Raw genomic sequence first — 144179 nt, 5'->3', positions numbered from 1 at the left:
ACCGCCACCAGACCAGTTGTCAGCGCCTTCCGCTAGGGCAGCGGTGCTCTTATGGGCAGCTCGCCGCGGGACTTCAGCAGCACAGGTCCATTGTGCAGCCTTCTGGTGCCCTGTCCGCACGTTTGTTAATTTTTAGGTTTGGGGTTTTTTTTCGTCCTCTGGCGGCACCCACTTTGGGTATACAGTTCTCCAGTCAGGCAGCCTAAGTGTTCCTTCCCCTGGGGGCGGCTTTGGTACGTCCCATTGTCCAATGTTCCCCAGCCTTGCTGCAAGAGAAAATAGGATTTTTGGTCAACTTACCGTTGAATTATTTTCTCTTAAGCAGGCTGGGGAACTTGGCGATCCCTCCCTCATGCTCAGTAATGCGAGATTTTGGTTCTTGACCGTCCCTTTTTTCTTTTCTTTTTTTTTTCCCCTACTGGTTTGTTTTGGTTGTTCTAAACCGTTTCACAGGGTTTCTGCTTCTCCTCTCCGGACTCTTTATTTTATTTATTTTTTAAAGTAGTTCTGGAATTGTGGGATTGCAGGGGGGAGGAGTTTAGGATTTAAAGCTACATTTCATTAAGTGCCAGCTCCAGCCCCAACCTAAAATCCCATTGTGCAGTGTTCCCCAGCCTGTTTAAGAGAAAAGGATTCAAAGGTAAGTTGACCTAACATCCTATATTTTACATCATCTACTTAGCCAAGCATTATAGTTTTGACACAAACAATTTCCACGTTTGGAAAAGCTTTCTCAGATTGCCTTCAGATCTGATTATTCTATGGTAAAAAGGCATCAATTTTTAAGTTTTGTCTATTCTTTCTGCTTATTCTGTCATAATCTTACAATGGTCATGTAGAAAATCTCTTGATTATCCTATCTCTCTAGTATTCACATTCACTGTATTTAGCTTTATAAAAACGCTGTTCTCTCCTGTGTCAAGACCTGAAATTACAGAGGTTGCGTCTCCTGTCTTGATCTCTCTGGTTATAGGGCTATGGAACTGGGCCGGGAATGCTTGAAGCTGTGGGGGTGAGTATATAGTACCTTCCTAACATGAGACTGACCTGTAACTTTTTTTATTTTTTTTTATACTGGTTTGTCACTGAATTATGTTTATTCAGATATGAACGAGTGGATGAAATTATTTGGGTGAAAACCAATCAATTGCAACGAATTATAAGGACTGGACGTACTGGCCATTGGCTTAATCATGGCAAGGAACACTGCCTGGTAATCATTGTCACCTGGTTCCATCCATCTTATCACTGCTTTTATACTTACTGTAACATTACTAAGCTTTGTGCTCAGAGGTCTGCATTGTTTATTTTGTAGGTTGGTGTTAAAGGAAACCCTCAGGGTTTTAATCGGGGTCTGGACTGTGATGTTATTGTGGCAGAGGTAAGGTATTTGCATTATTTTGCTTTTACAATTTAAATACTTTATAATAATTGGTTCCACCTCACTGTTCTTTAGCATTTCAACTCTAAAATAAATTGTGGTATCCCTCTAGGTCCTATAATGTGTGTATGATATCAAAGGTTTGTCTGAAAAGTATGACTTATGTGTTCAAAATATGTTTCTGCTGGGGTCGTCAGTGGTGTGTGGAGCCTGGCACTTTAAATCTGAATAGATTTGAAACCGGCTCACCTCCCTCTATACCCCAACTGGCCCAGTTTAGTTCAAGTTCCCGATGGAGCTGCTTGTTCAGGCTGCTGCTCAGCTTGGTGATTTTACTTTTATTTTACATATTTTTTAAATTTATTCGGGGGCAGACTCCGTTCTGTTGGATCCTGCCTGGCTGCTACAGGAGGGTCTCCGTGGGGACCCGCCACATGGTAGCGTCTGGCTTTCCCTGTGGCACATTGTACGCCGACTGCGCAGATCTACCGCGCAACGGGAGGCTGACTGTAGTCGGTAAATCTGATCTGTCCTTTTGTATGGAGCAGCAGCAAAAAGCTGTGGTATGCCCCCATAGACTTCTATAAAGGAGATTTCCAGGAGCAAGACCCGGAGGGGGCGGGGTGGAGGTTCTTTATCCTCACTTGCTCTCTATTGGCTGTCTCAGGTCATAACTAGTTTGTACAGCCCCAAAGAGGTGGAGTTACTTAACAGTGGGGTCTATTTGCTAAGCCTGGCAGAACTATTTAATCGTTGCTCCAATTGGGCGTGAGTGCCGCAGGCGCCCAGATTTCTATTTGCACCATCCTAATGTCTGCGAAAAGTCGACCGCTTGTGCACGCTACACAATACTGTACACTGGTTTAGCTGCTTTACGTGGTTAAACCCGGTGCATTTGAGTGCGATAACCGAGGCACTCACTCCCACCTGAGAAACAATGGAATAGCTCCGTTGGGCACCCCTCAGTAATGGGCACCCATAATAAAAACAATTGAACTGCCCATTTGGTATAGAGCTTTTTTTTTTCTTTTTTTTTTATACCCCTTATTCAATTAGCCCCGAAGTACAGCACTTCTCGGGGATTTTTTTCACCACTGCACAATCCATGAAAAAAAAAAGTCCTGGTAACTAGGTGGTTAACAGGTGCCGTGACCCTGTTAACGCACGAATCAGTATACTTTTCACGGATTCTCTGTGTTAATACCTGTTAACCTGTGTTAATGCTGTTTAGCATGTCAATTTAATGGGCATTAACAAAGGTATCGCTTGAAAAAGGGAGCCTAATTGAATGCCCTAGGCTATCACCCTTTTTTACCCATGAAAACTTACTGTGTGTAATATAATTCCCCTTTAAATTACCTCATTTATGGAGATACCGTGTTTCCCCAATAATAAGACCTACCCCGAAAATAAGCCCTACCCCTACATTTGAAACCCGGTCCAAAATAAGCCCTGCCCCAAAATAAGCCCTACCCTAAATCCCCATTTTGTCCGGTCCTACACTAAAATGCCCCCAGCTCTGCCCCATGCATGTAATGGATGCTGCCGGGGGGGAAAGGTGGCCCGGCCGCCACTGCTACCGCCCGCCGACCCGGTCCCTTACTAAATTATAGAGCTGGAGGAGGCTGCCCGGCCGCTCTTCCACCAGCTTTACAGTGAGATACGGTAGTCTGACTCCAAAACAAGCTTTCAATAAAGCTTGTTTTGTAGTCATCGCGCGACTCTGAAGGGCGAGGTTGACGTCGGAGGAGCCGCGGATCAAGAGCTGTGGACCGTGGAGGAAGGTACAGGTAAGTGGAGAAATGGCGCGCATTCAGACTGCATCCAACAGGGAGGGGGAGTTTTAAAAAAAAATGTTACTTAAAATAAGCCCTATGGGTTTTTTTTTACAAAAAAAAAAAAGACAGTGTCTTATTATCGGGGAAACACGGTATATGTATTATACGGGTTGCAGTCAGGAAGCAGACGGTCGAAATCCCGACGCCTGTCATTATAGCTACGCCGGCATACTGAGTGAAGGTAAGCCGGGAGGGTTAGGGTTAAGCTAGGGGAAGGGAGTGTTAGAGTTAGGCACCCCACTGGGAGACTTAGGTTTAGGCTGCGGGGACAGGGGGGTTAGGGTTAGGCACTAGAGGGGGAGGTTAGGGTTTGGCTTGGCACCCTTAAGGGAGGGATGGGGGGGTAGGGTTAGTCATACTTACCTAAAGCCCCTGTCGGGATCTTCTCTGCTGCCGGCGTCGAGATTTAAACCGCTGGCCCTATGCAGTCATTCATACTGGTTCCGTATTATACATGTGTATTTCCTACCTTGCTTTAGTTTTAGGGGTATGTTTACTAAAGTGTATGTTTTTAGAAGTGGAGTTGTTGCCAATAACAACCAGTTTCTAGCTATTATCTTCTAGAAAATTATAGATAAATGATAAGTAGAATCTGATTAGCTGTTATGTGCACCAACTCGACTTCTAAAAACCCACACTTTAGTAAATATACCCCAATTTATTTTGAAAGATTCCATGTACAATACACAAATCACAAAGCCCTTTTTACTATATATAACATTGATTTTCTTGTTAAAATTAATTGTAAAATGCATGGCAATAAGACAGTGATTTTCAAACTTTTTCAACTCGAGACACACTACGCAAGATTTTAAAATTGTTAAGGCACACCAACCAGCGATGTGGCATGCGAGACCTATGAAAAAATATACATATTGGCTCCCCCATAAAAAACACATTCATTGGCCTCCAAAGGAATAAAACACACTACATTGGCCTCCACACAGTGGCGTAACTATAGAAGGTGCAAGGGGTGTGCTTGCTATGGTGCACGGCGGCCCAGCAAGTAACTCCCTACACCCTCTGTAGTCACCAGGCAAGTGGTTGGGGGGAGCGACGGAGTACAGGTGGTCCGGCCCCTTACTGATGTCAGACATTCAGGCTCCGCCCCCTCCTCACCTCGGGCGGCCCGTGACTAGCAGCAGGCAGGCCGGGGAGCACCGCCACATCCCTTGCATCTTTCCTGGACTGGCGATGGGATTGGCCACATGTGGGAGGGCTGTCAGGCGTCAGTCCCGATCTCCTCAGTGTGGTGGTCCCGGTACCCAGTGCAGAGGTAAGATGGCAGATGCTGCTATCTGTGTCTGCAGGCACCACGGTTACTGGCCCCGTCCCTCGCTGCACCACAACAGCAGCTTGCACCGTCACCACGCCCACTACTGCCCTGTTCCCATAGGGAAACTGAAGGGGTTCTATACCTTTCCATAGGAGTGAGTGTGCAGTCACCATGTCCTGGGGATTGGCTGATCTCCTACCACACTCCAGGCCCCCTGACTGAGGTGATGATTAGTATGTAATGGGGCAGGACCAGGATACCCTATGGGAGAAGAGGGAGATGAGGCAGGTTACCCTATGGGAGGGAAGGGAGATGGTAGCTCAGTGGCAACGCTGTCCAGAGGTATCGGGAGAGGAGCCTGAGTGTCTGACATCAGTAGGGGCTGGCCATGCGGGGTTGTGGGTAGGGGTGGCTGCCTCTCCCAGCAGCAGAGCCTGTTTGAGACCTGAGTTGGGGGGGAGCTTAGAAATTATGCTATGGGGTCCACAAAAATACATATACATTGCCCCAAAGAAATAACACACACATACATTGGCCCCCACAGGAATAAGACACACATACATTGGCCCCAGAGAAATAAAACACATATACATTGGCTGGCTAGCCGTGGACGGAAAGGGCTACCTGGGTGACTGGTGGGCGGGAGGGAAGGGCTGGCTGAGTCTGGTGTGATGGCACGCTGCTGCGTTTAGGCAGGTCACGGCCCGGGCACGCTTGAGCCTCCCAGAGGAGCTCAGTGGCAACGCTGACCGGTCCGCAGTTCTTTAATGTGACCGGCGGCCCTCGCACTGAGGCACACTTCACAACCGGCCGTGGCACCGCGATTGAAAACCTCTGCCATAAGACAACATCCACAATATTTCATTCAAACTATGTCTTACACCAGTTTTGACATTTCTGGCCATAATTCACGCTTTTTGGTTGTTTACCAAAAAATTGTTGTTTTATCCTCCTAAGGGTATTTAAGCCCCTGTAACTGCATAGAACATTTTCCTTGAAAAAATGCGCCCAGCACAAAATGTGTAGGGATACTATGCTGGCATCACTCCACTTCCACCACGTAACTTCCAACAAAGGATGTGAACAGCTGAACAACAAGAAGCCTTCTCACGGGGAGCGTTCTACTGAAGCTGTATTGGAGGATGGATGAACTTTAACATTTGTGTTTATTTCACACATGTGTGATTTGGAAAGTCATACTTTTCAAATTCTCCTTTCATATTATACACACCTAATTGTAGTACAATATCATTGCATTTTCTACATATATACATATCCTATACAATTCTTTGTGCTCATTCATTTTCTTATTACCACATATTCTGAACTGAGCTGCAACTACCCCACATACAGCACAGGTTCATTCATGTCATTTATTAATCTATCTAGGTCCGTTCTACAAGTCACAAACCTGATGAGATTTATGGGATGATTGAACGCCTCTCTCCTGGCACCCGCAAGATTGAGCTCTTTGGACGTCCCCACAATGTGCAGCCAAATTGGTAAGTTCTTCCCATGAACAGTGAAATTTAACAATGCTAATTCCTAGTTACAGCGTAACTTTACTGTCATAACAATGCTTTAGCTTGTTCCCTGCTGGGACTTTGAGCATCAGCGTCTCAAGCGCTGTGTTAATGGTAACATGAGATGAGGACGACATAGTATTCACAATGAGTAATGGGGTCCTCTGTTATTGATCACTAATGTCATGGGCCCCCTTAATAAAGATAAAAAGGTGGAATTTCCCTTTTATATGGTGTTTAATTTGACTCGTCCGCATATACCTCAACAGGGGCCTCATTTAAAATAAAAAATAAATAAATAAGCTTACTCCCTGCCAGCACTGATCGCTGGCGGAGAGTAGCTGAAGGCAATGCTTTCATGTGTTCCATGCACTTGGAAACATAGGATAAGAAAAGTACCATGTAGGGCTATCTGGTATCACTGCTTGTTGATGAGTATTCAGGGGTCAGAACAAGGAGCGAGATTAGGAGTTTCTGAAGCAGAGTTGGGGTATTTCCAGCCACTAAAAATCACTGGGGATTTGGTGCCTCTTTGGAAGCTCAGGATTTTTTTGACTATTATTCCAGAGCAGCTTGTCAGGGACTTCTAAGGCTGGTCACATGAATCTTTGTTACCCAAGGGATGATAGGAACTCTTGCGCCAGACACTAACAAAGTTTGTCCTGTGGGAGTAAGGTACTCTTTTTCAATCGCTATGCTATTAGCTCATTGATGAACTTCTGTGGTGTGAAGTCATCAAGCATGTCCGCTTTCATAAAGAGGTGCTGTAGCTAAAAGAAAGCAGCCTTTATTGGCGATAGGAATTTAAAAGCATAACCACAAAAAAATACTTTGAATGTAACTGAAATAATCTTGCTGCTGCTTAAAGAGATCCTGTAGTCCCTGTGGGCAAGATTAACGAAAATACTTACGGTGCGTACACACGGTAAGATCAGTCAGCGATATCGTTATCGCTGACTGATCCGGGGTGCTGGATGGTCGTTATCGTTAATCCAGCACAACACGAACCCACCAATTACGGGCCATAGCGACCCGCGATCGCTGGTCCCTATGTAACCTGGTCGATATCGACCAGGTTGGCCTGGATGCATGGGCGATGGACGATACCGTTTTCGTTCATATTGTGCATTTTTATCGTACCATGTGTACGCACCTTCGAAAAGTAGCATTAGCCCAATATGGCAATCCTGAACCTGTGTAAAACGCAAGCAAACATTCATCATAATGATAAAAATTATGAGAGAGAATTAAAACATTTTCAAATTTTGGCATATATTTAGCCATACATTTGTGCTGGTAAAACATGTGTTTCTGTTTGTTTTAATAGGAGTTCAGGTTACTAGACTGATTTAAGTATCAGGACCACTTAGGCTATGGCATTGCATGAGAAGTCTTTCTGGTGGGGTAATGTTTGAGACTACTGGGCAGAGTATAGGAGTGGTGAGTTGTTCAACAGGCAGCTTGGTCTGGCACTTGGCAGACAAATCTGGACTACTAGGCCTGGGTTCCTGAGAGTTGGACATATCCCCAGCTACCTTCTAGACTGAAGCTTTTAATGCCCAATGTCACAATCACGCTCTGGTAATAATAATCACGGGTCCTGTGGTCTTAAGAGCAGTAATTCTTTCAAGTCTGCCAAAGCAGGTAATTGTTTTTTTAGGCTCCTTAACCATCATGTATTTATCCAACCTCTTCCTGGATACACCCAATCCAAAGCAACCTGGATGTATATAAGCCTCATTATTGTACTTTGCGCTCTAGTCTGGTCGGTAACCCAGGTTTGCTGTTTAACTTCCTGGACTTTGACCCTTGGCTTTCTCTGACTTCCATTCCATCTCTGATTTCCCCTGGCATTGTCCCTGACCTTGTCTTTGGATCATCCCTTGGTTACGAGTAACAGTCTTCTGACTGCCTAGATGTTTACTGAGCTTTCTCTCTGATTCTGTATCCAGTTAACCTCTGAGCTAGCAGCAGCTGGGATCCAGCCCTGAGTTTACACAATAGCAGCCTCTAAGCTCTACTGTCTGTTACTCCGAGTTACAAGGGTGAGTGATTGTGAAAAAAGGAGCACTTACTTGAAATGGAGCTAGTCCATGGAAAGCAAATTTAATGGCAAACCACTTGTATTATGCTGTGTTCCTTGTAGAAGCTGGTCTGTAGTGGAAAACAGCAGCTGGACCTTGGAGTAATTTGCAATAGTACCCCTATTGGTTGCCTCTTAACCAATGGCAGGACTTCTTTATAGGTATCTGCATAGCCATGCTATCGTTGTTCTGGAAGATGGGTGCCATCTTTGAAGTCCTGCTCTCGGTCACTTTCATTCTGGGACAGAACACACAGCTCACCTTCCTTTTCTAGGAAACCTAGATATCACCAGGTCTCTTGATCACTCACTGCCTGGGGGTGATCCATTAGTGGTTGTAGTGGGAGCATCCCATCCTTAGTCTAAGCTTCCAAGGGTCCACTGACCATTCAGTTGTTGCTATGAATAAAGGTTGGAGTGAGCAATTCTCTCCTTGGGATTCCCCAGCCACGCTCCAGGTAACTGTTGCTCATTGTGCAGATTGAGCAAGTAAAGGGCGCATAGCTCTGTGCCCACCTCCTGTGCAGAGATTTGTGAAAATCTGGAGGAGCATTAGGTTTTAGTGGAGAGGAGATTTTGTCCAGTGCCTTGCATCCTAGGAGTGGACTACATGTAGATGGAAAGATACATTCACTTAGAATTAAGTTATTTATATTCTTTACAGATTGAGGTGAGATTTAACATTAAAACAAATGTAACATAAATTGGATTTTAAATATGTTGTATGAAGATATTTTTGTTTTTGTCTCACAACCATTTTTTATTTCTAGGATCACTTTAGGAAATCAGCTAGATGGGATTCATTTATTAGATCCAGATGTGGTGGCTCGATTTAAGCAACAGTATCCAGATGGAGTTATTTCAAAGCCAAAGAACATGTGATCACTTTAGATTCAAATGAATGCGTGAAATTTTTTTTTTTTTTTTTTTATAAAAAAAATAAATACATTGGTTTTGAATTGTAAATAGTTATTTTATATTATCATTCCTATTTGCTGATGTATTAAAAAAAAAAAAAATGGAATTAAAAAAAAGTCAGAAACCATTTTTTTTTTACATAACAGCATTGGCTTCCACTCTGTTTAGTAGGAGAAACCATTGTTTATGTAAGGTAAAGAACTGCAACCTTGGAGGCACAATTGAATAGTAATATAAAGCAAAGTTGCAGACAAGCCACTTTCTCTTAAATACACACCAATGATAAAACATTCCTCCTGATACAGGGACACACAAATATTCCTTCCACATGCCCACACTCACCTTGCTCCATTTCCTTAAATATTTTGCCCCCTACTTCTCTGATTCCTACAATAAAAATGTGTATTATGTTTACCAACATGTAGGTTGGTCCACCTTTCTCTCTCCCCATATGTATGTTTTATTTAATGTGCCCGAATATTGTATTTTTATAATCTGAAACATATAAGACTAATGCATCTGATGAGTTCTGAACAAAGTTGACTCGTACTGCTCTAAAAGCCCCCTCCTCTAAAAGGGACATACTACATACTAGTCTTTGGACAAACATTCCCATTTTTCCCTCCCTCGTAGGGTCTAAATTTGAGTTGGGAGTAAAGTAAAAAAAAAAAAACAGAGCATGTACCTTGCACCTAGACTAACCATTCTGCAATGCAAGGGGCACATATACATTTATATTTTTAAATCTAAATCTCTGCACATTTTTACATCTGCCCCACCTGCAGTGAAACATGTTTTGTCAAGGTGCAGTTACTTGCTGTTTTTTTTGCTTAACTCAGGTGCATATATATATATAATATATATATATATATAATATAATATTACTGTGCAGAAGTTTTAGGCAGGTGTAAAAAAAATACTGCACAGCAAGCATTTTTTCAAAATTAGAAGTGTTAGTTTATTTTTATCAATTAACAAAATACAATTAAGTGAATACAAAGGGTGGTCACACCAAATATTGATTTGATTTCGATTTCTCCTCTGTTCATTCAGTTTGCATTTTAATTGACAGCTTATTTTTATTAACACTTCTATTTTTGAAAGCATTCTTACTTTGCAGCATTTTTTTCACACCTGCCTAAAACCTACTGTGTGTGTATGTATGTGTTTGTATGGGGTTGGGTATGAAATCCTGACGGCTTAATAGACGCTGGTTGAAATACTGACAGTGGAAGCCCGACAGCGCAGGTAAGTGACCTAACTCTACTCTTCTCACCTAACCAATTAGAAACAACACTACTGTGATTATTGGGGAAGTTGTAGATCTAAAATAACTGGGGATAAGGATTGTTTCAAACTCTGCTTTTTTTTAAACTATTTTAGGTTTATCTTCCAGACGATCTACAATTTAGTTTATCTAACTTAAGAAAAAGTTTTTATTAATAATATTTTTAACCTCTTGAGACCTGGAGTTTAATTTCTATATGTGTATAGTCTGTCATAAATTCACAAGATTTAAATCTATTATTGGGATGAAGTAGCGAATCTGTCAAACATTAGAACTTCTTTATAGGCTCTAGAAGGTCATCTGGATACCCTTGAACTGTTATTCCAGTGAATATCAATAATCTTATTGTCCTTGATGTGAGATTTGAGTCCAACCACATGAATCAATAAAACCTGACATATTGGTGGTAACTGACCCTACACCTGTAAATAGTAATATGTGGGAGTGATGAGGTGTGCATTAAGCAAAAAAAGAATATTCCTTTCTGGATATAGCTCCATCTAGTAAAGCTCTATCTAGCCTCTCTCTAATTCATCATGGAATATATTAGTGTTTTCATTATTTAGCTATCAGCTTCAGAGATATAATTACTTTTAGCTTGTATGACTGTACCTCTGCCTTTATTGGCTGCTTTAATTATAATGCTGTCAACTTTCATCAGTTCTTTAAGGGCTTTCGTTTGGGTGTAGATTATCATTTTGTTTTTGTTACTTTCTTTGTTCATACATAAGGACCTAAAATCCTGAAGGGTGGCTGTATAAAAAGCCTCTATGAATCCACTTTTATGCTGCAAAGGATAGAATTCTGATTTTTTTTCCAAAAGGTTTTTGATTAATTTTGATAACATTATAAGTTATACCTTGATGATCACATTTAAATAAAATGTATAAATGTTAAAGAAAATTGTATCTGTGCACACATGTATGTAATAAGTTTAATAAATCTAATTTAATTTGAGGTTTGATATATTTATACCTCATCTGAAAGTGATTGAGACTTGAAACACAAAAAATCCTTCTGAAGAAACAGCCCTTGTGGCAGGCTGAAAAATGCATTATGGTACTTTTTATTACCCTTTGTGGACCCCACTTGGAGTTAATTCGCAACATGCCACCTTGCTTCTATTGCATACTGCGAGATGGTTGAGCTCAGCGTTTGTTGGACAGCTTAATTATGTCCAGGCAGACATTAAGAACTGTGTGCTTAGTAACATGCAGATACATTGGCAAATTGAAATAATGGACAATATCAAGTTGATTTACTCCTGTCCCCTATATTTTTAAAATACTGCATATAACTCTGAATGGAGGACTGTGCAAATTATAATTTAAAGACAATGGATTATAAAGATATTCTGATATTGGATGTGTTGGAACTCAAGTCCACAAAGAGGATATTTTATACATACTTACAACTGTTTTATATATGTTTTACAGTCTATACATGTTCTCTGTTGGAAGATAATAAAATGAATATAGTTTTTTTTTTTATGTAATTCTATGCGCTCTCATTATTTTATTTTTTTTGAACATTTTATTTATATTCGTTTGGCCAGTACCTGCATGCAAGAGTGGATCGACACCCGGCGCTGTCGAGAGTAGAAGAGAAACCTGGTTTGTAGCAAGATCAGTTTGTCCCTGGGACGAAATATGCGCTGTACTCTTGAGTCTAGCAAAGGCCCCCGGGTGGAGCATTTCCTGAGAAGGAGAAATGGTGGACTTCCACCAATTGACCAGCCAACCTTGGAACTGTAGCAATTCCACAGTGGTCCAGAAGTAAGTGGTCCAGAAGTGTGGCCGGAGACTGGGATGGAAGATGGTCATCTAGATATGGCAGGATGCGGATCCCATTGCGTCTGAGTCTTGGCGTTATCACCCCCCTGACATTCGTGAACACACAAAAAGATGTAGAAAGACAAAATAGTAATGGCTGAAACTGGAAGTGATCCACCTACACTGCAAACCTGGGGATTCTCTGGTGATCCTTCCGTATGGGAATATGCAAGTAGGCATCTTGGCTATATAAGGCCATGAAATCACCTGGTTTCAGCATCACCACTATTGAGCGAAGAGATTCCATGTGGAACCTGGGCACTCTGAGAAATCTGTTGAGTGATTTCAGGTTGAGAATGGGGCGGAATGAGCCATCTGGCTTTTAACCCAGAAACAGGTTGGCGTGAAAGCCTGTTCCTTTCTGCTGAGAGGGAACTGGGACAATGACGTGGGAAGCCAGAAGAGCCTGAATGGACTCAACACCACTGCTTTTCTGGAATCGACCGGAATGCCTGTGGAAAAGAATGTAGTTGGAGGAAGCTCCTGGAATGTTAAGGTGGAACTTTGGGACACAATACATCGGAAGTGGATGTTAGCCAAGCCTCAGAGAAAAGCAAAAGGTGGCTTCCCATGCCTGGGAGTCCCAGGTGGGGGACCACTTTGTCATGCTGCAGGCTTATCAGCTAGTTTGGAAGCTGGATGGCGCTTGTACCTTGGGATCTGGAGTAAGATTGACTTTTTACAACACAACAGTTGAAATCCTTCCCACTGGCATTGTGAAAAACTGAACATATAATAAATCAATAAAAAGTCACGTCCCTATTATAGTTCTCCCCCCTCCTTTATGGTAAACTTTTCATATATATCCAACACCAGAAAAGACCAGGATTTTTATTTTCTGACATTCCTCTCAGGTCAGCAAAGTTCACATTGGTGTATGCGTGTACCCTAAAATAAAGGGAGAAGTATATAGCATAATTCTTTTTTAATACAACATAGAACACCATAAAATGACGAATCCAAGTGATAGACATTCAACATGTGTGTGCTCATGCAATGGCAGGAATTAAACAATTAAAGACTCAAGGTGGAGAACTGGCAAAGGACAGCTCTGTAAGCGCAAGTGGTGGAAACGCCAGTATAAATCCCAGGCACTATGCTGGATGCATCCTAACCACTGCCGGATCATCCACAATAGCCATGACTGGGCACCCCAACCCCAAAAGGGAAAGATTTTAATCTGTTGTATCTGTATATTGGTGGGTGTGCGAGGGATCACCTTAGAGAATTTCTTCCTATAGGCTGCTGTGATTTGCGCACTTAGAGCACCTGTGACATTATTTTTCCATTGTTTCTTAAGACTGACCTTTTGTCTTGCGGGCAAAAGGCAAAACGCTTTGATTTGGGATCTGCGGAAGGTAGGAAGGCTGTCTTAGACGCTGCTAGTGTGACTATGATTTTATTGAGCTCAGGCTCGAACAAGATCCCCCTATGAAGGGGAGAGCTTCCAGGGCTGCCTTAGACTCTGAGTCCACTCGCGAACTAATAAGTCAAATAGCTCTTCAACTACCACCACTGATGCCGAGAACTTGGAGGAAAGAAGTCCAGAGTCAATCCTAGCTTTTCCGAGAAAAACACCTGCCTCGTGAATGTAATCCACCATGGATAAGTCCATGCTGTGGGTACCAGAGCGGAGACAATTCTCAAGGGGATCTAGCAAATACTTTAGCCACCCAGGCTGACACAAGGGCTGGACGCAAGGTTGCACCAGCATTGGCAAAAATAGACTTCCATCTTTCTATTCATAGGGTCCTTAAGAAAGGCCACGTGAGGGATTGGCAGTGTCATATACTTAACCAAATGGGCAATATGCATGTTCACCGGAGGAGACTCCCGCTTACCCTCTTCCATCAGCAGACAGGGCTATCAATATTCGTTTGAAAACCAGGAAACGCTTGTTAGGATGTGACCAAGCGTCCATTAGGAAATCCTCTAGTTGAGAAGAGGAGGGAAACACTGCTGTCTCCTTCTGCTTAAAAAACGATGCATCTGCCACTGAACTAGTGTCCATACCCTTAAACTAGAGAGGAGACTTAACTGCCTTGATCAACGCATCCACATCTATCTGAACCTGTGCCTCGTCCTGAATAGAAGATGTCTCTACATCCGAGGTCAGGGATAAGTCCTCTTTCCACCAGGAGGAAATGTCCAAATCATCATAGCCATACTTGAGAAGCGTAGCATTATCTTGTTCGGTTGACTTCCACTTAAATGGGTGGTCCAGCAAGTGCTGGAGGAAGGTAGATACCTGCACAAGGCCCTGAACAGATCTTGAACAAGAGCAAAACACGTCGATCAGGGACATTGCCTAATATTTCTCTGCTGTATACAGAGACGGATTCTCCCAATTTCATTGTGCTCCCTTGCTACATATTGTGAGATGGATCCAGCATGCAGGCTAAACAGCCAGAGTGAATGCCGTGGACCCTAGCTGGTGCAGCGTGCTACACACACCTCCTTGCTCTCAATGATGAGAGATGAGGAGACACGCCAGATGCACAATTAGCCATAGCAAGGGTCAGAGACTCCAGCCGATACAGACTTAGTGCACCCTCCCCACTCGTGGTGATCCGAGCTAGAAGGGAGACGAGCGCTGTGAGTACTGGACATTCATGCTGGTTAGTGTGCCGTATCCCCCACTACTGCTGATCGGAAGTGGAGAGGTGAGAGGCACTGCAGGCCTAACAGCGGCACCCAAGGAAATGTAGCACATTTGCCAGCACTCTAATATTATATTTTGCTATTGGGAAACTCTGTTATATTGAAAAGACCCAACCGGTGAGCATACAAATGTTAAGATCATAACCACCTAATTTCCATTGGAGGAATATCACTACTTATGGAGCGTACACACGGTCAGATTTGTCATACTTGTCAGATTTGTCAGATGAACGATTTGAACGATTTTACCAAAGTTTAGAACGATTTGAACGATTGAACGATTTTTGACTGCATTAAAATGAATGGAATCGTCCAAGTCTGACTGCAAACCCATCAGATGTCAGATATCGTTATCTGACAAACGGGAACGCGCATCGTTGATCATCCATCGTTCAGGCATGTCAGATATGTCAGATTTTCCTTCAGATATGAACGACTGAACGATTTTTAAATCGTTATCGTTCATATCTGAAGGAAAAATCTGACCGTGTGTATGCACCATAAGAGAGACATTGTATACAAATTGAATTGTAACAACCAGCTGGTGAGCATACAAGTATAAACTTTGTTTCTATGTTTTACAATTCAGATTGAATATTGTTTATATGTTGAGCTATGCTAGATTATCTAGGTAATACAATATTTGGAATATTAAGCACTGCAGAGAATTTCAACTATTTTATGTATTAATTAGAGCACTGTGAATAAATATATAATTTTTACTAAAGGAAGCCTTTGTGTCAATCAAACATTACCATGTGATAGTCTATATATATTGACACTTGCGCAGTTCACTAGGGGGGGGGTTCCATGTAGTTATTCTATGCCAGAGGAGTGACTGGCTGTATGCACTAGCATCAGTGTCAATCATAACTGTATATATCCATATTAGACTTTCTACCCAATTAGCACCAGGTTATCAGTTTCTAGTGTTATCCTGAGATAAAGCCTGAACCCAAGCTGGTTCTGTCAGAGACGGTTATGAATCCCCAGGGGTGGGGGAGAGCACCTATGAAACTACCCTCACTAGCGGTCGGAGACGAAAGGGGGGTAAGGTCAGGAGGCTACTAATTGTTTAGCCAATTGTACCATTGCCTGGGACAGGGTGGATGCTCATACCGACGCTGTAGAGGACCCACAAAGGAAAGACCTGCATGCTGTACCCACGCATAGCATCTATTACATAAGCCATTGTGATCCTGAGCAGAAATAACTTTGTTACATTTCTTCAAAGATAGTGTGCGCAGTACAGTAGCGCCCCCCTCCCTGGTAGCCTTAGCTGAGTTACCCTTGGAAGACATAGTACTACATTCCATAGAGTACTTCCACGCACTCTGAAACCACATAGACAAAAGTGAATGTATAGAGTTACCATACATAAACTGAGGGGTACAGTACAGTTCTGATCTGCCAAACAGTACATGAGGTATACAGATTTTAATGGGAACACAAATAAATAAGTGTTCAATAGGTTTAAGAAAAATTATTTTTATTTTGCACTACATTTATCAAATGCAGTATATTAACAAATGCGGCCCAGCTGCATCTCACACAACTATACTAATACCGAATATCATCTTAAACATTTCTATATATTCTACATTGCAATATAGGGAAAAATAAAGCAACATTGGCATGCATATATTTGTGAATTGCTGAAGGAATATGTACGACCACATATTCCTGCGTTATCAGTTCCATCCTCATGAACCTTCATCATAACTCCAAAGAAAGTTCATATCTTTCATAAATTGCATCATTTGATTTTTCCTTAATACATTGGAAAAACTTCCTGAAGCATTTCACTAATATATAGAAAATCAACAACAACATTATGACAAAAAAAATATTAACCTTCCCAATATGTACATCATATCGCTTAACCAATTTCCAACCCATGCAAACCAGGTACTGGGGTTCGACCAGGTGAACCAGCTGTCGGGAACCACACCCTCACGTCTTTTTGATTAATTTAACCTTTCTCTTATTAATTCTTCAGTATCAGAAGAATTTGTGATGTATGTACAACACTTTAACCCATATACTGTTTGTAATGTGACACAATATCCTGAAGTTGCAGCTGTAAGGTAGTCTGTGCTGCATTTAATTCAGTGTTTTATTGCTGGAAGCTCTCTTACCACCAATCTAAAAATACTGTCATAGATTATATATATATATATATATATATATATATATATAAAATCTGTGACATGGTTTATTAATTCCCTATGTACCAAATGTTATATTTACTAAATCCCAAACCAACCTTGTACCCTTGGGACAATGTAAAAAGGTGCTTGTACTTTTCATATACCATTTGTATCTTTATTTTTTTTTTATATTTTTCTTTTAGATTTTTCTATTGTTACCTTTGCATTATGTAGCAATGTTCTTATAAATCCCATTTCAAAAGAATTCACTGTTAACCATTTATAAGTCGTGTGTCCACAAACATAATATAGCCCCTGTGTTAGTGTCATGGTTTATTAGACAATGTGTTCGAAAAAGCATTATAAGAGACATTACAACGGGCACCCTTTTCATCCATGCTTTCTTCTAGCTTGTTACATTCTGCATGTTTTATTGCAACCCAACATTTCTTCTGTTATTACACAGTTTATTACTGCACTCACATATATTTTTTTATTAGGTTTCGTGTATTTAATGATCTCTAAAAGATCCCCAAACAAATATAATTCTGAAAGGTCCTCTTTGTAAGATTGTGTTACAAATACTGGTTCCCAAATAAGTATCTTCAACTCCTGTACCATTTTGTTAATATACACGTTGTTGTTCTGATCATACCTTGGATACCTTGTTAATTTTAAACATGGGGAACCTGTGACATAAGGTTCAGGTGTGTGAGTTCCACATAGTAAGTGATGTGTTGTTTGATTTGAGTGCAATGAGATAGACATTAACACAATATTCCCTGAATGACATGGTGACAACATACCCAACAATCAACCTTATTGTTTTTCCTATAAGCTCGTTATAAGTGTCCAGGGAAGAAGTGTCAGTGTATATAGAGGTGCTGTCTTTGCACCATTGTATATACCTCTTCTCTGATTTAAACCACAATATTCACATATACATTTTGGATTTGTGAGGCAAACCTCCACACATTTTCCTCACTGTAATGGCTCTTTTTTTCCCTATACTTCACCAGATGTATCTTATACCCAGTACTAGTATGTGTCCTTTTTTTTACCTGTATTTTGTTAAGTTTATATATTTCTTTCAAACTTTCTAATTATTTTTACATATGAGTTATTAAGAATTTTTCACCTTGGTCTTCTGACCATCCTCTGATCCGTACCTATACCTGGGAGTATCAGTAGTAAAATGAGTGTGTGCATCTTTTATGACCGTCAATACCCTGTCCCTTACAATCATGGATTTCAAAACAAGAGTGGAGTCTACCAATATGACCCCGGCAGTACCCCTAGGATAACTCTCCACACCGTCCTCATCAGCCACCATTCCTTGACAGCTCTCATTCACTATAAAAAATAAAAAATGTAAAAATGCAACCAAAATAACTGCCTCAATTAATGGATACACAGAGACTTGATTACACTTAGCCATCTTTCCTTTTCTTTGTCCACAATCCACAGAACACTACTAATAATGTCCCCGATTCTGTGGACCTTATCTTGGTCTGAACTGTAGCTCTGATCAGGCCTATCATCAAATAAGTTTGTTAGATTTAAGTCACAGTCAATGTCTTATCTGTGTCTTCTCTTGCGTCAACTGACCTCACCACCAGGTCGGGAACCTTCTTGCAGTGAGATGCGTGAATCCAATTGTCCTATTCAGCCACATCGAGGTTGTTAGCAGAACCTGGAACAGGCCTTGCCATCGATCTATGAGACAACCAGAACATAAGAAATTTCTCCCCATTACATAGTCTCCAGGCTGGACTCCATGACAAGGTCCCTCTGGGAGTCTCTTCATAAGCGTTCTTGCTTTTCTTGTAAAGTCTTCAGATGCTGTGAGAATTGTATAACACAGTCCGTAGTTAAATCATATAACAGTGACAAGTCTGTTGCTGGACTTACAATGAGGATAGGCAGTTTTTCAAAAAGTAGCTCATAAGGCACAGGTTAAGTGGCTGCTTTGGAGTGGTGCGAATGCTATACAAAACCAGAGGTAAAGTCCCCAGCCAACTCATGGCAGTCCCCACACCCACCTTAGCTAACTTTGTACTAAATGTTAGTGTTTACACATTCAATTTTGTTTTTTTATATACACATATATTGACACATTGCTTGGAATACCTTCCCTGTAAAATGTGTACCTCTCACTTTAACAACACATGGGATACTATATCTGGGTACAAATTCCTGCACAATTTCTTTGCTGTGAATGATGCTGTACATGATGTTTCTGTGATAACATCCGGGTCACTTCATCAAGAAACTGTGAAGTACTCACAAACAATAAATGATTAGATAAAAGCAAGGTATCCAGGACATATTGAACCTAATAATGATAGTGAGATTGTTTGCACAAAGGACACAGACATCAGTAATAATCATCAATTGAATCAGCTGAATCAGATCTAACAGTTCACTTCTGGGGAATGGTCATAAACAAATTGTTGATTAAAAATCAGCAGGCATAACTATAACAGTAAGCTTAGACATTAAATCAGCATCTTCAGAGACAGGAGTCTCTGAGATTCAAATCTTGAATAAAACAGAGTAAAGAGACAAAACAGGGAGATGAAAGGTAAGGGGGTTTGGGAAAGGGGGGCAGGGGGAGGAAGAAGGAAGAGTGCTATGAGGGCAGGGGGGTGCCCTGTAGGTGTCATTGCGTAGCTTCTTAATGCTACACTGTGAGAAATTACAATTGTTTGATAAAATAAATTTGCCCAATTTGGATAAAATAATTGTTGCTTTAAAATCTTCTTAAAACAGATTAAATGTGCCAGACATTGGCAAAGGTTCTCGTGACCATTTAAAGACAAATTTTACACTCTCATCATCATACAAGTCTTTCATAATTGCATACATACTTGTCATTCCTAATCACATATGCATTTTTTTATTATTATTCCTAGATCCCACATTGGGTTAACCTCATTCCCCATCCTCTGCTTCCAAGCTCTAAAAAATTTTTTTTTTTAAATGACTACCCTCTTAACTCTTGGCAACTCGCTCAATGCCATACACAAGAAATATCTCTCTTTTTTTTTTTTTTGTCTTCTGCAAAAATAAAACTCATTTTTTTTTTCTCAAATAGCCAATCTCTTGACCTTGAAATGGGAACACGCTTTCTTCCAGCGCCTCAAATAAGCTTTACACTTGCAATGAGAAACCTTCATTCTTTCCTAAGTACAAGCGTGTTAGTGGGATCCCATACAATTTGTGGTAAACTACCCTGGTTTCATTAACTCTTTCACCAAACCAATTCCTTCTCACCTTTATTCAAACAACCATTACCATCCAGGTGCTTCACATGCTTTTTCCCTGTACTCTATAGCTTTATTGCAGGCTTCAATCAACCTCTGCACATTCAAATCACTTGCTCATAACCTCTATATCACTTACATGAACTCGCTTCAATCCCATACAAGTACTTAGACAATGTTGCCCTTTAAAAAACAAATGACATTAACTTTTTTCTCTTTCAAAATTGTGGCACGTCTGTCAAAATGAAAACCCAAACAAACCTACCCCGTGTTACCTGTATTTTTGTTATCAGGTTTAACATGCCCTTCATGTGCTACCTGCCATACCGTTATTAGGTCAGCACACCTGTTACACCATCTGTAACTCTGTAACTCTGTAACTACACGTCTACCCTGTGCACCTGTCTTCATTATCAGGTTTTAGCATGTTTCATGTACAATCTGCCCTTGTTATCAGATTTGAACCTATACTGTGCTTATCTGCCCTTCGTTATCAGATTCAGCACTTTCACATCAATATTATATGGTTATCAGATATCTGCAGGTTGATTTTACACTATCTAGCCATGTGGACTTCTTTTCTTTGTCTATAATATTACTCCTGCAACTTCCACATAAACAGATTCACGTCTCTCTACACACCTTTCAGAAAACACAATAAAGAAAACCCAAAAATAACTGTCACCAATGCCTATCACCTCAACCCTTAAATAATTACTTAATAACAACAACAAAAACCTAAACATTTATCTGACACAAAACAAATCTTAAACAATATTTAAAATTCAGGAATAAACATCTCAAGTTTACAATATATCATAACACATCAGCAGAAACTGATCTATGTTAATCAAACTGTCTGCTAAATCTAACACAGCAAAATACAAACAATTAAACCACATCTACTTTAACTACCCAATCAGTGGTTTCCACCAACAGAGAGAAAGGCAGAAAAATGAGGAAAGAGACAGTATGCGCAACCTTATTTTGATGGATCACTCACACGTCACATACACTGCTGTCTTCGGCCTTATAGTGTGTGTTTTCACTAGTGACAAAGAATCCAATGCTAAATCTAACTCCAAACGGAAGCCATAAGCGATATTTGGGTAGAATTCTGACCAAATTCTGCTGTCGTAAAGATCAGCCAATCAACCAAACATACGCCACTCAACCATACATACGCCACTTTCTCATACAAAACAGGGAGGGAAAAAAAATATAAACTGGTTTGCACAATTTTTTTTTCAGATTGAGCAGAAAAAGAAATAGAAGAAATCCATATACCAACAAAAAAATTATGCAAAAACAATCACTCAATTAGTACATTTTAAAAAAACAGCAATATTTTACACAACGTATTTCAGTGGAAAGTGTTGCGCAGGACAGAATAACTTTCTCTTATCTACTGGCGCACTGCCCACACTGTGAAGGAGGGGAGAATCTTCTGCTCCCAGCACCATTTTTTAACCAGCTGAAAAACTACACTTATTATCATACTATTAAAATAACAGGGAAAAACTTCTAACAAGAATAAACAAATCCAAAACACTCATTTAATACAGCACAGTTTAGCTTACCTCTAAATCAAAGGAGGAAGAGGAGAGGAAAAAACAATATCACACTTAAAAAATAAATTTCTGAGTGAAACAACTTACTTCCTGTGCAGACTCTCTCTCCCTCCCTCCCTCACCGACCTATAGCGGGCGTTAACTGGTGTGTCTCGCTGCTGGGCTCCAAAATTGATAACGCAATGTGTTCTAGATTTATTTGTAAACCATTCTTGTTATAAGAAGAAATGAAATAATTCACACCAATATAGATTCTAAAATAAATGACAATCCTTTTACTTCAAGACAGCTTAATCATACATGTATTTTGCCAGTGCAGAGTTACAACAAAAACACTTAAGTTATATTAGCAGTAGTAGGGAATACTTGTAAAATAAATTTGTGACACCCAGTGCAGATCACCAGTCAGCCAATTTCATACATACATACGGCAACCCCCAGACCATCGTTGTGTGCTCTATCTCCCTCTCTCTCTGCTGAATTTTATATACTTAATTCTGGCTATACCACCAGTTAACCCAATGGGGAATATTAATTTATTTAATATTCATACGTACTAGACCCAAATTTTTTATATGTCCTAACCAAAATATTGACAATATAATGTTATCTCTTTTTTTCTTGTTCCCATGTCGTCTTCAGCTCCTGCTTCTTGCAGCTCAAGATTATCTTAATTTAACTCCTTTTTGTTTACAAAAATTTGTCGTCTACTAATCTGCTTACGTTAAAACTGACCAATCTTAAACCCATAACTTTATATTGCTAGAACAAAATGGTTTACAACAGTTCTAACTTATACATATCTCCGCAGTTAATCACACCTGCATAGAAATAAACACTAATCTTTATATACTTATTAATACATAATTTAATAGCTGCATCTCACACAACTATACTAATACCGAATATCATCTGAAACATTTCTATATATTCTACATTGCAATATAGGGAAAAATAAAGGAACATAAGCATGCATATATTCGTGAATTGCTGAAGGAATATGTACGACCACATATTCCTGTGCTATCAGAAAATACATTGGTGTGGATGAGGGCATGCAGACTAGCACAGTTGGGAGAACACACAGCTGTAGGGATTGGGTAAGTTATAGCAGCATGGAGGTGAAGTTAGTGTACATGCATTGTCATGCCTTCAGCATAGGGTTTGTTATGTTACACTAATTCACATTAGTAGCCCCACCTAGTGGTTAGGACAGCAGCAGTTTAAATCTGATCTATTTTGTCCTTCTTAACATTCCATAGCAGTCTAGCAATGCATTCTGGGCTAAAGGAGCTGAAAGCAGCCATTTATTTTCTCACATGGTCCCAGACAGTCATCATTACATATGCTCAACCTGGTACAGCATCCGATGGTGAGTTCTAAGCTTCAACTGTGCCATAGATCTGCTAGCCAGTTATGGTATGCATGTTAGCTGTACTATGTGACACTACAGTCTATACTTTGCATACTGTATGGTTCATGTTGTTTGCATATCCCATGTTATGTATATGTTTGCCTTGCATAACCATGTACATATAGTAATTGCTTTCATTGTTTGTTAAGTTTTACCATTACTTATCATTACTTAACATCACATCACATGCGCACACATGTGCACACTTGTTTATACGCATCGATCTGTGTACATCTACGCAAGTTACTCTATCGAATAATAAACTCAGTTCTTCAGATCACATCTGACTGGATTATTGGAAGATAGAGTACTGGTTATGCTGGCTGCTCCAAATTTGTCAGACACTTAGTGCGGGGCAGTACATGCATAGACAGAGTATGATAGTTTTAGCAATTAGGAAGCTGAATGTGTATAATAAATGAGATAGATGTATTGAGTTAGAAGGATGTTGGAACCCAGTGGGATTATTGTGGTGACTGAATGGGAAGATTGTGGGCACTGAATGAGATGTGTGTGCCACATAATTGTTCAGACCTCAGTTGCATAGACTGCATGTGTGTATTCCAATGAGCACACAATTCTGTGAATTAGCAGCTCCACCATTTTGTGAGTGACAGCAATCTCACTCTGTGAGAGTGCTGAATCTGCAGTTAACCACATGGTGTCATGGCATACCATATCTGTATTACGTAAGGAACACGTCCATTAAGGTGTCAGCCTTAATGATCGTAATTTCATTGCTTTTTGGAGTGGCAGAGATTCAATAGATTTTGTGAATTTTCAGATCATGTCTAAGCAGCCTTAATGGGACATGTGAAACCGTAAGGATTTTTGTCTATGGAATTTCATAGTTTTTTTTAAATATTAACTATCAGGGTTTGGATGAGCAAACCGGGCCACATGCAGGGGAGAAGGGCAACAAAATGGTACACTAGCGCAGGTGGAAGAGGGGATAGCACACAGGAGGTGGTTTGGGAGGTGCAGAGTGCAAGGTGGCTGTAGGTGTGTGGGGTAGCAGCAGCAGTGGTGGTACAGAGCAGTAGCAGCAGTGCAGTGCAAAGGGGGCATCAATGGGCTACAGAGGGCTCACTGGTAGTGCGCATGCACCTGAAAAAATAAAATCAAGTCACAGATGCACAAAAGCAGCAGTGAGATCCATCTATGCATCTATGTTAAAAATGTAATGTGTAAAATAAAAAGAGGTACCCCCCCAAACAAAAACACAACCAGCACCGGGCTTTTAACAGCCAGTCCTGGTTGTGTTTAAATACAGGGAAAAAATTACATAGGGGTCCCCTGTACTTAAGCACAACCAGCACCGGGCTAGTCAGAACCAGCCCTGGCTGCCAAAATATGGGGGACAAATGATATAGGGGTCCCCCATATTCAGCGCAACCAGCACTGGGCTCTGAGACAACCCTGGTTCTGGAAAAACAGGGGGGAAAAATGCATAGGGTGTCCCCCATATTTATGAGAACCAGCACCAGACTGTTTCTAGCGGGGGGGGTGATGCCACAGCCAGGGGAGCCCTTTCACCGGGCCCCCCAGCCAAAGCATCACCCCTGGCTGCTAGTCAGCCCAGGCCGGGGATCCCTGGGGAGCTGGGTACCCCACCAATAAAGTGGTCCCCTTCTCCAGGGCTCCCCAGGCTGAGAGCCCAGGGTTATCCCCAGATCCCCTGGGCGGTGGGTGCCAGGATGATTATGTAAAGTGTGGTGCAAGTAAAGTTTGAATATTGGCCTTTGCTGTGGAACTACAGTTCCCAGCAAGCCTCCCCCGCATGCTGGTACTTGGAGAACCACAAGTATCAGCATGCGGGGCATTACGGGCCTGCTGGTACCTGTAGTTCCACAGGAAAAGCAATATTCAAAAACTACAGAACACACACATCAAAGAAAAGTAAAATTTTATTAAAACATACATGCGCACACACACACGTGTACTCACACATGCACACACTATCTCACATACTCACCTATGTATCCCTGTAGCCAATTTGTCCAATGGAGCACCTGTAAATATGGGGGGGAAAAGCATGCCCCACCCCCCAAAAATAACCAGCACCGGGCTTTGAAGACCCAGTACTGGTTGTGCTAAATACAGGAGACAAATGACATAGGGGTCCCCCATATTAAGCACAACCAGCACCAGGCTTTTGAGAACTAGTCCTGGTTGCCAAAATATGAGGGACAAATGACATAGGGGTCCCCTGTATTCAGCGCAATCAGCACTAGGCATTGAGTCAGTCCAGGTTCTGGAAATACAGGGTAGAAAATGCATAGGGTCCCCCTGTATTTACCAGAACCAGCACCGGACTCTTTCTAGCAGGGAAGGTGATGCCACAGCCAGGGGAGCTCTTTCACCGGGCCCCCCAGCCGAAGCATCACCCCTGACCACTAGTCAGCCCAGACCAAGGATCCCTGGGGAGCTGGGGACCCCCCAATAAAGGGGTCCCCCTCTCCAGGGCACACCAGGCTGATAGCCCGGGGCTATCCCCAGCACCCGTGGGCACCGGGTTGAATGTGTAAAGTGTGGTGCATATGAAAATATAAATATTGTCTTTTGCAGTAATACTACAGGTCCCAGCAAGCATCCCCACATACTGGCACTTGAGAGAACCACAAGTACCAGCAGGAGAGGCATTAAGGGCCTGCTGGTACCTATAGTACCCCTGCAAAAGAAATATTAAAATTAAAAAAAGACACAATTTTTTTAAAAATATTCTATTATGCCGCACCTTCACCTGGGTGACGGCAGCCTTTAAGCTGTTTCCATGGCTGCCGCTTCCCTCAGGACTTCTACGACATCTTCACCTGGAGGGCGGTGGCCCTTAAGCTCTTTTTCCCGGCCGCCGCCCATCCAGGGCTTCCGCTGCGTCTTCTGTCTTTGCCAGCTCATCTCTGCTGCATCCCGGCCTGATGGACTTTGAGTGGATGGCGCCTCGCGCAGGCTGTATTTAAGCCAGCCGAGGGGGCGGGGTGATGGCGTCGTGAGCCGTGATTGGCTTGTGGCAGCCATCTTTGAATTTCAAAAATGGCCCTGGGGCGCCATTTTTGAAAAGGGCACGCTCGATTCTCACCATTGAAGTCAATGGTTAGAACAGCTCATTGGCTGAGAGGCGGAAAGCTCGCCTTTTCCAGCCAATGAGCGCTCTGCACCGGGATTTCTGAACTGAAATCCTAGGCGGGGCTGTCATTCGGGTAGTAGTTTCCTTAGAGGACACATCTAATGTGCAAGGGTCCTTGTAATTGCATTTTTTTTTTTTTTTGCCAAGACCCTGGATTGTCTGAAGAGGACAGATCTACGCATAGGAGGAGGTGAGTATGGAATTTTTATTACAGGTACTCCATTGGATTATCTACTGGAGAAGAGGACAGATTGGCTTCAGGGATACATAGGTGAGTATGTGAGATAGTGTGTGCATGTGTGAGCACGTGTGTATGCATGTATGTTTTAATAAAATTGTACTTTTCTATGGTGTATGGGTTCTATGGTTTTTTAATATTGCTTTTGCTGTGGAACTACAGGTACCAGCAGGCCCATAATGCCCCGCATGCTGATACTTGTGGTTCTCCAAGTACCAGCATGTGGGGGAGGTTTACTGGGAACTCTAGTTCCACAGCAAAAGGCAATATTTTAACTCTTTACTTGCACCACACTTTATACAGTCAACCCAACACCCACCGCTCCAGGGGTGCCGGGGATAGCCCTGGGCTATCAGCCTGGGCCTTTGGAACTCTGGAGAGGGGGAACACTTTATTGGGGGGGCCCTGGCCTGACTAGCGGTCAGGGCGATGCTTCGGCTGGGTGGCCTGGTGAAAGGGCTCCCCTGGCTGTGGCATTGACCCCCCCTGCCAGAAAGAGTCTGGTGCTGGTTCTGGTAAATACAGGGGAACCCTACGCATTTTTTCCACCCTGTATTTCCAGAATCAGAGCAGGCTCAGAGCCCAGTGCTGGTTGCGCTGAATACGTGGGACCCCTACGTCATTTGTCCCCCGTAGTTTGGCAACCAGGACTGGTTCTGAAAGCCTGGTGCTGGTTGTTTTTTGGGGGGCGGGGCCACGCCATATTTATTTTTTTAAACACAGAAGCAGGTACCTCCCCCGGGTCCTAACACCTGCCCCACCGCCGACTGCACAGCCTCCGCTAAAGCCTGCTACTGTCCCCGGGTTCTGGCCACAGCTAATGCTTGTTACCCCCCTGTGCCTTTCCCCCAGGTCCCACTGCAGCTAATGTACGCTTCTTTCCCCCAAGCCCACCTCAGCTAAAGCCAGAAAACGATGGCCATCTTTGTGCACCCAAGTGAAGCCACAGTGAGTGGAGGAGGCTCCTACAGCGGCTGCGCAACAAGTTGAAATTTCCTGTCTATTCAATGGCGCATTCTTGAGGTAATAGTTTAAAAACTGTAACTTTCTAATTTACCTGAACCCCAACAGCATGTACCCTGGCACAATAGCTACCTAATAAAACAAACCCCAAGTCTAAATTCATCCCCTACCCTGAGTTATGCCTTCCCAAAATACCCCATAGAGAACAGCAGAAAAGTGGTCCTAATTGAGAATGTCACAAAAAGGTGACAGTTGTAACTTTAGATTACTCCCAATTCCCCATTTTTTTATGTTTTTGCACTGAAATTTGGCATGCAGCACCAAGCAACAGTTCTACCCGGCCGCACCAAATTTCAGCTCGGTACCTCCAACAGCTTTTGAGGTGTAGCCCCTTAAACACCATGCTCCCCCCTCCGGAATTCTCTATGGAGATTTCCGTTTTTTTAGATGCAGCCTTAATATAAGGGCACAACAATATGTGTGTGTGTGTGTGTGTGTTCCAGAAAACAGCAAACAATGCCACTCAGAAGGTCTAACTAAATCAAAGGGGTCCTTTGATTAGAGTACTCCATTATACAATGTATTATATTTAATTACACCGTCTGATTGCATGTTGCTGGTTTCTAGAATGAGAGCTGAGAACCACCAGCAAAATTTCTATGGTTTTTTGTTGGGTTTGCTTTTTGGACACAATATATATATATATATATATATATATATATATATATATATATATAAAGTCCAGTAACGGAAGGCACACTCTTCAAAATAAAACTCTTGTAGGAAAAATGCAATCCTTTTAATTGTTCTAACAAACAGTGTATCTTCATCACCTCCCAGTGAAAGGAATGTTTAAACCCTGGCACGTGTTGGTAAACTGCCAGGCAGATAACAACACCACAATGGAATATCATCAATTTGCATACTAGCTGATTTTTCAGCACAGAGCCCAACATATACTCAAGTGGTCTGTCAACCTCGGTCCCATCCAGGGCCATTAAAGACCTGCAGCATAATCACTCCAAATGTCGCTTCTGATGTAAAACAAATGTATCACTCACCTCACGACACCTAAATACACGCTCCACGAGGCAATCTGGGCACCAGCTGTGTTGCAGTGCTAAGCAGACACCGCGTGCGTTCCAGCTGGACCACACCACGATTCCCTCACTTCCGGTGCTCACCGGTGACGTCATGCGTTTCACCTTTGCGTTCCACCGCCCGGCTGAGACCCAGTCACAACGGTGTATGCCCTTAGATCATCCGCGTACCTGCGCATGCGCTATCCCTATGACCTAATCAGGCTCTCTACATCCTAGCGCACTAGTCGAAAAGCCAATATAGAAAAAAGCCACAACATAATGCGATACTCACCCCCTAGAGTGTACATATAAAATGTCTCTAAGGTGAATGATTCAACACAAGATGTCTTAAACAACAAATACTTAAACTAAATAAACCTAATAAGAGAAATAAATACATATACAAAAACCCACCTAAAAGAACAACAAAACGAATATATCATGTCTAAAGAGCTAATATGTAATGCTCATAAGAAACACCTAAAATTAATATTCTCATTTAGCCCTCTCGGAGCAATCATGTCCAATCTGAAAATCCAATGGGCTTCCCTTTGCAACAACATTTTATTCCTGTCACCACCCCTATCAGGCTTGGGGACATGATCTATCAAAATGGACTTCAATGCAGCCACCTGATGACCACATTGAATAAAATGCCGCGCTACCGGTTTATCGCTCTGTCCATCATTCAGAGCCTGCCTGATCGTAGTCCTGTGATTCGCCATCCGTTTCCGGAAACTCCTAGAGGTCTTTCCAATGTAATAAAGTCCACACGGGCACATAAGTACATATATGACAAATGAAGATGTGCAAGTTAACCAATGTTTGATACCAATCTTCACCCCTGTGTGAGGATGGGCGAACTTCTTGCCCGTTAGCATACCTCCACAGGTGGTACAGCCGAGGCAGTGATAGCAACCAACCTTTTTGTTTGTCAACCAAGTTGAGCCCCCATCCTTCTTGAAGTTTTTAGTCAGGCTCATCAGAAGCTGCTTGAGGTTCGGTCCCCTTCTAAAAGCAACGAGTGGCGGTCTCCTTAGATTTTTAGTTACATTCATATGTCACCATTAGATTTCAGAAGATTCCTTTTCCCTTTAAACTCACCTCACATTAATGAGATGTGTACCTATAAGGTTTCTTTTATATTCTCTCTGGTCTGGTCAGCATATGCATCCACATAAATATCTACTTCAAACACCGAACCAGTCTTATATAAAGGCTTACCTGGGAACAGGTATAAATATTCATATGCAAATGAAGCGATCACAAGTTGCGGTCCTAAGATGAGATCGTTAGCTGAACGTCTGAGGGTAAGTAGTGGTCGTAAGACTAAATCACGTCCCCTTCTCGATCACAACACACGTAATCTCCTGGGATATAAGGATTAATCGCGAGGATCGGGAACCATCGGAGCTGGTCGTAGAGCTTAAGGTTGACCATACCCTCTCTTAAGCACTACGATCAGGTCAGTGTACAAACCTCCCATGTCACGTGTGCCATGACACTACTTTGTTAATTATGCACTCCCATTAAACGCTGTTCGCATAATTAGGCACGCCTGCGTTCGGATCTCCACTCCCCCGTTTTCAAGCACCTTCCCCTGTTACCACCCACAAACGGTTCATTCTGTCACTCAAACTAACGACCTGGCTGTGTTCAAGGAGTGAGAAATTTCTGATCGTAACAGCTAGTTTGCGCACGCGCATTGCGAACTTTACGCATGCGCAGTTCAGCGAACATCGGCTGCGTACGACCGTGCGGCCGCAACGACCGACTCTGAATGTGGTCCACAGTTTCTGGTCTCAACGCGTTTCCCTGAGCAATGGCCGCTCAGCTTCGTCAGGAGTGTGTATTGTGGGTCTAAAGAAGTCCTTAATATACCCATTAGCTGATTAGAAAATATCAAGCACTTGTGATTAAAGGAGGGTTAATCCCTTTCAATAAACCGTCCATCACTACAAATCATCTCATATAAAATATATAAGAAAAGGAAGCAACCTTATTGGATTAATTCTAATAAAAATATGGTCATAAAAATATAAGGTTAATGAATAACTACTTACACAAGTTTAGAATTGTTTCTCCATGCCCAGCGCTCCGGTCACGTGATTTCTGTTGATCACGTGTTTGGAAGTCACCTGTAGCGGGTATGTAAACACTGACACGTCATGTAGTTTCGTCTGTGCTGACTGTAAGCTCCGATCACATGTATCAATGTGATCACGTGATGTGGAGTTCCCGAGGATCAGGTAATTGATTAACTTTAAACAACTATACAATTTTTCTGTTATATGTAAAAAGTTATTATGCTTGAATTTTCAACATTAGTTGAATAATGCTAAGTATTTGTTACATTTTATTCTTTAAAACTAATATTTTGTATTTTTCAGAGTTCGTCAAGTTGGACGTCGATCCTAACCCCCATCCAGCGAGCTCACAGAGGTTTTGGAGTCTATAGTCTACAATCGAGCTGCCATCTTCCCAGGCTCCCGTCAAGAGGAAGACGGCTACCAGGACTCCAGCCTCTGGACCGCCGAGGAGTGAACATTTTTTGCAACACGCGGAGGTTCTTCAGAAGCGCCCCGATCGAGAAACATGTTTTGCAATGAACATCCCCAAGGAAATTAAGCATGGCACCCAGCCAGGCCGCTCATTTCAAGTGCATAGTGTATGATGCTATGCTTCAGGGTCTTGAAGGCGAATCAAAGAAAGACTTGAACATAGGATTATACCCTAGGCAGCGGCCCACCCCCTTGGCCTCAGGCAGTTTCCCAGTCCCACAGCATCGACCGGCATATCCTATGCCAATTCCTCCTCTGTCACATGCCCACACCTATCAAGCGTCATGTAGCCCAGCGCCACCGCCTCCTTTCACAGCACCTCCATGAGTGGTGTGCATTCTGCATGGTAGAGTGCACAGACCACTCTACAGGGCAATTTTTTTTTTTATTTTGTGATTTTTTTAATGCGTTTTTTACTAGTGTTGCAAAATTCTGTTCATTCCTCTTAGTTTTTTTCTCCAGGTTGACCTTGAGTAAGGTCATAGTGCAATGATGAAGGCTTTTGGACTTCATTTATCCCTGTATACTGAACGTTGTGACATGTGTTTCCCTTTACTTTGTTAATGTTGGCATCACTGAAATGGACTCTACTGTACATGACCACTTGATTCTGTTTCTATTGGAATAGTCTTTGCTGTAGAGGTCTGGTATATTTTTGATGAATCCTGTTCAGAAAATTAAGTAAAAAAAATAAAAATATATAAAACATTTTACAAACAAACATGTGTGGTGTCCTTATTTACACTGTTTTTGTTAATAAACGGTCATTAAAAGGTGTGCTGAGGGGTAAATGGGGGTATTGGTAGGAAGGATGTTGGGGTGGGGTGTTATTAGGGTGATGGGGGTGTTGGGTTGGGCTTTAAAGGGGTGTTTGGTTAATGAATTTTAATATTTTAAAATGTTTTTAAACATAACCTAACATGTCCGATATATACCCCTGAAGCTGATGCCATCTGAAAATGCTATTGCCTGGTGTTTGACCGGACTGCTTGGGTTAGGAAGTCTGATTCATTGTTTGTCCTCTTTGGTTTTCACAAGAGGGGTTGGCCTGCCAACAAACAAAAGTTAGCCCGTTGGCTTCGTTCCGTTATTTGTGAGGCTTATGCACAGGAGGGTTTACCTGTGCCAGCCTCTGTTAAGGCTCATTCCACTCATTCTGTGGGTCCCTCTTGGGCTGCTAGATGTGGCGCCTCTGCTGTTCAGCTGTGTAAGGCGGCCACTTGGTCTTCCATTCAGATGTTTTTGAGGTTTTATGCGTTTGACACCTTCGCCTCTCAGGATGCATCCTTTGGGCGCCGGGTTCTCCTTTCAGCACAGGAGCGTCCCCGCCCTTAGTTGAACTGCTTTGGGACATCCCCAAGGTCAACCCTGTGGACCCTGAAGTAGAAAACAAGAGATATGGTAAGAACTTACCTTTGTTATCTCTGTTTCTACGAAGTCCATAGGGTCCACAGGGCGCCCGCCCCGAAGCACTTGGCTTCAAATGGGCTGTGTGGCTGGTCAACGGTTTTCCGTCTCCCATTTCTGTGAGTATGGTTTCTTGTGTGTTCCAGTCTTCCTTCTCTGTTTAGTCTCCTCCTCCGGCCTTGGCTGCTTACCAACTGAGGTGCCTGTGGTATAGAGGACGGACCCAAGTGCATCCTGCGAGCAGCAAAGCTTTAACTGCGTGGTGCCCGTGGATTCAGATCCAGCTATACCCCAAGGTCAACCCTGTGGACCCTATGGACTTCGTAGAAACAGAGATAACAAAGGTAAGTTCTTACCATATCTCTTATTTCTCATCTGCTAGCATCCACTGTCCCGTCTCCCCCCCCTAAATGTGAAACGTGCTGTCCTCATACTATATGCTTGCAGGTCCCTGCTGTCTGCCCTAATATGTTATTGTTCATGTGCTGGCCCTCTACTATATATTGCTAGCCTCCACTGTCCCCCCTCTAAATGTGAAACGTGCTGTCCTCATACTATTCATTGCTACCAAACTCCAATTGTCTAACAAATAATAATTGGAAATGCTGGTATGGTATATTTTTTGCTGCAATGGGTTTTTTGGTATTTATTTAGTTTTTTTCTAGTTTCCCTCTTCCATTGAGGATTGGTGAATAGATGACCATGATTTTGAGGACAAGTGGAATTTCTCAAATTGTGATGGGGCAATTGATGGGAAACACGTGCGTATTGTCCCACCAGCTCATGGATCCCTTTATTATAATTATAAAGGCTATTTAGCATAGTGCTGATGGCAATTGTCAGTGCTAACTTAAGTTAATTTACATTGATGTCGGCAAAAATGGATGAGCCTCAGATGGTGGGTCCTTCAAGGACACAGTATTCTACGAGAGTATGATGTCCAGGAACCTCCATTTACCACCTGCCTCCGAATGCAAACATAATTTGAATTTCGTCTTTGTAGCTGATGAGGCCTTTGCTTTAAACAAACATGTAATGAAACCCTATCCACAAAGGGATTTAAACAAGGAAAAAATAATCTATAACTATCGTCTAGCAAGGGCTTGGCGCACAGTTGAAAATGCATTTGGTATCGTGTAGTCGGCTCCGCATTTTCTATAGTCCAATAAATTTGGGAGTTGAGAAAATAGAGTGGGTAGTTATGGCCTGCTTTGCCCTACATAATTTCCTTAATCGGAAAAACACCCCAAAGACCGGTACCAACCTCAGTTTTGGATCCGCAGGACAACATGCTGAACAGTGAACTGGTCCTCAGTCTCCAGATTCCGAATCCCCATGGTGGCTTCAGGACGTGCCAAAGAGGTCAGGGAAGAATACATTAACTTTATCAATGGTGAGGGTGCAGTTCATTTGCAAGAAACATGCATATAAAATCTGTCTTTTGCAAAAAAAACAAAAACAAAAAAAAAACAACTTGTATTTTAAATAAAAAGATGTTTGTTTCATCCACATACTATGTGCCACCTTTTTAATGGTTCTTACATTAAAAGTTAAAAAATATATTCTAAACATAACTATTACTAATTTTGTTTAAAGTGACTGATATTAAAACTTTATTCATTTCTTTACATATGTAAATTGATATTGCCATTAGTAAATACTCATGCCATTTGTGTGACCTGTTTTTTTTTTTTTTTTTAGGGGTGTTTATTCTTCAAAATATGGTCCTCACCAGCTGAAAGATCAGGTGACTGAAACGCAGGCACAACAAGTTCCTGATTGATGTGGAACTTCGAGACCACTTTAGGTAAAAACTCAGGACAAGTGCGGAGCACCGCCCTGTCCTGGTGAAAAATCAGAAAAGGAGGGCGACAGGAAAGCGCTCCCAATTCTGACACCCTCCTGGCAGAAGCAATCGCCAGGAGAAAAACGGTCTTAAACATCAGCCACTTGAGTTCCACTGACTCAAGAGGCTCAAAAGGAGGACCCTGCAGGATCCGTAGCACCACCGCCAAGTCCCAAGGAGCCACAGGAGGCACGAAGGGAGACTGGATCCTGAGAACACCTTGGAAAAAGGTGTGAACATCTGGCAGTGTAGCAATCCATCGTTGGAACCACACGGACAAAACGGACACATGAACCTTCAGAGAGGCAAGGCGTAAGCCGAGGTCCAAACCTGATTGAAGAAATTCCAAGATCCTAGAAACTCGGAACACCTGAGGATCATAGCTTCTGGACTCACACCACTGAGTGGTGTAAGTGTGCCACACCCTGTGGTAAATCCGTGCGGAAGCAGGCTTGCGTGCCATGAGCATGGTACCAATAACCGAACTGGAGCAGCCCCGAGACCTCGAGACGGCTGTCTCAAGAGCTACGCTGTCAAAGACAGCCAACCCAGACCTGGGTAAAGGCAGGGCCCTTGAGACAACAGGTCCCGACGCTGAGGAAGAAGGTACGGAGCGTCGATGGAGAGGCTCCTCAGATCGGAGTACCAAGGATGTTTGGGCCACGCCGGAGCTACCAGCACGAGCGTGCCGCCGTCCTGCTTGAATTTCCGCAGAACCCGAGGAAGTAGGGATAGCGGAGGAAACATATACGCCAGGTGAAACGTCCATTCCACCGACAGCGCGTCCACCAAACATGCGCCTGCGTCTCTTGTCCTTGACTCGTAAACGGGCAACTTGTGATTGTGACGGGAGGCCATCAAGTCCAGCTCCGGCAGCCCCCATCTGTCCACGAGTAGCTGAAACACCTCTGGGTGAAGCGACCATTCCCCGGGATGCACGTTGTGACGGCTGAGGAAGTCCGCCTCCCAATTGAGGACTCCGGGGATGAAGACCGCCGAGATCGCTGGAATGTGGCAATCCGCCCAAGCAAGGATGCGAGACACCTCCGACATCGCTGCCCGACTGCGAGTTCCTCCTTGGTGGTTGATATACGCCACCGTGGTGGCATTGTCGGACTGCACCTGCACCGCCCTTCCGTGAAGAGCGGGGCCGGATGACTGCAGGGCCCTGTATACTGCCCGCAGTTCCAGGATGTTGATGGGGAGAAGTGCTTCTTCCGCAGACCAACGACCCTGAAGTGACAAAGAGCCGGTCACTGCCCCCCAACCCCGGAGACTGGGATCCATCGTGAGCAGTACCCAGTCCGGGATCCAAAAGGGGCACCCCTCGACCAGATGAGCTGTCTGAAGCCACCAAGCCAAAGACTGCCGAACCTCCGGGGACAACACCAGCATCTGAGAGCGGATCCGGTGAGGTAACCTGTTCCATTCCGATAGAATCAGCCCCTGCAGGGGCCGTGAATGGAACTGGGCAAATTCCACCATGTTGAATGTCGACACCATGGACCCCAGAACTCTCATAGCCAAATGGACCAACAGGCAGCAACTGCTCAGGCAACTGTGTATCTGCAGCTGTAGGGAGGAGACCTGCTCCGGAGTCAGGAAGATCCTTTGCTGACGAGAATCCAGCAGGGCTCCCAAATGAACCATCCACTGTGATGGAATCAGGGAGGACTTTCTCCAATTTATCAACCACCCGTGTGCTTGCAGGCAAGCGATCGTCAGGTGGAGATGTTGAAGCAGTACCTCCGGGGAGCTCGCCAGCAACAGGAGGTCGTCCAGATACGGCAGCAGCCGTACATTCTGGTTCCGAAGATGTGCGGCCATGACAGCCATAATCTTTGTGAATACCCTCGGCGCCGTGGAGAGGCCAAAGGGTAGCGCCCTGAACTGATAATGCTGCTGAAGGACAGCAAACCAAAGATACCGCTGATGCGAAGGTGCTATCGGAACATGGAGGTAGGTGTCCTGGATATCCAGGGACACCATGTAATCCCCAGGTTCCATCGCCAGAATGATGGAACATAACGTTTCCATCCTGAATTTGTTCAGAGACTTGAAAGTGAGGATAGGGCGATGAGAACCATTGGGTTTCTGCACCAGACACAGAGACGCATAGTACCCTGTCCCTCGTTGTGATTGAAGAACGGGAACAATGACCTCTGCTTTCAGCAAGGACTCTATAGCCCTCTGAATCTGTAAAGCCTTGGTCTTGTCCTGAGAAGGACTCGTGCAGAAAAACTGGTGGGGCGGTCTGTGCCGAAAAGACAGGGCGTACCCCTGGGAGACCACTTCTCGAACCCAGGCATCCGTGGTGGTATTGTGCCAGCACTGGGCAAATAGAAGAAGTCGGCCTCCCACTCTCAGGTCCCCCAGAGGAAGGCCCATCCCATCAGGCAGAAGGTTAATCTTCCTGCTTGGAAGAAGGGTGCCTGGCACTCCAAGCCTGCTTCTTGAACTTAGAAGCGGCCTTGGCCGCCGACTGCCTCGGGAAGGACTGACCTTTGGCCTTGCCCTGAACCCGAAAGGACCAAAAGGCAGAGCTCCGTACCTTGGTAGGTGCAGAAGCCGAAGGGAGGAAGGCTGATTTAGACATGGACAAGATATTGGATACTCGGTAAGGCCTCTAGGCCCTTCTTGGAGTCTGCGTCAGCTCTCCAAGACCGCAGCCACAAGGACCGATGCGCCAACACAGCCGCAGCGGACACCCTAGAGGTCAACAGGCTGGCGTCCAACGACGCTTCCCCAATGTAGGAAGCCGCATCCCTCATTTGTCCTATCAACGCCCTCTGGAGCTCCGGAGCATCATCTGGAGCGGTATCCTCCAAAGCGTTGGCCCAGCTCTCGTTGGCCTTAGCCACCCAAGAGATGGCCATGGACAGATGGGCCACAGCCCCAGAGAGAGAGTAGATAGACTTTAAACAAGTCTCCACTTTCCTGGCCATAGGATCCTTCAGGGAGGAGATAGATGGTAAAGGCAACGCAGCGCTTTTAATTAAGCGGGTGACGTGGGAATCCACCGCAGACGGAGTTTCCCATTTCCTGCAATGAGCCTCAGGAAAAGGATAGTTGGAAGCCATCTGTTTCTGCGGTTGGAATCTCTTGCAGGGCAACTGCCAGGCCCCCGCCATATGATCCGTCAACTGGTCGGACAGGGGAAAAACAGTCGAAGCAACCTTGGCCTTTTTAAAATTACGGTACTTCGACCTAGGAGTCGGCACATCCTCCTCCTCTATATGAAGGATGGCCCACACTGCCCTAACCAATGTCGGCACATTAATGGAGGACTTAACCTCCACCTCCTGGGCCCCGGCATCCGAATCAGAGTCCTTGTGGATCTCTCCGTCATCCGAAGACACGTCCGTGTCCGTGAACTGCGCTGCCAGTGAAGCCGGAACGGATCACTTGGACGCCTTTGGGGGCAAATCACTGTGCAGCAGTGACTGAAAAGCTGATGACGAGGCCGCTAGGTTCTGAACAGAGCTGGAAAGGACATCCATCCAGGGAGGGGGTACCATCTGAGGATACCCCTGAAAGGGTACCATTGACTGCTGCGGCACTGTGGGAGATTGCACGTATACAGGCAATCCCGCATAAGGATCCACAGTCTGAGACCCGGAATGAGACTGCACCAGATGCGTAACCCCCGGGGAATGGTAGGCTGGGGCAACGCCCTAGAAGGGACCGCAGTCGGGACCGCAAGCCGGTCCGCGATCGATGCCAGCACTTGTGTAAACATCGCCCAAGGAGGATCGTGCGCCACCGAGGGTTTAGAGGGACCAGGTACCAGCTGGCGCCGCCCACACAGACCGTCCTGAGACAAATCCACCCCATCAACCCCTGCCGAACAGCGCCGGCAGGAAAACACAGGAGCCACGGAGTGCTCATTCTCATCAGACATGACACCGAAACAAGGTAAGGCGTATAACACCTGCGCAGTCCCAAGTATGCAACACAAACAGCCCACAATATGGTACTGCGTAGCACACCACTGTATGTGACGACCTCACAAATACGTGGATCTATATAAGTGAGGTACACAGAAAGAACACCCCTCCCCCACGTACCTGCGGGCCGTAGAAGGAAAGGGATAGGTACAAGCTGACAATAAGTAGAAATAAGCACAGACAGCAGCACTAGCAAGTCACATACCATGCAGGAAGGTATACTCACTGCACCTTCAGCTACAATCAACCTCCCAGATTCAGTGTCTGGGAGGGTTATAGCGCTGCGAACACTGTCCTGAACAGGGGAGAAGTACGCAGGGGGACCGGTCCACTGGATGCCGCCTGGGAGCTCTGCGTTGGTGCCTGGGAAGATGGCCACCGGAGAACTCTCAGGAGGAGTGGCCGAGAGCAGCCCAGCGACGCCAGCACGCATGAGAAAGCGCGCTGGGCTGAGGAGCCGCTAAAGCAGGGAAGGCTGCCTCCCCTGCTAGTAATGAAACTCCCAGGGAAGCTGGTTCCCCGCCGGTCCTTACACCCTGGTGGTCCAGCGGTTACACAGGGTATTCCTGGTGCAGGGGGAGCCCGCCGCCGCTACTAGCGCCGCTGGTCTGTCCCCAGAGACCGGCGGCTGAAGACTGCATTCTGCTTCCCCCGCGTGCAGAAGCAGCCCCACTGTGCCAGGGTGACCCGACTCCGGCCGGGCACCAACTAAAACTGAGGTGCTGTGGCTCGGGGGCGGGGTATAGAGAACAGACCCAAGTGCATCCTGGGAGCAGCAAAGCTTTAGCTGCGTGGTGCCCGTGGATCCAGATTCAGCTATACCCCAAGGTCAACCCTGTGAACCTCCTATGAACCCTGAAGTAGAAACAGACAATATAAATTATAATGACCTTAAAATACTGAGCCTTCAGGACCGTAAATATGGCTCTGCAGGTCTTGGGGATGATGCGACCCAAAGTTTGCGCTGAGATAAGGGTGCCAAACTTCAGGTCAGCAAGGTATCAGCCTCTCCTTAGGGTGTATGGCCCTCCGCATCCTCATATCCTGCCTCTGTATGTAAGGCGTCACCAGACTCAGTAACTCCCGGAAGGGGACGTCATCCATATGCAGAAAGTTACGGAAGTCATCAGGGTTGTTCACACGAATTCCCATCAGTAATTGTATGTGAGAGTATTCCTCTGCAGCAGCCACTCCTTAGTCCAGCATGAGTGCACCCTTCTCGGTCTCTCAGACCTCTCCCTATCAGCCAAATGCACAACTCCAGCATATGCTGTCATCACACGATAGCAATAAGGATCCATGATGATCAAAAATAAGTAGTTTTTTTAAAGACAAGCCAAAAACAAACCACAGCAAATTAGCAATGCAACAGCGTTCAGCAGGTATAAACCAAACCAAACTAGCCACAGACCATAAATGCAAATAATAAAATGTCCACCACCTATTTATTCCCTCATGAAAGTCCCACCAACCACTCAAGAAACATATCTGCCGAGTATAAAACTCTCAACTGAAATCTGTCAGTCAATTTGAATGATACAATATCGTTTAATCATTTGCAAATAATAGTCTTAACGATCATATGTAGAGGGAAATTTCAAGGGAAAATCGCTTAACGATATTTTTACAGGGAGCAATCGTCTAGTGTACAGGTTCCCAAACAGTGCATGTTTTCCACGTCTCACAAGTTAAATAATTAGCTTCACCTGTGAATCTTTAAAAATGTGTCAGTAATTACTACATCTGTGCACCTGCTGGGTGACCTGGAAACCGTGAACTGTGTGGGGTCGTGAGGACAGAGTTTGAGAACCACTGGTCCAGTGGATGTGCACCTTTAGGAGTTACAGACTGTGTTGTGGGATCCAACCTAGCAATAGAAGCATCCACTATGGGTGTAATTTCTCAAGGATTGGCATCTGCTTCTGGAAAAGGATAAAGACACTTAAATTTTTTTTGGAATATGAAATTTGGAGTTAGGTTTTAACCAGGCTTCTTTTAATATTTCCTATAAATGTGAAAATTATGGGAAAATGGATACATGTTTCTTCTTACGTTTAAAGAAACTGAACTAGTTTCTGGAATACCTGCTTCCTGTAGCTGCAAAGTTTGCCTGACCGCATCTATCAACATAGAAACTCCTGAATCAGAATGGGAGTCACCCTCTCAGTTTCAGGTGTCTTCCCAGTCATAATCTAATTCCCCTTCTTCTTGGAAGAGGTAGCTGAAGCCTCTTCTCTAGGAAAATCCACTGAATGGCCCGAATGTCTTTTAATGGCTGTAGCCCCTGCAGACGTTATTTTATTTAGGGACGTCACCATCTGAGCGAGACATAGTCCCGTATTTTGGGCCCGTCTGGGCTCTACCGAGGGATCAGACAAAGGAGGAGCTTGAGCACAGGGTACCATATAATTTTCCTGTAAGTGACGTAATTCACCTATGGCGTCAGCCATAGATCTGGCCCAATCAGGCACGACCGACTGTTCAGCCAAACTTCCTGATAATAAAACCCCCTGTGAACCACCAGCACAGGGCAACCCTGGGTCTGTACTTTTTTGCCATTTTATTCTCACATTTTATACAGGTATAAACAGTGACTGATCCCTGTTTTTTGAACCCTTGTCTGGCTTCTCCATACTGAAAAAGACAAGTCTAACCAATACAGATACAGTAGCTACCTAAATTCCCATGGAAAAAGTGTAGCACTGATTGAATAGAAAAATAACAGGCTAATTAAGACTCTATTTACTCATCTGTTAAATGCACAAAAAAAAAAAAATTCAGTCTTTGCAAAAACCAAAAGTAAAACAAATCTTATATACCCTGTATGTTACTGCCTAAATTCCTGAGAAAGGTGCAGTAAAAGATGCTTAAATATCTAAAAGCCCAGAAAACACCAGGTTAATACATAATAATCCTAGGTAACTGCTTATCTTGTTAGCATTCATCCCCAGTATCTGCTGTAAGCTCCTCCACATAGCTTCAGCCGCTCTCATCAGATGTAATGCATGGCTTTGCAGCCGTGTGAGCTGCTGACAAAATATCTGGGGGAGGCGTGGCCGGGCGCAGGATCTTGCTCACTTAGGGCACCTGTGCAACCATAGCCTCCGGCGTTCCCTGGAGACTAACCGCAGCCTGGGATGATGAAGTCACCCGCTGCGCTACTACACATGCAGCGGCACCGCGTGCTGGAACCCAAGTCTCTCTCTCCCCAAAAGCCAGCAGCATGTTGCTGCTTTGTAATCCCTGCGGAAGGCCAACAAGGAAACCCTCAGAAATGAAAGCGGCATGGTACTGTGGAAGCCCCGGGGAGGCGTGAGACATGCTAGCTCTACACTGCGTGTAAGTAATAACAAGCCCGGTCAATCTGCTCAAAAGCAGTGTAACGGGAAGAAGTACATAATGGCGAATAAGATTTTTACACATTCTGTAATAAGCTTACTTTCTCTTTGCAAGCAGCCTCAAATGTGTGTCTGGCATGGAGAAAGACCCAGGGACTGTGTACTTTGGTGACCCTCTCAGGAGCTGTCTTTAGAGTGGGATACAGTTCACACAGACCTTTAATCTATATAACTCTCACTCTGCTAGTATTTGTCGTCTGCTGCCAGGACTAAGCACCCAAACCAAACATCAAAATAAAAGCTAGGACCTAGCCAGGGCCTTACTTTCAAGGCACTAAAAACAAGACTGAGTTTACGGTGGAAGGGGAGGGGTTATATAGGGGGTGGGAGCCAGTTGTCAATTGGCTAGTGTCCAACTCCACACCTCACTATGCATAACCCAGAAGTAATGGCATCCCCCAGATGAATGAAAAAGAAAAAAAAAAGATTACTTGATAGAGGTGGAATATAGAAGGGTGGAGCTTCAAAATAGGATAGCTTCAAAGATTAAAACTAAATACATATTCCCACGTGAGCCCTGCACAACCTATGGTAACAATGTCCCCCAAATTGGAAACGGTTACAAAATCATACATAAATAGGGCCTGTTTCCCTATGTTCTCACTGAAAGCACATCTAAGCAGTTGAAAAAAAGCAATGCCAAGGAGATAGTGTGCGCACAACAGTTCTCTACATTACAGAAACCATGTCACACAATAGATCCCATACCATTTTTTTAAACATTAAATGCTTAAGTTATTATAGCAAAACTATTTATAGTCATTTTTTTTTTTTGAAACACAAAAATCAAAATAACCTTATGATCAATGGTTTGTATCAAATTATCTTTCCAGTTTACTGAGATGAACAGTTTTTATTATAATTCTGTTGATGTACTTGAAAACCTTTTTGACATGGTGATTTTAAGAAAATTCAAAGTAGTTTTAACACTGTTTTGATATCCACAATCTAAAGCACTAAAGGGAGGCAATTTGTCTATGTTTAAGTTTAGAACACCTTGCTAATAAAGACATCATGATAACTGTACATGTCCAAAGTAGTAATTTCACCACCTAGAAAGAACAAAGTCTTCCAAAATAATTTATTGTTGCCCAACATTTCATAGCTCTTGTCCTTTTAATATGCTGTAAATCAAATAAGAGTTCAAAATCTCTACAAGGCAAGTGATTTCTCTTCATATAAGTCTCTATAATACATGTCAAACTATTTATACAATAGATAACATGCACTAAACATCCTAACAGTCAGATATAACACCAGACATGAATTCGCACACTTTAAGGATTGCTTTACCCTGTAAATCTTGTATAAGTGTGAATTCTTTAAACTCAATAGGGTAAAGTTTAACCACTGATCTTTCAAATCAGGTGAAAGAAGAGATGGGATTTGGATTTTTTTTTTGTAAAAGTTGAAGGAGAAGTTGGGGAAGGTAGAGTTTGCCAAAGATTAAAAAAAATAGATAAGGTATTCTATTGTTCATAACTGTATAGAGGACATTCTTCCATTGCAGAATGGCGGTCTGATAAAAGCCTTGCACAGGCAGTACAAAATATTTGACTAATAAATATGAGCTTAGTTTAAATAGTGTGCACAGAATTATTATTCAAACACTGCCTACCCCATGCAGAGAACATTCATCACCAATCTGTCCCCAAAAAACACACACAAATACTTTATATTACACTGAAATAAAAAAAATAAATCAGATTTGCCTTTTAAAAAGCAGCAAATTATCAGTAGCTCTTCATGATATATCCAATAATGCTAGGAAGACAGGTCCAAAATACATCCCAAATGTATTCCAAGTACATACAGCAATTGACAGATGCTGCATTGTAGAGATATATGGTTGTATGGACAAAATGTAGCTATTGTTCTGAGATCTTCGGGGCCTGGTCCTTCACTAACACTTCAGTGTTAGAATCTAACTTGCCTATTGAAACAACGGATAGGATGTGTATGTAAGTAGCAATAACCTAATAAGCCCTTGTACAGGATAAGGAAGATGTGGACAGAATTACTTGCACTGTCTGTGTAGTACCACAATCAGACAACATTTATACATATTTATGTATTGCCACTAAAACAAAGGCCAATAGCCAAAAAAAAAAAATCATTGAGTTGAAAATGTCACCAACTTGCACAGGCAGATCAAGCTCTCAAAAAAAAAAAAAAAAACAACTGCCTGTTTAGCATTTGAAATGATGTTCACTAGGCCTCTTGTGAATTAGGCATATAAAAGGTTAATGAAGACAGGAACAATTGTCATACCTTCAAATATCCTAAAAACTCACTAACATCACATTTAGATTTTATTGAACATACACATTGATTTATGTATCTTCCACGTTTACTTCTTTAGCCGTTTAATCCTTTGTGAGACTGCATCCTTAGCAGGCTTTCAAACATTATTATTAACGAGCCAGCGTCAAGAAAAAAAAATAAACAAGGCTAAGATTGGTGATGTATTGATGCCTGTAAAACTACACCAACTCCATACAAATAATGCACTGTGATACAGTGTCAGACTGAGGGAAATAGAATTTGGTTTCCAACGTAGATACAGGGCTATTCACTGTTGCTTCTTAATGCAACAATGGCTATTCAGCACAAAAGTGGTTAAAGCTCGCCCCATCCTATAAAGTCCTTGCTCACATATAATATGTACAGAGTAGTCAATAAAAATTTGTCTCTTGGATATTGGCATTTTCCTTGTGAGTTATTAGCCACGTTCCTCAGTTTTCCACAAAACACCCCGTATTGGGGAGGACAGGGGTTATTTCACAGATGCAAGTGTCCCCTGACTTCGTGCAGCAACCCAAGCCAAGAAGGTATCTCTGAAACACAACATATATTTTGGGTAAGTACATCCACTAGAAAGCAAAAACAATTACATTAAAAGGACTATAGTCCCAATTATATAAACACTCTTAATTGACAGATTTATGTTGCTACAAGATATTGTGCCTTCTAATGAGAAAAAAATATTACACTGTAGCCCCTTCCTCTATTAAAAAGATAAAACATATGAATGACACACACTGCACCTTACTCACCTGCAGTGTTTGACTACACACTCATTGCTGCAATACTCATTGTCCCAATCCTTGCTCTCTATTGGGGGATTCTCGCATCCAGAACGTACACATCTAGGCTGGGGAGAAGGGCTGTGAGCAGGAGAACCACTCACCAGTTCCACATCCATCTGTGTTGGGGGAGACTCCTAGAAAGAGTAGTCATAGCAGTGAAAAAAGTCATGTTCTGGAACAGGTAATGGACAATTAAAAAATCAATTTCACCAAGCAGCTAAAATCAGCAGGAAAGAGAAAAGGTTTTGGAAGGAGGGAAATACATTTGTTGCAGTAGACCAAATAATGCAGACATTTAAACGCCTTGGTATGAAGTGTTGGCGACAAATATTCTATAGGTGATGCAGAACAGCAGAAGAACTATATAGCAATCAGTACAGTTTACCACAACAGTTCACTTTAAAATTGCAAGTAATCTTGTTACATAGTCTAGTACTAATTGCATCACTCTGCACTCTTCTTTGAAGGCTCTGAGTGATTCTAATATTTAATGTCATATGTAAAACATATGATACGTTAGGAGAGGATGAAGAAAAATATGCTTGCACAATGAATCACAAAATGCCTGCAAATTAGACAATTATTAATTTGGTTCAATTATTATTCAAGAAATTGTTGAAAAGTCTTTTCTAGGTTTCCATGTCAATGGAATTATTTAATTGAAAGACTGTAGCAAACAATTTATTTTGCAATCTATAACAAGAAACTTCTAAGTCATATTGTAACTTCAAGCAATAAAGATACTCATTAAAAGTTATGTGACAATTTCCCTTTAATTAGGAAAGAATTCTAAAACTTACCTCTTGCACTACTTCTGTCAATACTTCCAGATGTTCAGGTGAGGAAGGTGCTTCTGGAGAGGTGGGGACACTGATTGGAATGGGTCGTGCTTGGACTTGAACAGTCTGAGGCTGGGGCTGAAGAGGAGGGGGTATAATCTTTATCTGTAATGGCGGAGGCTGAAGCAAACTGAGTCGAACTTTCTGCATTGGCTGTAAAGGTGGAGGGGACTGCAGAATTGTGATTGAAGGCTGCTGTGCAGGGGCCATCTGCTGTAGACGTGGGGGTTGCTGCATCTGCTGTAATGGAGGAGGCTGTAGGCGTGGTGGAAGTTGCATTGCTGCTTGTAACACTGATCGTGTAATTCGTGCCTGTGGGCTAGGCTGCAACTGGTGCAGGGGTAGACTTCTGGATGTCACCAAAGTGGTAGGGATTACGGTCACCATGCCTTGCGACATGGCAATGGATGTAGGGATCTGCCCAGCTTGTAGCATTTGCTTGGAAATAATTATTTTAGCAATGCTTTGCTGAGGTGGAGCAACGACTTGTGGCGGTTGGATGGGTACAGGGGTTGGCATTGGTGTCTGAGTAATAGTTGGCGTAGGAGGTGATGTAATACATTGTGGAATGCTGGGGGCTGTCACTACAGTAGGTGAATGAACTGGAGATTCCGACAGTACAGCTGGTGCACAAGGAGGGTCCAAATCCAATGTTTCAACAACCTGTTTAGAATATGGAATACACAAAGCTTTAGTAGTGTACAATAATAAATCACACACGACTCACAGGTGGTATGGGACCTTTTATGCACAATGCTTAAATACAAATAAAAAATATTAGATATGGTAAGAACTTACCTTTGTTATCTCTATTTCTACGAAGTCCATAGGGTTCCAAAGGATACCTTGGGGTATAGGTGATGACGTCAGGCATCGGGCACCATAGAGTTAAAGTTTTCAGCCTCCCAGGATGCACTAGGGTCCCCCCCTCCTATACCCCGCCCCCGAGCCACGGCATCTCAGTTACGTACCAAGCCATAGGCCGGAGGAGGAGAAGGAAGAGAGAGAAAAAAAGATCTGGACACACACAAGAATCACATTCTCACCAGAGGGAGATGGAAAAACCGGTGACCAGAGTAAAGCCCATCTACAGCACAGGTGCGACAGGGCGGGAGTCCTGTGGAACCCTATGGACTTCGTAGAAATAGAGATAACAAAGGTAAGTTCTTACCATATCTCATATTTTCTACATCAGGGTCCATAGGGTATCCACAGGATACCTTGGGGATGTCCCAAAGCAGTATCCTTCAAGGATGGGGAAACTCCTGTGCTGAATGGAGAATCCGCCACCCGAAGGAAGCATCCTGAAAGGCAAAGGTGTCAAACGCATAATACCTCACAAAGGTATGGACAGAGGACCACATGGCAGCCTTGCAGATCTGGACTGCAGAGGCACCACATCAAGCTGCCCACGAAGGACCCACAGACCTAGTGGAATGAGCCCTCACAAAGGAAGGAACCGGAAGGCCTTCATGAAGATAAGCTTCTGAAATGGCCATACGAATCCAGCCTGCCAAAGTCTGCTTTGAAGCAGACCAACCCTTTTTACGGAAGCCATAGAGGACAAACAAGGCGTCCGACTTCCTAAACGAAGAAGTGCGGTCAACATAAATCCTTAAGGCCCGCACAACATCCAAAGTGGCCTCACCCACGGAAAGGTGAGGTGAGTTAAACGCTGGCACAACGATTTCCTTGATGTGGAAACTCGAAACAACTTTGGGAAGGAAACCAGGACGAGTGCGCAGCACCACCCTGTTCCTATGAAAAATCAGAAAAGGGGGTCTACAGGAGAGAGCCCCTAAGTCAGAAACACGTCTGGCCGAAGCAATGGCCAGAAGAAATATTGTTTTAGCTGTAAGCCATTTAAGGTCCACTGAGCCCAGTGGTTCAAACGGCGGTCCCTGGAGAGCCCTCAGGACCATAGCTAAATCCCAAGGCGCCACCGGTGGAACAAAAGGAGAACACCTTGCATAAAGGTGCGCACGTCAGGGATTGCAGCAATACTACGATGGAACCAGACGGACAGGGCAGACACCTGTACCTTCAGAGAAGCAAGGCGAAGCCCATGGTCTAGTCCCGCCTGTAGAAAAGCCAACACTCTAGACAGACGGAACTCCCGAGGTGCATAACCTCTCGGTCGACACCACTGGAAGAACGTATGCCACACACGATGGTATATTCTTGCAGAAGGCGGCTTCCGAGCTCTTAGCATAGTCCGTACTACAGAGCTGGAAAACCCCCTGGACCTTAACATGGCCGTCTCAACAGCCACGCCGTCAAAGACAGCCGAGTCAGGTCCGTGTGAAGATAAGGACCCTGCGACAGAAGGTCCAGTCGCAGCGGCAACCGCAGAGGACTGTCCACGGACAGACCCTGAAGGTCTGAGAACCAGTGCCGCCTAGACCACACAGGAGCCATCAACAGGAGCATCCCTCCTTCCTGTTTGAATTTCCGGATTACCCGTGGAAGGAGGGAAAACTGAGGAAATAGGTAAGCAAACCGGAACGTCCACTGGACTGACAGAGCATCCACTAGAGACGCCTTTTCGTCTCTTGTGCGAGACCCGTATACCGGCAACTTGTTGTTGTGCCGTGACGCCATGAGGTCGATCTCTGGAAGACCCCACCTGTCCACCAGAAGTTGAAAGACGTCCTGGTGCAAAGACCATTCCCCCGGATGAACGTCCTGGCGACTGAGAAAGTCCGCCTCCCAGTTGAGAACTCTTGGGAAGAATACTGCCGGGAGATTGCCCTCCTCCCAGACCAGGATGCGGGACACCTCTACGAGTGCCGCCCGACTTCGGGTTCCTCCTTGCCGATTTATGTAGGCCACGGTGGTGGCGTTGTCCGACTGTACCTGCACCGGATGACCTTGGAGAACCCGCTGTGCCTGCTGGAGAGCATTGAAAACGGCGCGGAGTTCCAAGATGTTTATTGGAAGCTCCTTTTCCACCTGAGTCCATCTGCCCTGAAACAAGTGAGGACCCGTGACAGGTCCCCAGCCCCGAAGGCGGGCGTCCGTTGTCAACAGGACCCAATTCGCCACCCAGAATGGACGACCCTTGTTGAGATGGGTCGTCTGCAACCACGAGGCTAGGGACAGGCGAACCTCCGGAGTGAGCACCATCATCTGGGACTTTAGACTCTGAGGCAGTCCATCCCATTTGGACAGGATCAAGTGCTGCAGAGGTCTGGAGTGAAACTGGGCATATTCCACCATGTCGAATACTGACACCATGGAACCCAGTAACCTCATCGCCGAATGCAGAGACACTCCGCGACTCTGCAGACAACTGCGCACCTTCAACTGTAAGGCAGAGATCTTTTCCCCCGTCGGAAAGATCCTTTGCTATCCGGAGTCCAATAAGGCTCCGAGGTGCAGAATCCTCTGAGACGGGATCAGGGTGGACTACTGCCAGTTTATTAACCAGCCGTGCCGTTGCAGTACCGCAATGGTCAGGTCCAAGTGGCGTAGAAGCAGCTCTGGAGATCCTGCCACCAACAGAAGATCGTCTAGGTACAGCAACATGCGGACTCCCTGCAGCTGCAGGGAAGCCGCCATAACCTTGGTGAATACACGTGGTGCTGTCGCCAGCCCAAAAGGTAACGCCCGGAACTGGAAGTGATCGTTGCGGATTGCAAACCTGAGGAACTGTTGATGGCGTAAAAGAATAGGGACATGCAGGTAAGCGTCCTGTATGTCCAACGACACCATGTAATCCCCAGGTTCCAGCGCCAGAATGATGGACCGTAGAGTCTCCATCCGAAACCTCGGCATCCGCAAGGACTTGTTGAGTGCTCTGAGGTTGAGAATCAGACGGTACGACCCATTGGGTTTCTGCACCAAAAACAGATTGGAATAGAAACCCTGGCCCCTCTCGGAGAATGGAACAGGCACTATAAACTCCAGCCTGGAGCATAGTGTGCAAAACCCTCCGCAGTTCCATGGCTTTGTTCCGGTCTGATGGAAGACCCGTGGTGAAGAATCGGGACGGGGGCCTGTGCCGAAAGGAGAGGGCGTACCCGTGAGAAACCACCTCGTGAACCCAAGTGTCTGTCGTAGTTGCCGACCAATACTGGGCAAACTGCAGCAGGCGGCCTCCCACTTTGGGATCCCCCAAAGGGAGGCCCGGACCGTCAGGCCGCAGGATTGTCATCTGGCTTAGGGGCCGGACGTCTGGTACTCCAGGCCTGTTTCCGGGGCTTGGACGATTTATTTGGGGCCAGCCTGTCGGGGAAAAGACTGTCCTAGGCCTACCCTGGGCCCTGTAAGGCCGACGTACCTGAACTGGAGGGAGACATGCAGATTTGGCTGCCGCCAGCGTGGCTACAATTTTGTCCAGATCCGGACCAAATAGGACTTCTCCAATAAAAGGCAAAGCTTCCAAGCCCTTCTTGGAATCAGCGTCCGCCTTCCAAGACCGCAACCATAAGGTGCGATGAGCAGCTACAGCTGCCGAAGAAATCCGAGAAGCCAGGGTACTGATATCCAAGGCCGCTTCATTGATATAAGTGGCCGAATCCCGGAGATTGCCTATCAACTCGGTCTGTTCAGCCGAACAGTCGGAATCCAAAGATGCCTCCAAACTATCAGCCCAGTGCTCCATAGCTCTGGCTACCCAACAAATGGCCATAGCCGGCCTGGCTGCTCCCCCGCAAGGGAATAAACGGACTTTAGGCAGATCTCCACCTTACGGTCCGTAGCATCCTTCAAGGAAGGCATGGAGGGCATGGGCAATGTGGCACTTCGGACTAGGCGTGTCACATGAGAATCCACCTGTGGAGGGGATTCCCACTTAGAAAAATAATTGTCCGCAAACTGATTAGCCACTGCCAAGCGTCTCTGCGGCTGATACCGTTTGCTAGGGTGTTTCCACGCCTCCTCTAAATAGTCTACTAACTGACCCGAAAGAGGAAACACAGTGGAGTCACCCTTAATATCCTTAAAAAAGGCATATTTAGATTTGGACACCGGAGGATCTTCATCCTCAATCACTAAAGCTGTGCGGACTGCCCGAATAAGTCCAGGAATATAAACCTTGGACAGCGTCCGACTCTTTAGAACGGAGAGGTTCCTGGTCAGAAAGATCCAGAATCTCCCCATCATCGGACGTCACGTCATCCTCATAAGGAGCGGACAGAGACGCCACCGGCCGCTTATGTGGCCTCAACAGACTCCCTTGTAACACGTCCGACAAATGCTGTACAGAACTTGTCAGTGAATTAACCCACGCAGGCTCCTGAGAGACCAGGGGAGGGGAAATAGGGAGACTGCGGGGTACCATCAATTGTGTCGGGAAACCCTGCATGGGTGACGACACCACTGACTGCTGGGACAATCCCATCTGTGAGAACGCAGGCTGCGGAGCTAACGGCCCACGAGGGTTGTAAGTGCTTTGGCGAAACAAGCCCAGGGCGGCTCCTGTACCGGAGCCGTGACAGTAATTGGCCGCTCCAATAAACACTGCCGACGTACCCCCTCCGCTATTGGTACCTTACACGTAGTACACATAAGCTGGAGAGAAAAGTCACTCAGGGACAGTGAAATGGCTGACAGTAGAAAGTGAAAGTACAGGCAGCAGGCGCTAGCAGAAGTCACATACAATGCAAAGAAATCAATTCCTGCACTATCAGCGCTGATTATCAACTACGCAGACACAGAGCCTTGTAGGACACAGCGCTGCATACACAGACCTGAACCAACGGAGGAGAGGTATGCCGGGGGACCCCGACCGCGATGCACCGATCTTCAGTGTCCAGCAGCGCTCACCATGCTTCCAGCAAAAGATGGCCACCGAGGAGCAGAGAGGAGGCCGGCCTGGGGGAGGAACGCTGCCACAGGGCCAGTCAGCAGAGCAGAGAGGGCTGTGTGCAGCGGGGGAGACGCCGGCTGTGTTACAGGGAAGGCGCGCTCCCCTGGCATGCAATTAACCCCTGGGACACCGCAGCGCTACCGCTCAGCTGCGGTCCGCTGTCCCAGGGGGATAGTGGAAGCGCAGGTTAGTTAATTGGCTCCACGCTGCAGCCAGTCGACAGAGAGCCCCTTGCCTGGGGACTCTGGACCATGTTTCAGCAGGGACCCACCGCGGAACCCCGCTGCTTACCTGCTGCCCCCTTGATTCCGGCCATGGTCCCAAACATCTGGGGTCACTGCTAGCTGTGACCCCAGATGCTTACCAGCATCCCCGGTCAGTACCGGCGTTCTGGTACCGGCGGGGGTGTAGGGAAGACAGCATGGACGTCAGTACTGACTGTCCATGCTGTACATCCAGATGAGCAGCCACAGCCCCTTGAAGAAAACTTCAGGGGCTAATATTAGCCCCCCTCTAACAAGTACGTCAGACTCCGGCCGGGCACCAAACGAAACTGAGATGCCTTGGCTCTGGGGCGGGGTATAGGAGGGGGACCCTAGTGCATCCTGGGAGGCTGAAAACTTTAACTCTATGGTGCCCGATGCCTGACGTCATCACCTATACCCCAAGGTATCCTGTGGATACCCTATGGACCCTGATGTAGAAATGACTTTACTCACCATGCTCCTAGTATTCCATTCCTAATTAACATTTTGTAGTGCTCTATACAGTGATCATAGTAGAGGAAATTGCAATTTTTTTTATATTTGAGGATTATTAATCTATATGATTCTAATGGCATAATTTGCACAATGGATTAATAGCCCTAAATTATCTTCTGTTAGTGATGCAACTAGTTAAGTTCTTTACATATATGTTTTTGATGGCATTGTATTATGTCTTGTTGGTGACATTATATATTACAACGATAAAACTTATTACATTCAGATGTGCCTATATGGATATAGTTGGTGAAGTAATTAAGTTATGGTATTTTACTAAATTATGAGATCTAGACACCCACGGGCATGAAAGTGGGGCATGGAACACTGAAGTAAATCATAATCATGGGATCGCTTCCTAGCTATTTGAGTTTTGGAACTACCCAATTAAACAGGAGCTACATGGTGGATATTTATCTGATGAAACTAACTGAATAAGTAGGCGGGGAAACAATTCAGTACCCTGGAGACACTATTGTTAGCGGACTCTGCTTTGAACTCTCCGCCTCCATTATACTGTTCGCATGCTCTTGTGCCGTCTGTTGCTTCGGTTTCTCTCTATTGGGACTCCATCATTGTCGGAGCCACCAGGACTGCCAACACAAGAGAGTACACTACACAAGAACTTCTATCATTTTAAGTGCTACAGCCTGCATGCGCGGGCTGACATATTGGTATATCTGGCAAGTGCTTTAGTTTGATACTGAGAGTGGACTGGGATACTATACCATTTCAGGAAATTTCCATCTCACGAGGTTTAAACTTGCCTAAAGTGCTTTAACTCTACCTGCTACCTTATGTTTATACTAATGACAATTGTGTTTTTAATTATATGGATCCGAAGAACCTAATTTGTCTCCTAGAATAGCATTCTGCTTACTAACTGCATGCATGCTTGATGTGGTTATATCTGTGGCCACAGATACTCAGGATTCTATAGAGGAGATAATATTTTGTAAGGTTTTGTGCTGAGGATAGGCAGTTCTTCATAGTTATTTATGGAGGGAGCATTTTTAGCTATTCTTTGTATTGAACAATAATTTTAATTATAATTTATATGCCAGAAAGCACCTCAAAATATTTTTGCAAAAGTTTGATTTTTTTTTTGCAATCTGTGTTTGAGAATAAAAAAAAAATGCATACAAATAAGATAGCAAAATAGTCATAATAAGGTGTAGTGTAATAGACAACAGCATAAATACACCAATAATTAGCCAAAACTATATAATCTACACTAATATAACACACAATTCTATATTTCTAATGTACAATATACTGGATAAAACAAAAAGAAAAATACACATATTAAAAGAAGCAGGGTGTAAACAATAGAAAGATAAAAAAAGGTGAGAGAGGGGGGGATTGAGTGTTGACCGCATCCATTTGCGGACAATAGTTCAAGAAGCTTCAGTATACGAGGCATACAAAGAAGTTTCTTTAAATCTAAGCCAAACATACCAGGTGGCAGTGAAATCAGTGGAAGAGGTTTGTTAGAGGATGTAAGAACCTCCATGGCCATGTAATGATCCACCCTCTGGAACCACCGGGAAATAGGGGGCACAATGGGGGATCTTCAGAAGCCTGGTATAGTCGCCTTGCCAGCACAAGTTTGATTTTTAGGCTGCCATCGGCAGCACTGTGCCGAAGAACTCATCTATTGCTGGTAGTTAAAACAACTGCTTCCAAGCAGGTTAGCAGATATAGAGGTTCAGGACTAGTAGCAGATTCTTAGAAGTGCCCAAACTTTTGCTCCTTCTTACCTAAAGTGTACCACAATAGGATGATGGAGAAATACGGATTTTAACATTTCTTCCACTTTGGTGTTACAAAGTTTCTCAGGAGTACGCCTGACAATTCCAGAGATGTTCATTTATTATTTGATAACTGTTTAATCCATGATTTATAATCCTAACCCCTTCCGGAACAATGAAAAAATGTGACTATACACAGTAATATTTTGTCTGTTTAGTTATTTATCACATAAAAAAGGTAATTAGAATAAATGTATTTACTTCTTATTACCTGTGACATTTGGTTTTCCTTGTACAATGCTAAAGCTTTCAAATATTCCTTCTTTGCTGCTTCCGTTTTCCTCTTGTAAACCTGAGGAGAAATGGTCAGTGATTGAGAAGGTATAAGCAGTACTGGATTTCTTTACTTTTCAAGTAGGATTCACTGATTCTCCCAGATTTCTATACTATTCTAGGAAATCCACTTCTGTAAATAAATTAAATCTGTAGGCTAAACTATGAGTGTTTAAAGTAAAATACAATTATGGACAGACTCGAAGTGCAGGATAGAACAAATTGGCAAAAACAAAAATAAAAGGCATCCTTATATGATCGTCCAGTTACCTGCTTCTGCTCCTCACCAAGACTATCCCACATAGAGGCCACAATTTTGGATACCTCTCCAAAGGTGGCATTAGGGTTTTGCCCCTTGATAGCGGCTTGGGTGTCACGGAAAAAAAGAGCATATGCAGACAGAGGTTTCTGAGGCTCATTAGGATCTTTCTTCTTCCTTTTTTTGGAAGTTTTTGGTTTCTTTGGTTGTTCCACAACAATGTTCTTAGGAGCAGTTATCTGCAGGAGAAACAGAAGATGTAGTACTGTAATCGTGCACAGTGAAAGTGTAGCCCTCTGTACAGAAGTACATCAGAGACACTGGAAAAATACATGGGCATAGCAGAATATGAGAATATCAATATGTATAGCTTATGCTAAAGTAAAAGTTCAAATTAAGTGAACAGCATATTCCTAAACTCACTCTTCTGAAGTCTTCCATGTCTTCATCATGTAGAGAGCTTGATGGGGAAGCAGTAGGGGAGAGGTGATCCTCAGGTGACTGGACTGGAGGCAAAATAGTACCACCGCCAAGGCTTAAGCCAAGTTGAGAGCTCAGCTCTGACTGGTCAATAGTAGTTAGCTGACTGTGAGCCAGAAGACCAGATGATATGTCTGTCATTGAGACATCTATAGTGACTGGAGGGTTGGCGCTGTATGTGGTGACTATGGGGTGATCCAAATCCTACGTGAACACACAAAGACGATGTCAAATACCAAAGTAGTGTTACACAGGCAACATAAAATTATACAGATGCATTTTTAACTTTTATGCCAAATATTAACAGGGGCTACCCTTACCATAGCTAATCCAGCACCAAGTAGTCCTCCAGTCTGCTCCATCACCTCATGCGTCATTTCCACTGGCATGTCAAGAGTCTGTACCCCATACTGAGCTGCAAATCCTCCATCCTGAACACCTGTCGGATCTCCAAGGTCATCAAAGTGTCCAACCACATCAGAGACAGCCAGAGAAGGATCAGAATCTAGAGATATAGGGGGAATCTCAAACTCCTCATCTCCTAGGCTGGGAGTATGAAATGTCTGTATAGAAGAAAAAAATCATTAACATACCTTGTAATGTGGCCAAGTACTAAAGAATAACAGAATCTCCAGCTTTCATAAAATGTTTTACTTTTCCTGATAGTGGGTATCTCATTGTAGTAATATAGAAATATCAATGCAGCAGAGCAAACATTACCTACTCTGAGAGTGCCTTAAGAGTCAATTTCTCCTAGCTGCTAAACAATTGCTTAGCACCCAAGTCTCTCATACCTAAATTGTCTCAATGATACAACAGCTGAACTTGCAGTTTGTTATTGAAAATGAGTTGAGAAAGCTCAGTTGAGCTTAGAACGGTGCATAGTGTCCTCCAGTATACAAAGATATACAAAGATTTTGTAAACTGGAGCAAAGTAGAGACAGAGACCATTTACGATCGTACTGGTGAAACCAGAAAACAGCAGTGTTTTAGCATCCATACACTTATTTTACATATTCCCAGCTGCATTAACATACTGGATATATTTGTGGTGCTGGTGAATGTACATAAGCATGTACCTGCATACACATTAAAATGATCCTCAAATGAGCATACTTTTTTTATGCAAGACCATCATGTTTTAGGCAAATATATGTCTTACCTGCCAGCCAGCTCCACTGGGCATGTACAAGATCTCATGTGACCCAGAGCTGGCAGCCGCAGCAGGGACACAGCTGTCCCTGCTGTACTGATAGGGTACAGACAGCTGCAGCTGTCAGAACGGTCAGTGACACTGACCGTTCATACATTGGGTGGCACATTGGCGCTATCTTGTAAATAGCAGCACCGATAATGATAGAGGCGCATAGCACCCCTGTCATTTACCGCCTAAACCCACAATACTACAATGGGGAAGAAGCGGTATCAACGCACATAACGTACACTAATACAACTCCTCCCCCATATCACCACTTCATACATCTCTCCCCCTAGATCTTAAAAAAAAATTCTCAGACAAAGTTGTCTTGTATAGTACTTATTATTACTCTCAGGAGCTATTTGTTGTGAGGAATGAGTTGACTAATGCACAGTCCAGCCATGCTTCTGCAAAGTCCTGGCTTGAACTACTTGGTCCAACCTTCCAACAGTCTGTCATCTAGATATAGCCATAATATGACTTCCTGTTTTCCTAATTCTACTATATTTGTCACCAGCACCTACATGAATTTTCTTTTAGATATTGACAGTTTGAAGGACCAACGTGTCAATTGGAAGTGTCGACCCATGATCCAAAATCTGAGAAATTTCCTGTGTTGAACTGAACCAGAATATGAAAAATTAGCATTCTGAAGATCTGTGGATGTGAGGAAAACTTATTTGTGGATGATTGTGAATAGAACCAACTGATTTCATTGGCAAATGTGTTAGGTCTTCTCAAATACAGAGTAGAACAAAAGATTATTTTTTTTGCATCTCTTTTTTGATACTGAAGCTTGAAAAAGTTGTCTGAGCATAGCAGGAATATCCTGCCAGTTGTATTGTTATTTTAGTTTAAAACTTATTATTTGGCCATGAGCATATATGTTAATTGTTGTCATTAAAGAATCTAATATTGTTCCTAAATAAGTGAAAGTACCTACACACATGGAAGATTAGCAAAGCGATATTTAGACTGGGAGCCTGATGTCCAAGGAAATTGTGTACAATGAAGCTTTTCAGTGGAATTCCAATACCATTTGCATAATTTGTTTTGCCCATTTACTTTGTATTTGAGATCTGTGAACAATGTACTTCACCACAGTCTGAGGGCTCTAGATACTGAGACTATGGTGATATCAAACCAATATGGTTCTTGAATATTAAAAAGCCTTTTAAAAAGAATTTTCCATTATCCTATCTATGAAGTGTAAGACTACCTTCATCTTCATGAGGAGTTCTAGTAGATATGTTGGCTATAGCTGCATCAACTTTAGGAACCATGCCCCGTTTCTGTATATCTACATCAGATACATACATTCAGCTGGATAACATTACAACCACCTGCCTAATAGTGTATAGGTCCCCCTCATGCTGCCAAAACTGCACTGAACCATCGAGGCATGGACTCGACAAGACCTCTAAAGGTGTCCTGTAATATTCCTGTATGTTGCAAGGGGCTTTCATGGCTCAAACTTGTTTTCCCAGCACATCCCACACATGCTCGATTGGATTCAGATCAGGGGAATTTGGAGGCCAAGTCAACACCTTGAACTTTTTATCATGTTCCTCAAACCATTCCTGAACAATTTTTTGCAGTGTGGCAGGGTGCATTATCTTGCTTGAAGAGGCCACTGCCATCAGGGAATAACACTGCCATGAAGGGGTGTACTTGGTGTGGAACAACATTTAGGTAGGTGGTGCATGTTAAAGTAACATCACATGAATGCCAGGACCCAACGTTTCCAAGCAGAACATTGCCAACAGCATCACACTGCCTCCGCTGGGGCTTGCCTTCTTCTCATAGTGCATCCTGATGCCATCTCTTCCCCACGTAAACAACGCACAAGCACCCGGTCATCCACATGTCAAAGAAAATGTGATTCATCAGACAAGGCCACCTTATTACATTGCTCCATGGTCAAGTTCTGACACTAACATGCCCATCGTAGACCCTATTGGCAGTAGACAGCATGGGCACTCTTAACCATTCTACGTCTACACAGCAAGTTCCAGTGCACAGTGTTATCTGACACCTTACTATCATAGTCAGCATTAGCTTTTTCAGCAAATTGTGCTAAAGTAGCTCATCTATGGGATCAAGCCAAACGGGCAAGCCTTCATCTTCCACGCGCATCAACAAACCATATAGGTGTGCAAATTCATTTTTTGCTTGCAATAAAAATACTGCATGATTTCACATGCTGCATGCAAATATTGGTCAGCTTTATTTTTGCACTGCATTTTAGAATTAAGCTAGTCTGCGTCCCCATAACAACTTTACATTATATTGTGCATTTTTAATTTTCCCCCTGCAACACAATATTTTTCTGAGATATAAATTGTACATAACTTGCCTCAACCCCAAAGGGCCCTAAACACTAGACGTTATTTTGAACGATTTGGCCAATTCCGACACATTGGAACGACAAACCGTCAAGTGTGTATTGTCAAAGACTAATTTACATAATTCCATATTTACATATGCTTTATAATGAAGCAGTACATGAGATTTAATAGGGCATTTGTACGTCCATTTTGTTTCTCTGTTCAAACTCACACTTAAATGGAAATTAGTGTGTGTCTTTAAGGCCGCTCCCAAGGAAAACTATTTATCTAACACAGTGAACGAGAGTTTGTCCATTTATGTATACTTGTGTTGAGAAAAATACTCAGGCCGAATATGGGGATAAACAGCAAGCAATGAGTATCTCTTAAAGGAATTCAATTTCGGTTCTGCTTGCTAAGGAGGAGCTAGCAAGAACAAGCTTTGTCTATCTGATAATGTTAGTGGGTGTATAAGGGAGGCGTATTACTTGAATATTGTAATAATGTATAAGTACTGTGTGATAATGTCAATCGGGGTTGACTGCTGCATTAACCCTGGGGAATACATTATATCTCCCAGTTAAGGGCTAGATCTATTTATTTAATTAATAAAATGACAAATTCTTAAGTATACTGGATTGGAGTATATTACTTATTATGAAACAACGCCTGGTTAAAGGTAACTTAAACAGTATGCACTATGAGCGCTCCTGTGGCATTGTCCATCGCATCTTCATCTTTTGTACATGCAGTAAAATCTGTCAATCTCGTTAACGATTCTCCTCAGATCGTGCAGCGTGTACACACTACCGGATGATCAGACATAATTGGTTACATTATATAGTTAACGATCTAACTACCAAACGATGCAAGATATATTGTTTGTTAGATTGCACTGTGTGTATGCACTATATAGGTTGTCCGGGAGTTCAAGGGAAATCATTGACATCACCTTTGCAAGTCATTTAGTGTGTACCTAGCTTAGATCAGCTCCAATTCTGTTTACTACAGTAAATTTGATACTTACAATATACATTAATATATATCTGCCATTCATCAATTAGTCAGAGGTATGGTGTACCAGGATCGGTATGAATGACCGCCGGACCTATGTCCGGCAGTTCAAATCCTGACACCTGAAGACTGGCAGCAGTGAAGATCCCGATAGGCAAGTACACTAACTATACCTAACTCTCCCGGCCACCCCCCCCCAACCCTCCCTTAGGGGTGCCTAACCCTAACCTCCCCACTAGTGCCTAAACGTAATCCCCCCATGTCCCCGCAGCCTACACCTAATCCTACCGGGGGGGGGCTAGGGGGGTGCCTAACCCCTCCTTCCCTTAGCCAAACCCTCCATGGGGTGCCTAACCATAAGTCCCCCCCGGAAGCCCCTAACCTAACACTCCCCCCCCCCCCCATGGCTGTCCGCTGCCGGCTTACCTGCGTTCGGTATACCGGGCGGTGGGCTCCCGGCGTAGGGATAATGATAGGCGTCAGGATTTTGACGCGTATCATTAGTCCCGTCGGGATTGCACAGTCGGGAACCCGGCAGTCGGCATTTCGACCATCGGCTTCCTGACTGCATACCAGTGTACCAACTCCACAGTCCCAGAAACATAAAATTTACAAACTATTTAATTCACAGGTCTGCCTCAAATGTCACCCAGAGACAAACTTGAAATACCTTCATCTTCAGTGAACATAGTAAGCCATATTTTAAATATAGTACCACAGCTACTTTTTAATTTTTTTTTAACAATCCTTAGCTAATGTTTTAAAAGCAACAGTAGCCATGCAAAAAGACTGAGCAGTTTGATACTTGACAAATTGAGCAAAAAAAAATAAAATATGCTGTGAAGAAAGGAGGGAGGTTATGAAGGGCAATTTACAGCAATTGTATGGTATCAGGCTGGTGTACGCAATGCTAGCTAAAGTCTGTAGGTTAATTACTACAATTTAACCATTACTAACTAAAGTTAGAAGATTGAACTACCAAGTTGTTCTACATGCAGTCTTTCGCACTCACCTCTGTCCCAGTCAAGAAGGGATGTCCTGACCCTGTGATGGTAAGGTAGCTGTCACTGCCACCAGGAAACTGCAATTTACAAAAGTTATTAGAATTAAAATGTCAAAAGGGTATATATATTTATTTTTTTAAGTTATTAGTATGTTCACTACCATGATTATAGAATCATAATGCAGACAGGAATATTAAAAAAAGACTGGCAGCAATAGTATAATTTATAATCATATATACAAATGGTAATTGTATGCTGAAATTGTGGGACAACTTATCAGCCTTTATTTATAAAGTTTTTGGAGATGATTTCCCAGAATATATCTTTCTTGGTGGACGGTCAGCGTTTCCACCCGAAAGATCGGCAAGGGAGGAAAAAAAAAAAAAAAAAAAAAACCTTGAGAAATCCCAATTATGCTTTAACAAGATGCAGCCAACTGTTTGTAGGGTTATAAATTATTCAGATACTGGAGTCTGTTACCTAAAGTTCTAGATTTAAATAAGTCATAAATATAAAAAATAAGGATTCACTGAGGCACTTTAATCTATTAATTTGGTACAACTTTCAAGTGTAAGAAGTTATAAATTATATTTTTCGATAGTGTCAAAAGACCATTATCTGGCCATACATGTTAAGCACAGGTTCCTGTATCTCACCTTGCTGTGCCCATACATTCCAAACATGTGCGGAGGAGGCAATAGGCTGGAAGAGTCCAGAGAATAGGACGGACCCTCATCCCCTGAAAACAAATGTTGTCCAGAAAATCCTGCACCCCCATCACCACTATCAGGATCCAAACCAGCAAAGAAATGCAGGTCCATGAATTAAGCAGTAAGTTAACACAACAGACACATTAGTCACCTATATATACACAATCTTGTGTGTCAATAACACAAACAAAAAGTCCAAATACATTTTAGTGAACCGTGCATACCATAACCCAAACCCAGGAAGCTCACACTATGTTACACAGCACAAAGTTCACAGATCACACACACGGCAAGTGGCTTCTACTAATCATTTTACCGGTCACCCTGATGCCTCAAGCCGTGTCCAACGTGCATGCGGGGGAGCCCGGGCCATTCATTGCACTGACTGGGACCAGTACTGATAGAATGACGGGGGGCAGTCAGTAATACACCATAAAGTTTGTTGTAGGTTTAAATGAATCACATAGCAATCACCATGATTGCTGCATCACAACTAGTACTGCATGCTCGCAGTTACTGCGTACAGGCACCGCGCATAGATGATGATCACAACACAGTTACAACACGAGGAGGGAATAGGTCATTATAATGCATGGCGGGTGACTGGGACGCTTTATACACAGCTGTCCGCCTCCCACACGCAAACACGGTCCCTGGCGCTGGCTGCCGAAGGCTCAAACTGACTGACTCAGTCCGTCTGGACTCGCTCGCTGCGCGTCGCTGTCGCAACGCAGTCTCTGGGACTTAAATAGCCGCCATGCAGCTACGTCATTGCAATCACATGACCGGGCGCCAACCTCCTGATCTCGCTCTTTCAGCGTCACATTCCGCATGCGCAGGAGACGGACAGGCCGTGCGCGAGGCAGAGGGCGGGAAAGGCGGCCACGTCATAACGCGTCATACATTATCGTTTATGTGAGCCCCGGGCGATCTACAGAGTTTTTTTCTTTCTATAATAAATACGGCCTCACCCTAGTGAATTTGCGGCTTTAGGTCTCATAATCATTTAAATGACCATGATAAGTTTATTGATTACTTATTAAAATCCCACCTACCCATAAAAAATAAAAATATTTAATAAAAAAGGTCTGTAAATATAGTAAATACGATAGTAATTTACTATATAGTAAATTATGAAAACTGGGATATAGAGAAATTGCAGATTCAGAACCGCGCTTTCTTCAAAGTTTTAATAAATGTTCCTCTTTGTTCCATTATTTGTTAGGTGCGACCCGCGAGCGCTTGTCTTATGCACAAGTAGCATATACACTACAGCCTGCAGTAAGAAATGTGTTGTCTGTTAAACTGCTATGGGTTCAATATGTAACAAAATGTATTACTTCATCTACAGTTACAACTAATCCTACATCTGCTTTCTGACACCACCCACTCAAAATACCATACAATGGTCACCTTTACAGAAATAAACATTCTCCCATGTGCCTTGTAAATAATCTGCTTGAAGCTAAATGTGGCCTCACAAAAAAAGCAATCCTGTAGCCCGACCTGTCTTCTGGATTCAGATCAATATCCAGAAACGTGGTCGCAGGCCATACCTGCTGCAAAATCAGGCCAACTATCTGATTTCATGGGAATCGGTATGACTTACCGCCGGACATGTTGTAATCCCGACACCAGTGGAAATCCTGATCGTCCTCAGGTAAGTATATACTAACCTAATTCTAACCCCTAACCTCCCCCCCAGCAGTCACTAACCCTAATCCCCCCGCTAAGTGCCTAAACCTAACCCCTCCTTCCCCCCCTTCCTCTAGCCTAAATCTAACCTCCCGCGGGGGGGGGTGCCTAACCCTAAGCCCCCCCCCGGGAACCCTAATCCTAACCCTCTCCCCCAGCGGCTATCCGCGCTCGGCGCCCCTTCGATCAGGATGCCGGGCGTCGGGCTCCCGACGTATGTCTAATGACAGGGTCAGCATATCGACGCCTGTCTTTAGACCCTTGCCGGGATATGACAGTCGGGTAGCCGGCTGTCGGGATTAGGTCCGCCGGCTTCCCGACTGCATACCGATTTCATGCATGACTGTACATTCTATACAAATGTTAACCCAGTAAATGAAATTTAAATAACAGAGAGATTTGTATGTATAAGTAAAAAAATAAACGCATTAAAGCCACCTCTTTTATAAAGTTGTGTTAGCCAGTTTGACTATTACTTTTGGTGTTAATACTATTTTTGAAGTATTACATTTACAGTCATGTAATGAAACAAACTTTAAAAAGAAATTGTGTTTCCATGTTAAAAACTGCTTTACACTATTGATGGCTGGAATTTGGTCTATATTTAGTATTCGTAGGTTTTTCAAAGCAGCCGATGATTGGCGGCTTTGCCCAATGGATTTAAAGTGTCAACAAAACTAAATGCTAAACAAGGTAGATTTAGCAATTATTTCTGTTGCCACTTTAAAGCCATGAGGCAATACCACAGATTATTGAAAAACTGTAAGGGGGAGATGTACAAAGTCTTGGAGAGTGATAAAGTACCAACCAATCAGTTCCTGTCACTTTTTAAACACAGCCTGTAAACGGACAGTTAGTTAGGAGCTGATTGATTGGTACTTTAGCACTCTCCAAGGCTTAGTACATCTCCCCTTATATCTGCAATCCAGTCAGAATGTCGACATGGACATATCAACAAGAAAACATTGACATAGTTAAAATATCAACATGTTCATAATGTAGACATTTAACATGTCGACACAAGAATGTCTATAGTACATTTTTGTGTTATTTTTAGGGTAAGAGTTTAGGCTAAAACATGCAAAAAACCTGTATGTCAACATTTTGGTGTTGACATGTTAAATTTGACGTTATAAAGATTTCAACATTTCAGCCATGTCGTCATTTGTGAATGTCAGCATATTGCTTGTCGGCCTAATGTCCATGTCGACATTTAGAACTTGTTCACAATATTCTTGTGTCGACTTTTCATACCACACCCAGTAAATGTAGCTATTTGGGGGGAATTCAATTATTTTCCCCCGTGGCTGATAGTGCCGGGTGCCCAACAGAGCAGTTTAATTGTTGCTCTGTACGGGCACGTACAGCCGCGGAAGCACACATTTCTGTTCGCAGCCCCCCCCCCCCGGGAAGGCAAGCATAAATGTCAGATAAGTCGGGAGTTTGGGCGCCCAGCCATTTTACGTTGCTAAACCCTGTTTATTTGGGTGCAACATTCATGGGCGTCCAAAAACAATTGAATATTGCTCCCTGATCTCAAGTCACTTTAAACAGGAGATAGGGTGTGATAAAACAATTGAATCGCCCCCTTGGACTTCAAGGATTTGTTTTCCTATTTCTTTCATTACAGTAGGCCATTTGTCTATTATGGGGTATAAACACTTGGTGGTTGTGATTTTCCAACGATGTCTCCCAGTCATTTAAACACATGGTGAACACAGCACTGAAGGATAAATTCATCTTTAAATTATATCTGTAAATAAATTATGAGACGCTGCCCAAAAATATTATTTTCACCCTCAAATGTGTTTATGGTCTATCTGATGTTACCTATAAAAGACATTTGTCCTTAACAACGAAATCAATAAGTATTTATAAAATGATTAACAGTGCACTCATAACCACTGAACACATCACAGACTGAATGGACCATAACCACAAGCTAGTACACATGCATGCATGGCCATTGTAAATCCACTGGAACAGCAAAAGGATGAGTGGTAACAGGACCAGTGCTGACGTACCTCAGACACCAAGGGATATATTTACTAAAACTTCTAAAACAGACAAGTGGTGATGTTGCCCATAGTAACCAATGGGGGCAATTCAATTCAACGCAAATTGAATAGCGCTGGGAGCGAGCTCCCGGAGCTATTCAATTCAGTGCGCTGTGTGGTCGGAGAATGCCGGTTCTCACGCCTTAACAAGGGTGTTAAGGCGAGGTAACCGACATTCTCTGACCAAAGTGCCGGGCTCGCGGCTGTTACCGCCACGCTATGCAGAAAAGCAGCTGTGTGCCAGGAACTTTGGTCGAATTTCTCCTCGCATGCCCAGGGGGGTGCGAGAAGAAATCCTCAGCCCGCTCAAACAGCGCGGTGTATTGAATAGCTTCGGGAGCTCCCTCCCGTCGCTATTCAACATCGCACTGAGTTGAATTCCCCCAATGAGATTCTGTGTATTATTTTCTAGAATGCAATAGATAAATGATAGCTAGAATCTGCTTGGTTGCTATGGGCAACATCACCACTTGTCTGTTTTAGAAGCTTAAGTAAATTTACCCCCAAGAGAGAGAAGGGGGACCTGAGAAGAGCCCCTAGAAAATGTTAGCTATTTGTTTACTTTCTTAACAGCAATCAATGGTTGGGTGCTCATTCTCCTGCATTATCCCTCCTAACAACTGCTTGAATACAGGGGTCAATTCAATGAAGTGCGAATTGCGAGTAGCGAGTTTGTTTAATGAAACTCCACGACTTTGCATGAATGCGCGCACCCGAGAATTCTCCAATCCAATTTAAAATGCCTATTCTCTGTACTCGCAGCGGAGGTTTGCGAATTGACTGCCAAATGAGATTTGAGATAAGTGCATGAAAAAGTGGGGAGATCATCCTGGACCCCCCAAAAGTGATAATATTATTAGCAGGACCGTATAGAAGGCTGTTTGTGGACATTAGGAAAGTACTGAATGTTTTTAAATTGTGTCAAATGGCTGAGTTGTGCTTTTTTTTACAAATGCAACATTTTTTTTTAATAAAAACACAAACTTTTTTAATTTAATCTCAAACATTAAATGAAAAAAAATTATGAAAAAAGATTGGTACTTGTGTACTTTACAGACTCATTGCAGAAAGAACCCAAGTGTCCTACACTCATTATTATTATAAATCATGGTAATGTCTAAATCCCCTTCACGGAGAGGACCCCTAACGTCAGCAGCCAGTGTCCAGCGTCATTCCCAACCATCCAAGTGGGCATAGAGGGGGAATATAACCTTGTGACGAGCGTAGCGAGCCACCGAGCATCTACCGGGAATTTTAAATTCAATGGATTTTTATACATATAACAATCACGCACTAAATGTAATTTTATATATGTATATATATATATATATATATTATACACACACACTTTTTTTTATTTTTTTCAAACATTTCAATTAAAGTTTTTTATTTAATTTTTTACCTTCACTACAACTGTAGTTCCTAAATGTATGCGTGAGTGAAACCTAACTTGAGCCAGCCAGCAGATATGTAAATAGTGGTTGAAATAAGTTTGTGCATGTGGACTCGAGGGCAGTAAAAGGTGTAGGGATAAATGGATCCCTCCTCGGCCTCTGGCTCCTGTTCCCAGAGGTAGGAGTGTGCCAACGTCATCCGAAGAGGTCACTTTTTCCTATAGTCAAGCTATGAAAACTTATATTTGGAAGCTTGATCAACAGCACGACTGCAAAGTCTCCTTACATTGTATGGGGTCTGTAGTCTGCTCCGTTACTTACTGGAATGCAGGAGTTAACGCAGATATCTCCTGCACTAAAGGCTAAATGAAAAATCTTATAATTTTATTTAGTGGCAATCATGCAGAAACTGCTATTTCTGCATGATTACCTGGGGCCAAGGGATTGATGATTAGGTCCTTAAAAGGGGAAAGCCCCTCAAAACATATAGTATTAAATTGGAATATATAGATCTACCAATGCACATTATCTTCAATTAAGTTACTATCAAATGGCATAGGGCAGGGCTCGACCAATCCCAGTTTCCAGGTTGCCATGGCAACCAATATTTTATTCCTGGCGACCGGATTTGCAGAGACCCTGGCCCATCAGTGATGACAGTGGGGAAACAAAACTCCGTCCACTCCACACTGCATGACTATCCCATTCAGCGGTAGCCGTGCAAATAAGGACCCACCCCTGTTTTAGGACTAGCTATTCTGGTTGGCACTGGCAGTCTGTTTCAAAATGTGCTGAGACCCTGCAGGACGGGCTGCAGTGCAGACAAGAGTATTGGTAAGCCCTCCTCACAATTTTAGCACTGCTTTGATGATGTGCCCCAGCTGCCTCCACCTGCAATCGCAAGCAAGGCTAAAGCTGGCCACACACTAGACCAACTTTCATCCAACCATCCAACTAGTTGGCTGGTTGGAATGAAAATCTGGTAACATATGGGAGTAAATGATGATCAGCAATTTGCTCCTAAATGCCAGAAAACAGATGAAAATGGTCATCAGACAAGTTTGTTAAATGTTTAATGTAAACAATTTGTTCAAACAACAGTTTTTCTCCATTTTCCAGCGTTTGGAAGCAAATTGCTGATTGTCATTTGCTTTAATACCTTACCAGATTTTCATTCCAACCAATCAACTAGTTGGATGGTTGGATGTAAGTTGGTCTAGTGTGTTGCCCGCTTAACTCTCGGGAATGGAGAGGACGGTGCTGGGCTTCTCCTGATCACAGCAGTGCAAAGTCCAGGCAAGCTGTAGACGTGGAGACCTGCTGTGTGACTATCATTCAGACCAAAACCTGCTGGCTGCTCTTCCACACTTGCTGGACTGTGTGTGGGCTGTTTTATTTCAGGAAGCTCTCTGGGCTGCTCATACTTGTCAGTAACAGCGAGGGCAAAGCAGGCCAGGGCTGTTGATTGAGAAGTTCCCAGAACTTCTTCATAGACAATGTCAGAAACCTTCACCAGGATGAGCTCCACATCATCTCCCAGTGTTCCTGCAGCTGCCCAGCTACAAATAAGTCACTTGCTCACCTATAAAGGCTACTAGCTGTCACTGACTGGATTCTGAATTCAGTGTTATTTTGTCCACCCATGTCTACTTATACTATACAGTAGAGAAGGCTTTTCCAAAAGCCTTTAACAAGGTGATCACATTTCCAGGCTTAATTATAATAAAGAGCATTCAAAGAGAACAGAGGATTTCCAGAAAACATAGGATAATGTGTACATTCAGTAGTATGCACCATGTGGATATATGAACAGCCACATGCTTATAATAAAGGCAAAAATAATCCCAATGTTTGTAGCAAAACCCACATTGAAACTTTGAACTCCACTGCATTAATTACGGAACGCACAACATAGGGACATAAACATGTATTAAAAAAGCTGAGTGGTATTTAGAAACAGTTTCAAACTTGCTGATACATTCCTTAACCACTTGCCTGGCACAGTCATATCAGATACGACTATACCAGAGTGGGCTTTCCCTGACATGGTCGTATCTGATACGACCAGTCAGAAACACACAGTGGGCGGCTGCTGGAAGTTAACTTCCAGCAGCCGGCCACCTCAGAGGGACCAGGTCACTCTACACTTGCAGCCCCCCCTCCTTTGTGTCCCGATCACTGTTGGCCACAGTGATCGGGCCCCAGCGGCACCCCCCTAGAAGCAGCAACCACGGCTCATGTAGCCGTGACTGCTGCTGTGACCCGATCACTGTGGCCAGCAGTGATCGGGCAGCCGGACCGTCAGAAGCAGTAGCGACGGCTCTGGTAGCCGCAGCCGCTGCTATGTCTCCGTGCCGCTAGCGGGACACCCACCCGCTGCGGCTCCGGAACACAGTGATCAGTGAGATCACTGTGTACGAGCAGTAGCAGCGTCGGCTCTGGTAGCCGCCGCCGCTGCTATGTCTCCGGGCCGATAGCGGGACACCCACCCGCTGTGGCTCCGGAATACAGTCACAGTGATCAGTGAGATCACTGTGTAGGAGCAGCAGCAGTGGCTCTGATAGCCGCAGCTGCTGCCATGTCCCCCGCCCGCCCCAGCCCACTCTTTTCCGGCCTCAGCTCCGCCTCCCCAAGTGCCCATGTGTCCCGATCACTGCTGGCCACAGTGATCGGGCAATATAAACAGTTGTAAAAAAAAAAAATTATATATATATATATATACACACACACACACACACACAGTATATATATGTATATACATATATATGTGTGTGTATATATATATATATATACATACATACACGTTATGTGTATATACATATATGTATATACACATGTGTATATATACATACATATGTTATGTGTGTATATATACATATATATATATGTGTATACACGTGTGTATGTATACATATATATATATGTGTGTGTGTGTGTGTTGTGTATGTATGTATATATATATATGTGCGTGTAAGCAGCAGATAGATCAAATTATATATATATATATATATATAATTATGTTCGATATATATCGATGGATATTGCAGAGCTTCTGGTTAGGGATGGCCAGACCATCGATGGTTTACAAACCATCAATGGTCTGACTGAAAACAAGTGGTTTGCCATTGCTGGCGGCCATCAATGTTGCACCATCGATGGTAACCCTCAATCGATGTTTAGGAACCATCAGCAGTTGATTGCTTCTAACGATGGTTGAACCATGGATGCTACAGCCGTCAATGGCCATCACTACAGAATACCATAAAAATTGCTATTTTTATGTTATACTGCGTTTTAAAAATTAATTTTTTTCAAATAAAATAGTGATGGATAAGTTTAAAATTATGTTCGTGACCTAATTCAATCATAAAAGAAACCGACAATTTTGGGGCGGTTTTTGGAGAAAGAATTCGTCAGTTAAGTGGTTAAAGCACTGTATGTTTATATGTCCACACAGTTTCACTTGTGTTATAATTAGTTATCAATCTAGTAAAAATGGATAAGGTAAGACATAAGTTTATTGAAAATCAGTGGGGTAGAAATTACAACGTGTGAGAGAAGCATATAGAAAGAATGGTTGGCCCAGAAGATATTTAGTACACAGGCAAAAGTAATCCACTGGATTTCTATTATTTTTTGTAGCAGTAGAGAGGGGCTGCAGGCACTGATGGATCACTGATCTCTATGGAACCTCAAAATATAAACCAGTACAAGTCCTAATATTACTCACACTGGGACGTAACTGTAACCGCAAGTGTGTACAGCAGGGCTGGATTAAGCCTTAAGGGAACCCAGGGCACTAAAGCCCTGCCCAAATCAGTGTACAGCCCTTAGAAAATGCATGGGACTGCACAGTGCAGCAGTGTGCTCTGGCCTGGGTAGACCATTAGCAGTTCATTTGCCACCAGAGACAAAAATAATGACAAAATATAAAGACAAAATAGCCATTTCACATATTAAAGTTTTATTCTCATCGGAGTGCTCATCACTCCCCCCTCCTCCAAAGCATTTTTATGTTTGTTTTCTCAGAGGTTCCCAAACACGGTCCTCAAGGCACCCCATCAGTTCATGTTTTAGAGATATCCAAGGCTGAGCACAGGTGGTTAAATAAAATTGACTGAGGTACTAGTTAAGTCACCTGTGCTCAACCATGGATATCTCTAATGGTGCATACATACGTAACGATTTTGTAACCAACGATTTTCTGTCAGATTTTTTGAACACTAAACGAATAATGTTCCTTCCCTTAATGAAAATCGTCATGTTGGACAGTCTGAATGGACGATGAACGATAATTACAAACGGGAGTGCGCATTTGTGATTATCGTTCGTTACAACTCATAAACCGAACAATTTTTTTTAACGATTTAACAGTAACGACGTCATTATCGACAAATCATTCAAAAAATCATTACGTGTGTATGCACCTTAAAACCTGACCTGTTGGGGAGCCTTGAGGACCGCGTTTGAGAACCTCTGTGTTTACTGCTGTTTTTCCTATTATGTGTTCTGAGTTTATTCCAAGCAAGAATGAAATTTGGATCAATGTTAATTTTCAGGATTTTAAAACCCACTGTACATAATAATTATCTAAAGCTAGGGGAATTGAGGGCTCAGGAGCCTAGGACAAAAAAGTAGGGTAGTTATTAATGACTGAGAAGTTCAAAATATATACATTTTTTCCATTCTTACCCCCTGAAAGCCTCATATACAAATAATCATCACCTAATAGTTTTCATTTTGCTAGAGAATTATGGGTATATAGGCAGTATTCTATAGTATAGTCCAGAGCAGGCATCTCAAACATGCAGCTTGAATAAACATTATTGCTGCCAGACAGTGTGGGCCCACATATATATTATGCAGCCCTGCCACCTTTTGAGCTCAGCTCTGATTGGGCAGTGTTTACTTCATTGAAAGCTGGCAATGCTGGTCTTTGAAGCGATCAAAAGCCTCTGATCGCTTCAGAGGCCAGCATTCCAATTGATGCAGTGCGCGGGTGACGTCACCGGTGATGAGAGGAGCCTGCGCCTGCTGCTCTGGATCTAATTAGCGTTACTGCTTCACAGCACTGAGGTCGTTGGTTCGATACCCACTACGGCCCTAACTGTGTGGAGTTTGTATATTCTCCCTGTGCTTGCGTGGGTTTCCTCCGGGTACTCCGGTTTCCTCCCACACTCCAAAAATATACTGGTAGGTTAATTGGCTCCTAGCAAAATTAGTGTGTGTGTGTGTGTGTGTGTTACGGAATATAGAGTGTAAGCTCCACTGGGGCAGGGACTGATGTGAATGGCCAAATATTCTCTGTAAAGCGCTGCGGAAAATGTGTGCGCTATATAAATAACTGGTAATAAATAAAAATAATAAATAATAATTAGATCCAGTCAGTGGCAACGTCTATGCGGAATGGTGGGAGTGAAGACGGCGTGCACTGGTGCGGTGCCCAGCGGCCCTCATGAAGAAAGGCAAGTACTGCACAGGTGAGTGGGGCCTGTTCTATACTGGGAGGGGGCACAGCATAAGGGGCATTACTGGGGGGCTCTGCATAAGGGGCACTTCTAAAGACATTACTGGAGGCTCTGCATAATACCCCTTTTACACCGGAGCTAAAACCCGGGTTTTTGAAGGGTTAACCCGGGCAGCTCCCTGGTGTAAAAGGGGAGACAGTTGGATAGCCGGGTCGAGTGACCCGGCAATCCAACCCAGGTAACTAGCAGGGTTTAACACGGACACAGCCCGTGAAACCCTGCTGTGAGAACAGCGCACTCCGGGTCACGATGACCTGAAGGGCGCTGCTAGCCGGCCGATTGGTCCGGCTTCAGTGGCGCTTGGAGATGACGTCATCTCCAAGCGACCACTTTCACTCCGCAAAAGCCGGGTCTATGCAGACCCAACTGCGGTGTGAGCGGTGCTGACTCGGGAGAATCCTGAGTCGGCGCCGGCAAAATTCCGGGTCTGATCCGGATAGGAACTTTGTTCCAACTCCGGGTCAGACCCGGAATTTAGGTGCAAAAGGGGTATAAGAGGCACTACTAAGGACATTACCGGGGCTCTGCATAAGAGGCACTACTAAGGACATTACTGGGGCTCTGCATAAGAGGCACTACTAAGGACATTACCGGGGCTCTGCATAAGAGGCACTACTAAGGACATTACTGGGGCTCTGCATAAGAGGCACTACTAAGGACATTACTGGAGGCTCTGCATAAGGGGCACTACTAAGGACATTACTGGAGGCTCTGCATAAGGGGCACTACTAAAGACATTATTGGAGGCTCTGCATAAGAGGCACTACTAAGGACATTACTGGAGGCTCTGCATAAGAGGCACTACTAAGGACATTACCGGGGCTCTGCATAAGAGGCACTACTAAGGACAATACCGGGGCTCTGCATAAGAGGCACTACTAAGGACATTACTGGGGCTCTGCATAAGAGGCACTACTAAGGACATTACTGGAGGCTCTGCATAAGGGGCACTACTAAGTTCATTACTGGAGGCTCTGCATAAGGGGCACTACTAAAGACATTATTGGAGGCTCTGCATAAGGGGCACTACTAAGAACATTACTGGAGGCTCTGCATAAGGAGCACTACTGGGGGCACAACAGAAGGGGCACTACTAGGGACATTACTGGGGGCACAACATAAGGGGCACCACTAGGGCACAAATTCAGGGGGCACTGCATTGCTTTTTATTAATAATAAACCTTTCAAAATTGCATACAACACTTTTTTTTGTTACGGACCACACACTCTTAAGACCTTGAATATTAAGCCCGGTTGGTATTTTGAGTTTGACATGCCTGGTCCAGAGGTTCCCAAACACAATCCTCAAGGCACCCCAACAGGTCAGGTTTTAGAGATATCCATGGTTAAGCACAGATGGCTAAATCAAATTGACTGAGGTACTAATTAATTCACCTGTGCTCAACCATGGATCTCTCTAAAATCTGAACTGCTGAGGAGCCCTGTGGGCCGCGTTTGGGAACCGCTGGTATAGTCCAAGCATATTTGCAGAAACATAAAAACAGAGTCATAATAAAAACAATAATGGTAGCAGTGTTAAAAAAAAGGACTTGCAAAATCCCTGACAAAACTTTAAGACCAGTCCAACAACAGAAAAAACATTTCAAATGCTCTCTGATACATATTTGTTTTACCATATGTACAGGTAGCATTTTACATGTAAGCAAATGGTCTGCATCCGATTTACAACAGCTAGAGAGAAACTGGTTATACCGCTTTCACACTGCTATCAAATAACCCGGGTTACTGCACAGTGTGAAAGGACCCAGTTGAAATAACCCGGGTTATGTGACCCAGCATTTCAACCTGGGTAACGAGCAGGGTTGAACACGAGTTCAACCCGGCTCGCGGTGCAGTGTGAAGGGTCGAGGCGACCCAGGTCCCGTTCACTGCATAGGGAGAGCTGGTGCTTGGAGATGATCTCATCTCCAAGCGCAGGCTCAGCAGCGATGGCGGTGATGTCATCGACCTGGCATTATTGCCAGGTCGGAACTCCAGTCTGAAAGGGATCTCAGACGGGTTGCACTCTGGATTGATGCATGTACAAATCCCGGGTGCGACCTGCCAATAGCAATGTGAATGGGGTATTATAAACTACACTGTAGTGTAATGCTGGGTACATACTAAACAGATATATCTGCAGATCGAGTGATCTGCAGATGATGGTTGTTCGTACACACGGAACCATCATCTGTGTTCAGCGTGTAAGAGGGGACGACGGGTCCAACTGGCCGGGGGCATGTCTGCACACTCTTGCCGATGGACAGATATGTCAGCAGACATCTGTCCATTGGCTGTGCAGCACAGCCAATGCGATAAGTCTGTGAATGACACACTGGCCGACGGGCAGCAGATACAGGGGCGGATTGAGCTGCCAGGACACCGGGCCGGTTCCCGCTGGGTCGGTCCATGTGTGGCCGCCCTTCATTCAACTCTTGCTCTTCTCCTCTGGCCGCTGCTGCGATCAGAGCTCAGCTTCGATCGGGCAGCGTTACTGTCTGTAGTTCAAGGAAAATGGCCGACAGGGGAGCTGCTGCGCATGCCCACCTGCAGCAGCTCCTCCCATAAGCCTTTGCGGAGCTGTCAGTCACCACTGACATCTCCGCCTCCAGCCCGTCCGCAGCTCGCCTCTATCACTCTGTACGTCTGCAGCCTTCACTGCACAACGTGCACGCACAGCACAGCAGCAGCCCTGCACAGTCAGTGCACACAGAAGTCAAGGAGGAACAAGAGCCAGCGCCGACCCGCCAGTGCTGACTAAGTCACAATAGTGTAAGTCAGTAAGTAATGTCTAGTGTCAAGTGTGAGGGGGTTGGAGCTGAAGACAAAGGGCTGGGGAATCTGGGGAATGGTGAGGATGAGAGACAGGGGCTTGGGAAGGTGATGAGAATCTGAGGATGGTGGTAAGGCGGGGTGAGGAGCTGAGGATGGTGGTAAAGCTGGGTGAGGAGCTGAGGATGGCGGTAAGGCAGGGTGAGGAGCAGAAGATTGTGATGAGGTGACAAGGGCTGAGGGCGGTGATGAGGTGCTGATGGGCCTGGGGGGAATCAATGTTTGTGTTTATTTTATTCCCAGTGGGAGGAATCATTGAATCAATATTTTTTTTTTCATGTGTAGGCCAATGTGTGTGTTTGTTTTCCTGTAGTGGGCTCAATTAAATTCTGCGCAATGCTGAATAGCCCTGGTATGGAGCTCCCGGAGCTATTAAATTCACTGCACTGTTTGGTCCGACAGTTGTCGGTTCTCGCAACTTAGGGGCATATTCAATTCCAACCTAAAAGACCCGTACTTTTCACCGACTTCGCTGGTTTTCAATGCGGAAAAGTATTGCGCACGTGCCCGCTTTTCCCCAAATTCAATTAGAAATCGTCGAAAACAGGATCCAGCGAAACTCTAACAGGTGAAAAGTACTGTCAGATTTGGGGAAATCAGCCTGACACACCCCAAAAGATGCACTGGCATCGAGGATCACTCTAGTTACACCCGAATAGCCCTGCTGAAGGTATTTGGGGTACTTAAATGCTCTCAATATATGCTATTTAGCATCTTTGCATAAGTGGTGAAGAACAGCATTTTGCTGAGTTTTTTAGGAAAATAAGTAGTCCCAGCAAATTTGGGGTACCTGAAAATGGGTGCAAGCATAGTTTTAAGCTGCTAAAGTGAAGTTGAAAGTTTTTTAAAGATCCACCTGCCACAAGCACCTACAAACTTAAAAACACCTTGGGCACACTTGGGGACCCACCTGGAATCTATTTCGCTAGTTTTAAAGTTTGTCCCGCAACTTTGAACTTTTTTGCCCCCAAAACTAAAGTACTTTTTTGGGGTGAATTAAACACTTTTTTATTTTAACGCAGTTTACCTTTGGGGGACTGTCCCAAGGGTGCAGGAGGGTTCCCGCAGCTTTGCACCCCAAAACCCCAATTCTGCACTTTTTTTCCGACACCTATTCATAGGCAAAAATTTATCGCAGGTCTCATTGCATTGAGTTTCCGCACTGGCGAAAAGTCTTTGGAATTGAATATGGAGGAAACTTTTCGCATGGCGAAATGACGTCACCGGCAATACTTTTACGCATAAATTGACTTCGCGGCTAATTAAATACGGACCTTAATTTGGGTGCTTAGTCGAGAGAACCGGATTCTCCGACTAAAGTGACGGCCGTGAGGCTTTTAACACCACGCTAAGCCTCAAAACAGCCTCACGGCCGGCACTTTTGTTATATTTCTCCTCGCACCCTCATGAGGCTGCAAGAAATCCTTTAATCGGACCAAGCAGTGCACTTAATTGAAAAGCTTCGGGAGCTTCCTTCTGGGGCTAATTAGCATCGCACTGAATTGAATCGAGCCCAATGTATTTGTTTTCTTTCTGTGAGGGACAAAATTTTATTTTTTTTCTTGTGCAATGTTTTTTGACTGAGTTGCACGTTCATGCGTCCCAATGGTGTTTGTACAGAGTTGTAGTACTGATTCAGATGCACTCACCAAGTAGTGTAGTATATTAGAAATGTGTTGAGCATTCATAGGAGGTTGGCTAATTAGACACAGATGTAACTTAGTATGGGCATGTTACTGGAGTGACACGGGCGTGTTGCTGAAAGTGGTTGCGTACAGAGACGCTGAATTGCTCACATGGGAGGCCATACACAGACGGATGATCTGCACCTAGCATAGTGCTGGAGAAAGCTTCAATGGTGCAACCGCTGGTGGCGTCTAAAGACACACAAAGCATGATTGCAGCGTCTGTAGACACTGACAGTGAGCGTCTCAGCCCTTACATATTTGAACACAAGGATGTATACCAGGGAAGGGCACTGTAGCTGCATTAGCGTAAAAAAAAGAAAGGAAGTCTGTGACTGCCTCAGACTCAGGCCCTATGAGGAGGGAGTATCCTGCCCCTCTTGACAGACTCCACCCCCATTAGGGCTGCTTCCATAAATTTCCCGGGCCGGTTTTCCATCCCAATCCGCCCCTGCTTGATCGACCAATATATCTGTCAGTGTGTACCCAGCTTAAGCTAACTAAAAATCAATGCCTGGAATGTCGTGAACTTTTAAGTTTGTTTTCAAAGAGCATCCAGCTCTGCTTTGTTACAACCACTTAACATGCTGTTAATCCTGTATACAAGCAGTATTTTTAAAACCTATAATCTATTGTATCAGATAAGGTAAACCATAATAGCAAAGGTACACTATTTACAATGAACACATTTCAGACCCTTTGCTCTATTGCTTGGTGCATGGCACCTCAAAATGGTAAGCGCACTCTGCCATGGTCGCATACTATCCTGTGCCCCCAAGGTCAATTACATACAGAAAATTTATGTTGAGACATGGAACCATACTGATTGGCTCCTGATCCCTTGATAATTCAAAGTGAACACTGCTAAATGCAAAAGTGCTACGCAAAAAGATTTGTAAGGGGATGCGGTTAAAATAACGACAGCGGGGATTCCGGTGGTCAGAATGCCTGAATCCCAATGATAAATAGCAGAGTTGGGGCGAGGGTTAGGGATAGAGGAGGGATTCCCCAAGAATAAACCATGTTACATTTCAGAGATTTTCAAACAGAATTGAAAAGCACAGATACCCTGTCTAATATTAATTACTGTACTAGTTACAATTAGATCTATTAGTGTTTAAAATAAATTAATGATTGCTAAAGAAAATCACACACATAAGAAACAAAAGAAAAATAAAATAGTACTAGTGCTTTGGGTCCTAAAACTACCTCAAACATTGAAAAGTAATATAATAACTAAAAGCAACTCAATTAGCTCAATCCTAGATAATTGTCAAAAAAACAAACATTAGGAAAAATTACAAAGAATCTCACACTGTTCAACTATTATTTTAAAGCTAGAATGAGCATTTAACAATAATCGTTTGAAAAAATCGTTCACTTTCTGAGTCAGACGATGAACGATTATCGTTCATGCACGTTCACGTTTGTAGTTCAGTCAGTCTTGTCATCTCAACGATTTTCATTAAGGGAACATGCAAAAATCGTTTGTAGTTCAAAAAAATCATTCATTACACTTTGAAAAATCTGACAGATAATCTGACAGAAAATAGTTAATAAAATCGTTCATAAAATCGTTGTGTGTGTATGCACCTTATGGAGTTGATTCAATTAACTCGCCCCTACATGCGAGGGGAGCAAGTTGCCATTGCAACGAGGTAGAAACAGCAGCTACGGCAGACAAACTCGCCAAGGAGTAGCTGATTTTTGTACACAACCCTATGGTGCTGCGAACAAGAACTTGCGAGTCTGGAGCTAACGTAAGTGTGACATACAGCCACCCCTTAATAGCAGGTAATTGAATCAACCCCAAAAAGCTGCATTTTTCTTTTCTTTCTTTTTTTACAGAAACAGTGTGCTGTGGCACTTCCCACAACCCGCAGGCTAGAACATTTGGCCCTGTGTGTGTGTAAATATAGGCTTTCCATGAAAATAATAATAGTTCCATGCAAAATTGTTCTTGTAGCAATTGCTGTAATATTATATCAAGTTAGAATTGGGTTTATTACAGCTGAAAATTTAGGAGAGTTATTGAAGTCTCTGAAAAAGTAGTATATATCTAATAGCCTCCATACTTGGGCGAACAAGGTGATCTAGTGCTCTAATTAAATGGAAAAAAAACACTGGGAAGCACTCAGTAACAGCATTTGAAATTTGACTGTTATTATTCAATTACCAAAGGGGAGATTCAATTTAGCTCAATGTTAATAGCGCCGGGAAGGAGATCCTAAGGCCAGTTACACATCTGCCGGTTTTGGCCGGCAGGGTTTTTTCAGGCACTCAGTGCCTTTCGCAAGCAATGTATTTTGTTTGTTTTTTTATTTATTGAGCATGCGCAGCAGCAAGCCGGGCCGACAGAAGCCCATAAGTGTGTAGGGACGGGACGGACATGGCACGGCAGCCATCCTGCGCAGTGGATATTCCCGGCTGTAACACGGTGACAGTGCCGTGCCGTGTGAAAGAAGGCACCTGCTTTCAGCCACCACTATATTTCACACCCGGCAAAAAAAACATGCAGCTTTTTGCCGCCCGGGCAAAACCGGCAAGTGTGAAACAGGCCTAAAGCTTTTCAATTCAGTGTGATGTTAGCCTGACTAAAGGTTTTCTTCTCGCACCCTCGAGACTCTTTGCCGGCTTAGCACGGAGCTAACAGCATGGTGGCCGGCACTTTGGTTGGAGAATGCCAGTTCTCACAACAAAACACCCAAGTTAAGTCGCGAGAACCGGCATTCGCCGACTTAAAATGTTATAATCGGACTAAACAGCGAGCGGAACTGAATAGCTCCGGGACCAACTTCACGATGCTATTCACCTCATGCTTAATTGAATCGCCCCCATAAAAAGAAAATATTTCTCATCCAAGTGAAATCCTCAACACTCCTGAAAAAAAAATTGCTAACTTTGAGTAGAATTAAACACAAACTTCAACAGCACAGAAACAAAATATTACCTCCTCCTGCTGCTTCAAATAACTTCCTTCTGCACTTTCTAACCTAGTCAGTTTTATTTAAGCAGACGGGGTAGATTATTTGTTGCAGCAAAACTAAGCAAACTTCACTGCTACTGCCATATCCAGGGGCAACATGTCAGACTCAGACATAAAACATGTCCCAATAGCACAGAAGAAAATAAAAAGAAACGTACTTGGGGTGAGGGGACCACAAATCATTAGTTTCAATGGTGAGATTACAGGGAAATTAATAACCTCTATAGATGTCAAAGCAACAAACAACCATGATATGACACGCATAGGTGCTGTATCTTCTACATGTTATCGGTTACTACTTGCCTAATAGTATACCTATTAGTATAAAGTTTATCACGAATTTACTTAACAGCTGAACATACAATAAATGGGGGTCCTGGCTGTGACTGATGGCACGTCCTGTACAGATTCACATTCAGTTTCAAGGGAAACCAATGTACAGGGGAGATCATTGTGATCAGTGTTAAGAAATAACTTCCTATTTGGTTAGTAACGTTACTCCCTCCAGCACTGACATACTAGACCGTTCGCCCCCGTCATTCCAACATCACACCATCTCTCCGTTCATGTAACGGAGACACGACCACACTGTGCAGAGGAGCATTCACCATTGTTACATGGTGAGACTGCCCCTCACCTAGGCTATCCCTCATCACTGCATCTCATTCTCATCCGCTCTCACCAACCACCTTAGAGATATACAGTATCACTAGACCACCCTTCGCCAAACCTATGCTACAGAAACAGTGTCCCACCTCCATCCTTAGGGCCGAATCTTCCCCTTCTTTTTTATAACACTTCTCTGACTGCACCAAGATGGCGATACATCCGCTTCCGGTGGCGCGCAGGACGTCATCATGCCTGATGTTGGTGAGGTTTACAGTACTTTGCTGTTAAACCTAAAGCAAGGAAGGCTGGAGGGTGGGTTGTCTCTCTAGTGTGCAGTGGACTGTAGTTCCTTTCCAGCAACCAATCAGCGGTCACTTCCTGGAGCAATAGAGTTGGAGTGAGAGAGATAGAACGTTTCCACACACACACATAGAGCCTAGAGAGAGGACATCTAGGGGAGAGAGCGCCGACTCCCTTTTATCATTATTATTATTATCGGTGTAGTTGGCTGCAGTCATGTCCTACGCTTATTTATTCAAATACATAATCATCGGAGACACAGGTGCGTGGGAGTACTGCTGACCACAGGCACGTTGTACTGTTAGTAAGCATGTGGGAGTGGTGGTACCTATGTTAGTGTACTGGTATGTGCCTTGCTTTTAGTGTTTAAAATGTACCAGTGCATGGATGGTTAACCCTACCAATGACATACACACCGCATGCCAAGCATAGGGACACTAAAGAAGAATGGAAATTTAGATATATATACTATATAAATAGAATCTAGTATATGTTGTTAATGAGGGATGTTATTAATTTAATTTAAAACCATGTTTAATCTAATTTTGTGACCAGATCAATATCTCCTATTTTTTTTTTTATAGTTTGTCTAGAATGGATATAACGTTTTTATTTCCTAGTGAGCAGTATTTTGTTTTCACAAGAGATAAGGGGGTAGATTTGGTAGCACATTTGAAAGATTCAGCTGCCAGTTGGGGGTTGTTGCCGGGCTGCCCGATCGGTTGAGCTTATTTCCCCTTTACGCTAAGGACCTGGAAGTGACATGCAGTGAGGGCGGAAGTACGGTTCCATGCCCATAAAGTCCACCTAGAGAAGAAACCTCCCCCCTCGGGCTCGCTTCGCACGCCACGCTTCGGGCACGGTGGCTCGCTATGCTTGCCACAAGATTATATTCCCCGTCTATGTTAACGTGGATGGTAGGGAATGACGTTGGACAGTAACTGATGATGTCAGGGTCCTCTCTGCAAAGGCCATCTAGACACTACCCTGCCCGATCAGCAGTGATCAACTGCACGGGAGACACTTGGGGGAGGGTGCATGGAAGCAGAGGGGCCGGCGGTCTCTCTGCGATTGGCGGCTGCTGGAAGATTATCTAGGCGGTTCTGACTGGTCACATTGTTTGCGACCATATCAGGGAATGCACAGCCTGGCGCGACCACGCCAGAGCTGAAGGCACCATGTACAGGTTTCCAGACATAAGCATCCTAATGTACATAGGAACTATAGAGAGCCTTGGCTATGGAAAAATAAGATGAAAGTCCATTTTCATATAACATAATCTTGACAGTTATCTTATATGGACTAGTGGGGTGTTCTGATAAAGCTAAAGTAAGGAACTCTAAAGGGGCACATCCACTAGACGATCTACTCCCTGTCCAATCTCTAAATGATTTTCTCTTGATTTTTTTCCCTTGAAATTTTATCTTTCAGTCTGAACGATTTGTAAACGATCTTTAATAGATCAAGTGAAATTGACCTGCATGTTCAGTCGACTGACGAGACGATCAAACGACCAGCGGGAGCGCGCATCTTTGATTGTTAATGACCAAACACTGCACGATTTATAAACTATTTTTGAACGATAACGACGTCGTTATCGTTCAATCGCCTGCTAAAATCGTGTAGTGGATGCCCCCCTTAAGTCATCTGATATTACCAACTGTCAGGGAGCACTTGGTAGCGTCCAATAAGACAAACGCTTCTTTTTGTTTGTAATCTAAAAGGTAACCATGTATTTTAACTCCCACAGCACGTTTAAGTAAACCTGAAATTGAGGAAAGATGAAAGTATTGTTCGTGAGCTGGGAGAATGTTTGGATGTTGACTATGCCACTCCGTCCTAGATAATATGAACGGAGAGGACTAATGTGTGGCTGTTGACAGGTCTTCAGATTGAGACGTTGAGCAGGGATTATTCATCCTTTGTAGTAAGGGGTAAGCTTAATTTGGTGTCCTCCCGGAGACAACTTTGCCATCTATACATACTTGAAAATTTAAAGCATAGCTCTGTTTGAATTTTTTATTATGATTTTGGAGGATCTTGGTAACATCCAGATCTCTTGTCATTTGGACAAAGTGGAAGGAACCAAATCATAGTATATCTGTAGTCTCACACCATTCATTTACTTATTGAGATTTGTCCTAGATTCCCTGTAAATCTCCTTGTTTGAGTTACAGAAGTTGTGTAGCTGGATCCTGTGAGTGGGAGATAAAACATGTTTGATAAGCTCTGTCCTAAGAGAAACACCTTTCTGGAATAAATGGGGAGCAATTATGTAAGTGGCAGAGAAGCTTCAGCTTGGAAAAACTCAATCTCCGGAATGCCACTATTTGAGAGGTTGTTATGCCTACCTCTTTTGTCATTGCCCTTTCACCTTTACAGAGGGAATTGTATGCTAGTTAGAGACAGACAGGCCAGGATTTATTTTTATGTTTTGTTTATTTTGTGCTCTCAGATAAAACTAGCTGTGGACTCTTGCACCAAGGCCCTGGACTGGTGTGATTTTAATTGGCTACTGCATGCAAGGTGCTGCCGTTTACTCCAGAAAATGACAACCCTAATCTGATCTTGTGACATATGGTGGTGAATGCACACATTGCACTTTAATTGCAACCATAAAAATCTATGTGAAAAATATAAAGTAACAGACACTGATGCAGCATCTAGCAGCCCTGTCTGGAAATGTTTCCACGGATGTCACCACTAGCTCCAGCTCCACACTGTCTAGTCATTTTCTGCAAAAGATGATAAAGAGCTTTGAAGTTGAAGCCTATTTAACAACTTTCGAAAGAACTGCTGAGAGGGGAGTTGTCCTAAAGGTCAGTGAGCAGGACTTTTGGCACCCTTCCTTTCAGGGGAACCGCAGAAGGCATATTTTGACTTGAGCCTTAGTGAAGCCAAGGACTATGACAAACTAAAAACTGAAATTTTATCCATAGGTTTGATAAAGCACCAACTTAATAAAATTGAGGCGATTTAGAAGATATACACCCAATTTTGCCACCATTGCTGTCCCTTTGGCCTTACCAAGGGTAAAACGTTTTGGTTACGTAAAATCCTGAAGCAGAATAGTATTTTCTTTGCACCCAAACTGATTTGATGATACCTGACTTTAAAAATTAATTTGTGGTGCCAACAGTTGCATCAGATGTAGGAATAGATGCTGTGTTTAAGTAGAAAACTGTACATGAGATAAACTATATCTATTGAAAAAGAAACATTGGCAATTAAGTTGGCATTAGAAACACTTCGGTACTACCTTTTGGGAAGAACAATCTGATTACTGATCATGCTCCTTTATAATGGATGTCTGAGAATAAATGGGAGAATAGATGGTTTTTGGCTTTGCAAAATTAAAAGTTCTCAGCAGAGCATAGCCCAGGAAGCCAACTGACCAATGCAGATGCTTTGTCCTAGATTTTTTGTTTATTGACTACAGAAGTTGAAACAGAAGGGTGGGATATGTGTTAAGAACACTTGGGAAGTTGTCAAGGGGAGATATATATATATAAATAATATTATATATATATTGTACACCTTGATTAAGGGACGTGTGTGTCCCGAAACGTCGGATCATGTATTGATTGCAATACCCTTTTTGTATTTCTACTACAAGTACCTGAGTGCCGCTGTCTGTTTTCATGCTGCTGATATCCATTCTTACTCCTCAACCTTGAATGCCAGACCACCTATGAGAGGCTGTAAAAGGTGGGTCAGTTGCTCTAGTCTGTCTGTCACTGCCTAGGGAGCAGGTTGAGTCTTGCGGAGAGAGTGAGAGAGACCATTGTTTGTGATTGTAAGTACTGTGCTAAATGCTGCTCTGTGAGTTGGACACTAGGGTGTATATAAGCCCAGGGCTTATCTTGATACTACAATGCTGTATTGTCTTGACAAAGGTCTGCTATAGACCAAAACGTCGACTAAACTATTGTGATGCCGTGAGTAAATAAATATTGGTATTTATTAATTTTGTGGTGAGTACCCATCTCTTTATACCTATATATATTATAAGGGCACAGTCGTGCCCTTAAATTAAGGCTGAATCTAAAAAAAACCTGAATTCTCCCATAGAGAATTCTGGAGTGAGGAGCATGGTGTTTAAGGGGCTACACCCCAAAAGCTATTGGAGGTACTGAGCTGAAATTTGGCATGGATGGGTAGAAATGTCACTCGGTGCTGCATGCCAAATTTCAGGGCAAAAACACATATAAAATTAGGATTTGGGAATAATCTAAAGTTCCAACTGTCAGTTTTTTCTGACACTCTCAATTAGGACAACTTTTCTGCTGTTCTCTATGGGGGATTTTTGGGAAGGCATAACTCAGGGTAGGGGGCAAATTTAGACTTGGGGTTTGTTTTATTAGGTAGCTATTGTAGTGTTCACTATAGCTCCAGCGGCAGGCAGGGCGCCGGAGCTAGAGAAGGCACTGCCGTGCGCGCACACCCGAAAAGGGGGCGTGGACATTGAAAAGGGGGCGTGTCTATAAGATACGTCACCCTTTTCGTCATTCTTGGGGGCGTGCCCGACACTTACGGACACGCCGGGCAGCCCCCAAGCGCTGCTGACAGGGAGAATAGATGCTGGACGCATGCGCCCGGCGTCTATTCACCGACGGTGACCGAGTCACCGCACATTTCCCCACCCGCAGGACACTGCGACCCGCGGGTGAAGACGGCACCTGCAGGCTGTGAGGGCAAGGCGCTTTTTGCCCTCCAGAAGGAGGGCAGGGTGCCACGTCCCACTAAAACAGCCTAGCGGGAACGCTACTATTGTTCCAGGGTAGGTTCTTTTGGGGTTCAGGTAAATTAGAAAGTTAGTTTTTAAACTATTACCTCATGAATGCGCCATTATACAGATGGGAAGTTTCAACTTGTTGCGCAGCCTCAGTTGGTGCTTTCAGCAGGTGTTCTCACTGTGGCTTCACTTGGGTGCACCAAGATGGCTGTCGTTAGCGGGGCTGGGACACGGCAATGGCAGTGGGCGGTAGCAGTGGCGGTGCTGCCATCAGCGGCGGCGGTGCGGGCATCTGCGGGAACCAGCGGCGGTGCGGGCGTTGGAAGCTGGCCTGTATCCGAGAGGATCCTGTCCTTGCCTGCCATTCTGCAGAGTTCGTCAGCGGAGCCCATTTAAAAAATGGCGCCTCAGCGCCATTTTTTGAAATGCAAAGATGGCCGCCACGAGCCAATCACGGCCCGCGACGTCATCGCCCTGCCCCCTTGGCTGGCTTTATAGAAGCCAGCACGAGTAGGCGGCATGGCAGTCCGATGGCCGAGAGGGAACAATGAAGAGCTCCTGAAGAAGGAAGTCGCCAGAAGTCCTAGTGGGCGGCGGCCATGCAAAAGAGCTGACACAGGCTGCCGCCCACTAGGTGAAGAGGACATCAGAAGCCCTAGTGCCCTGGAGAAGGGGACCCCTTTATTGGGGTGGTCCCCAGTTCCCCAGGGATCCCTGGCCTGGGCTGACTAGCGGTCAGGGTTAATGCTTCGGCTGGGGGTCCCGGTGAAAGGGCTGTGGCATTAGCCCCCCGCTAGAAAAAGTCAGGTGCTGGTTCTGGATAATACAGGGGAACCCTACTCATTTTGTCCCCCTGTATTTCCAATGAGCACACAATTGTGTGAATTAGCAGCTCCAACATTTTATGAGTGACAACATATATGACAAGGTGTGCCTCATAGTGCAATAAATCTCATAACCACCTATAGTGCATAAATGTATAAAGTAGACCCAGTACCAAAAATAAATAAAATATGACTTATCTGTACATCCAGAATGATTTCAAGTGTCCTCGATAACCAGAAATTTAGTGTTTTACTTATGGCATCTGTCACAGGCAGTCTTCTAGTTGCTGCCTCTCTCACCCAGGCTTAGTTTAGGCAGCAGCCCCCTGTCTGTGTGTGCTGTACGCATGAATGCCCGCATGACTGGCAGCGCTACAGATCTCCCTATTATGTGCTCTGTGCGGCGACTTCCTTGCCTTGCATTGGAGTTGGTACTCCAGCACTTAAAAAAACGTGAATGTTAGTGGGAGATATGATAAAACACATTGCCTATATTCTAACCCAGCGTGTAAACTATTCTTATGCGATTTGTCAAGTCAATCGATTCAAAGGTTTGGCCATGATTGAGCAACAAACGTATGTTTTATATTAGTTGGGATATATATATAATCCAGCCTGTCCTAACATTTATATTTTCATGAAAGCTGGGGCAAAAGAGGACACAGTGACCAATGTTTCACTATATAAGTAATTGATGTTTGTTTTCAAAGGGTTAAATGACTTTGGGCAACTGATGGCATAGTTTTACCTACACATAGAATTCGGCTGAGTATAACCTGACTGAAGGTGTAGGTGAGCATTACAAATGGTATCCAAGTCTCTAAAACCCATGTTGTCAATGGCCAGCATTAGTAATTGTCTCTTAAGATTGTGTTCTTAATTCTGCCACTAAGGGTGAAAATGGGACGAAAGGAATATATGTAACTGTTGGCTTTGAACACAGAGGATTACAGGCTCCTTTTAGATATTCTCGAAACATAAACTACCTAACTGCAAAAGTTAACCATTTTTGACCTTATGGCATGTTTGTGATTATTAGATGTCCTGTTCTTATGGTCTTCACATCAGATAATTAACTTTTTAGAACTATATCTGCCATTTATGCCTCACTTCTTTATTGTACAGTCTTCTGCTCTTATGATCCATTATCCTGTCATTCAGTCTTTCTCGCCTACAGTGCTTGCTAAGCCATTTCCTCCTCTTAAGGCCAGCTTATTTGGTTGTCTCATTTTCCAGATCCTCTACGTTAGGGACGGACAACAGAATCCGATGGTTAGCAACCATCTATGTTTCCGGTTTGATGGAAGTACTAACCTTAACCTCCCCCCGGGGGTGTCTAACCCTAACCCCCCCTTCCCCTAGCCTAAATGTAACCTCCCCGGAGGGCTGTCTAACACTAAGTCCCCCCCCGGGAGCCCCTAACCCCCACCCCACCCCGGGCGGCTATCCGCGCCCGGCTTACCTTCGATCGGGAAGCCGGGCATCGATCTCCCAGTGTAGGTAAAATGACAGGCCTGTCATTTAACCCTTGCCGGGATTAGACAGTAGGGAAGCCGGCGGTCAGGATTCTTCTCTCCGTCGGCTTCCCGTCTTCTACTGTAGGGTTATATCTGCAAGACACTTCTGACAATGGCAGTAATATTGTAGGAATTGGCAAAAAAATGGTACTGGTTCATCTTTTATCTGCATTGTTGTTATACTGTTAGTCCAGTGAGGAAAGTGATGCATATATTGAGAAAGGAAAGAGAAACTCCTAAAGATTTCATGATCACAAACAAACATAGAAGACTTACAACAATACATAATGTTTTCCTTACAGGGGTAGCACCAATTATCTAGTCTGGCAGACACTGCATATTAGAAGCACCAAAGTAGTCTGTGCTTAAGGGAATCACATGTTCACTGATCAGAAAAGGGAAATATCATCCCAAGAGCATGTAACAATGCAACAATAATGCCAACAATTGAAAATTAAATATCCATTATTAGAAAAAAAAAAACTGCATGCAAGAAGGTAATATCACATTGCTATTTCACCCTTGTAGAGCAAAGAGAGGGCTATGAGTGGCCCGCCAGCTGCTGTTAAACTAGCTTGCCATACCAGCTTGCCTTGCATAGTCCCTCAGCAGCTGGAGGGCCACTTAATGCCCACCCTTGTTATAGAGCAGAGAAAACATACAAATAATAATATGCAATATATCACACCATCTCTGACCTCCTGAATGGAGACTGGAATGTATTCAAAAAATTTACTTCCATTTTCAAGTATTCATATATCAGTGGCAGCACAAGCGGTATACAATTGGGAAGCCGGCTGCCTTAATACCGGCAGCCGGCTTCCCGACTGTCACATCCCGGCGAGGGATGAAATGCCGGGCGTCTAGATGTAGACGCCTGACATTCCCCGACGCTGGGAGACCGGCGCCCGACATCCCGATTGAAGGGATGCTGGGCGCCGCAAGCGGACAGCCGTGGGGGGGAGGGCTAGGTTTAGGGCACCCGGGGGGGGGACTTAGGGTTAGGCACCCTCCCGGGATGGTAAGGCTAGTGGGAGGGAGGGTTAAGCATCCCCCGCGGGGGGGACAGGGTTAGGCATCCCCCTGGGGGACTTAGGTTTAGGCAGCGGGGAAGGGGGGGGTTAGGGTTAGGCACCCCTAAGGAGGGTTGGGGTTAGGGGGTTGGGTTAGGTTAGTTAGTACTTACCTATCCACGATCTGGTTTTCCAGCGCTGTCGGGCTTCCTCTGCCGGGAACTCTGCTGTTGTTGGATAGACGCTGCCGGGAATCGAACCTGCGGCTGGCGGTATTTCATACTGATTCCGCACAAGCCAGTTCTGTCTATAATAAACTCCCTTTTCATGAGCGCTTCATCTGCAACTCCTTGATTCTCCTTGCCATCACCAAACCCTGGATTTGCCCATCTGACACCACTGCTCCTGCAGCTGTTTCCATTGGGGGCCTCACATTCTCTCACACACCCTGCCTGGAGGTTGCCATGGTGGTGGTCTTGGGGTCCTTCTATCTTTGGGTCACTCCTACCAACTCTTACCTTCTGAACCCTCCATCTCATGCTTTCCTTTTGACACTCATGACATTTGCTTCTTCCAACTTCTTCAAGTAGCTGCCTTTTTTGTCTCCCTGGCCTTAGCTCAAAATTCCTCCATCACTTGGCTTCCTGGCTCTTAATCTTCAAATGGGCTCTCAAGACCCATTTCTTGCTCAATGCTTTCCAGCGCTCATCCTAACCCACTACTCTATGCTCCTTCCTCACTATCTAGCCCATCTGTGTCACCCCTGTTTGTCTGACCCTCCCCTTAGAATGTAGCTCTCGCAAGCAGGGCCCTCTTCCCTCACGTGCTTCTGCTTGCCTTACTTTTACTTTCATTTTACAATGGCACCTAAAACTTGGTTACTGACACCCTGCTGCTTATTTAGGTGTTATGCAGCATTGTTTATAAATCTTGTACTTGTCCTGCATTGTCTGTACTATTAATAACTGTTGTCTTGTGTGCTCATTTGTTTCTGTACTTTGTAAGGCGCTGCGGAACCCTTGTGGCGCCATATAAATAAAAGATAATAATAGCAAAAGCAAGCACAGTGTGATAACTGGTTGGGTACGCGATCCCGGTGCACACAATGTCGGCGGTCATAATCCCAGCACCGGTATTCCGTCGGTGGAAATCCTGACGCATGCAGGTAAGTAATTTGACCCTTCCCCTAACCCTACCTCTAACCCACCTTTCCTGCAGCCTTACCCTAACCCTTCCCTTCCGCAGCCTAATCCTCCCCCCACAGCCTAACTTTAAACCTCCCTTCCTGCAGCCTAACCCTCCCCCTAGTGCCTAACCGTTAACCTAATCCTAATACTCACTGTCGGGATTGCAGCCGCCGGGATGCCAGCTACATCCCGGTGATAACAGGTTGTTCAACCAAAACCATTCTCATCCATTAAAATGACAATTACCTATTCTGTTTTTGTTAGTTGTCCTTCATGCTTCATAGTTGTTATAGACAACATTCAAATTATACAATGTAAAATTAAAAATCCTTACCTTATTTATTAGTTGCAGTGTTTGGGTGGTGTGCTGGCAATCTATTTCCATCAGCATAAGTTATGAGAAAGCACTTACAGTAGGCCGGTATCCAATTAACCCCGACATTATTCGGGCGCTAATGGTTCCCCCCGGCTATCCAATTAGTCTCAAAAAACAGCCAGATGCTGGCATTTATCGGGGATTTTTATTTTGTGGGACCTGAAGTATAAACCATGAAAAATATTGTTTTTTCACCTCCGCGATGGCGAAAACACATGTCAGTGAACTTATGGATCCTATGTTTTTTTGGCCGAAAAATCCGATTTATTCGACCGAACCAATAGGATAAGGGGATTAAAAAAATTGTCGAAAATGGGTATTTACAGTAGCACCTCAGGGTCTCAAAAGGAAATGATTGAATTAGTGATCACTTCACGTCTTACACATTATAGGAGGGGTGGGCAATAAGCAGCCCTCCAGCTGCTGTGAGACTCCACATCCGGGATGGGCTTTATGCGGATCCTCTGTCCCTTCATATGTATATTCGTTAATTCAGGTGATACTTAATTTCTTATTGCCGCGAATAATACAATAATCAAAAGCCGGATAGTTGACAAATTTACCCTATAATGCTGATGAGTTGTTAAGTAAAATTATTTTAATAGTAGAAATAAACTTTGCTCTACATTATAATTTTTTGAAAAAGCTTCTCTGTACGGCTGTATTAATTACACATACTTTGCTTGTAATCCTTATTGGTTATTTCAAGATCAGAAATAGCATATACATATAACCAGAGGCGGATTGGGATGGAAACCCAGCCCTGGAAGTGTCTGGAAGCCGCTCTAATGAAGGCGGGATCTATGGAGGGGTGGGGTCTGGGGCGGCAGCGGCATACTTTCTCCTCAGGCCCTGTTTCTTAGTTGGACACAGTCATGGATTTTCTTGCTTCTTTTGCTGCAATCGCGTCTACAACTTTATGAAAATACCACTACAAAGCCCTTCCCTGGTGTACAGCCATGTGTCCGTGCAAGGACTCCCTTTCAGCGTCTACAAAGGCTGCAATCATGCTTTGTGCGTCTGTAGACCCCACCATCAGTCACACCATTGAAACTTACACTAGCCCTTTGCTAGCTGCAGAACATTCATCTATGGCCTCCAATGTGAGCGATTCAGCATCTCTTGGCCTGATTCAGAGCCGGACGCTATTTGCGGACGCTCGTTCAGAAACAGGGGCTGGCTATTTAAATTGAGCGCTCGCTCTTTGACGCCTCCATGTCTGAGCGAGCGTCCGAAACTTGCGCTCACTATTTTGTAAAGACGCCCCTTGGCCGCTCGCATCATACGTCATCTACACTATTTATAAGATTAATCGAGTACATCGAAAGGCGTATGAACTGCTCGCTATTCTTGTGGTAGCATTTTCCTACCGCAATCATGCGAGCAGTTCAGGATAAAAGACAACCAACTGACGTGGTCGATGACGCTGCTTTGTTAATTATGCACACCCTTAAAACGCCCGTTTTGACCGTTTGGCACGCCTGCGTTCGGATCCCCACTCCCCGTTTTCAAGCACCTTCCCCTGTTACCACCCACAAACGCCTCATCCTGTCACTCAAATTAGCAGGCATTCGCTATTTTGCGAGCACACGATTTCCGACCGCACTGACTGGTTGGCGCATGCGCATTACAACCCATACACATGCGCAGACGTGCGAACATCGCTCGGAGCGAACGAGCGGCCGCTTACGAGCGGCTCTGAATCGGGCCCTCTGTACGGAACCAAATTCGGCAACACCCCAGTGTTAGTCCAATAGCACGCCCATACTATGCTACCTCTGCATCTGCTTAGCCAACCACCTGTGGCTATCTACATAAGAAAATGATACAAATATATACAGTACTGTGCAAAAGTTTTAGGCAGGTGTGGAAAAAATGCTGCAAATTAAAGGTGCGTACCCACTAGCAGATAGTGGAACGACAGTACGATTACAACATTGTAATCGTACAGTTGTTCCTTTTCCCCTGCAGTTCCTATATAACGATATGTCATTCAGTGTAGGCACCTTCCCTCATCCCTGAACATGATGAATCTGTTGTTATCGGCAGATTGACCAGTATGTTCAGGTGATGTTTGATGCCGGAAACGACCAGCGAGAGCGGGCTTCACTGGTCGTTTCCGACATTTTTATTGCATGCATACACGAAAACATAGGAGTGGGGTGCAGCAAAATGGCAGCAGCTCCTTTGGACTGATGAATCAAAATTTGAAATATGTGGCAGTAACAGAAGGCTTTTTGTTTGCCGAAGGGGCTGGAGAGCGGTACAATAATGAGTGTCTGCAAGCAACAGTGAAGCATGGTGGAGGTTCCTTGCAAGTTTGGGGCTGCATTTCAGCAAATGGAGTTGGGGATTTGGCCATGATTAATGGTATTCTCAATGCTGTGAAATACAGGCAGGTACTTATCCATCATGCAGTACCATCAGGGAGGAGTCTGATTGGCTCCAAATTTATTCTGCAGCGGGACAACGACCCCAAACATACAGCCAATGTCATTAAGAAATATCTTCAGTGTAAAGAAGAATAAGGAATCCTGGAAGTGATGATATGGCCCCCACAGAGCCCTAATCTCAACATCATCGAGTCTGTGTGGGATTGCATGAAAAGACAGAAGGATTTGAACAAGCCTACATCCACAGAAGATCTGTGGTTCCCAAAGGGGTTTGGAACAAACGCCCTGCCGAGTCCTTCAAAAACTGTGTGCAAGTGTACCTAGAAGAATTGATGCTGTAATACAGGCAAAGGGTGGTCACACCAACTATTGATTTTGATTTAGATTTCTCTTCTGTTCATTCACTTTGCATCTCGTTAATTGATAAAAATAAACTTTCTACTTCAGGGTCCATAGGATATCCACAGGATACCTTGGGGTATAGGTGTGACGTCAGTCATCAGGCACCATAGAGTTAAGCTTTCAGCCTCCCAGGATGCACTAGGGTCCCCCTCCTATACCCCGCCCCCGAGCCAAGGCATCTCAGTTTAGTTTGGTGCCCGGCCGGAGTCGGGTGCACCTGTTGGAATGGGGGCTAAGAAGAGCCCCTGAAGTTTTCTTCATGCAGCTGTGGATGCACATCTGGAAGTACAGCATGGACAGTCAGTCCTGACGTCCGTGCTGTCTTCCCTACACCCCCGCCGGTACCAGAACGCCGGTACCGATCCGGGGATGCTGGTGAGCATCTGGGGTCACAGCTAGCGGTGACCCCAGATGTTCAGGACCATGGCCGGAATCAAGGGGGACAGCAAGGTAAGCAGCGGGGTCCCGCGGTGGGTCCCCGCTGTTACATGGTCCAGAGTCCCCAGGCCAGGGGCTCCCTGGGAACTGGCTGCAGCGTGGAGCCAGGTATATAACCTGCGCTTCCACTACCCCCCTGGGACAGCGGACCGCAGCAGAGAGGTAGCGCTGCGGCGTCCCGGGGGTTAAATGCATGCCAGGGGAGAGCGCCTTCCCTGTCTCACAGCCGGCGCCTCCCCCGCTGCACACAGCCCTCTCTGCAACACGCCGACTTGCCCTGTGGCAGCGCTCCTCCCCCAGGCCAGCCTCCTCTCTGCTCCTCGGCGGCCATCTTCAAGAACGCATGGTGAATGCTGCTGGAAGTCTGGACGGAGGCATCGTGGTCTGGGTCCCCCCGCATACCTCTCCTCCGCTGTGGTCACGTCTGTGTATGCAGCGCTGTGTCCTACCAGACTCTGTGTCTGTGTAGTTGATTTATCAGCGCTGGTTAGTGCAGGAATTGAGTTTCTTTGCATTGTATGTGACTGTGCTAGCGCTGCTGCCTGTACTTTCCATTTCTGACTGTCAGCCTTATTATTGTCCCTGTTCTTTCTGCTAAAGCCCTTGCCGTGCGGTGCTGCAGGGTGGTCTTTCGCCTTTTTAAAAACAATTGGTGAGAGGGGTCACATACTTTCTACCATCATGTCTGAAAGTGACTTTCCTCTCCGGCTACAGTGTACTACGTGTAAAGTACCTTTAGCGGAGGGGGAGGGTAGCGCGGAAGGCCTCTGCCGGCAGTGTTTGTCGTTGGCGCGGCCTATTACGGTTACAGCACCGGTATAGGAGCCGCCCTGGGCTTGTTTCGCTCAGGCGCTTACAACCTTAGTGGGCCAGTTAGCTCCGCAGCCCGCGTTTACGCAGATGGGTTTGTCCCAGCAATCAGTGGTGTCGTCACCCATGCAGGGTTTCCCAAGACAATTGGTGGTACCCCGCAGTCTCCCTATTTCCCCTCTCCCGTTTTCTCAGGAGCCGGCGTGGGTTAACGCCCTGACGAGTTCTGTACAGCACTTGTCGGATGTGTTGCAAGGGGAGTCTGTGATGCGGCCACATAAACGGCTGGTGGCATCTCTGTCGGCTCCTTATGAGGATGACGAAGGGACGTCTGATGATGGGGAGACTCTGGATCCTTACGATCAGGAACCTCTCCGTACTAGGGACGCAGACGCTAGGTCCAAGGTGTATATTCCTGGACTTATTCGGGCAGTCCGCACAGCCTTGGTGATTGAGGACGAAGTTCCCCCAGCGGCTAAATCCAAGTATGCCTTTTTTAAGGATGTGAAGGGTGACGCCACAGTCTTTCCTTTTTCGGGTCAGTTGGTGGACCATTTAGAGGAGGCGTGGAAACAGCCTGGCAAGCGATACCAGCCGCAGAGGCGTCTGGCGGTGGCTTATCCGTTCGCGGATAATTATTTTGCTAAGTGGGAATCCCCTCCACAGGTGGATTCTCATGTGACACGTCTTGTCCGTAGTGCCACATTACCAATGCCATCCATGTCCTCCCTTAAGGATGCTACGGACCGCAAGGTAGAGATCTGCCTGAAGTCCGCTTATTCCCATGCGGGGGGGGGGCAGCGCGGCCGGCTATGGCCATTTGCTGGGTTGCCAGAGCTATGGAGCGCTGGGCGGATTCGTTGGAGGCGTCCTTCGATTCCGACTGTCCGGCTGAGCAGGCGGAGTTGATTGGTAATCTCCGTGATACGGCCACTTATACCAACGAGGTGGCCTTGGACATTAGTACCCTGAATTTCTTCAGCAGCGGTGGCTGCTCGTCGCACCTTGTGGTTGCGATCCTGGAAGGCGGACGCTGATTCCAAAAAGGGTTTGAAGGCGTTGCCCTTTAACGGAGAAGTTCTCTTCGGTCCAGATCTGGACAAGATTGTAGCCACACTGGCGGCAGCCAAATCTGCATGTCTCCCGTCGGCCGCTGTCCCTTCTGGTTCAGGACCATCGTCCTTTCGGTCTTATAGGGCCCAGGGCAGGCCCAAACTACAGTCTTTTCCGCGACAGGCTGGACCCCAGAAATCGGCCAAGCCCCGGAAGCAGACCTGGAGTACCAGACGTCCGGCCCCTAAGCCAGATGACAAGCCTGTGGCCTGACGGTCCGGGCCTCCCTTTGGGGGATCCCAAAGTGGGAGGACGCCTGCTGCAGTTCGCCCGGTGTTGGTCATCACCACGACAGACACTTGGGTTCTTGAGGTGGTCTCCCACGGGTATGCCCTCTCTTTCCGGCACAGATCCCCGGCTCGATTTTTCACCACGGGTCTACCATCAGACCGGAACAAGGCCACGGAGCTGCGGAAGGTCTTGCACACTATGCTCCAGGCTGGAGTTATAGTGCCTGTTCCATTCTCCCAGAGGGGCCAGGGTTTCTATTCCAATCTGTTTTTGGTGCAGAAACCCAATGGGTTGTATCGTCCGATTCTCAACCTCAGGGCTCTCAAGTCTTTGCGGGTGCCGAAGTTTCGGATGGAGACCCTACGGTCCATCATTCTGGCGCTGGAACCTGGGGACTACATGGTGTCATTGGACATACAGGACGCTTACCTGCATGTCCCTATTCTTTTGCGCCATCAACGGTTCCTCAGGTTTGCAATCCGCAGCGACCACTTTCAGTTCCGGGCGTTACCTTTTGGCCTGGCGACAGCACCACAGGTTTTCACCAAGGTGATGGCAGTCATGGCGGCTTCCCTGCGGCTGCAGGGGGTCCGCATGTTGCCGTACTTGGACGACCTTCTATTAGTGGCAGGATCTCCGGAGCTCCTTCTGCGCCACTTGGACCTGACCATTGCGCTACTGCAACGGCACGGCTGGTTAATAAACTGGCAGAAGTCCACTCTAATCCCGTCTCGGCGGATTCTGCACCTCGGAGCCTTATTGGACTCGGGACAGCAAAGGATCTTTGTGACGGGGGAAAAGATCTCTGCTTTACAGTCGAGGGTGCGCAGTTGTCTGCACAGCCGCTGGGTGTCTCTACACTCGGCGATGAGGTTACTGGGCTCCATGGTGTCGGTGTTCGACATGGTGGAATATGCCCAGTTTCACTCCAGACCTCTGCAACACCTGATCCTGTCAAAGTGGAACGGGCTGCCTCAGTCTCTAAAATCCCAGACGATAGTGCTCACCCCGGAGGTTCGCCTGTCCCTTGCCTGGTGGTTGCAGACGACCCATCTCAACAGGGGACGTCCGTTCTGGGTACCGAATTGGGTCCTGTTGACAACGGACGCCAGTCTTCGGGGCTGGGGAGCAGTTTCTGGTCCACTCTTGTTCCAGGGCAGGTGGACTCCGACAGAAGCGGAGCTTCCAATAAACATCTTGGAACTCCGAGCGGTTTTCAATGCTCCCCAGCAGGCACATTGGGTTCTCCAGGGTCGCCCAGTGCAGGTCCAGTCGGACAACGCTACCACCGTGGCCTACATAAACCGGCAAGGAGGAACCTGAAGTCGGGCGGCTCTCGTAGAGGTGTCCCGGATCCTGGTATGGGCGGAGCGCAATCTTCCGGTTATATCAGCTGTCTTCATCCCGGGAGTGCTAAATTGGGAGGCGGACTTTCTCAGTCGCCAGGACGTTCATCCAGGGGAATGGTCCCTGCACCCGGACGTTTTTCAACTTCTGGTGGACAAGTGGGGTCTTCCAGAGATCGACCTCATGGCGTCCCGGCACAACAACAAGTTGCCGGTGTACAGGTCTCGCACAAGAGACGAAAAGGCGTCTCTGGTGGATGCTCTGTCCGTCCGGTGGACGTTCCGGTTCGCTTACCTGTTTCCTCCGGTTTCCCTTCTTCCACGGGTAATCCGGAAATTCAAACAGAAAGGAGGGACGCTCCTGTTGATAGCTCCCGCGTGGCCCAGACGGCACTGGTTCTCTGACCTTCGTGGTCTGTCCGTGGACAGTCCTCTGCGGTTGCCGCTACGACCGGACCTTCTGTCGCAGGGTCCTTGTCTTCCCCCGGATCTGACTCGGCTGTCTTTGACAGCGTGGCTGTTGAGACAGCCATGTTAAGGTCCAGGGGGTTTTCCAGCTCTGTAGTGCGTACCATGTTAAGAGCTCGGAAACCGTCTTCCGCGAGGATATACCATCGCGTGTGGCATACGTTCTTCCAGTGGTGTCGACCGAGAGGTTATGCACCGCGGGAGTTTCGTCTGTCATGTTAGCATGTTAATCATCATAACATGTTATCATAGACACTTGTTTAAATACAAAAGAGTGACCTATATACAATGAATCCGCACACATTTATATACCGCTAGTTCACATACAATACAATAGTACTCTTATACAACTCTTGTTTAATATAGAGAAAACAGGAAGAGAAGGTTGTATCTTTTTAAAGGATTCTGCTGTTCAGCAAAGATGCAGGATGTCATAAACAAATTTCATCACATGGCTTAAAGCTATATGTTCATAAATGTCTTTAAGATCAGTGGGCCTAATTCAGATATGCACGCATTGCCGATTTTACGTAGTTGAGCAATTATCAGCCGACTGCGAATGCGTTATGATTGCACTGCGCATATGCCCAGGTACCTTAACGATACCACTCACAGTGAGAATTTCTTTGCAAAGTGATTGACATTCAGGAACCATTGTGGGTGGTTTCGGGGAGTGGCGGCAAAAATTCAGACATGTCTCGACCATTTTAGGGGCGTGTCTCAGCCTACAACTGTGATCCCATGCACAGATATAGTGGTTCCCACATCTCAGTTCAGGTGCCCATTCTGTGCGACCAAAGGGCTACTCAGGTGGCTGATTATCGAATGATCTGCGATGGTGGCTGCATATGTGTGGGCAGTTGTTTGGATATGCAATGACCCCCAGTGGGCGTCTCAATGCATATCCCGCCGTATGCAACATTTGCATATTTTCTTACAGCAGCTGCAATTGCATTAGTGTACATGTCTGAATTAGGCCCAGTGTTCGGTGTATTTATTGATTATTCGCGTGGCATGACTGGTCAATACAAGTTGATTTTCCACAAACATAACAATAGTATAGAGCAGTGGTTCTCAAAGTCGGTACTCAGGATCCCACACAGTTCACATTTTCCAGGCACGTAGCAGGTGCACAGGTGTCTTCATTACTCACTGACACATATTAAAGGTTCTACAGGTGGAGCTATATATTTCTCTTGTGATTCTGTGAGGAGACCTGGAAAACATGCACCGTTTGGGGTCCTGAGGACCGAGTTTAAGAACCTGCGGTATAGTGTGTAGCAATATATTTATAACAAGCACTATTTTTAATTATATTGCTATACACTATACTATTGTTATATTTGCTTCAGTGATTAGTCAGCAGGAGCTGCTTGAATGGTTAAGGCAGAGTTTCCCAAACTAGGGGCCTCATTCAGACCCGGTCGCAAGCGCTGAGCGCTCGCAACCGAGTCAATGTTTGCCCACTGGGCATGCGCACATCGGAGCCGGCTCCGACGTGCGCATGCGCGAGACCCGGCTAGCGACGGTCGCTCCGGGTCTCGCACCAAAGGGGGCGAGCTGTCGATGTTGATTGACAGCTCGCCCCATTTGGAAGACAGGCCGGGGGGGTGGCCAGCCAAACGGAGGCGTTCCCGACGGAACGCTTGCCGTTTGGGGGCGGCCCCACTGACATCAGAGGAGGAAGCTCCCTGGGGCTTGCGAGTGCCGAGACCCAACCTTAGGGTCTGGTCGTAAGCCCCAATGGTCTCGATGGTCCTGACCATCGCGACCATCACCCTGGTCGGTCGCTAAGCTGTGGGTGATAACCCACAGCTTAGCGACCGACCAGGAGACCACACTTCAAGATGCAAGCGGCCGCCCTCAATCAGAGCGACCGCTTGCATCTAACGACAGTGTCTGAATGAGACCCTAGGTCCTCAAGACTCGCCAACAGTTCAGGTTTTAGAGCTATCCATAGTTAAATCAAATTGACTAAGGTACTAATTAAGTCACGTATGCTCAACCATGGATATCTGTAAAACCTGAACTGTTGGCGAGTCTTGAGGACCGTGTTTGGGAACCTCTGGGTTAAGGAGCACATCAGTATAATTAACATATATATTCTTTTTATATTGCATTACTAGCACCCCAATTCTTACATTTACCTTTTTATGTGATTTTCCAAAAGTCACTGCACCGAAATTGTTGAGTTGGACCTTGGTGAACTGTGCCTGAAGGAAGATAAAGTTGCAGTCTCAGGCATAACACATATTTATACTGATTTTGTGTAGTTTAATGATAAGAACCAAGTGTGTAGCATCACACAAGTTGTTGTGAGGCCAGAGGAAAGAATGTTTTGTAAGATCACATTGGGTGCAGAAAAGATAACGATTTTCTTACAAAAATGACCTTGTATTTTTTACAAATACAGCTGCATCCAGTTACATTCTATTCAAGGACAATTTTTTTTGTTTGTTTTTTTTGTTTTGTTTTTTGGTGGTCATGTCTAGCAGTTTTCCTGTATACTTCCTAACTGTGATTCAGACCACTGGTCTGTGCTTCTTTCTCAGGAAAATAATTTTGCTGTATAATGCTATAAACACCAGACAGATAAGAGAAACAATCCACCATTCTTTTTTCTGACCGATGAAACAATCCTATGGACATCTGATTCCTCTATAAACCTTACACAATTATTGTTCCTACCTGAACGATAACTCATTGAGGTGACATTATTAAATACACTTTATTGGCTCGATTCAGACAGATGTCATGTAGCACTCCTGATATAAGAAGCCAATCTGATGGGATTGTGAACGACCGTCTGCTTTGGGTGCTATATACACACTGTGCAATGATAGCACAGACCAGCCAAAACTTGGCTGATCGGCTCGATTATTACACAGTGTGTGCCCAGGTTAACCATATTCATCTCCAAAATACATAGATTCTGGTTATATTTATTACATGCTGAAAATATGTTTTTTAAAGTTGCCGTTAGACCAATTGACATTATTACTAAAGGATGTTTTATATTTATATCTGTATACCACCTGTGTATGTTTAAGTACTACAACATTGCTACATAGTATAAATATTTTGTAATCAAGATGAGGTTCCTAGAGCAAATTAAGATGAAATTGTAAATGCCAATCTAATGTAGGTGACCTCATTTTGATGTGTAAATATCCTAATATTCTATTACTGGAAAAGTCTGCTAGTTGAGTAGCTTGCTGGTTAAAACGAAGGCAGTCCCAATAATGAATATATAAAAAAAAGACCTGTGGTTTCCCCTTAGAATGTAAGCTCTCACGAGCAGGAACCTCTTCCCTCATGTGCTTCTCTTTACATTTTCTTCTACTCCTTACTCCCCATAAGGGCACCTAATACGTGACTGCCAACTCCCGGCTGCTTATTGTGAGTGCTTTAATCGCTATTGCAGCAATGTATATAAATCGTGTCCTTGTCCTGTACTGTAATGTACTGTAAGTTACTTGTCTCTTGTTTACTTATTAGTTCTATGTACTATGTAAGGTGCTGCCGAACACTTGGGGCGCCATATAAATAAAGGATAATAATAATAATAATGTGCAGTAACACAATTGGCTTTCATTATATATAGCCAGTCACAGCATGTTAGAATCTTTCATGCATCCACAAAAGCTGGAGATATACAAATTGCAGAAGCATGGTACAAAAAAAAATAAGAGTTCAGACACTAAGCACAATTATAATGTTTTTGAAATCTATCTATATATGACCCAAATGTACTTGCTAACTGTGCAAAAAAAATCTTTATTGCCCCACACATCCTATGCACACACACTACAGTAACATAGTAAACTGCCCCTGTGATAACTGCAGCAATTTGGTGAGAGTTTTAGTTTATGGAGTTTTCGGGGGGGGGGTTGTAGTGAATTAAGATTTCAACAAAATCTCACAAATCCATTATGTCAGGGGAGTTTAACAATCTTTTATGAACTTAATTACTTATCTGACAAGTAAATTATATGATTGTTTATTTGAGTCTTATTTGCTACAATATCATTAGGCATTTAGCTTAGTATTGTGTAGTGTGTATGATTATTGGGCATGTTGGTGAATGTTGTCAGAAGGCAAACACTGTCGGCTTGTGTGTGTGAACTTCTAACAAATCGCAAACAGGTCATGTGAAGTCCCCTCTGTTGCCAAACTGGATGGCGATCTTGGCTTAGGCGGCTTACGACTACAGATGTGTCCTCGTACATCTAGCCTCAATACGCCACACAACGCGACTTGCCTAGCGTGAGTGAACTGCCAGGTCCTGGGCTACTTTTTTGCTGGACACGAGACTAAGTCCCGTATTCAATTTGGAGCGAACAGCCGAGATCGGCGAAAAAGTTTCGCTGATGACGTCATTGGCCAGGCGGAAAAGTATCGCCGTATTCAATTTCAAAAACTTTCTGCCTAGGCGGAAAGTCGATGCAATATAATAGGCGAAATTTTCGCCTATGAATAGCAGGCGGAAAAAAGTGCAGAATTGCGGGAACCCCCGTGCAGCCTTCAGACAGTCCCTTAAAGGTAAACTGCGTCAAATTAAAAAAAAAAAAGACTTAAGAACACCCCAAAAAACCACTTTGTTTTTGGGGGTGAAAAAAAAAAAGTTGGGGGACAAAGTTAAAAACTAGCGTACTAGACTCCAGGGTGGGGTCCCCAAATATGCCCCAGGGGTTTTTTCCTTTGCAGGGGCTTGCGGCAGGTGGATTTTTAACGTTTTTAAAAACTTCACTTTAGCAACTTTAAAATATGCTGCCCCCCATTTTCAAGTACCCAAAATTTTCTGGGATAAATTATTTTCTTCAAAAAAACCTCCAAAATACTATTCTTCATCACTTGCACAAAAACGCTGTTTAGCAGCTATTGATCCCGTTTAAAAACACCAAATACCTTCAGCAAGCCAAAACGGGGGAAACTATAGTGAACCCCCATTCAGAGCATCTTTTGGGGGGTGTTAGGCTGATCTCCCCAAAACTGACAGGACTTTCCGCTTGTTTCATTTTTGCCCGGTCCCGTTTTCGCGTCCTTTCAAATTGAATACGGGGATACGCGGGGACGCGCGCTATACTTTTCTGCCTGCAATACAGGCGAAGTAGGCGGAAAGTCCGAGAGGCAAAAAAGTATCGCTGGTGCAATTCAAATTGTGTACGGGCCTTAATCCCGATGTGATGCAACTAGGATGCACCAGCAGACTGTGCTGATTAATTTGATATATGACACTTGTATATCTGTGTGTACCTGAGTCTGTATATGAACCACAATGGAACTTGGAATAAAAAAAGCTGCGTCCGCTACATTGTAGCACTTCGTATACAGACTCAGAGGCTCAGTCCCACACAGATATGTACAAGTGTCGCATATCAAATTAATTGGCACAGTCTGCTGGTGCATTCTAGTCGCACCACATTGACATTTTCGGGAAAAAGACGCCCGGCGCTAGCAAAGTCTCATTGGACCTGGTGCGCCGAGAGGGTCTTTTTAGCACAACTGCAGCAAAGATGTATAAGGACACATCTGTAGTATGTCTGGCCAGCATGTATGATTTTCTATGCTGTAAATTATACCTTGCTTGATATACTTGTGGCTGACAAATCATATGTATTACTGTTGAATTATACAAATGACTTTGGAAACAATGCATATTTAACGTCTCCTACAAGTCTACTCATTAGTTTGAAAATGAGGCAACATTTTTAATACAGTTATCGTCTCGTTCCTCTTTCTATGTAAAACATTATATTTGGAATCTTACCGGACTGCCCACACTCCAGCTATTCAGGGTTGAGGTCTGATACTGTATCTCCTTTGTTTTTCTTCAGGAATTAAGAGATATTAATTAGACACCGTATCCTATCCAGACATTTTAAGAAGAGGTGTTTTCAGATGCTCCTGCAGCAATTCATATGGGTAGTTCTGTGTGCAACAACTTTTTAGTAGTACTAACTAAATGGATTACATAGAGTCTACTTCCTTATCTCTCTGGATGCTTGCCACCTGATATCAACCTCTAATCCCGCTGATGTTGTTTTACATTCCATATCCTACATCCTCATTTTACTCACATTCTTAGAGGAGGAGCTCATTTTTACTATATACCAGGCTTGTTTTGCTGCATCCTGGTAAGAATCACTTGAGATTATGCTGTAAGTAACGTAGACTGCTATTGGTATTGTGGCAAAGTAATACAATTGATGATTCCATTATGGGTTAAGAAGACTGCATTTCTCCAGTTGTATGATATCGGATTTTCAGAATTCTGATTTTTGAGACATTAGAGATTTCAGTAATAAAAATATTCTTCTGGAATGCCCATGTGTGCATGTACAACACTTGTGGATTTACTGATAAACCTGTCATGTTGTCTGACATCAGATATAGGAACTTTACATGTATTTAAACCATTAACGTTCATTTATAAGCATTAATGTGTGTTTGGTCATATGATTCCTTTTTCATTTTTATTCTTTACCCTGGAAAAATACTCCTCTTGATTGTCCCGGATGACTCGGCAGTGCCGTGCGTCTTTTCTGCACAGGTAAAATTACCGGATGCGACTAAGCTGTATAGAGGGCAGATACAGACCACTGTGATTTGTGACATTCATACATCTGTGTGCGACTGAGTCTGAATTTCTGCAAAAAGGTCTCCAATGCGAGCGTCCGCGGATTGTCATCATGCCAAGTTCTGTTGTGCTTCATCTACGACTTTGTATATGTGTAACACCAATTCCTGTGTGGTTAATGTCACAGCTTACCGTCTCTAGTACACTGTGAGCAGCTTTTCGCTGATTCTGTGACGAATATAAGATGCAAAATTTTAAGAAAAATACAGTACTAAATCTCATGCTGTATAGCATATAGAAGCCAGGTGTATGAGAACACATCTATCTGTATATAATACCAAAGTTCTCTTCCTAATTTCTTCAATTCTTTCTCTGTACATTAATTAATATTTACTAACAGATTATGCATTTATATCTAGAACTATAACCATATCCATATATTTACATATAACTGAATACAAACATATATATAGAATTTCTTTTTTTTTTTCTCTTTACAGGTGTTGGAAAATCCTGTCTCCTACTACAATTTACAGATAAGAGATTTCAACCTGTTCATGATTTAACTATAGGTAAGGTCGTAAAATGTTAACTGTCCTTTTAAGTCCGTCACCCCCCCTCATACTTCCTGTGCACCTTTGCTGCATTTACTTGTAAAACATAATTGTCTAGATGAGTGTGTACATTTTAATTTTCTTTGTGGTATAAACATGGGAGAGAATGTAGTGTTGTCATAGAAGCACAACAGTCATGTACAAAGATTTTATCTGTGCATGGACACTTATAGAAGTAGTACAAGTTATTTATAAATGTCAGTTATGCCCCAAGAGAATCACTTTAGATACCCGAACAGTGATGTGTGTTGAATAAAAGCACTGCTCCAACAAGTGTACAAGTGTTTACCTCCACTTCATATATCACATTGCTACTATTATATCAGAGAGGAAAGCTAAAGGTTTCATCTCAATTTCCTGGTTGCCAAGAGCAGGTTGGTGCTGTAAAAAGATATCTGTAAGAATAAATCTAATCATTGTGTTTTACTTATCAGTGTAGCAAATCTGTACGTAGACACCTTGGCAACGAGACTTTTATAAGCTGGGTACATACTAAACGATGTGTGTACCCAGCGATTTGATGGGTGACCCCCAACCCCCCCCCCCCCCGCCCCTGCCAACGGGCCTACATATCTGCCGACCGATATACATTAGACAATCCGGTGCCCGACCGTCCGAATTGTCAGCCACTGCCGCATCCCGCTGCGTGGGGTCATCGGCCGCATCATGTGTATTCCCAGCTATACATTTGGATATTAAATTACCTCATGACTCTCTCACTTACAGATAATCTATTATCCGTAGTAAACTCTGCTTTTCTCCTCACAGGGGTTGAATTTGGTGCCCGGATGATTAATATTGATGGAAAGCCTATCAAACTACAGATATGGGATACAGTAAGAGAACTTCTATCTGTTTGTTTTTGCATACCATACACCACAATGTACTGTATGTCTTGTACTGTTATACCATCATATTCAAAAACATTTGCATTTGTGTGTTGTTCTGACTATTTATTTACTTGATCTAAGGCAGGAATATAGTAGAATATAAAATATAGTAGACATTTTGAGCAGTGCCATTTGTGTTTGTTATGGCATTCTACTGCCCTCATTTTTACAGTATGGCTATGGGGTCGATTTACTAAGCCTTGGATGGAGATAAAGTGAATGGAGATGGTCCCAACCAATCTGCACTTAAATGTCATTTTTCAAACACAGCCTGTGACTTGGCAGTTAGGAGCTGATTGGTTGGGATTTTATCTCCATCCAAGGCTTAGTAAATAGACCCCTATGTCAGGCCTCGGCAGCTGGCTCCTCATCACTTGCCTGTAAGATGGGTGACTCTCCTCCAGCAGGGCTCCCCGGTGTTCCTGCAGCTCTCTGACAGCTGCACATTGTTCAGATTTCAGGCCTACTATGTCCTCAGCACTTTTTCCTCCAATTCTGTGTACAGGGCTCAGCCATTTTAGGACAGGTAAGCTGACTCCTCAACCACCACTGATGGAGCAGGATTCAGTCATGTGAACCAGGTTACCAATCCCAGTGCAGCAAGTGGTATTAAAGGCCTTCCTGGTGCACACACAACTTGCCAGTGGAACGCTGGACATATCCCTGCGTCCAGTGGCTCCAGGTCTCAAGATTCTATCCTTGGGTTCTGTTCTAGCATATTTTATTCTGCTGCTGTTTCTTATTTCAGTGAGCCTATCATCTTCCACTCTGCTCCTGTGGCACTCGCTATTCCACCTGCACTGCCTGCACTACCAGTGGGTCTTTGTCAGTGAACAGCGGCATCAGCCTAGCGGGTTCCAGGCCGGTCCCCAGGGCCTAGCGGGTTCCAGGCCGGTCCCCAGGGCCTAGCGGGTTCCAGGCCGGTCCCCAGGGCCTAGCGGGTTCCAGGCCGGTCCCCAGGGCCTAGCGGGTTCCAGGCCGGTCCCCAGGGCCTAGCGGGTTCCAGGCCGGTCCCCAGGGCCTAGCGGGTTCCAGGCCGGTCCCCAGGGCCTAGCGGGTTCCAGGCACCACTGAACCAGCCCCAGCATCATCCCGGGAACACAAAAAGCCAAAAGCCAGACTATAAGCCCAATGTCTCCTTGCAGTACTTCAGTCCCTTACCACACAGTGAAGCTTTCTTCCAAGTTACTTCATGTCGTCCAAATCCATCCAGATAAAGGCCCAGAACAGGCTCCCTGGGTCAAAGCTCATACCAGCGCACTCCGTCGTGAGGTCCGAGGGACCCCACCCACTCCAGGGGTGTCCGAATGCATAACCGTACAGACAGCCAACAAACAGACCAATGAAGTGTGTGTGTGTGTATATGTATGTGTGCATGTATGTATGTATGTGTGTGTGTGTGTATGTATGTATGTATGTATGTATGTGTGTGTGTGTATATATATATATATATATATATATATATATATATATATATAAATATATTATAAAATTATTTTGAAAGTGCTTGAAGATAAGATGGGGGCATAGCTATTCGTACATCTAAATCTTTTTTTTATTTCCAGCTCTCTAAGAAAAATTATTCTGCCATTTAGTGTAAATACAGTGGATTTTAATAACTTTGTTTCTTCTTCAGGGTCCATAGGGTTCCACAGGGGAAACAATGGGGGTGTAGGTGGGACTTGGAGGACCGGACACCAACAGCAAAGCTTTTTTAATCCCAGGATGCTACGGTCCTTCTCCCTATACCCCGCCCACAGCCTGAGGGCAATTCTGTTTCGTTGGTGTCAAGCAGAAGCTGGATCACCATTATAACAGTGGGGCTGCTATTAGGCAGCCCAAGCTTATTTTTATGATTTACCTTTATTTTATTTTATTTTACTACTGAGCAGCAGCCCTAAGACAGTCCTTTGGACGTCAGCACTTCTGCTCCATCACCCCTCCGCGGCGCCGTGACACCAGCCCTCGGCTAGGTACTCACGGCGGGGCTCTGAAGGAGACCTAGCTGGCAAGACTCCCTGGACCCTAGACTGCAGCTGGGACTCGGGACACGGATCCCCGCTTGAGGGGACCCGCGTCTATAAGCGCAGTCTTGATTTCAATCTCAGGAGATAGACCGGAGGCGCTGATGTGGATACCGGTGCGTCCGGAACTCCACTAGACCACCAGTGCATTACTAACACTGGCTCAGGGCACAATTTAAGGCCAGGGGACCTGGTGGTTAATGTCAGCATAAGGGACAAGGCGCTCTCCCTGCGGCCCCTCCCCCAGCCCAGGGCGCCATTCCACTGCGGACTTGCTCCTCCCTCACCCTCCGCCCCCTCAGATGCACAGCAGCCATTTTCTGCATACAGGTCTCCGGGAACACTGGGTCCAGTCTTCTTGTATACCTCTCCCAAGGGCCATGTTTATACAGCGCTATATCCTAACAGCTACAGCGGTCTGTATAGTTGAGTTTAGTGCCCACTGCAGTTATATTGCATATTCTGCCTTGTATGTGACTTGTGCTAGCGCTGCTGTAAGTTTTTTCTTTTTTCCTATTACTGTCAGCTTATACCTTTCACTTTATTCCACTATAACCCTGGCATACTAAGGTATAGGGGGATCATTGTACCTCACATCACCCTATGTTTGTGAGGGCTATCCCATACTATATAACGCGGTTGCGCACTCCACTGTACCATATTGCACCTACATCTGGGTTGTTCACTACACTGTGCCAGATTGTGTGTTACATTATTCTTGGAGCTATGTCTGGCAGAGCAAGAATAACAAGCAGCCTGCTACTCCCACTCTGGTGTCTTGTAAGTCCTGCTCAGCAGGCTTAGCTTTAGAGGACCTCATTTAGGACGGTCTTTGTGCATCTTTGTGCTCCAGGCCTATCAGCCCCGGTCTCCTCTCCTATGGACCCATCCTGGGCTACTTTTTTTTTCAAAGGTGTTGGCAAAAATTGCGGACCACTTAGCAGTCCCTGTGATAGCTCCCCCTATGGGATGGCCACAACAGGTACTTCCTGTAAATCCTTTGCCTCCCCCATGGGTAGGGTATGCAGTCGGGAAGATGACGGCCCTAATCCCGACAACCAGCTTCCCGACTGTGATATCCCGGCAAGGGTCTAAAGACAGGTGTTGATATGCCGGGAGCCCGACGCCGGGCGCGGATAGCCGCGGGGAGGGGAAGGGTTAGGTTTAGGGTTCCCGGGGGGGAATTAGGGTTAGGCATCGGGAGTTTAGGGTTAGGCTAGGGGAAGGGAGGGTTAGGGTTAGGCACCCCTGGGGGGACTTAGGGTTAGGCACCCCCCTGGGGGACTTAGGTTTAGGCGGCGGGGAAGGGGGGGGTTAGCTTTAGGCACTTAGAGGGGGGATTAGGGTTAAGCACTGGGGGAAAGTTTAGGGTTAGGCACCACTAAGGGGGGGTTAGGGCTAGGCGTTAGAAATAGGTTAATTAATACTTTCCTCCTCTGCCGGGATGCCGCTGTCGGGATTCCAACCGCCGGGCATGGGTCCGGCGGTAAATCATACCGATTCCACTGGGTAGATGCGTTTTATACCTTAGTGCAGAGTCTGATTAATACCTCTACAGCTTTTTAACAAATGCTGCAAAAGGAGCGACCCTTATCTAGTAAACCTACTAAGTGTGCTCTGTTATCTTCTCAGTCCACCCAGTTATCAGATTTTGATTTATCAACTGGGGAGGCCGAAGGCACAGATCTCTCTCACTCTGACTCCCCATCGGTAGAGTAGGAACCTCCCTCCAAGTTAAATATACCTGCACTTGTGAGAGCTGTAAAATCTATCCTTCAAATAGAAGAGACCGAACCCACTCCTAAGACAAAAAAGCCACTATTTAAGTGACAAAAGGTAGTTTTGCCAGAGTTTCTTCACTCTGGTCAGTTATCTGATCATATGAGTGAGGCATGGCATATGCCCAGTTAAAGATTTCAGCTGCTTAAACATTTAGGTTCCTTTTACCCTCTTCCAGCTTCGGATTGGACTAAATGGGAAGTTCCCCCAGCAGTGGATTCCCACATGACACGTCTGGTTAAAAATGCTACCTTACCTATCCATATTGCAACCTTCTTGAAGGAGACTACGGATAGAAGGATGGAAGCTTGTCTAAAATCTATATACTCTCTTACGGAGCTATTACTCGTCCTGCTAGGGCTACGGTCTGGGTGGCAAAAGCCATTGAGAGTTGGGCAGAGGCCCTAGAAGATACATTTCCCTCTGATGCTTTGAGGGAACAGCTGTTCTACATTAGAGATGCAGCCTCCTATTTAGGTGAAGCAGTTCTGGATACTGCTCTTTTAGCTTCCAAGGCGTCTGCCACTTCTGTAGTAGCCCCGCCGTATTGTTTGGCTCCACTCATGGAAGGCAGATTCGGACTCTAAAAAGGCATTGGAGTCTCTGCCTTATTCCGGGTTTATCCTGTTTGGCCCAGAATTGGACAAAATTGTGACTACCTTGACAGCTTCCAAGATGGCGTTCTTGCCCTCTGCATATACCTCTTTGATAAAGTCCCCGTTGATGGAGCGAAACATTTTAGAGAATTACCTGTGACTTGCAAAAGGACTTTTGCAGAATGACATCTGTAGCCCTCTTTATTGATTGGAAACCATCTTTATTTACTGGTGGACTGTGCACTTTGGTGGAGTGGTGACCCAGAGAGAAACATATAGAAACCGTTGTAATTCCTACACCGTTCACCTGATTTGGATGTAAATACCCTCAAATTAAATCTGAAAGTCTGCAGTTAAAGCACATCTTGTTTGTTTCATTTCAAAGCCTTTGTGGTGGTGAATAGAGGCCAAAATATGAAAATTCTGTCAATGTCCCAATATTTATGCACCTGAATTGGACAAAATTGTGACTACCTTGACAGCATCCAAGATGGTGTTCTTGCTTTCTGCATATAGGCCCTGATTCAGAGCCGGACGCTCTGACCAGAGCGCTCGCTCTGAATCAGGGCCCACCTCCATTAATATGGAGCGTCCTCCTGGATGCTCGTATAGCTGTGGGTCACCACCCACAGCATATACGAGCGTGCAGGATGATGGTCGCGATGGTCTTGACCATCGCGACCATCGAAACTACGGGCAAAAGCCTGCGGTTGAGTTTTTCAACCGCAAGGCCAGGAGTGATTTTGGCTCTATCAGTGCCAAAATCACTCCCACTGACATCACTAGTGATGTCAGTGGGGCCGGCTTGAGACGGTAGGCGTTCCCTTGGGAACGCCTCCGTCTGGCAGGCACGCCCTCGGCACGCCCACCAAAGGGGGCGTGCTGTCAGTCAACATCGACAGCACGCCCCCTTTGATGAGACACTCCGAGCGAAGGAAAGTCCTTCGCTCGTCGCGTCTCACGCATGCGCACGACGGAGCTCCCTCCGTCGTGCGCATGCGCAGTGCGGACCATCGACCCACTTGCGAGCGGACAGCCGCTCGCGAGTGGGTCTGAATGAGGGCCATAATGCGAAGCCTCGGATGTCATCATTTCATCCTCAAGGAAAAGCTAAAGGACAATCCTTTCCAAGGCATCAGGCATCCACTAAGGACTCCAAGCCTAGGACCAAACAGACCTGGGCTACTAGACCTCCATCTAATAAACCTGCAGTCAAGCCTTCAGCCTGATGGGGTGGGCTTCTACCTGGGGGCTCCTAGGGTGGGAGGCCGACTTCTTCAATTCGCCCAATTCTGGTGTCAGACCACATCAGACGCCTGGGTAAGAGAAGTGGCCACCCATGGATATGCCCTCTCCTTTCTGAGACGACCCCCCAGCAGTTAATTTGCGCAGGACCTCCATCGGACCCAAGCAAGGCCCTGCTGCTACAAAAGGCCATTCAGTCCTTACTGCTCTCAGGAGTAATAATTCCAGTCCCCTTCTCACAGCGAGGGAAGGGCTATTATTCTACCCTTTTGTTAGTTCAGAAGGCCAACGGGTCTCATCGGCCTATCCTCATTCTCAAGAACCGGTTTATCAGGGTACCCAGGTTTTCTTAAGGAAACCTTCCACTCTATTGTCCTGGCTATAGAGCCTGAGGACTTTATGGTGTTTCTGGACATTCAGGACGCTTACCTACATGTACCTATAGCGATTTCTTATCAACAATATCTCCGGTTTGCTATACTACAGCAACATTACCAATTTCAAGCTCTGCCTTTTGGCCTTTCTACGGCTCCTCTGGTCTTTACCAAGATCATGGCAGTTACGGCGGCCTATCTTTGTCGTCAAGGGATCAGACTGCTCCCGTACTTAAACGATGTTGGCCAGCTCCCCAGAAATCCTTCCCCGCTATCTACAGGTAACCATTGCCTTTCTACAAACGGGATGCAATCGGGAAACCGGTTGTCTTACTCCCGACAGCCGGCTTCCCGACTGCTTTATCCCGGTATCCCGGCGTCTAGATGTAGACGCCGCTCAATACCCCGGGTGCCGCGATCGGACAGCCGTGGGGGGGGGCGATGGTTAGGTTTAGGGCACCCGGGGGGGACTTAGGGTTAGGCACCCCCCTGGAGGGTTAGGCTAGGGGGAGGGAGGATTAGGGTTAGGCACCCCCCCGGGGGACTTAGGTTTAGGCAGCGGGGAGGGGGTGGTTAGGGTTAGGTACTCGGGGGGGGGGGGGGGGGGGGGGGTTAGGGTTAGGCACCCCTAAGGAGGGTTAGGGTTAAGGGTTTTTTAGTTTTTACTTACCTTAGGGACAATCGGGATTTCCAGCGCTGTCTAGCTTCCACTGCCGGGATCTCTGCTTCTGTCGGCCTGCCGCTGCCGGGAATCGAACTGCCGGCCAGAGGGCCGGCGGTATTTCATACCGATTCCCTACAAATGCATGGTTTGCTGATCAGCAGGAAAATGTCTTCCTTCACACCTTCTCAAAGAATGGTACATCTGGGAGCCCTCCTGGACTCTCAGTTTCAGAGAATCTTCCTAACAGCAGACAAAATCTCGGTATTGCAGCATCGGGTGCGCAAACTACTACACAGTCGCCAAGTGTCGATTCACTCTACAATGCAGACCTGGATCCATGGTGTCCACCTTCAACATGGTGGAGTTTACTCAGTTTCACTCCAGGCCCCTACAACACCTGATCCTCTCTAGGTGGAACGGGCTGCCCCATCTTCTCAGATCCCAGACGATGGGACTCTCCCCAGAGGTCCACCTGTCCCTAACTGGTGGCTGCAGACGTCCCACTTAAACAAGGGACGCCCCTTTGGGATCCTGGACTGGGCACTCCTAACCACTGACGCAAGCCTTCACGGGTGGGGCGCAGTAGCCGGCCATCACTCCTTCTAAGGACGCTGCACTCCATCCTAGGCGTTCTTGCCTATCCATGTCCTGGAACTCCGAGCCATCTACAGAGCTCTCACTCTGGCACAGGATATTCTTCAAGACAGGCCAGTACAAGTACAGTCCGACGGACTGATGTTATAACCTGGGCCGTGAGATTCCAGTCGGGGGACTGGGAGTTGAGGGAACTAGGTGGGGAGGCAGCAGATAAACACTAGAGGGTGTTGGTAGTGACTGATACAGGTAACACTGGAGAGTATCCGTAGCACACAGGAGAATATCGGTGGTGATTGATGCTAATAACACTGGAGAGTATCGGTAAGAATATCACTGGGGAATGTCCTGTATATTAACGGTGAGAGCCGATGTTGAATGTTCTGGAGAATATCGGTGAGAACCGATGTTTGTAAAATTGTAGAATTATCAATAGTGACTGATGGTGATTATACTGTAGATTTATTGGTAGAGTATCACTGAAGAAGGTCACTGGAGAATATCACGGAAGAATAACATTAGTGAATTGCACTGGTGATTATCACTAAAGAGAAACACTGTGGAATCACACTGAGGAATAGTACTGCAGACAATCACTGAAGAATGTCGCTGCAGAATGTCACTGGAGAATGTACGCAGAGTAGCACTGAAGTATAACACTGGAGATCAGGTAGCTGTCCATTGGAGGAGAGAGTTAGCTGATACAGACAACATGGCTGCGCCCATGACCTCCGCCGCGGGAACTCCGATATGGAGAATTGCGTGGAAGTCACCTGGGACCCCGATGAGAATACTTAGTGTGTCACCCATTGCTGCACCTGATGTCTTACCGAGCTGGCTAGTCAGGGGAAGCTTGTGCAGCGGTAAGTAACAGCCGATCCCAGGCTGAATCCTGACACCCGCATTCTCACATGGGCCAAATGTCATCTCCCAGCCATCTGCTCTGATGATCTACGTGGACCGTACTAGTTCCATCAGGAAATCGGACTCCCTCTTCATCTTATATGGATTCCATAAGAAGGGATGGCCCGCTAACAAACGGACTCTGGCCCTGATTCAGAGCCGGCCGCTCTGACAGAGCGCTCGCTCTGAATCAGGGCGTCTTTTTTTTTTTTTTATGGAGCGGCCTCCACTCGCATCAAACAGAGCCGAAAGCCCTGGGAACGCCGCCGTCTGGGCAGCCACCCCCCCGACCTGCCCACCAAAGGGTGCGTGCTGTCACTCAACATCGACAGCACGCCCCCTTTGGTGCGAGACCCGGAGCAACGGATTGCTCGTCGCTATCCTGGTCTCACACATGCGCACAACGGAGCCAGCTCTGGGCCACCATCGACCCGGTTGCGAGCGCTCAGCGCTTGCGACCGGGTCTGAATCAGGTCCTCTGGCCAGATGGCTTCACATGACTATCTCACAGGCTTACACACAGAAGGGCCTTTCTGTGCCGGGTACAGTATCTGCTCATTCTACTCTCTCTGTGGGTCCCTTGTGGGCAGCCCGGTGTGGTGCCTTTGCTGAACAGCTATGCAAGGCAGCCACGTGGTCTACTGTCCACAGTCTTTCTTAGTTTTTATGCCTTTTTGATACATTTGCCTCTCAGGATGCTTCCTTCGAGCGCCGGGTTCTCCTCTCCGCTCAGGAGCGTCCCCACCTTGAACAACTACTTTGGGACATCCCCATTGTCTGCCCTGTGGAGCCCTGAAGAAGAAAAGGAGAGTTTGGTAAAACTTACCCTTGTTAACGCTCTTTCCTCGAAGTTCATAGGGTCCACAGGGCACCCGCCCTGATGCACCTGTCTTCTATGGGTTTATATTCATGGTCACTTGTTTCCTTTTCTGTGTGAGTGTGAGAATCTTTAGTGTACCAGTCTTCATTCTCTCCTATCCTGCTCCTGCCTTGGGCTTGTTAACAAAACAGAGTTGCCCTCAGGCTGTGGGCGGGCTATAGGGGGAAGGACCAGAGCATTGTGGGATTGAAGAAGCTTTGCTGTTGGTGTCCGGTCCTCTAAGGACCACATACACCCCCATTGTCTGCCCTGTGAACCCTATTAACTTCGAAGAAAGAGAGTTAACAAGGGTAAGTTTTACCATAACTCTTTTCTCTAGTCTTTTTGCGTCATATACTGTATTGTTATTTTGCATTTTTGTCAACCGCATATACCGTATTTGTTGTTCTTATTAGTATTGAAGCTAGCTGACAACATTTCTGTCTAAATTTATTCTGCTCAGGCTGGACAGGAAAGTTTCCGCTCTATAACACGGTCTTATTACAGAGGGGCTGCAGGAGCGCTGCTTGTGTATGATATCACTAGGTGAGAGAAACCAAATTAAATTGGTCTTCTACCTGTCCACAATATTCAAGTCTATCTTTCTGTATCTGCTTCCTTAAACAGAAGGGTGTAGATTTACCAAGACAGCTGCCACTTCTCGGCGCGTTTCACCTGGAAATTTAAAACTTCCATAATATAGAAAGCAAAACACGTTTTAAACCCATCCTGGAACTTATTCTAATAGTAACTTTTACTGATATATATATATCTACCATCCTGCTTATTAATATATGTCAGCAAATAAATCAAACTGCTGTAAAATAATATATGCATTCCAGTTATTATTAGCATACTTGTGCTACTGACAGTAGCTTGGTAAACAGTGACTGTGTTCTGTTGTGAATAGTAGTGCATACATATTTACATAGCTGCAAGGAACCAGAACTAGACCTCCTACTGGAAACATGTCGTGTGAACCACTTTTGATTTCATTACAACATTTAGGACAGCTGATATGTGCCAGTGTGGAACAGAGCTAAGAGAACTCTTATTTGTGACATTTACAATGAAGACCAGTAACACTCAAAGGAGCTGATTCTGACGACTCTGTGCATGGGCACAAATGGAGAGTTTTTGCACATGTGCAGATAAGAATTTACGAGTATGTGCTTCCTATTCGGAGTCACATGCAACTCGACTGGATCTGTCTTTCCATGAAATACGGCATTTCAGGGAGTCAGCAATGTAAGCGCACAAAACCCTGACCTGTGGGAGTGATTAAAAGTTCCATACGGTTCGGAGCTGTGCGTAGGGAGAAGGGAACCCAGTTTCTGACTGATCTCATGAACCTAGCATGGGGCTGGTGCATGTGCTGATACTAATGATGACGGTTGCCGTGGTTAGTGTAAAATCAATGGGCGTCACGAATTTCTGCTTGCAGGCACACAAAACCGGCATTGGCCCTACATATTCTTATATTAACATAAGATAGCAAATCCGGATTCCACGGCTTCCTGCACCTACAGCCGTATTGCATGAGACTCAGAATCAACCCCAAAGTGTCTCATTTAGTACAAAGTATAACAAAGAGATCCAAATTGGTATTCAGGTTACTAGCAGGGCATACAAGATCACCTGCTCTGAATACAAAGATAAATAATGGATGTACCACTTTAACTGTGTATCTTTTCTCCTGCTATCAAATGTAGACTTACTAGGAATTTATTCAGACAAGCAATTTGAGAGGATTATCTCATGCTCAAAAGGCCATCCCTAAAATACTTCAGGTGCCTGCATCATTGATCCTGATTTTTGCTGTTTTCATGTTGACGATGGGCCACTAAAAATACAGAGAATCATGCATAATGTATTTTCTAGTGTTTTTGGTGAGGCCCACAGACAACGAACAGACAGCTGATATGTGGCAATACAGGGCTCAATGATCACAATGTCTGCATTATCTTAAGAATGGTTTTCTCTGATCACATTTCTTAATTTATCTGAATGAGCGATAAACATTAAATTACTCACTTGGTAAGCAAATATACATTGTCAAAGTGTGACTATTGTTTTATAAATGGTCTTGAATATTACAATTTTTATTGAACTTTCATTCTCTCTTTTATGCTTTTTCTGTTCTCTCTACAGGTATGTGCATAGAGGTGGGGGAGGCAGAAGCTCATCAAGAATCCATGTAAAGTAATGCATTAGTGTGTATATAATAGAATTGATGAATGCTGATATAAATTAGGTCACCACATAGGCATACGCATGCTCATTTGACCTTACCTGTATGCACTTGCTGCTGAGCTTTATTCAAAAGTAAAATACACAATCCATCACAAGAGGCTGCACTATTGAGGAACTCCAAGAATCTGCCAAAAACGTAGGTATTCCCTAAGTATTCCCTACTCCTAGTAGGGAATACCTAAGTGCTCGGCTGAACAGTTTCACCTTCTTTAATCAATTGGGAGGAGACCTTTATGTCCAATATTTACAGCAGAACTCACTACTGCGGTTCAGTTCCATATTCCATTCTAGGCCTCACAACCTCCAACTCCTAGCGCATCCCTCATCTAAAGGCAAGTCCTGTCGTTCTCCGCTACCGGACTAGCTTACCTTGCTGCGGGTCCCTGTCTGACGGATTCAAAGTCGCTGTCAGTGGCTGCTCTGGTGACTCCTCACTACTGATCCCCTGGCATTGGACTTGCTCTCATTAGCAGCAGGTGTGACCGGGGCAAATGCTCTTCAGTCCTACAGCCTGTCAGTCCCAGCAAGGGCCCCTCCACCTATACTATCAGCAGGTATCACTGTTAGCTGCTCCCATATCAAAGCATTGCCACTCTTCAAAGCATTGTCACTCTTACAGCCCTTAAGGAATACTGAGAAACAGAGGGGTAGAAGACACACCGAAGAGCAGGAGATGGAGATGGTGGAAAAGAGCAAGTCGGAAGGGGTGAAGAGAGAGAGGAGGCAAGGAAGGACAGTGTCAGGGGAAAAAGAGAAATAGACAGTAGAGGGAGGAGAATGATGGAGTAAAAGGGGGAGAGAGATGAGGAAGAAAGAGAGGGGGATGTTAAATAGAGAAAGACAGGAGGAGATTGAGAAAAAAAACAAGGCATGAATGTGTGGAAGGAAGTATAATCCCTGCAGGTTCTAAAAATCCATGTGTACATATATCCTAAATATGGCCAATGACACATGAACAACTTTCTTGCTGGGCTTCTCTAAATATTTACATTGCTTGACATTTTTGCTAATGGCCTTTCTGACAATAAAACCATTGATTTAATTAAAATTTCAGACGAGAGACATTTAGTCATCTTACCTCTTGGTTAGAAGATGCTCGACAGCACTCCAGTAGTAATATGGTCATCATATTGATTGGAAACAAAAGGTGAGAGTTTTATTCTTCTTCATGTCTCAATGTTATTTCAAGTATCTAATGCAGGCATGTGGAGAAATATTGAAATATTTGGGCCTTGCGAGTTGTCATGTCAATATGTGAGTTATAAATCTGTCCCACACTAATCTATAGAATGTTATTTCCACTATGACTGACGGGAACTGTATATAGATTAATTGATTTTTGTTTGCACATATGAATAGGAAGTCTCATTAGCATGTTAATTCACTCAGGACGCGAGGTGAGCCTGTGTTGTCATTAGAATGCATAACTCTGAGCACATCCTGGAATCAGGGTGGCCCAGTATTATAAGGGCACAGTCATGCCCTTATATTACGGCTGAATCTAAAAAACTGAATTCTCCCATAGAGAATTCCGGAGGGGGGAGAATGGTGTTTAAGGGACTACACCTCAAAGCTATTGGAGGTACCGAGCTGAAATTTGGCATGGACAGGTAGAACTGTCGCTCAGTGCTGCATGCCAAATTTCAGGGCAAAAACTTGAGGATTTGGGAGTAATCTAAAGTTCCAACTGTCAGTTTTTTCTGACACTCTCAATTAGAATCACTTTTCTGCTGTTCTCTATGGGGGATTTTTCGGAAGGCATAACTCAGGGTAGGGGGCGAATTTAGACTTGGGGTTTGTTTTATTAGGTAGCTATTGTTCCAGGGTAGCTGCTTTTGGGGATCAGGTAAATTAGAGAGTTACAGTTTTTAATCGGTTACCTCACAAATCCACCAGTATAGAGGTAGGAAGTTTCAACTTGTTGCACAGCCTCAGTTGGTGCCTTCAGCAGGTGTACGCACTGTGGCTTCACTTGGGTGCACCAAGATGGCTGGCCAGTGCGGGCGGTGGGAACTGGGGGGGGGGGGGGGGTAGGGGTAGCTGGCATTGGCGGCGCGACCCGGTGGCAGACAGATGCAGGCTCGGATCAGGGATATCCATGATGCCTGCAAGTGCGGCTCTGGTGGTTTATGTAGGCGACAGTGGTTGCGTTGTCTAACTGTACCATGACCGGATGACCCTGGAGTAGAGACTGCACCATGTAAAGCGCTGAAGACTTACGTCGGTGGTAAGGAGGACCCAAAAAGGACGACCCTTGTCTAGGTGGGATCGGTGGAGCCACCACAGGAGAGAGATAACCCTCCCAAGGGAGAATAAGCATCTGCGCCTTGAGGTGTAGATGATTTATTCCATCGTGCTAGGATGAGTGGAACTGTGCCTACTCCACCATGTCAAAGTTGGAGACAAGAGACCCCAGGATCTGCATACAGGACTGGATTGACAGCTGACAGTGGCTCAGAAATGTGCGAATCCTGGACCGCAGGACCAGTATCTTGTCTGCAGGAAGAAAGACCAGCTGAGCCTTGGAATCCAGTAAAGCCCCTAAAGCTGGTCATACATCAGACCAACTTTCCTCCAACCATCCAACTAGTTGGCTGGTTGGAATGAAAATCTGGTAATGGATTGGAACAAATGACAATCAGCCATTGGCTCCCGAAAGCAGGAAAACAGATAGAAACAGTCCTTCAGACAAGTTCGTTAAATCTGTTTTATTTAACCAACTTGTCTGAACAACAATTTTTTTTTTGTCTGTTTTCGTGTTTGGGAGCAAATGGCTGATTATTTGCTCCCATACATTACCAGATTTTCATTCCAACCAGCCAACTAGTTCGATGGTTGGAGGAAAGTTGGTCTAATGTATTGCCAGCTTTAGTGTAGCACCTCTTGATCCAGAAGATCAAAAAGAGCTGGAGAGGTGGCAACATAGTGAATACCTTGAAAAAAGTAGAAACAAAGTGGATCTATGAACTAAAGACTTTACAACCAAATGGACTCAATATAGATATTGAATTAAATGGGTTTATTTTTTTAAACACATTTTTATATATATTTTATACTACATAACCAATTTATTTAGTATAATTAGTGGCACCTTGTATGTTTTTGTTATGTTTTAAAACAACCACCAACAAATGTCTACTAAGGCTGAATGCCTGAGCACATGGATACCGCTCTTTTTAATTACTTCCGGTCGTTATTTCTGGACGTTTATTAACCAATTTTAATAAAGTATATAAAGACAGTTATGGTAGTCATATTGCCATCCTTGGTAAAGTGCATATAGCACGAAACTTGGTGGAGCCCCAGGAAATAGCAGAGATGCTGACCGCAAGGCCGCTTACATTGTCCGCCGCGACCCGACTGACGTCATCACCCACGGATGGTTTCGTCTAGACTCCAGGAGCGCAAGCCGAGGCCAGGCTCAAGCCCACTGTGTCCATGAGAGACTTGTTTCCGGAGAGCGAGAAGATCGTTCAGTTCGGCAGGACTGACACCAGAGCAAGACAGGGTAAGATAGGGGCAGTTAGGGATTAACAACATCACGGGGAAGTGCTATAACATCGGGATCCACCACTATTTCTCCAAGGGACCTATAAACAATTGTTTAGCAATAAATAATTTTTTACAGGTGCCACTTAATTTTAACACTTTGTAGTGCTCATTTGCCGTTCTGAATCTTTTGAGACGGTGTCAAGGTGGATTTCCGTCAAATGACTCTCTACCCATGTGACTGCAGAAGCTCCACCGGTAGATGGATGTGGTCCCTTAGAACATGCGAAGACTGGGCCAGGAGAAGAAGGTGTCACAATCTTGTGAAAGTGATCCTCTGTGGAGGACGGTGAGCCGGGGGGTTCAGGTGACTATCGGAGTGACTGTGGCTAGGTCTCCTATTTGCAGCCAAACCCAGGTTTGGCTAGACCTGCCCAGAGGCGCGGAGTCTAACTCACTTGGTGGTTTTCTCCAGTGACCCCTCCAATTGGGATTTGGTTTTCCGCTGCACCAAGTGAGCAGGTCGCACCCCTCTGGACAGGTACCTTGGAATGGCAGAAGACCGGAAACTATATTACGTTAAGTTATTGCTAGAACACTGGAGATACACTGGAACACAATTAGAAATCCTGATCACCGGCTTGCATGAGATTACTGAGAATGTACTAAGAATCACTAAGAAATCCAGGAGCTGACTAGCTCAGCAGCTCAGGGAGATGTGGACACAGGCAGGTACTGGAGTTTGCTAAATATGTAAGAAAACACAAACATATACTGGGGATTGCACATACAAGAGTAGAGTGGACTCAAGTAATATATTGGGAATGCTAGAAATGTGGTACTGGACAAAGGCCAAATACTGGGAGAGCTAGAAATGCTGGTACTGGGCAAAGGCAAAATACTGGGAATAATTATATATGCAGGTGCAGATTGCACAGACAAGACATATAGAGAAGAAAGGCATACATAGGGAGAGTGCAAACTGCAAGTGCAGATTTGCACTGACAAGACACAGAGCAGATTGACACAGACATGTGCTGGGGGGTCCAGCTGTGAGCTAATTAATACCAGCAGGTAATCTGACACTTCAGTGATACAGGGTAATAGCCACAGGAAAGCTGCAATAGAATTAGCAGCACATATACAAAGACACACAGGGAAGGGACATGAAACACTGAAGTACTGTGAGAAAGCTAAAGTCTCAGAGTAAGGTTTAGCATGGAAGCTAATACAGGAAACTGGGAAACTGTGAGCAGGCTGAAGCAACACGCTGAAGGATTTAGCAGAGAGCAACAGTGGGAGTAACACAGGCACTTGGAATAACGAAGTTGAACAGCATCTTCCTGAAGTTCTGGGGGCGGATTTATACCCAGGGGTAGCAGATTATAAGGGCACAGCGTCAGCTGACTGAGATCATGCTACCACTGGTTAGGAGGACTGTCACATGAGAGGAACTGTCATGGCGGCGCCCATGATGGGAACTCCGATCCCCAAAACACACAGCCAACCATGGAAGTCCGCAAAAGCACCTAAGGTAGAATACTCAGCATCTCACCCCTCACTGCACCAGGCGTCTGACCACAAGGAAGTCAGGGGAAGCCGGCACGGAGGTAAGAGATAGCCGATCCTAGGCTGAACCCTGACAGAAGGTCATCCAGATAGGGCGGGATATGGTCTCCCCTGCGTCGACTGTGCGACCACCATGACTTTCGTGAAAACACAAGGAGCTGTGGATAGCTCAAAAGGCAATGTCTGAAACTAGTAATGTTCCCCTTTCATCACAAATCTGAAGAAGCACTGGTGGCTGACTTGGATAAGAATATGTAACTAGGCATCCTGGATGTCTAATGATGCCATAAAATCCCTGGTTCCAAAGCCAGAATAATGTAGCAAACTCCATGCGGAACCTGGGAGTCCACAGGAACCTGTTCAACACCTTACGATTGAGGATGGGCCGAAACAAGACGTTCAGCTTCTGGACCAGGAATAGGTTTGCATAGAAACACGTACTTCTCTGAGATGGGAGGATTGGGATGATGACCCTGGAGGCCTCAAGAGCTCCTGCCTTTCCTGGGCATGCTGGAAGGCCGGTGGATAAGAACCGGGTTGGAGTATGCCTCAGATAATTCAGAGCAGCCCTGAGAAATGACGCCTCTGACTCGGGCATCTGTTTTGTCACCATCCAAAGCTTGAAGAAAAGCAGAAGCTGGCCTCCCACACTGAGGTCCCCTAGATGGGCCGCCCCATCTTGTGACAAGCTTGGCTGCAGGGTGTCTGGTTGAAGAACCCTGGTTTCTGGAAAAATACTGGTCTTTTCTTGCAGGCAAAAGGAACGAAAATTAGATGTTCTGGACTAAGGAGGTGGCGCAGAAGGAAGGAACACCGTCATTGGACACTGCTATTTTACTATTTTGTCCAATTCCGGGCCAAAGAGTACCTCCTCTGAATATAGAAGCGCATTGAAAGCCTTCTAGAGTCCATGTCAGCGTGCCAGGAGTGTAGCATGAGAATTCTCCTGGCCGCTACAGCAGACGCCAGGACCTTAGAGGTTAAGACCACTGTGTTAATGGCAACCTATCCCAGGTATTAGGCTGCCTCCCGAATGTGCCCCACAATAGACAATAACTCTTTTCTGTGTGTACCAGAATTGAGACCGCCGTCTAGAGCATCCACCCAGCGTCCAATAGCCTTAGCTACCCAAGCAGACGCGAGGACTGGATGAGCTATAGCACTTGCATTAGTATAGATTGTCAGCTCTCCAGCTTACTGTCCGTTGGATCTTGAGCATATTGGGAATAGGGAGGATAGAAGTTCTAATAAGTCGGGCAAAATGGGCATCAACCAGAGGGGAGAAATCCCACTTGGCCCTATCCGCAGCCAGTAGCTGATAAAATAAAGTAATACGTTTAGATACCTGGAAGTGCCTATTAGTCCAGGGGGTAAATTTACTAAAGTGAGAGTTTTTAGAAGTGAGTTTTAGAAGAGATGTTGCCCATAGCAACCAATCAGATTCTACTTAACATTTAACTAGCATCTTCTAGAAGATAATAGCTAGAATCTGATTGGTTGCTATGGGCAACATCTCTTCTAAAACTCACTTCTAAAAACTCTCACTTTAGTAAATTTACCCCCAGGCCGCAGAAGAAGTAAACTCAGTTGTCTCCTTTTTCTGGTGCTTGATTACCAGGGCCTTGGACTTAGGATTCTGCTCAGGATCCTTCATCATTTCACTGTCCTGATCAGTGCCTCTACATCTACCTGAGACATAGAATCCTCCAGCACCAAGGAAGTCTCAACGCGTGGTCTGACGAAAACTGAGTCTGAACCTTCCACCGATAGTGGCATAGAGCTCTCCCGTCTGATAGGCCTGTACCAGGAAGTAGTGTTCCTGTCCAACATTTGCTGGAAAGATGCGGACACCTGCAGCAGCCCCTGTACTGTTTGTGTAACAGATTGCATCCATGTTGGCTCTAAAGCCAGTAGCTGTGGAATCTGAGCTGGAATAATGTTAGCAACCGGGATAGTACCCGTAGCTAAACTAGAAGGGGGAGCTGCAAGCTGATTAATGAAGACATTACCTTTGTCAGCGTTGAAGCACAATTTGGTTCCTGACTAGATACCACGGCTGAAGCAATACACAAAGACCATCATGGTCCGGGTCCTGAGGAGAAATTTTGTTAACAATTTTGTTAACAATTGCGCAGCACGGGAGCACCCACCTCCTTGAGAGTCCTGTTTTTGGAAGACATTGTATAGGTTGAGTCTCCCATATCCAAATTTTCCAAAATACGGAATATTCCGATATATATCAGATACTGAGCACGACTGAGATAGTGGGATGTAGTTATGAGACCGATGGCCGCCGGTCTCAATCCTGACAACGTATTCCCGGCAAAGGGATTTAACATAGGCGTCGAAATACCGAGCCGATGTTAATCCCGGTGCCGAGGACGCAGGACCGATCGTCCTCTCTGCCGGGTAAGTATACACTTTGCCCGAAGATGGGGGGGGTTAGGTTTAGGGACCCCCGGGGGCACTTAGGGTTAGGCACCCCCCCCGGAAGGTTAGGGTTCGGCACTTTGGGGTTAGACAGCCCCCCGGGAGGGTTAGGTTTGGGGTGCGAGGAGGGGGGGGTTAGGTTTAGGCACCCATGGGGGGGGGTTAGGGTTAGGCACCCCTAAGGGATGGTTAGGGGGGGGCGAGAGGGGAGGGTTAGGGTACTTACCTCGAGGTGTCGGGATTCCGAACCGCTGGCATGCCGCTGTCTGTATTTGATCCGGTGGCTAAACAGCCATCGGCATTACATACCGATTCCGAGATAGTGACACCTTTGCTTTCTAATGGTTCAATGTACACAAACTTTGTTTGATGCACAAAATTATTAAAAATATAGTATAAAATTATCCTCTGGCTCTGTGTATAAGGTGTATATGAAACATCAATGAATTTCATGTATGTGCACAAACTTTAGTTTGATGCAAAAAATTATTAAAAATATTGTATAAAATGACCTTCAGGCTCTGGGTATAAGGTGTATATGAGACATAAATGCATTTAGATTTGGGTCTCATCCTCAAGATATTAGACATAATGGTATGCACATATTCCAAAATACGGAAGAATCTGATATCCAAAACACTTCTGGTCCTAAGCATTTTGGATATGGTATACTCAACCTGTAATGCAAACCAAGAATGTCTCCATACACAAAACCTGAAATAGTGGTGTGTATGTCATGGGAGCGCAAAGAGTGGTAAGTGACACTAATATACAATAAGTGTGCAGCAATATATTTAAATACAAATGTATATACAATCAGAGCAGAAGCACTGACTGACCTGGGGTGTTCCTAAGGTGACCGGTATTCAATAGCAGAGCACACAAGCAGAAAGTACTGTATAACTCACATGTACACAGAACCACTCCTTGCACAGAAAAACAGTGGGCAGTTACTGTTTAGCAGTCCAGCCTTAACAGCGGGAAGGCGATATAAGCATAACCTGACCCCCTAGGAGCGAGGTATATGGTGAGACAGGAGCCCAAGCTTTTCTCCTGGTGCTGTTCTGTGGCAGGCAATGCTGTAAAATGGCCGCCCAGCGTCTTAGAGGAGGTGGAGAGATGGGAGGAATGTACCTGAGGTGGGCTATCTGCATGAGGAAGCGTACTCGGATGGAGGAGGGGCCAACAGGAGAAGACTGACTCCCCGTCTGTTCAGGACCACAGGGCAAATGGCCATCACTGCTGCTGCAGCAGTGTCCTGTTCCTTATGTGTCCTGGTAGTCTAGTGGGTGGAGCGGAGAGGACCGGAGCCCCCACTACCAGCACTGCCATTGGTCTCCAACACTGGTGGTGAAAGCGGTGAGTACACAGTTCCCTGCAAGCAGGGAGACACTCTTACCTGTCCCCTCTTGTGCATCCGGCTGCGGCTCCGGGAGATGTCCCCCCTGTGTAATGGAGTCTGCAGCCGAAGTCACTGACCCAGTCGCTAGTGCTGCAGCTACCGGCGCTAGTGTCATTGGAGCTGCACTGAGGAGTTCTGCCTTTCCCTGCCCACTCTGTTAAAAATAAAAGAAATGCCGGCACCAAACTAAAACTGGCTGCCGGTGACTGGGGGTGGGGTATATTGGAGAGGGAGTCTGGGCTGATAGGAAATACATTTTAACTATTTGGTGCCCAGACTCTCCTCTCCAGACTATACCCATTGTCATTCCTGTGAGTAGAAATTTATATTTCTATAAAAACTGGAAGCGTACATAATCATATCCGAATATATGAAGTCGATACGCAGGTGCTGTGCGATTTGGAAATCACTCAGAAGTATAGGTTCAGAGAAAAGAGGGATCTAACCTCTCACACATCAAAAAGCATCATATTTACACTCATTGCAGGTAAATTAACAGAGATTAATGGGAGCAGATGCGATAATCATCTGATAAGAGGGATAAGCACCCTTTGTTCTGGGTTCAGACTTTGGGGTTCAATCTGATTGAGAGACATCCATCATTTCTGCTGTGCCCCCAGCACAGATTAGCTGTGTAAATTCTGTAAGTTTATTTCCTATTTAATTTTAATTGCAACACATGTATGTACTGTTTTTCTTTGTAACAATTCTGTAATTAAGCATTGAACTATTTGTAAATAAAGTATTCTTCATTATTGTAATTCATATATGCTCCGGAACCCAGTCTTTGAGGAGGCTAATAGAAATAGACAGCTAAGGTTACGCTATAACTGTTATTAATTGCTAGAAACCAGGGGATAGACCAGCTAACTGCGTAGTAGTCTGTGTCACTGAGCCTGCAATATTGTGATATAGAGTTAGGGGATCGGTGGCCACTTTGAGTAATTACCATCGGTGGTGGCAGTAAAAGAAGTGTGGTACCATCTAGGTATTCAAATTATGGCGCTCTGGCCATAGTCAGAGTGCAATCCATCAGGGATACTTATTAAGGTCCCTGACCATGCACATTAAGGGTCTGATGCAGAGTTGAATGAATAACCGTTTGCTAAGCACATATTGTGTGTGTTTGCGCTGTGTATGGTCTGGAACAGAGTTGTACACATTTCAGTTGCATCTCAACTTGTGACTAAGGATTTTACCTGGGCTGTAGTGGGGCGTTCTCACACAGGCAGTGTTCAGTGACTGTCGTGTCAACAGAATTGCAACGGGATGCTGAGTTGTCCGGAAGCATAAAAACAACTGTATTCAGGTGTATCTTATGCTCCAAAGATAGGGCAGGTGCAAGTGCACATTGATGATGGCTGTGAGACCAATGTAGTGGTCCTTCCAAAGAGATGCGTTCAGGCGAATATGTGCATATAGTTCCGTTTACGCAATGCGGGAACAATTACTGCTGACTTGTATGTGACTCTGCATTAGCCCCTAAGTGAAGCAGTATATAATGGTCTTTGGCAGCTTTGTGGCACATCAGGAGCTTCTTGTAGTAGGTGAGAAGGTAACATTTAACCTGTAACTCCAGATAGCTAATTTCTGCCTTCTTTTCTGTGCCAGTCTATTCTGATGAGGAGATAACTGCTTATGCAGCAGCTTATAGATCAGTGATTTTCAACCTTTTAAAGCCGGAAGCACACCGAACAAGATTTTAAAATTGCTAAGGCACACAATCAGTCCCACACAGAAAAAAAAACACACACAATGGCACCCACGGGAAAAAACACTCACAAAATGGCCCCACAAAGGGAAAAAGAACAGACATTGGCCCCCACAGAAAAAATATAAACCAAAATGGGTCATACAGGAAAAAAAACAATGGCAGAAAAAAAAAAAAAATAACCTGCTGAGAAGGCTCACTGTCGTTCCTGTCCTGTCCCTCATCGGCTGGGGTTGCATAGTCACACTCAGTGCAAAGCTGGGAGCAGTGTGCATGCAATGCGGCGTGTGTCACCTATGTCATGCCGCCGCATCTCCATAGGTCACGGTCCGGGCGCCTCCCAGAAGAGCCCAGAACTGCCCGGGCCAGCAGTACAAGTAAAGTCAGCTCTGAATTTGCTGACAACGTTTCACGGCACACTAGTGTACCACGGCACAGTGATCGCTTTTGGATCTTTATTTTTTCCAAAAAATTATTTAAACAGCTAAAACCACAAAATTTGTGCCTGTTTTTGTTCCTACAGTATTATTAACCTTAATAACAATCATTTCTAGGCATTTTTAAACACCTCACAGCTCACAATATTGATTTCACTATTTTTCACCAATATAGGCCAAAGGCTGCAGCGAGCTGGCTGGCTAAAGTAAGCAACAGAGCAGCAGCAGTTTAAAAAAAATATAGGACATCTATGAAACATTTCCACACAGCAGTGGCAGACAGGATGGCAGTTTAATAAACTATAATAATGTCAGTCGGCAATACCCCAAATTGTGCCAAATGTAAAGGAAAGAGGTGCAAGATGGAATTGTCCCTCCCACCCACTCTTATGTGGGATATTAAAAAGGACATGCACAGTTTAACAAACCAAGCACTTTAGCCACTAGGACTGACACTTTTGTGGCTGAACTCCTTGGTTTATTTGGGCCCCCACAAGACATTGGGTCAGAACCCGAACTGTTTCCCTGTTTAAAGATAAACTACACTTGCCAAGGTTCCGTTGTGGTCGCTGGAGTATCCTTCCGGGCTGCTGGCGTGTATCGCATGGAGTATACACAGAGTTAAAGTGATCCTCTATTCCTTGGGCGTCGTCTGCTTGCTGGGGTCTGTGATTACTTGGTTTTCTAAACCTGGTTCTGTCTGGGTCACATGCTTTAACACTTCCAATGGATTTCATGCATTTAGTATAAAAGTCTGTTACTAACTGAGCATTGTTGTCTGTGCAACGTTATCTTCAGGTTCTTCCTTGGACTCCTGCCAGATCCTCGCTGTACTTGATATATGCTGTGGACTCTCTTTGCCCAGTTCTGCTACAGACGCATGACGGCACTACAGATCCCAGCGCTGCTACTGAACTCTCTGCTGCAATACTAAACCTAACTCTGCTGGTAGTCTCCGCTGTACTACTAGCCTAGCTTTGCTGCCGTTTCATGGTCTCTTCATGTTTACCTTCAAATAACAGTTGTCAACTGCATCATAAAAGTTTCTTCACTCCGGACCTCTGCCGCATCTCAGGGCTCAACCCTGCACCTCTTGACACCGGACCTCCGTCACGTCTTGGGGCTCAACCCCATACCGAATCTTCACTACACTTCAGGGCTCAACCCTACACCTTTCCACACCGGTCCTCCATCACGTTTTGGGGCTCAACTCCAGCACCTCCTCATACCGGATCTCCTTTACACCTTGGGGCTCAACTCCATACCGGATTTTCAGTTACGTCTTGGGGCTCAACCCCGCACCACTTCATACCGGATCTTTGTCACGTCTTGGGGCTCAACCCCATACCGGCTCTTCGTCACCTCACGGAGTTCAACTCAGCACCTGTTAGTTGGTATGATATGAACTTTGCGCTAATAGAACTTTAGTTCTTGCGTGGCTATCCTGACACCTGCTTGTTGTGATAATCTGAACTTTGCTTTATGGAGACTTTATGCTTAAGTATCTAGAACTTTTAAGCACAGTCTTGTCTTTGAATAAATCTTGTTTACTTTTAACATTGCGTGCCGGTGCTATTTCATGAGAAGGTCATTCCTTTAACCCCCTCAGTTTGTACCACCTGTTAAGCCTATTTCTCCTTCAGAGTCTCAAGAGTCTGTAGCCGTGACACATTTTTTGGAAGGGCTGCCTTCAATTATTAAGGAGGAGGTTGATGATAGGGGTGTTGGTGGTGGAGATTGCATGTGCTGGTCCAAACTGCTGGTAGCTGATACTGGACTGCTTGTTATTAATTTACAAATTATAATTTTGTTACGTCATTTGCAGCGAGTTCATGCAATTTGTTTAACAGGGAGGAGGTGCCTAGATGGTTAATGTCCCTTCCTCTGCTAACTTTGGCTTTACAAATGGAACAGATGTCTTCATAACTGTTGTCAGAATTTAGATTAAAATAATTCCACACCCAAGACGTCGCTTTTCTAGCTTTCTTTTTAACATTAGCAAGAACTGCTGTCACTGGTGGCTGATTTACGCAAACCACATCCTTATCATCAACATCCACATTAGCGTCAGATAGGACACAAATTTCTCCCTCATCCTCCTTTTGCACTTTCTCCACACTATCATCCTCATTTTTTATTATTTCACCATCTAATACTAGCACAGCCATCATGGCGTCACTGAACCGCTGTGAAACTGGGTGACAGCTGTTATACTTACTTCCTCTATCAAAGGACTGTTTAATAGTCAATTGTTTTTTAAATTACTACTAGTAGTAGTCTTCTTGATCCCTTTCTTGGATGAAGATCTCCCCCAGCAGAAGCAACAGACGTAGCACTCAAGGATCCTTCGGAGGAATCACGGATAGGAGAGGGGTCAGTCATGCTTATGAAATTGGATGCAGGACTACTTCCAATCACGAATGAGGATGTTGATGATGATGCAGGTTTTAGTGGTGGAGATTGCAGGCGCTTGGATCCAGATAGAAGGGAGCAGCTAGGTGACACTGGACTGATTGTTGTTCGATTTTTTTTGTCCCCAAAGTTTTAGAATTTGAAATACCCTTTCCAATGTGATGAATGCGCTGCAAGTGACGTAACAGGGAGGAGGTTCCAAGATGGTTAAGGTCCTTACCTCTACTCACTGTTACTTGGCAATGGTTACAAATGGCTTGGCAATGGTTGTCCAGATTTGGGTGGAAATAACTCCACACATGAGAAGTGGATTTTTTGGTCCTTTGCCCAGGCATGACAACAATGGAATTTTTTCCCACCATGGACAACAACAACTGTTGCCTGATTTACAGTTTTTACACAAACATCCTCGCAATCAATATCCTCATCATCCTTGTTGTTATTGACAACTACATAAATATCCTCCTCGTGCAATTCCACAGAAGCATCCTCTATTTCTACATCAGAAGAAGGCACACAAATGATGAAAGTAGGATGCTCCTCAAGTACAGTAGTACTAGAAAGGTCAGGCTCACACATGGCAACAGCAGACACACTTGGACTTTCCTCTGGGATTTGTGATTTTTCAGAGCACACAGTTGGTTACGGTGTATTACTCTTCTTAACAATTTTTTTTTTTTTTGTACCTTTCCTACAAGCAGAGGGGCTTAAATTATTGTCACTAGAACCACCAGTCATAAATAATAAAGGCCAAGGCCGCCTCCTTTCCGTGCCTTTTCGTGTAGTGAATGGCATATTGCCAATTTTTTGTTTCTCTAAAGCTGACTTAGCTTTAAAAAAAATTTTATTTAACAGGGTAAAAGTTGATTTATTTTTTTATATCCTGACTTTTTGGCCTGACTTAAACCCTGGTACATCGGCCTTCATAGATGACGTTGACGGCCTTTGGATCGTCATCATGACTGCTGCCGACAGCTACAAGACTGGTATGTGGATCCTGCTATCCGGTCATGTCACTGTCCTCCATACTCACTACGCACACAACCACACGCAAAAAAATTTGTTGGTTTTATTTTTATTATCTTGGGCAGCAGCCCCTCGACAGACAGCAGCACAGCACCCCTGCGCACCTACGCTGATGACAGGTGTGGCTAACACGCAACACAAAAAAAATTGTTTATTTCAAAAAATTTTAACACGGGTGAACCCCTGAAAAGAAGCAGCAGCCCCTCAACAGACAGCAGCACAGCACCCCTGCACTGGTGAGATGACAAGTGTGGCTAACACTATTTTTTTTCTTTTTTTTCACACTGGGGGTGGGTGAAGAGCACCTCTGAAGGACAGAGCACCCCCTGGACAACACAGCACTACAGCCAGCCAGCCATTATGGACAGGACAAGTACAACAGCCAGCCCCTATGGACAGGACAACAACAGCCAGCTTGCCCCTATGGACAGGACAACGACAGACAGCCAGACCCTATGGACACGACAACAGCCAGCCAGCCCCTCTATAGAAGACAGCCAGCCAGCCCTTATGGACAAAAGTAGCCAGCCCCTATGCACAGCGTTAGCGTTCAGTTAACAATAATACAACACAACAGCACAGCTCCGAGCTCCCTCCCTCTTCACTCTCCACAGCCGGAATGAAAACTGGCGGCGAATCGCAGGACCTTTATAGAATCCAAAACCCGCGACAATCCGACAGTGGGATGATGAAGTTTTGCCTCATTTTCAGATCCGAGTCAGGCGGGAAAACCCGAGCCGATTTGTATCTGTCTCGGATCCCCAATTTGGGTGGTTTCGGTTCTCAGGGAACTGAACCTGCTCATCTCTAGACACAAGTATTGGTTTTCACAAAGTCTGCTGCTTCAGTTTTTATGATTCCAATTTGTGGAAGCTTGAAATCATTGTTCTTCCTCTATTAACCATGGTTATCTGAAAGGAAACACGTGCAGTCATCATTGCTTTGCACAAAAAGGGCTTCACAGGCAAGAGTATTGCTGCTAGTAAGATTGCACCTAAAATCAACCATTTATCAGATCAAGAAATTCAAGGAGAGAGGTTCAAAATAGTTGTGAAGAAGGCTTCAGAGCGCCCAAGAACGTCCGGCAAGCGCCAGGATCGTCTCCTAAAGTTGATTCAGCTGCGGGATCGGGGCACCACCAGTGCAGAGCTTGCTCGGGAATGGCAGCAGGCAGGTGTGAGTGCATCTTCACGCACAGTGAGGCGAAGACTTTTGTAGGATGGCCTGATGTCAAGAAGGGCAGCAAACATCAGGGACAGACTGATATTCTGCAAAAGGTACAGGGATTTGACTGCTGAAAACTGGGGTAAAATTATTTTCTCTGATGCATCCCCTTTCATATTGTTTGGGGCATATGGAAAAACACTTATCTGGAGAAGGAAAGGTGAGCGCTACCATCAGTCCTGTGTCATGCCAACAGTAAAGCATCCTGAGACCATTCATGTGTGGGGTTGCTTCTCAGCCAAGGGGAGTGGGCTCACTCACAATTTTTCCTAAGAACACCGCCATGAATAAAGAATGGTACCAAAACATCCTCCAAGAGCAACTTCTCCCAACCATCCAAGAACAGTTTGGTGACGAACAATGCCTTTTCCAGCATGATGGAGCACCTTGCCATAAGGCAAAAGTGATAACTAAGTGGCTCGGGGAACAAAACATCGAAATTTTGGGTCCATGGCCAGGAAACTCCCCAGACCTTAATCCCATTGAGAATTTATGGTCAATCCTCAAGAGGTGGGTGGACAAACAAAAACCCACAATTTCTGACAGACTCCAAGCATTGATTAGGCAAGAATGTGTCCCAGAAGTTGATTGACCGCATGCCAGGGCAAATTGCAGAGGTCTTGAAAAACAAGGGTCAACACTGCAAATATTGACTCTCTGCATAAACTTAATGTAATTGTCAGTAAAAACCTTTGACACTTATGAAATGCTTATAATTTTACTTCAGTGTACCATAGTAAAATCAGACAAAAAGATCTAAAAACACGGAAGCAGCAAACTTTGTTAAAACCAATACTTGGTGTCATTCTCAAAACTTTTGGTCATGGCTGTATTCACTTGCACCCACTTTACTTTGATTTTGTTCATTAATAACTTTCCATATCTTATTTGTAACAGTTAACAAATAGTAATGTACATATGCAAGATGCCTATAACATGATGAAGGCGAAAACCCAGCTGTGTTTACTGAGAACAAGGAATTGTAAAGTTTTCTCCATCCAGCACAGTTGTCTCCCTTCTCATTATATATCTGAAATATATTGGCTGTAACCATGTTTGTTTTTCAGAATCGTTGGGAGATATATACCATAAGACTCTTGCATTCTGATGAATTATCTGTTGTTGTATGGCACCTTTAGGATATCTGTCGCTGAGTTGTCATAAAGTCTGTGCTGTCCTTCGTATTCATTGTACTCATTTCCTCAGTGACCTTGAGGGCCGTAGAGATGTTTCAAGGGAGGAGGGAGAAGCATTTGCTCGTGAACACGGACTGATCTTTATGGAAACCTCTGCCAAAACTGCAGCCAATGTGGAGGAGGTAAGAACAAGACCTATTAATTATACAGTGCATCCAGAAACTATTCACAGTGCTTCACTTTCTCCACATTTTGTTATGTTACAGCCTTATTCCAAAATGGAATTTTTGTCCTCAAAATTCTACACACAATACCACATAATGACAACGTGTAAAAAGTTTTTTTTGTTTTTTTTAGATTTTTGCAAATTTAATAAAAAAACTAAGAAGAAAAACTAAGAAATCACATGTACATAAGTATTCACAGGCTTTGCCATGAAGCTCAAAATTGAGCTCAGGTGCATCCTGTTTCCACTGATCAATTAAGCTGCAGGAACATCTCAAGGATGGAGTCCAGCTGTGGTAGATTCATTTGATTGGACATGATTTTGAAAGGCATACACATGTCTATATAAGGTCCCACACTTGACAGTGTATTTCAGAGCACAAACCAAGAAGTCCAAGGAATTGTCTGTAGACCTCCGAGACAGGATTGTCTCGAGGTACAAATCTGGGGAAGGGTACAGAAAAATATCTGCTGTTTGAAGGTCCCAAAGAGCACAGTGGCCTCCATCATCCGTAAATGGAAGAAGTTCGGAACCACCAGGACTCTTCCTAGAGTTGGCGGGCTGTCTAAACTGAGTGATCAGGGGAGAAAGGCCCTAGTCAGGGAGGTGACCAAGAACCTGATGGTCACTCTGTCAGAGCTACAGCATTCCTCTGTGGAGAGAGGAGAACCTTCCAGAAGGACAACCATATCTGCAGCAATCCACCAATCAAGCCTGTATGGTAGAGTGGCCAGACGGCAGCCACTCCTTAGTAAAAAGCATATGGCAGTCCACCTGGAGTTTGCCAAAATGCACCTGAAGGAATTCTCTGGTCTGATGAGACAAAGATTGAACTCTTTAGCGTGAATGCCAGGCGTTATGTTTGGAGGAAACCAGACACTGCTCATCACCAGGCCAATGCCATCCCTACAGTGAAGCATGGTGGTGGCAGCATCATGCTGTGGGGATGATTTTCAGCAGCAGGAACTGGGAGACTAGTCAGATAGAGGGAATAATGAATGGTGCAATGTACAGAGACCCTGGATGAAAACCTGCTCCAGAGCGATCTTGACCTCAGACTGGGACGGCGGTTCACCTTTCAGCAGACCAACGACCCTAAGCACACAGTCAAGATATCAAAGGATTGGCTTCAGGACAACTCTGTGAAGGTCCTTGAGTGGCCCAGCCAGAGCCCAGGCATGAATCCGATTGAACATCTCTGGATAGATCTGAAAATGGCTGTGCACCAACGCTTCCCATCCAACCTGATGGAGCTTAAGAGGTGCTGCAAAGAGGAATGGGCGAAACTGTCCAAAGATAGGTCTGCCAAGTTTGTGGCATCTTATTCAAGAAACTTGAGGCTGTAATTGCTGCCAAAGGTGCATCAACAAAGTATTGAGCAAAGGCTGTGAATACTTATGTACATGTGATTTCTTTTTTGTTTTTTTAAATAAAATTTCAAAAATCTCAAATTTTTACACGTTGTCATTATGGGGTATTGTGTGTAGAATTTTGAGGACAAAAATGAATTTATTCCATTTTCTTATTTACTTTTCGTATACCATATGCTTATATACAGTATGTTCTCTGCAAATGTCTGAATATTCTGTTTCTTCCAAGGCCTTTATTGGCACTGCCAAAGAGATATACAAGAAAATCCAGCTTGGGCTCTTTGATGTAAACAATGAGGTAAGAAGAAAAATTATTTTTATGTTAGCCCTCTAGTTTCACATTCTTCATTTGTGTTTGTTTTTTTTCCCCCTCTTTGTGAAGGCTAATGGTATCAAGGTTGGACCCCAGCAATCATTGCCTGAGCCACTAGGGGGCACAAGGCAAAGCCAGGTGGAAGGGAGAAGTACCTCTGGATGTTGCTGAACAAAATGGTCTAATATGAGAATGAAAAGGTCCAACTTCTGGCTCATCATATATGTGCACCTCTTCCCTATTGTAGTCTTCTGTCTTTCTCTTCCTGTTTAAAAATTGGCCTCTATGACTGTTCATTGCACAGTCAAGTGCGATTTTCTTTAAAAAAGAAAAGAAAAAAGTTTTGACAATACATTCTGCTGAATGTAGCAAGTATGAATTTCCTTGTGTTTGAAGGTCAGTGATATCAATGTTCTATAACAAATGGATCACATGAAGAAAAAGATTCGAAATCTGTTTACATTCCGTTATTTTCCCTATATAAAATGTGGAATTTTAAAGGTAAATGATAATCAAACTATATAATGGTCATACTCACTGTTGGCAAGGTAGCTTACTAATGTCTGCTTGATCACAACAAAAAAAGGGAACAAGGGCACATGTTCACTACCGCTGGATGTGAATATTTTCTAATAATAACAACATTGTCTAAATTAGAGCATTCACTAGCTGTAATATTCTCTACATATGCTCCTAAATATTTGTGTATATTTGCACACCAAAGGGCCGGTTTTTGGTATATTGGTGATATTTCACTGTAATTATCACAATATTGGCACTGGTATATATTTTAATTAATGTTTGCATTTTTGTCTCATAAACTTCATCCTACACTTAACTCACATATTCCCCCCCTCCTTTCTTTATGTCTAGTTCATATGTTTTTAGTTTCTATAAGCAATAGGGACTATCTGACCCACACCTAAAACCTTTTTTTATTTAAGGCTAATGTACTGAGAGGTCCTCATACACTAATTTGCTTTCTAATTGTTCTATGTATGTTTTTCCTTATAGCAAGTCCATAAATTAAAAAAAATTATTATTTTTTTTTATTTTAACTGCTTGAACGTCCTAGTGTGCCCCACGGTGAAGTACTTTTCCTGCCCTTTTTTTCATCAGGGAGCGTCTACTATAATATTTAATGCACATAAATCCCAATTTTAGTACTGTATATAGATGATATCCTGTTTTTTCCTTTAATCCTGTGCTGGAACCATTTTCTCTTTTGTCTTCATAATGTATGCTTGATATCAGATAGCCTTTTGAAGGCTAAAATGTGCGGCCATCTTGTGGCAGAGGATTACAGTGACTAATGGCATCACTAAGGGGGATCCCTGAGATGCGCTGTGTGACCCCATTCAAGGAGGTGACATCAAAATAGCAGAGCTGCTTTGGTATCTTGGTGTCACCACCTCAGATGGTTTTTGGCAATTTTGTGCTCCTTTTTTGGTGATAATTTCTTGTAAAGGTGAATTGACATCAAAAGAATCAGTGGTGATATCCCTAGTAACACAGCATGAAAATTCAGATTGCATTCACCTAAGGGTCTTATTATTTATTAATTTATTTATTGTATTTACATACAAATTAAAAAATAGTTTTTTGTAAAAACGTTTTGATTACACTATATGATATTTTTCAGACTGCAGGGTTTTTGTAAATTTTTTATTTTATTTTAAATTATGTGTATTTTATGTACATCGTTTTTAATTTATGTTTTAGCACTTTAATGCCTGTTGGTAGTTACCATAAAGTATACATGGCTTTATGTGTTTGTTTTCTGGTTGCCAATGAATGTGATAATAAACTTTTTCCCATGTTAAATGATAATTATTTTCAATGTTTTTAAACAAGTATGGAGAAACTATCCATTGTAACTGGTTGTGATGTACATGGTATGGAAATCCTACTGTTGTTCAGACAGGCTAATACCAGTAGATTATTGTGGAAAGATAAGTATCTTGTTTCTCCCCGTTGACTGGAGATTTCAGGTTCAGGTTTTGTACTTTTTTTATCCTAAAAAATAGACTATGCATATGTAACCCTTATCCTTTTTGTTTACACTCCATAGTGTTTATAACTAGGCTTACCGTACTATCCCTTTTAAACTGGGACACTCATGAATTACACAGTGAAACCAGGTGAAATGCAGGCTTGAAGTCAGCCATCAACAGAACCAGTGTATTCCATGAGTTGTCCCGGTTTAAAGCGTTAGTACGCTAAGCCTATGTATAATGCCAATGAAAGCTAAATTAGCCTTTAACAGCCCCTCTCTTTGCTATTCGTTACGGGGAGATAGCACATTTAGTTTTTACAAAGCTCTCTGCAAAACGGTCAGCTGTTAGTGCTACACAGAGCCTGACCAGTTTTAAAAAATTTTTTTCAACCATAAGGTAGTAAAAAAAATGAATAACTGTATTTTGAAATGATCTTCTCAATTTGGGAAATTAAAGAATTGGTGAATATTTTTGGAACAAGTGGTTTTTAAATTGAAAGAACAGGTTCACTTGTTAAGGCCCCCATACATCAGAGATGGATTGCAGCAATCGTGCAATTTGCAATCGATTGTGTATAAAAATCTGCAATGTATGGGCTTCACAGATTGCAACCAAAAAGTGATTGGAATTGTTGAATCAAATTGTCCAACATGTTGGATTTCACAGATCGATTGGGGCTGTAGATTGCTAGTGTATGGACATGATCAGCAGATTTGCAGACCGTTTCTAGCAAAATGATGGGCCTTTCAAGATTGCCAGATCTGTGTTTGCTGCAATCGATCTGCAAATCACTGAAAAAGATCTGTAGTGTATGTGTGCAGATTGCTCGATTGGGAAATCCTAATATCGGGCAATAAATCTTCAAATTGTTCAATTGTGGTTTTCAGATTGCTGATGTATGGGGGCCTTTACAGATAATGCACAACATGATGGGTTTCAGAGACCTCACTGCTGGCTTAAGGTCCCACAGTGATTCTACACTATATATTTGTGTAAAAACATTAACTTATTATGAGATTAGACTAGCAGCATGTGTAGTTTCATATAACCCAAATAGTATATAATAACTTATGGCTGCCTAATAGTTAATAGGGAAGGGGATGATAGGTACTTATTACATATAAAAGCAAGTGACTCACGCAGGAGCATTTTACCTGGTGGGGGTGGGGAGAAGTGTAGCATGGTCTATCCTCTACCTGGTAGTGGTTGCACCATCTTTCTGGCGATCTAGTCTGACAGATGGCGCATGCACATAAGAGAGTAAAGAACCTGGCACAGTCCAATAATCTTTGCTAGCTCCTGTTCGGAACCATGTTTCCGAATATATCATCTAAAAGATGGTGCCACCGGATGTGTATAGGGATGAGGGTCACGCCCTGCACTCCTGATACGCCACTGGACTTACAGGCATACATTTCCAATTACTTTTCATTTGAAAGATAACTTTTTAGATGACGCTTTTCTAATATACTAGCTCCATCATAATGTTATTGCAAAACTGGTAATACTCCTGAAATAAGCTGTTCCAAAGATAAATCATTTTCCAATATTCGGAGCTAAAGCCATCCATGCCTTCTTGACCGTTGTATAATAAAAACATTTCCACATAAGTAAATTGCATTTATTGACTGTATATTTTTCATAGGATCGGTATGATGTGCAGACATTTACAATGTCTGTAGTGTAATGTTAAGCATTGGGGCCAATGCAATTAAATGCGAAGTGTGCGAGTTGCCATTATAACGGGATTAAAACGCCGCCAACGGACCGGCACCTCGCATCCTTCGTTTGCTGATCCGTGTCCAAATTCACTTAATTTTGCTCAGAGTCCCGTGGGACTGCAAGCAATTTTAAGCGAATTTGGGCTGCCATCAAGTGCGCCCATTGTTACAATGAGTACATCGCAACTAATTGGATTGAGCCCATAGTATGCCGACACTGGTCCCATGTTAGTTAATGTATTGTAACCATGTCAGTAGTATAAGTTGAAACATAATGTTTTAACTTATACTGCCAATTATAATGCATTAACTTACATTAGTGCCGTGTCTGCATACTATGCTCGAGATTACACTGCTGACAAAGGGCCTGATTCAGAGCCGGACGCAAGTGGCTGCTCGTTCGCTTCGAGCGATGTTTGCCCAACTGCGCATGCGTACGGATCGTTATACGCATGCGCGAACCAGTCAGTGCGGCCGAAATTCATGTGCTCGCAAAATAGCGAATGCCTGATAATTGGAGTGACAGGATAAGGCGTATGTGGGTGGTAACAGGGGAAGGTGCTTGAAAACAGGGAGTGGAGATCCGATCGCAGGCGTGCTTAAAGGTCAAAACGGGCGTTTTATGGGTATGCATAATTAAAACAGCAGCGTCATTGACCACGTCACTGGGTTTTTTTTTAGCCTGAACTGCTCGCAAAATTGTGGTAGCAAAAACCAACCACAAGAATAGCGAGCAGCTCATACCCTGTTCGATGTACTCGATTAATCTAATAAATAGCGGACATGACGTAGGATGCGAGCGGCCAGGGGGCGTAGTTTCCCAAAAAACGAGCGCAAGTTTTGTTCGCTCGTTCAGACCTAGAGGCGTGAACAGACCGCAAACAGCGAACGGTTCATTTGAATAGCCACCCCTATTTTCTGGACGAGCGAGCGCAAATAGCGACCGGCTCTGAATCAGGCCCAAAGTGATTTGTCTACAATGTTGCTCAAATGACTACGACCCCTTTCTATTATGATTTCGTTTACTATAAATTTTCACTGTTTAAGAAATCTGTCTTAAAGTTAAATTATTGTTTGCAATAGTGTTTGTTTTATTTTAAATGGGCAATGGCAGCAAATATAACTGATTATTATAACTGGTAGTCCTGCTTTATAGAAATAAACATTTAATGCATTGTTAATTGTGCAGATTGTCATTAGGAAAAAACTGTTTTCTTAACATTTATTTTTTTCCTGTGTTAGTTCTCCTTAGAGTTGTTCATAGAAATAATTCCTGCATATAAGAAATAAGTACATACATGTTTAGTATATGGTCTTTTGGAACACTCATTAAACCTACCCTTCCATATGAAAGGTTAGGTACATAAGTGGGCAACATACAGACATATATGTTTTGATTTGGTCCATTTAGTTACAAGATCTCTCACCTAATTCTCAGGCAGTTGATCAGGCACACAACATTGTTGCTTGCGTTCTTTTACTCCTATTCCTAATCGGCCACTTGAAGGGGTATTCAATTAGGTACGAGAATAGCAAAAATCCCGCTCCTGCTGGGTTTTTCCTGCAGGTGCAGGATTTTTCATTTTTTGAGCACTTGCAGCCCCAGAGCATGACCAATTTTTCCTAAAATATATATTTGTTCTCGCATTTCCAGGAGCCCTTCCAACACCTGGGAGTTGAATCTCGTACATCTAGCATAGGCTGATTGTATACTGACAAATGACAGTTTATATAGGGAAAAAATTCATACATAAGCATTTTAACAAGTATAAAGGTCATGTTTGGAAATATACATAAATATTAATAGACAGTAGAGGGCACTGTTGCCTCAATTGTGAATGTTGGTAATCTCACCAACAACTGTGTTTATGGTGTATGCTTTCAGATAAGATGAAGGTAAGACCATGTTTACTCAGGATTAAGTATGTCTGGTCACAGAGAACTTTGTCCTTTGTTTATGTTCTTTCTGTCAAAAACACTTTATGCAATGTCTGACCATTATCTATTGTCTGATACATTTATAACCTCACTGCACACAATAGGGCTTTCAGCAACCATTTTCTACATTTCCATTACAATCCACCCTTGGTTTTATTATGTAGAAGGCATTCATTCATTCACCTTGTTACCACTTATACACATTATCAGGTAAAACATAACAAATCCCTGCGTGTATTCTGTTGAGTGTAAAACCCTCTTGTGTTAACATTCCATTACCATTACATTATTTAACCATTCTTTGACTTTTCACCATACATGTACAAACATAATTTTCTGACACTTGGACATTATTGAGTCCTTGATGGTATCTGAAATTGTCCTGTGTGAGAACACACAACATTCCAGTTGTTGTGAAAGTCAATATCTCCCCACCCTTGCACTGTGGGAGATCCAATGCAATTTAACAGTCTTTCCCCTGTTGTCATCAGGCACTGTAATGCAGTCTCTGATATACAGTAGTATCACAAGCCTGGGATAAACATGAGGGACATCATCTTTCTTGATAATACATCCTGAAAGAAGGAAGGAACAGGGTGAGTCTCAATATCTAATACAATATAAATACATCAGTCCTATAGATATAATTTCCTACTTAAATGTCTGTGTATTTGCTTAACGGCAAAATCTACACCTTAACCCTTGTTAAATCTTACTAAACAAACAGAATAAACATTGTCTTAAATCAGCTGCTATACTATAATAAACAGATATACACCCTACTGTAATATATAATCTATATATAACATAGAACTTTTCAGTTCCCTAAACAAAACATTCACACTGGCAGTTTTGTGGATAGTAAGAAATGCAAATGACCATCCAGTGTACTCCGTGCTGTGTTTGCTCAAAGTTTCTCAGTGTCTCAAAGATGTTTGTCTTTGTCAAACGTGACAGTTTTCTGCATTGTCTCTGTCCATGGTTTGGAGTAAGGCTTGCTGGAATGTAACATCAGCTCCTTCATAGTTAATTTGTACAATATTCAGGCTATGGGCATGTGTATTAGCATGTACAGAGGGTGAGCGACAATCACCAAAGAGTAGGTGTCCACCGCAGTGTAGCAGAATTTTGACTCCCCCACGTCCAGAGGTCACAGTCAACAAAAGCTATCTGCCAAACCTGTCCTGCTCATTCTCCTCTGTATATAGAGCCCATGTCTTCAGTTCGCTTTTGCAGTTCCACAGCTGACCTGTTTTGCAGTTCTCCACGATGTTTCTTGCCATCAACTGTTTCATGGGAATTCCTTTTCTCTGGGCCCAGGCATACAGGCCTTCTGCTTCTCTGTGGCCACACTGCACATGTGCCCATTCTCACAGATTGTACAGTTCTCTTTGCTCTTCGGCGTAAGCACCACTGTTCTCCCTTGAAGCTATTCATCCGTAACTTCATTGCCATCTAGTCCAGTGTGAGCATTGAAATGGCCCACGGACACAGGCCTACGGTTGCTCAGGGCAGTGCCACCCCAGATAACTGTCTGGAATGCTGCTGCTGTCCAGCAATGTCCTTGCTTTGTCAGTGTGGCTGATCCATCTGTGAACCACACAAGTTGCAGCTGGTCAACTTTTAATTTGACATATGACTCTGCCACCTGAACTGGTCTCCCATCTATTTGCAGTAGGGGTAGCGCCTTTTCTTCACTTACCTGCCTGACAGTCTGAAAATATGGCTGCATCGCTACAGAAAGTGTCCATAAAAGTTCTGTATTGGGGCAAGCAGCACTATAATCCAGTCCTGGTATCATTGGCAACAATGGTTTAAACTTGACAAGCTCAGCAGATGGCTGTGATATAACTGGTACATTGTAAGGGCTTTGTTGTTTCATGTGTATCCTTTATTGTAAGTACCATCATCTGTGTATCAAAGTCTGATTTTGCATCCAACTGTTATGCACAATCCATTCCTCTGCTTTGAACTCCTCAGCAATCGACATGTCCGTTCTGGTAGTTGCTGTTGTTGACTGCATGTTAGCAGATTTGAAACAATGAACTGATCTGGTTTTATCAGGAAATACACTGAGGTCTGATCTTTCTTACTACTCACAAGCAGCTTTTCTGCAGTGCAAAACACAGTGTTTACATCCCAAAGCTTTCTCTGTTGCTCTCTGTTATCAAACAGCATTTCCCCAATCAGTTGTTATGTTGTGGCTGCAAAGCTGTTGTGCATTGCCATATGTGAATGCTCACTGGTTATCAGTATCAGTGTGTTTCCTACCACTACTATCTCATCAATAGCTGATTAAACCATAAACGTAACTTGCAATGCATGCATTTAAATCATTGTGAAACTTCACAGTAACTCTCTGGTAATCATGCCATATAAATGAAATATCATGGGGGCAGTTTTCTGTCTCAGGGGTATGGACTTTGATTGTAATCCTGTCCATCTCCCATCCCCTGGCTCTTGGTAACTCCCATTCATCACTGGGCATCATAACTACTCCCCCATCATCACTTAGCCCAACATTTTGTAATAGGCACTTCCTGAGTCTTGTTCAGTTCAGCACAGATGGCAAACTGGGCAGTATGTGGTAATTCAGGTGTACCATCATTCAACTCACAAACCGATGGCATATTGTCAGTACTCATTTTCTACTATATCTTGCACACATTTGTTTTCATTCAATTCAGAACCATACCCTTGTTCTAACAATGTGGGACTATCAAGAGCCTTCTGCAATATCAATTCTTCTCTCAATTACAGCTGTGCTTCTAAAGTGCTCTATTTCTCACTAGCAGCTGCCCCTTGTGAATTCATGGTACAAAGTGGATTCAGGTTTTCTCTCTCTCTGTGAGATAGGCTTGCTTATCACTGCTATGATCTTCTGCATAGATTTTACACTCCCTCTTCCCTTCACAACATCTACGGGACTATGCAAAATTTCTCTATTTTTACTCTCATCAACGGGCAGTGAAAAACTAACATTATGCTTTCTCTAGAAATCAGCCAGCTGAATTTCCAATTTATCTTTTACAAAATTTGCATATTTCTTAAAAATCTTAAAATGCATTTTTCCTTTCTTGATTCAGTAACAGACAGTAAACAGACAACTTGCACATA

At 44.4% G+C, this 144179-nt stretch overlaps 3 protein-coding genes across 7 annotated transcripts in view; 2 read left to right on the top strand and 1 right to left on the bottom strand.

Annotated features, from left to right (window-relative positions):
* The window catches only part of METTL3 (methyltransferase 3, N6-adenosine-methyltransferase complex catalytic subunit), a 21207-nt gene extending 12140 nt beyond the window's left edge, over positions 1-9067 (top strand). Inside the window, exons 7-11 of the mRNA XM_088469953.1 lie at positions 974-1012; positions 1105-1213; positions 1316-1381; positions 5885-5997; positions 8872-9067. Coding sequence (XP_088326079.1) covers positions 974-1012; positions 1105-1213; positions 1316-1381; positions 5885-5997; positions 8872-8983 — 439 coding nt within the window. The 3' untranslated portion in view covers positions 8984-9067. The remainder of the gene's footprint in view (positions 1-973; positions 1013-1104; positions 1214-1315; positions 1382-5884; positions 5998-8871) is intronic.
* A 34997-nt stretch (positions 9068-44064) lies between these two features.
* TOX4 (TOX high mobility group box family member 4) lies at positions 44065-80373 on the bottom strand. Of its 2 annotated transcripts, none has more exons than XM_088469952.1 (9): positions 80280-80373; positions 60646-60714; positions 55415-55657; positions 55038-55298; positions 54626-54853; positions 54294-54374; positions 45660-46361; positions 44827-44993; positions 44065-44607 (listed from the first exon to the last, which is right to left on the bottom strand). In XM_088469952.1, exons 1-9 carry the CDS (start codon positions 80283-80285, stop codon positions 44547-44549), a joined length of 1818 nt encoding a protein of 605 aa, XP_088326078.1. In that variant the 5' UTR covers positions 80286-80373; the 3' UTR covers positions 44065-44546. The 2 variants fall into 2 exon arrangements, with proteins under 2 accessions (XP_088326078.1, XP_088326077.1); XM_088469951.1 differs by lacking the exon at positions 80280-80373 and adding an exon at positions 61294-62164.
* Positions 80374-80413: 40 nt separating this feature from the next.
* RAB2B (RAB2B, member RAS oncogene family) lies at positions 80414-140305 on the top strand. Of its 4 annotated transcripts, XM_088469948.1 has the most exons (9): positions 80728-80777; positions 103817-103839; positions 104367-104438; positions 105249-105316; positions 114872-114954; positions 117716-117808; positions 133568-133679; positions 135323-135391; positions 135476-140305. In XM_088469948.1, exons 1-9 carry the CDS (start codon positions 80764-80766, stop codon positions 135575-135577), a joined length of 636 nt encoding a protein of 211 aa, XP_088326074.1. In that variant the 5' UTR covers positions 80728-80763; the 3' UTR covers positions 135578-140305. The 4 variants fall into 4 exon arrangements, with proteins under 4 accessions (XP_088326076.1, XP_088326073.1, XP_088326075.1 ...); XM_088469950.1 differs by lacking the exons at positions 80728-80777; positions 103817-103839 and adding an exon at positions 80414-80445; XM_088469947.1 differs by lacking the exons at positions 80728-80777; positions 103817-103839 and adding an exon at positions 80476-80695.
* The last annotated feature ends 3874 nt before the right edge of the window (positions 140306-144179 follow it).

This window comes from Taudactylus pleione, unplaced genomic scaffold (genome assembly GCF_031769625.1).
Source record: "Taudactylus pleione unplaced genomic scaffold, aTauple2 ptg000095l, whole genome shotgun sequence".
NCBI lineage: Eukaryota > Metazoa > Chordata > Amphibia > Anura > Myobatrachidae > Taudactylus > Taudactylus pleione.
Note: the sequence above shows the minus strand (reverse complement) of the source record. Positions and strands in the feature narration are given on the sequence as shown.

What these genes read in the sequence shown, in the direction of transcription:
- TOX4 (XM_088469951.1), bottom strand. Translation starts at nt 61,458, where the DNA reads ATGGACCTGCATTTCTTTGCTGGTTTGGATCCTGATAGTGGTGATGGG. An exon ending in CCTTCTTGACTGGGACAGAG is followed by an intron (nt 55,658 to 60,645) that starts GTGAGTGCGAAA and finishes TCTTCTATACAG; the next exon opens with ACATTTCATACTCCCAGCCT. An exon ending in TGTGTAGTCAAACACTGCAG is followed by an intron (nt 44,608 to 44,826) that starts GTGAGTAAGGTG and finishes GTTGTGTTTCAG; the next exon opens with AGATACCTTCTTGGCTTGGG.
- RAB2B (XM_088469947.1), top strand. Translation starts at nt 80,650, where the DNA reads ATGTCCTACGCTTATTTATTCAAATACATAATCATCGGAGACACAG. An exon ending in CTTGTGTATGATATCACTAG is followed by an intron (nt 114,955 to 117,715) that starts GTGAGAGAAACC and finishes TTAAAATTTCAG; the next exon opens with ACGAGAGACATTTAGTCATC. An exon ending in TCTTTGATGTAAACAATGAG is followed by an intron (nt 135,392 to 135,475) that starts GTAAGAAGAAAA and finishes CTCTTTGTGAAG; the next exon opens with GCTAATGGTATCAAGGTTGG.